The sequence below is a fragment of the Oryza sativa genome, chromosome 7 (genome assembly GCF_034140825.1).
Source record: "Oryza sativa Japonica Group chromosome 7, ASM3414082v1".
Taxonomy (NCBI): domain Eukaryota; kingdom Viridiplantae; phylum Streptophyta; class Magnoliopsida; order Poales; family Poaceae; genus Oryza; species Oryza sativa.
In genome coordinates, this window is record NC_089041.1 from 15331434 (window position 1) to 15474356 (window position 142923).

Genomic DNA, 142923 nt, shown 5'->3' on the forward strand with positions numbered 1-142923 from the left:
CGTGATTAGTCTCCACCCTAGTTAGCTTATGAACTGGTGTATTTCAGGTGGTTGGTTGGGCCTGTTGCAACGTGGTGTAGCGTTGGACAGTGATCGGTTAATATTGATAAATCACTACAGCTGTTTTACTGTTTTCAACTTCTGCTTTTAAATGCCTGCTTTATCGCAAAAGAACCTTTAGCCTCCCTTGGATATATCCTGCATCATACCTTCTCTTCCGGTATGACTTGCTGAGTACAGTGGGTAGTACTCAGTCTTGCTCTCTTTTCCCCCACACCAGAGTTGAAGTCCTTCTCAGTTGAAGATGTCTCGAAGAAGTTGGTTTCGTCGCTACCATCAAGGATGCCTGTGGAATGGAGTCGCCCGCTGCAGAAGTCAAGTCTTCAGGCTTAGCTCGCTTTTATCTTTTTCCACTGCATTTGTAATCTTTTATGTTTTTGTAAGACGTGGATCTGCATGTCAACAATTGTCGTTTGTGTACCCTAGCTGGTCCTGGACAGGGGTCTGATGCACATTCAGCTTAGAAATTCTGGTTCATGAATTTCTGGGCGTGATAATCTCCAAGTAGGACTCGGAGATATCGGACCCCTCATGATATGGTAAAGACCTAGTCTTGTCCGAGTAGTACTCCTTCCATCTGTGATTCTGTTTCTATCACGTTATAGATTTCCTTAACTTACACAGGAATTATCCATATACGCGCGGGTATACCATATCAGTATACAATCGTATGTCCAAGGATAGGGGGTATACCTTATCCGTAACCCTGACCGTGTCTATGTAGTTATATGATGATCAATTTGAGAAAATTTAGTTTCACTATCAATTTGGGAAGGAGGGACTATATATAAATAAGATGCAATATGATTATTAAAACTAAAACAAATTGATACTTATGAATTTTGAACCTAAAATAATTGAGATTGCATGGTATTACAAGAGAAGAAAGAAAAACAATTTGAACCATAAATCTATCATCCAAAGACTAGAAATAATTAGGGTGATGTGGATTAATGAGAGAAGAGAGAAATAGCATTAATTACACTTAGTGAGGATGAGATGAACTATGTAAGTATACTAGTGCATACCTGTCAGGTCCCAAAACTAATGATTCGGAAACCGACATGTTTAGACTGTATCAAGTCCTGGATCAGTAGATTGATACAGGTTCAACAATCTGGATCTTCATTGCATACATTTGAATAAGATTCCAGAGGAGATTTCTTTACATAAAAATGATAGGGTGTTTACAAGATTGTGGCTAACTATTACAGCAGAAGCTATAGAATGGCTTAACTCTAATGTTTTGCTATAGACTTAAACCATCTATCTAGTCTATACTAAAATTAAGTTACAATGAAACTAACTTATATAATTGAACTCCCGGCTTTGGCAAAAACTCAAAATAGACTCTGAAAAGGAGGGGTTGAAGCAAGGGTGAGTACAACGTACTCAGCATGCTATTATATTAATCAACAATGAATGCATGAAATAGTAGTATTTCATTGGAGCTAGGTTTACTTGTAGAAAGCTGAGAATACAGAGGTAGAAAGCTTATAATGTTTGAAATGCAACAGTATTTAATAAAATTTGGAATTATGTTTCTAACCAAGATGCCATTGTGAGTCCCAATGCCCAATAACCGCGAGCACGGCTATTCGAATAGTTTTAATAATATTCATACTGCAATAGATGTACGCTTTACCCGTAATCCATGACGTGCCAAACACATTAGCCTTGTCATGGCAAAGCTTTTCGATCACTGACATCAGTGGTACCTGTTCCATGAACTATAATCCTCATACGCTCTGAACGTAACATTATCAGCAGCGAGAGGAGTTCTAGCATTCCCGGGGTCTTTAGAGAGATCTGATTGTATGACACCACGTCATCGCAATCAGGGTTCACAAACAAGTCATATGACATCATAATTTATCTCAAACAAATATTTACCTGCGCCTCGGTAAATATCACAATATTGCCCTTCGCGGCATAAATTTGCCTCCTGCGCGAGGACTTAAATAAGAACCACTACACAGAGGCACCACCTTTGCTAGATAACTTAATCAGCTAGGTCTATGCCCATACGAGAATTGCGGTCATACTCGTATGTTCTTCACATGTACTTGGCAGTCTTATGTCGGTTGGAACAGTACTAGCCACCTGGAAATCAACCATTTCTACCATACTGTTCCAATCTAAGTTCATTATATTTTATGCAATCTAACTAGCCATGGCTAAGCAAAATCTAGCATATATCTGGTTTGCTATATGTTCAAGTTATGCATTTGAAATCATGTATGACTAATGCATAGAATAGGGATATAAGAATATAGGATCATTATGCTCAAAGGGGAGGAATAATAACTTGCCTTGCTCCAACGCGAATAAATCTAAGGTAGGCAACCTGATTATCCGATCCTTGAAATACCACACGTTGCCATCCAAAATAAAATAAACTCTACTGAAGAAGTGGAAGAGCCAAATTCAATAAAAGCCATAAAATAACAAGAAAACGATAAACATCTAAGAGGGCTAGGGTTTAAGGTATAATCTATCTCCTTTAAAGGGTATAGGGATTATTGGGCTAATATTTTATGTGGAGGTTCTAGAGGGTTGGAGGTTGAGGTGGAGAGGGGATCAAGCAACTCATGCCATTTATATTTCATGTGTGGGTCTTGGTTGCTTGGAGAGTAAGGGATATAACTGGTTAAGTGAGTATGTGGTTAGTATTGGCTGGTGGTAGGTTTGGGTAGTATAATACCTAGGGTTTCATTATATTTAAGCCGATTGTGGAGTAGGGCAACATATCGGCTAGGTTATATTTTATGTACAGGTTCTAGAAGAGTAGGTGGCTAATAGTATGGTAGATAGGTGGGTATGGAATTTGGATGGTGACTGAAATTTAACTAGGAAGGCATCGGCTAGGGTTTGGTTGTTTGCTAGTCGTTGCTAGAGTTGGGCAGTATAACGACTAGATTTGGTATTTTCTCTAGCCGGTGTCAACAGATAGCATAACGGCTAGAGGGATAGGAGGTTTGTGTTTGTTTAGTGGGGCGGAAGTGTTACTCCGACAACCGTGAGTGGCGGCGGAGCGGCTAGGATCACACATAGCCCGAGAGCTAACTGTGCGGCGTGCTGTGGAGGTTGAGGGAATAGTGAAGCTCCGACCGCTGTACGCATCGAGGCATAGGGTGCCAGGAGCAGCACTTCGACCTTAGGTTTGGTTTTGCCGGGCTTTACAACCAACGGTTCGACGTCGGGGATAGTAAACCGCGGACGTCCCTATGGAAGGCGTAAAGTTCCAATCGGCGGCTTTTTAGTGGCTAAATGGGTAATTTGGGATAACATAAAATATTTGAAAAGGCAAATATAAATTCAAACGATATTTGAATAAATTCAAATAAAATATTAAAATAGCAAATTTAGTGTCAAAAGGTAGATTTTGAATTTAGATGAATTTAGGTCCAAGTTTCACTAGAATAGGATCTACGATTTAGGAGATATAAGCTTCTAAAGAATAGGATTTGAATTAAATAGGGAAAATATAAAATGTTACTGTACAGGGGCCCACCTGTCAGCCTTTCTTTTTCTTTTTATTTTCCTCCTCCTTCCTCCCGTCATCTTCCTTTCTTCCTGCCGAACACAGAGAGGAGGGAGAGAATTGGGCGTCGTTGCTCCGGTGGTGGAACGGCCTCGACGGCGGCGGCCAAGCGTGTTCCCGCTCGTTGCGCATCAGGGGAGGTCGGGTGGTGGCAGAGTGGGTAAGGCAAGAGGTCGGAACGGCGAGGGAAAGCACTCGTCTTTACCGACAAAGAGAGGTGGTGGTGGTGGCTGCTATGGGGTGGGGGAGAAGGGGGAAATGGGAAAAATGGGCTCGCCGAAGGGAGGCGAAGCCGGTGGTGCAAGGATTTGGCTAGTGGGGCTCCGGTGAGGGAGATCGGATGGTGGCAGCCATGGCCGGACATGGCCAAGAGAGAGAGAGAGAAGCAAAGCTTTAAGCTCTGATGTGGGGAGGGAAGGACGATCTCGCCGGCTATTTATAGGCGGCGGATGTCGGTTCGCAGAGGAGGACGAAGAAGGCACGGCGACGGTAGCGTGAGGAGGAGGATGACGGCGCCGGTCTCGTACTCTGATTGGGCATCGATGTCGGTTCGGCTCGTGTTTGATGTCAGCGAAGTGACGTGCGGCTGACGTCGACTTGATTTCTTAGCGGCGACGGAAGGACGTTGGCGGCGGCAGAGGAAGGTACGGCACGGCGTCAGCGGCGGCGCAAATCACGGCGCACGACAACGGCGCCCAGGGCGCACAGAAAGCGGTGCCCACAGGGAGAGAGGAGGCGGCTCAGCTAACTGGGCCGGTCTGGGCCGAGTAAGGAAGAAGGAGAATTCGGCCCAAAAACAAAAGGAAGGAAGTCTAATTTTTCCTAGGACTTTGAATTTGGAGATATTTATGTATGGAGAAGGATTTTGGATGAGAGGTATAAATTGGGATTTTCTTAGCACAAGAGCAATTATTTGCAATAATTATATTCATGTGCCAAAAAGGAAATCAAGCCACAGGAATTAAATTGGCGGCTAGATTAAAAAGAGGAATTTGGATATTTGGATCAAGAATCAAAAGATAGGTTTAAGATCAAAGGTATGGGTTAACAATTAATTCCATGAAAATTGGAATTATTTCGGTTTAGCTTTGAAAGAATTTCTTGGACCATAATTCTTAAAAATAGAAAGGGTTTTCAAACTAAATTTGAATAAAGGAAATTTTGTTCGAACGAAGGTTTAAGATGCAAAATCAAATCAAAGATAATACCTCAATTTAACTAGATCAATTTTTTTTGAATGAAAGCCACAAAAGATTTTAAATAACAGAGAGGGAGAGAGAGATTCTATGCAAGTTAATTTTAGGAGGTCTCTCTAATTATATTTTCCTAGGTTTAATAGGTCATTAAGAACATAAGATTCGGCATGATGCAAGATTAGAAAATAGCAAATTTTCAGTATGTTACAATACCCGTACGTTGCAGCGGAGAATTCAGAAATGCTTTAAAGAAAACTCAAAGAAAACAATGTATACTCATAATATCTAAATAGACAATATTTGTATAATAGTACTTGATGTGAAATTATAATTCTACATGACACTTGGATAGTTATGTATGGCTATTAGTTTATTAGGTGTCGTGGTTCAATACACATTGAGTTTTATAGAAACTAGTAATGTAGCCTGCGCACGGGCACTTTATTTGATATTGCTTGAATTTTTATTGCAAACCTTTCATAGTTGATTATTTAAGGGCTCTATTTTTTCTATAGAAAATATTCCAAAGCCATTATTGTTTAATAAACATATTAAACATGTTCTGTTTGCACAATATAGCCCTCTAATTAGTTAGCTTTTGTTGCATTTATCGCTTACTTAAATGTAATAATCTAAAAACTCAAAAATGATGCAATGCTTATGTTAATGGGTGTTGTAGTTTAAGTGAAAGCTAAGAACCTATTTTTTTTCCACGAATTTTAGAAGTTTCTTTATAATTAGTTCACTTTACTCCCAATTGACATTTATTTTCTATTTTATTTTATGTAATCTTATTTTAACCTCAAATTTTGTGAGATGATAGAATAGACAGAGCATGATACTTTATATGTCAACCTTTTTAAAAATATGAATCGACTTTTGTATAAACACCTAATACTAAAATAGGTTCTAGTTGTTTATTTATTCATGAATTGAGGGGATTCAAAACTATGTAGAATACTTAGGGCCTGTTTGGAGGAGCTTTAGATTCTGAGAAGCAGCTGTTTGGTAACCAGCTTCTAAGAATCTGGAAAAGCTCTGAAACCCAGCTTCTCCAGATTCTTGCTTCTTAGTTCATTTTTCAGAATCTGTAACTACAGATTATCAGAAGCTGTGGACTGTTTGGAGCAGCTTCTAGCAGAAGCAGTTTTTGGGAAAAGCTGCAGCTGAGACAAGCTCCCCCAAACAGGGCCTTATTCTTGTTGAGTCCAATTCTATTGTGCAGTGTAGGAGACAACCCATATGGGATAATTTCATGCAAGTGAGCGAGGCTAGCGAGAACACAATTGGATGGATAAATATAACTATGAACTTATCATTATTTTTGGAATGCAATTTTTTATGATTGTTCCCATGATTTCATTTGTTATAAAATTTGTAATTAAATATTAGGAAATATGTACTCGAAAGTAACCAGCCCACAAATATTTTGTTTAGCTAGCCTGCACTGGGCATGAATTAAGTACAATTAGATTTTATAATCATTTATCTAAAGCCTATAATGTCTATCCACTTGTCATAATTATCACATATTCTATGAAGTTCTAAAAGACCCTAGAAAATATGTATTTCAAAGATCGGATAAATTATTTGAAAGCTTTTTGCATTTCTAGCATGGAATTTGTTTGGTCACTATACAATCCACTTGCACCTTCTACTCAATATGCCCTATGGCGACAAAAAAGCAAGGTCTAGCTAGACTCAATATGACTCCTCTCATCCTCTATTGATGCATTATTCTTTATCTCATTAAGATTGGTCTACTAACTCTCTCCCTGCGTCACTTTCTCTCTCATTCTAGTTTGTGCAAGAAAATTCTTGGGTTCCAAAGTCCAAACAAATACATTGTAAAAATTGTCTATGTCTTGTAGATGACAATTGTTTGGTGATAATGGTTTTCTTGCACCTCCAAGTCATCATGTTGCATGGTTGTAAAACTTGTATAGATGCTGAGACATGGAGGTTGACATGTGATCCATAGCAGTGTTTACAATTTTGATCAAGTTTAGTTAATCTTTCTTTTCATGTCTCGGTGTATCATAACATATAAATGGATTCCAAACTTAATTCTTCAAGTGAATATATACATGGCAATATGTTTATAGCAAGTTAATGTTCATATATAGGGATGATAAGATCTTTTTAGTGGTTTGTGCACGGAGAAAACAAACATTTTTTTTCATACCCAGAAGGTATGGAATAGAAGCACATAGCCACCGACATGTATCTCTATGTACCATATACTAAAGGGGCAAGTGCGTTCTTACCCCTGTTGTCGGATCCCAAAACTAATGATTCGGAAACCGACATGTTTAACTGTATCAAGCCCTGGATCAGTAGATTGACACAGCTTCAACAATCTGGATCTTCATTGCGCACATTTGAACAAGGCTACAAAGGAGTTGTTATTACATAAAATAATAGGGAAATTTACAAGATTGTGGCTAACTATTACAGCAAAAGCTATAGAATGACTCAACCTTAATATTTTGCTATAGACTTAAACCATCTAACTAATTTAGATTTGAGAACTAGATTGAAATAAGATTAACTTATATGATTGAACTCCTGGCTTCGGCAAGAACTTCAATTTAACTCTGGAAAAAGGGGGTTGAAGCAAGGGTGAGTACAACGTACTCAGCAAACTATTATATTCAATAATGAATGAATGAAATAGTAATATTTGAGTAGGATTACGATTACTAGCAGAAGGCAGAGAATATAGAAATAGAAAGCCTGATGTTTTAAATGCAGCAACATTTAGTAAAATCTTGAATTAAGTTTCTAACCAAAGTACCATATGAGTCCCGATACTCAATTCCGTGAGCACGGCTATTCGAATAGATTCATGTTTATTTTACTGCAGTAAATGTACGCTTTACTCGCAATCCATGACATGCCAATATTCATTAGTTTAGTCATGGCAAAGCTTTTCGGTTACTAACATCAGTGGCACCTGTTCCATGAACTCTCATCCTCATGCGCTCTGAACGTAACGTTATCAGCAGCGAGAGGAGTTCTGGCGTTCCCGAGGTTTTTAGAGAGAGAACTGGTTGAGAGACCCCCGTCATCTCAACCAGGTTTTCACAATTATATATATACTTGAGCTCAATAAATCATTTACCTGCGCCTCGGTAAATGTCACATTTGCCCTTCACGGCATATAATTGCCTCCTGCGCGAGGACTTAAAATAGAACCACTGTACAGAGGTACCACCTTTGCTAGATAACTTACTTTGCAAGGTATGTCCTCATTCTAGAATTGCGGTCGTACTCGTTCGTTTGACATAAGTACTTGGTAATAACTATATTGACTGAGACAGTACTAGCCACCCGGAAATCAACCAATTCCTACGTAGTGTCCCAATCTAAGTTCATTATATTTGTATGCAGTCTAACTAGGCAGGACTAAGCAAAGCTAGCATATCTGGTTTGCTATGTTCAGGTTATGCATTCAAAATCATGAATGACTAATGCATAGAATAGAAATATAAGAATATAGGATAATTATGCTCAAAGAGGAGGAATAATAACTTGTCTTGCTCCAACGCAAATAAATCCGAGATAGGCAACCTGATTATCCGATTCTCGAAACACCACAGGTTGCCTCCAAAATATAATAAACTATATTGAAGAAGAGGAAGAGCCAAATTCAATAAAAGCCATAAAATAACAAGAAAACGATAAACGTCTAAGAGGGCTAGGGTTTAGGGTATAATCTATCTCCTTTAAAGGGTATAGGGATTATTGGGTTAATATTTTATGTGGAGGTTCTAGAGGGGTGGAGGTTAAGGTGGAGAGGGGATCAAGCAACTCATGTCATTTATATTTTATGTGTGGATTTCGGTTGCTTGGAGAGTAAGGGTATATATAACTGGTTAAGTGAGTATATGTGGCTAGTATTGGTCAAAGTTGGGCTTTGGTAGAAGAATGGCTAGGATTTAGTTGTTCTAATTTATTTGAGTGCAATCTTTTGAGAGATAGAATATAACGGAATTTATTTGATGCACTCGATTGAGAGGGAAGGGAAATAAATAGGATGTTAGCCTCAAATTATTTGGCAAGGATTTGGAGAAGTATTTGAGGCTAATGGGGAACTTGGATATTTGGCGATAAATAAGAATAGGTTTGAAATCAAAGGATGTGTTGACAATTAATTCCAATAAAATTGGAATTGCTTGGGTTTAGGTTCAAAGGAAGTGTTGGAGGATTTCTTGGACCATAGTAAAAGTAAAAAGGATTTTCAAACTAAATTTGAATAAAGGAAATTTTGGTCAAAAGAAGGTTTAAGATGCAAAATCAAATCAAAGAGAATACCTCGATTTAACAAGATCAATTTTTATAATAAAACCACGAAAGATTTAAATACCAAAGAGGGGTTTTATGCATGTTAGTTTTAGGAGGTCCGTTAAATTATAATTTCTTAGGTTTAGGAAGTTATTAAGAACATAAGAATCGGCATGATGCATATTTAGAAAATAGCAAATTTTCAGTATGTTACACCTGTTTTGCAACTCAATTGTGATTTTACCACTCCTTTTAGGGTTTGTGATTTTGTCCTCACCTTTTTTTTTAAACGAAACATCAGTTTGCCCATGTTCTGTTAAGTCATCTTGACGGTGTTAAATATGTGATAAAAGACATATATACCCTTTTATATTGTTTGCATATTTGCCCTTGCTTTCCAAAGCATTTGTGTTTTCCTTCTAATTTGAAATCAAGGATTTTTGTGAGAGAACTTCATCTAAAAAAAGTGAGGACAAAATCACAAACAGTAAAAAGTAAGGGTAAAATCACAATTGCACCTCAAAGTAAGGGTAAGAACACAATTACCCCTTAATTTATCCATCTTCTTGAGAAAGAAATAAATATTCCAAGTTATCTCAAAATACAGGAGAAAACAAACCAAAGTACTCTCAATGGCCATCAATGTGGATATGATCAGCATTGATTATGTAAGACTTATTTATGCATGATTATGCAAGACATAACAAAAGGATAACCTTCGTGCCAAAAAAAAACAAAGTATAACCTTATTTAACTTTAATTTGAATTGGCTAAGAAAACCACTAATTAGTAGATTAAAAAACTACAAATTTATGATATCACTAACAAAACTAAGTGCATTGCTAACAGAACTAAGTAGTAAGTACCCTTCAGTGTTGCCCCACAGATGACAAAACTGACAAAACTAACTTGTGCAGAATAGTGAAATGGCTAACAAAATTGACAAAATACACAAAGCCCAAGAGAAACTTCAAAACAATTATATTGGTATACTTGTCTTTTTGTTGCACTAGCCATGACCTAAAAAATTTTCAATTCATATCTTTAGATCTTTAGTTCCGGTTGTTTTTGCGAACAGTTCCGGTTGTTAACACCAACCGTGACTAAAGATCTTTCCCGCTATTTACGAAATTATTTTTGGTCCTAGCTGAGGATAACAACCGGAACTAAAAATTTAGGACTATAAATTAAAAAAAAATGGTGGAACAATTTTAAAGCAAAATGGCGAGCTCCGCTTTTTTCGGTGATGGCGATCGTGATAGCGCTTAGCCATGGTGCCTCCCTCGCCGCCAGGTGGGTGGGATTTTCATAATGAGATCAAGAATCAATGTCGTCTTCTCCATGGTACTCCGGTTCATTCCTCCTCTTTTTATTGTTCTCGTCCTTTCAAATTGGTGGTGGATGTCTCTCGTTCCACCTTTCGTCTTGAGGAGTCCTCTGTTGCCCTTGCTCTTTGAGCTTGTTTGGGTGGTTCTCGGTTTTCTTGTTAAACATCTGAATGATCGGTGTTACACTTTTTGTGTTTGTAATAAGTCTGTTGGTTTGTGGATTTACAACCTTCGCTCCTATATTTGCCGTGATTATCATATGAGATTCTTCTTATGGCGCGATGGTGGTCCTAATTGGGGGTTTGAGTTTCGTCAGTGGGAATCTGAGCAGCTTAATGAATGGACTGTTGTTAAGAAGAAATCTAAATCTGCTGTTGTTGCTTCCTCTTCAGTTCCTATCTCTAGGGTTTTCAATCGCCTCCATGTTCTTGATCCCCCTTGCCCTTCTCCGGTGGCCGCCGGCGAGAAGGTGTCAATCAGTGCTCCAGATCCGATTTCTCATAAACCGGTTTCTAGACCTAAAGTTCCGGTGTCCGATGGCAATGCTCCTAATGCGATTTCTAAGTCTTTCTTCAATTTCAATTCTGGGCCTAAAGCTGCTCGTGTTTTAGGCCTATCCTCAAAATCTTCGGTCCTGTCAAACGGACTTCCCATAGGGTTCGGAAAGTCTAGGTTAAAAAATCAACTGTCAAGCCTTAGTCTCTCCGTTTTCCACTCTCAGTTGTTGCGAAGAAACCCTCTCCTTGGGAGAGTTCTCTGCCTCCCATGGTGAATCTTCACCCTAATCCACTCTGTTTCATCCCTCCTGGTCTACATTTGCATCTGGCCAGGCCTTATCATCGCGGGCGTGTTGATACGGTAAACTTTACTCCTTCAGTCATGAATCATGAGCAGTTTATTCTGGCTCTAGTCCACCCTCCGCTGCCTAAAGACCAATGGGATGAACATCGTGCAGAGATGGGGAGTTTCTTGATCAGGTCAGGAACATTCGTGTGCTTGCTTCCTATCCACATCCAAATGTTGTTGCTTTATTCCAGATTAGATCACCTGTTCATCGGGATGCCTTAGTTCTTGGTCAGCCGATTGCTTATGATGAGGTTCGTTTTGTTAGACATGATCAAGGTCCGAACTGGCGTAACGCCCCCTATAATCATCGTGATTGGATCATGTTGCTTGATTTCCCTCTTGACTATGTCACTTTCCATAATGTGAATCAAGTTATTTCAACCTTTGGAGAGTTAGATTGGTGGTATGATACTTACCCTCTTAAAGGTAGGGTTCTGGCTAGAGTTTGGTATAAAGACTTAGGGCCTATTTGGGGGAGCTTAAAATTCTGAGAAGCAGCTGGTTGATAGCCAGCTTCTAAGAATCTAGAAAAGCTGAGTTTCCCAGCTTCTGGCTTCTAGTTCATTACCTGGATTCTACAACTACAGCTTCTCATAATCTAGACCAAAAGCTAGACTGTTTGAGGGACCTTCTGATTCTAGGAGAAGCAGCAGCAGCTAGAAGCTCCCCCAAATAGGCCCTTAGATGATGTGCCTCAGTATGTTGCTTGGGAGCAACTAAATGCTCCTAATGGTCAGTCCTGGACTATTTATGTTTACACTTTGAATGGTGAGTTTGCCGATGTTTTTCCTCTTGATGATGATCTGCCACTGGGTGAGGGCCCGGTGGATCCTAATGTCGATTTTGAGGATGCTCCAGCCTAGCAGTTTGGTAATGTGCAAAATGTTAATCAGGATCAGAATCAGGGTTGGGGTAATTGGGATGAGGGTTAGGATAATGAAAATGTTGATTTTTTGCCTAATGTTCCACAACCTGTAGATGTGTTGCAGATTAATTCATCTTCTACTAGTTCTATTCTAGCTGCTAGCTCAGGTAATTCAACTAACTCTGTCATCAGTATCTCCAGTGATGAAGCTATTGAGCATGTGTCTGACAATAGCCTGATGGTTCAGAAGGTTTTTGTTGATGCTAATCTTTTAAGGCTCTTATGTCAGAGATTTCCCCAAGTTATGTTTGATGAGAACTTTGTCAAGGATGCTTCCTTTTGGTCTGCCTTAACCTCTGATCATCACTCCTTTCAAGGAAATGCTTCTGGTTCTTCTGACTGGGCTTCAAGGATTGTTTCTGATTCTGTTTCTGTTGGTTCTGATGAAGTCCTTGATCCTACCCCTCTTGCTGTTGTGCCACCTTCAGATAGCTTTTTGGCTCTCACTGCTTTTGAGGATCCTGTTATGCCAACTAAAAGGTCTTATAAGAAGAGGGCAGCTGGATCTGTCACCCCTATTGTAACTACAGGTTTAAGGAGAAGTTCAAGACTCCTTGCTATTTCTGATGGACACAAAATTGGTTTTAAGGATGATGATCTTGTTGAGCCTGATCCTAACCAGAGAATTGGAAACCCTAGGGGTAAGTCTGTTAAAAAACTGAAGCAGGTTGCTCATGAAGCGGGGCTTCTTTTCTCAGGGAGTTCTTTGCAAGAATCAGATTTTATGGAAGATTCAGCTGAAGTGGAAGGTCCTGCTAGTTGTCCAATCCCTCTCCTTCAGAAGATGGCAACTAATCTTTGTGGTGTTGCTCCTCAGGATGTGACACAGGAAAGCCTACTGGCTTCCTCTCCAAAGTCTGTCCCTGTTTAGGCTATTGAGGAATAATTCTGGAACTTTGTTCTGCTTTCTGTCCCTCAGCCCTGGTGGCTTAGTTTGTCTTAATCTCTGTTCCTCTTTGTCCTTTTTATCTCTCCCAGGCTATCACTCTTTTGTAGCTTGTACTAGATTGCCCTCTTTATTATGTGTTTGGACCAATCAGTTGTTTGCTTCAGAATGTAATTTTATTATATTCTGCTTATTTTTTCCCTTATATGCTCTCTATGAATAATCATACAAGAAATTAGAATATTCTGTTGGAATATTAGAGGTGTAAATTCAGCAGACGAATGCAGACCTGTCTGGCAAGCAATTGATGAAAGTGGATGTTCAGTTTTTTGCTTACAGGAAACTGAAAAGGAGAGTTTTGATACTGCTTATATTAAGAAATTATCTCCAAAACGTTTTGATTCTCTCTCTTTCTCTCCTTCTGTGAGGGCTTCTGGTGGAATCTTGGTCTGTTGGGTTGGGGCTATATTTGCTGCTTCTACTGTTTGCATCACTAGGTCTGCAGTGATCATTAATTTTTCTTCAAAGCACTCTGCTGAGTCATGGACTCTTGTTTCAATCTATGGGCCTTGTAATGATCTTGATAGGTCCCTCTTTGTCCAATGGTTGTTTGATTTGCAAATTCCTGATAATGAAAATTGGATACTCTTGGGTGACTTTAATTTCTATAGATCTATTGATAATAGAAACATGGCAGGTGGGGATATGAATAACATGATTATCTTTAATAATATTATCAACAATCTTGGTCTTCTTGAGTTGCCTTTGAAAGGTAGGTCTTTTACCTGGAGTAATATGCAGAATTGTCCTCTTTTAGAGCAGCTTGACTGGTTCTTTACTTCTGTTTCTTGGACTGCCTGCTATCCAAGTACTTTGGTTAAGCCTTTGGCAAGAGCTATTTCTGATCATGTCCCATGTGTACTTCAGATTAAAACTTCAATTCCAAAGTCTGATCTTTTTAGATTTGAGAATTTCTGTAACATCCTGAAAATTCATGACAATAAAAATCACTAAAATTTTGAACTTTTTAAAAACTTTTGCATCATGTTGGATGTTATGGTTGCTATTGCTTGCCAAACTATAAATTGTCACAATTGAAAATTAAGATAAAGCTGTACAACTAAGTAAAAATTATAATAATAAGATAATTATTATTAATCATATAAATATTTGTGCACATGATAACAAGCCGAATAAAGTACAAGTCAATTATTAACTTCTATAATATAAATTACGGATTGAATGTTAAATACATGAACCATGGTGACAAATGTCATGACATCAAAGTAACCATTAAATAGTCGCCACTATAACGACCCTATATATAAGGAGTTTTCCACTGGAATAATTAAATTAATATTTATAATGTTCATCAAGTATCCCAAGGAGTCATCTAAATACTCATTGGTTGCATGCTTGCATTCACTCCTTGATTTTGTGACATCCAAGATGATTTAATTTCTCCTTGGTGTGACAAAAGTAACAGGTGTAACTTTTGTGGATGGAGGGAGTAATACTTTGTGGGTTGTGAAGATTTACATAAAGATCAATGGTGGGTTCTGGGTGATACTGGATCTATATAGTGTATAGTGAAATAATAAGTTTTCACATCACTGGACAATATAATATTTTTATTTGTGGGGGATAACATATAGCCAGTTGACTTGACACAGATTTGTTGGTAGTAGCACCTTAGCTATTCTATCAAAACAACTATCCATTTAGAATGTGTATTCATGATTTTCCAACTTTGACAGTTGAAAACTAAAATTTGCAAAACTAATTTGGATGGACCATGGAAAAGTAATGTAACTCGAGATTCATAAAGAGACAATGATAATAACATTTTGGACTAAGACATGGCTATGTCTTTCTCTTTCTTCAAAAAACAAGAATGGGGATAGAGGGAGAGATTCAGAAGATGTAGATTAGATTTTCTGTACTCTTTGCTTTTTCCGAACAGGAGGTTATGTCTTGACTTATATGCCAGTACCTAATAGAACTCCATTTATTTTTATAGGGTTTTGATTTTTAAAAATCCTTTAAGATTAAACCCTGACAACTGTTTTCTCATTTTTGAGTAGCTATAAAAAACCAATATTTTTTAAAGAACTTTGAAGATTGAATCTATTGGTATAATTTTTATGCACTAAATGTATTTGTAATTCGAGTAATTGTTCATCTATACAGTTTGACCTTTGCTTATGATAACAACACAATTTACTTAACAGATAGGAACTGCTATTTCCTTGCTCTTATCAGCTAATACCAAATTATGCCAACTCTTTGGCTCTTACATTGCTTTGCTGGTGCATATACCTATGAAACTAATTGTTGAAATAGTAGAGTAGAGAACATGAAAAATGAAAAGATTCATATGTACAAGCAAATGGTGTTGTTAATATTTTAACTAGGGGAACATATCTTGTGCACACAAGCTTCACGTGCACACTCCATGCACACCACTAACAAATGTCATTGAAATTTCTAGAGAAACATGTGCATATACTTTCAATAGTATTACACCTACGTGTAAAATCTTAACCTAAAATTCAGTATATTTTGGCTGTAAAAAAACAAAAATTATGACAGTTTTAAGACTACAAATCTGCTAGAATTTTGTCTTTTTTTTTTGCTCTCTATGTATGATGAATTTGAAGATAGGATTTTACACGTAGATGTAACTAGATGAAGCCCCGCGCGTTGCTGCAGGAGTTTTTTATGATATTAGAAGAAATAATAGTTACACTCATATAATTAAGATCGTGAGGTTTATAACAATTTAAATCATATAATATTGATCGTGGAAACAAATGTGGTTTGATATTGCTGCTGAAATATATGAGATATTTTCAGTACGTAGCATTCTATGATTAATCTTTGCATATAGATAACTGATGGAAGTGCCTAGTAAATTGAAATTGCATTTGGTCAAAAGGAATCGGGTGGGTCTACTGTATATATATGCATTTAGATCGAACCAATATGCAACCAATTCATTTCCATATAAGACAGCCTAGTGCTATGCTAAAGTAGTGCAAATCAATGAATAAAGGGAATATATCCATACATACAAAAAGGGATTAAGTGCTGACCTTGTTGTGTTGCTTAACTTAACACAATAAGTTTGAATCTGTAGAATCTGGCCTCCTTATTTGTTCAACCTACACAAAGGGGACCAACCGATTAGCTCACCAACATACTGTCAGAAAAATGTTCAGGATAAGCAAGAACTTAACTGGGTTTGCAAGATAAACGCTGGTCATTGATTCATGGCGTCAGTCAAGAGGGAATTAACATATTTTTTATTTAGAACCCACAGTGGATAAACTAATTAATGAAATGGAAGAGAAAAATTAGGAACACACATAGCAGTAAAACAGATAAAAATGGGCTTAATGCTGCTCAGAACCGAAACATAGAAGGCATCACAGGCAATAGGCATTCTCGATATGCGACGGAGAGTCATCTGCTACACATCTGCACATCAGAGCTGCAAACACAGATAAATCACAAAACATATTAGTACCATATATGCCTAGACCGTCGTTGCCACCCTCATCCAAGTTCGCCGTGACCAACGCTGCTGCCTTTGTCCGCGTCCACCGTCGTCGTCGCCGCCGCCGCCACCCTCGTCCGCGACCGCCGCCCGCCCTCATCCGCGTCCACCGCGCCCTCGACCGCTGCCGCCTCCCTCTTCCGCATCCATCGCCGCCCTCGACCGCCGGCCGGCGTCCTCGTCCGCGACCTCCGCCGCTGCCACCCTCGTCCGCGTTCGCCGTGACCAACGCTGCCGCCCTTGTCCGCGTCCGCCGTCGTCGTCACCGCCACCGCACTCAACTGCTGCCACCGCCCTCGTCCGCGTCCACCACGCCCTCAACCGCTGCCGCCTCCCTCGTCCGCGTCCGCCGCCGCCGCCGTCGTCGCCGCTTGTCCGCGTCCGCCGAGCACAGCGGCTGGCACGCGGGGATGGGGGAGGAGAAGCGAGCGCTTGTGGTGGCGGCAGATGTTGTGATGCGGTGGAGGGTGAAGAAACCCTGGAGAGAGAGGACATGGGCCGTGATAGGCTGGGCTTCACACGGGGACCTTCTCATCCAACGGTTCATATGCGATCTCATCCACCGATCGAACGGCTGAGATTTAGTGATGATGTGGAACGCTGAGGTTTCAGTTTTGGGTCTTAACTTTATAGAAAGAAGGGATACTATTGAAAGTACATTTATATTTGTTTCTAGAATTTTCAGTGATATTTGTTAGTTGGTATACATGATATGGACACGTGAAGGCTTGTGTGCATAGGATATGTTCTCTTTAACTATACAATTCAATTGCTAGTATTTGTTTGCTGAAACATCAAACCATAAGATATCAAGAGTGAGATAATTCCTTTTCTGATCAATAAAATTGTTGATCAATTAGTACGTTTAACCATTAATTTGGAAAAACCACCATTTACTAGCTGAAATTCTAATTATATCTTTTCTTGAAAATCATTAATCATGTGTTATTCTGTTTAATCCATCTTGATTGTATTTCATTAGTTGACATACTACTGAACTGACATTATGTTTATTGTGTATAAAATTACTTGGCAGGTTCTTTATTGTAATTGATGATTTACAGGCTAAAGATGTATGGGATATTGTTAACCAAGCATTCCCAAAGGTTTATCATTGCAGCAGAATAATAACAACAACAGAAATTAAGGACGTTGCTTTGGCATGTTGTGACTATCAACTTGAACATACTTTTAAGATGGAACCTCTTGGTGATGGAAACTCAAGAAAGTTATTTTTAAGTAGAGTATTTGGTTCCGAAAATAAATGTCCTAAAAGATTTGATGATGTTGCAAATAAAATTATAAGAAAATGTAGTGGCTTGCCCCTCGCAGTTATCAGTATAGCTAGTCTTTTAGCAAGACAGTCAAACAAATCAGAAGTATGGGATTGTTTAGATAACACATTAACTTCCACATTGATGACAAATTCTTCTTTTGAAGTAGTCAAGCAAGCAGTAAACCTTGCCTACAACAGTCTTCCTCATTCTCTGAAAACATGTATGCTATATCTTAGCATATATCCTGAGGGGCACATAATTTGGACGAATGATTTGCTGAAGCAATGGATGGCTGAAGGTTTTATTAGCTTGACACAAGGAACAGAAATCGATCGAGTTGCTGAAAACTATTTTTATGAGCTTGTCAACAGAGGAATGATACAACCTGTAGATGTTGACTATAATGATGAGGTGATATCTTGTACGGTTCACCACATGGTACTTGACGTTATTACGAACAAATCCATGGAAGAGAATTTTGTGACAGTAATTGATTGTTCTGAAACTAGTATAGGATTTCCTCATAAGGTTCGACGACTGTCCCTGCGGTTTAGCAGTACAAAATATGCAACAAATTTAGCAAATATCACACTGGCACAAGTTCGATCTTGGTACTTTGTTGGACTTACTAATTTTGTGCCTTCTATTATGGAGTTTAAGCTTCTTAGAGTAGTGATCCTTCAACTCTGGGGTTGCCATGATGGTCAGTCAAGTTTCAATCTGACTAATATTGGCAGACTATTTCAACTGAGATATATGAAAATTTCATGCAACATAAGTGTAGACCTGCCATTGAAGATGCAAGGGCTACAATATTTGGAAACATTGGAGATAAATGCAAGAATAAGTGCTATTCCATCTGACATTGTTCATTTGCCACGTTTGTTTCATCTACATCTTCCATGTATTACTGATTTGTCTAATGGGATTGGCAGCATGAGATCTCTGCGTTCTCTGGGATACTTTGACCTTTGTAATAACTCTGAAGACAACATAAGAAACCTTGGTGAGCTGACTAATCTGCAAGATCTTCGACTTACTTGTTCGACTGTACCATTTGACCGCTTGGAGAGGAACATGGAAGTTGTCAGCTCTTTCCTATGGAGACTTGGCAATCTGAAATCTTTATCTCTGGTTCCTAGTCACAGTGCTTCAAGCAAGTGCATTTCCTGCGATGGTTTGAGAATTGTGTCCACTCCTCCCAGACTTCTCCAGAAACTTGAGTTATTGATGCCTATTGGTGTGTTCTCTAGGCTTCCCAAGTGGATTGGACAACTTGACAAATTGTGTGTTTTAAAAATTGTTGTCAGAGAAGTACTGAGATATGATATCGACAATCTCATAGGATTGCCTTCCCTCTCAATTCTGTCACTGAATGTTCGGACAGTCCCTTCAAGCAAGATTATCTTTCATAAAACGGCATTTCCAGCTCTCAAGTACCTCAAGTTCAAGTGTAGACTACTTTGCTTAAGCTTTGAGGAAGGAGCAATGCCCAATCTGAAAAGGCTCAAGCTAGGTTTCAATGCACATGGAGCAGAGGAATACTGCAGTACGAGTGTCGGTATTGAGTTCCTTTTGAGCCTAACAGAAATCAATGGAGTAATTGGCGTCTTTGGTGCTAGTAAATCTGACAGAATAGCTGCAGAGCGCGTGTTGATCAATGTTTCAAAAGTACATCCAGGTTGTCCTAGCATCAATATCCATCAGGTAGATTGCATTTTTGACGGTAATGAAGCAATGAGTAGCAAGGCTGAAGAAAAGGCATACATGTCTCTACAGGAAACACAATGTCAGATCTTGGAGAAAGTTTTAACTGATCAACATGGCATTCTGGAACTTAACACACAGAAAAATAAGGAAGGAAGAGTTGTCAGACGGTACGAATTATATCATCTTCTCTAAGTTCTTCTTTCCCCTTTATTTCAGTGTTAGCTTTAATTATCTGGCATGTCAGCATTTCCATGTTATGTGTTACTATGCTCTAGCTAGCTTTTGGTTCTTGTCTGATATTATATATGTATATATATTTAACAAACTATGAATGTGTTGTCAGGGCTTCTCCCTTGTGCATTCTGGCAGGAACTTCTTTTTCACGTTTCCCAGATACGTCTGGTCCGCTAGCTGCTTCCCCTCCACAGTTGCCATATATAGGTAATTGAATAAAGCTCTCCTAAAGCTGAATACAAAAAAAAAATCATAGGAAAGCTCCAAGACTATCTAATATTCTACCTGCAATTCAATTGGTATCTAGGAAGTACAGTTGCATACTCATTCAAAATCCTGGCTTCATTACAAATTCTGAATATTACAAAATAATTAGCATTGTGACTTGTGAGCACAACAAAATCTTACATAATTTGTGAGTAGTCAACATACACATACCGGACACATTTTTTTCAAGTTGTGATACTCATGTTTTTTTTTTTGTTGACATACTCATTTTTTTTTCAATTTTAGATGGTTCATCTTGGTATGGATAAACAAAGAAAGTATTTAAGTCTTACAAAGATAGGGCACTTCTTTTTATGGATATACATCAAAGTAAATAAGCAATCAATATCCCATTCTAATGATTCTTGTGGTTCTGGGGAATCCAGCTACAGGAGAACCTGCAACTCTCTGCCGACTCTTTGATCTTAAACTTAAGAATGCCATGTTAAGAACTAGTGCCCTATGTGGACGATCGATGAAGTTGATAGTAGAAGTAAAACAAAGGGGTGATGACTGGTCACTGACTAAGTGTATATGGACTTTTTCTAATTTTTTTAAGCACTAAAATAGTGGAGATTGAAAATTACGTTTATTGACATTGTAGGCATTCCTTGTTTATATACACCGTCACTTCCCTTTAGAAGAAGACAATCCAATGCAATGGAACAGATTGTGTCCAAACTGAATTTGATTAGTGAGTGTGTTGTCTCTTGGGGATATTTTGGAAGGCATGAATTGCATAAATATGTGTACATATATATGAACTTTACTTGTGGCATAATGCTCTATCTTCTAAAATGTAATTTTTATATTAAAATCCTAATATCAGGTGTAGGTGTGCTATTCATGCAGTCACCCACTTTGTAGCGCTTATACAGCTATAATCTTTGTATTTGGCCTTGCAGACCTTTGTTGATGGATGTTGTATGGTTCTCTCAATATGTTTTTGAGTTTCACAACAACCAAGAACCAACTCATGTATATATGGAAAATTGTAATATATATTTTTTTGGGTATTGTGATATCATTTATTTGAAATTCATTACAATGCATGGCTGCTCAGCTGTACATTCATATCACAAAGTACAGCAACTGCCTGTGGCAAAACTCACACGCACTGTTACACCATTTTTGCAGAGCATGAAAGAGATAAGGGAAGGAAGAGGGAAAGAGAGATGGCTAGTGTAAGTGTTTCAACTGGGGTGATGAACTCTCTTCTGGAGAAGCTCAACTCCCTCCCATGTGAGGAAAATTATAATCTCAAAGGTGTGCGGAATGAGTTGGTGTTGCTTAAGAGTCAGCTCAGTGAGCTGAATATTCTCCTTGAGGTATTAGCAGAAATGGATGAACCTGCTCCACTAGCAGAGAAGTGGATGAGCCAAGTGAAGGAGCTGACGTATGATGTTGAGGATTACATTGATGACTTGAGTTGCCAAGGTCATTATTATGGTAAGGTTTTGTTCGCTAGATGGATTGCTCAATACATCAGTATGTTAATCGAACACTCTCATGCCAATCAGCGGATCCAACAATTGACGATTGCCATCGTGGATGCAATTCATCAGCATAAGAGGTATAAACTTGATTGCAGCTTGGCGTCTCCCTCTTTGTGCCTTGATACTCGACTACCTGTACTTTTTGTGGATTCAGCTGGCCTTGTGGGTATTGAGGGACCAAAGAACAAGCTCATCAAACTGTTAATGAATGTTCATGCAGAGCAAGGGTTGAAAGTGCTATCTATTGTGGGATTTGGGGGTTTAGGCAAGACAGCTCTTGCCAATGAGGTGTACCATGAACTTGGAGAACAGTTTGAGTATCGAGTTTTTGTATCAGTGACCCAAAGACCTCAGATTGCAGTACTACTACGCAACATGCTCTCACAGCTTGGAGAACAGAAGTCTGCTGAATCCAACGATGTGCAATACCTCATTAGCAAACTCAGGGAACATCTAAATAACAAAAGGTACATATTATCAATTATGCTCAGTGTCATAACTGTATTTTTTCATTTGATTAAGCATGCTGCTCGGCCTATGTCTCACAAGCCTGCTGGCACTGTATGATCTAAAATCCTAACTTACATGTCTGGAAATTCACCACTCAAGAAAATTTGCACTAGTAATGGTAATTTATAATAATTTCCATCTCATGAGATTTTGGAGTATCTTAGTGATGGCCTTTTGGTCAAGATTCTTTGGCAGTCTGGTTAAATTAGATCTTGTGTAATTGTTATTTGTTAGGAGAGTCCTTAATATCTTGATGCTTATTGCAATTGTTGCAGAAAGCAAGAAAAAAACCAATGTTCCTAGTCCAGCTAGCATCTCGTGTATAATTGTCAGAAGAGTCCTTTATATACTGATGCTTATCGTAATGTTGGAGAAAGTGACAAACAAACCAAAGTTCCTAGTCTGTCTCCCTGACAACTTGTCCTAGCGATATGGCTATTGACACAGTGTCATGGCATCACTTGGTTCGTAAACATTTCAATCAGGACTAAGCCTGTGTTCGCATGCACCTTTTCCCATCCCCTCTCCTTCGTTTTCCGCGCGCACGCTTTTCAAACTACTAAACGGTGTGTTTTTTGCAAAAAGTTTCTATACGAAAGTTGCTTAAAAAAATCAAATTAATCCATTTTTGAAAAAAAAAATTAGCTAATACTTAATTAATCACGTGTTAATGGACCGCTCCGTTTTCCGTGCACATGATCCCCCATCCGAACTCAGCCTAAGGGCCATTATCTAACCATGTTGGATTAATCTGATTCCAGACCTATCCTGGCTGATGCTTCCATGCAATAACACATAGTTGAATGGGATGGTCTGTATTGTGACCAGAGGAAGTAGAGGAGACAAGTTATTATTAGATTGATTTTACTTGGAACTGTTGAGAGTCTTTTTTTCTTTTTTTGACCAAACTGTTGGGAGCCTTTATATGGGGCTTATTGTAATATTGTGTCCCAGGACACCTTGATCAAATTTTAGAAGCCTGAGTATACACCAATAATGGGCATGCCTGAATCCAAATCTATTCAAGGTGTCCTAGGACACAAATAATGGGCATCCGTTATATTTTTTTTTATAAATATTTACTTACATTTCATGACTCCCTGAATCCTACTTTTTAATAACTTGCTGAACTGGACACCTGAATCTGTGTCAGATTCTAACTTATGTGTCATCGGAACATTGTTTCTTATTAATATCTCTATAACTAGTGTGCTATATATTTTTTCTTGTAGGTACTTCATCATACTTGATGATTTATGGGATGAGTCAGTGTGGAATATTCTTAGTTGTGCTTTTCCAACAAATTCTCATGGTAGTAGAGTAATAACAACGACACGAATTGAGACCGTGGGCAGAGCATGTTGTGCTTATCAGGCTGATTTCATATATAAGATGCAATGTCTGAATGCTAAAGATTCAGAAACATTATTTTTTAGTAGAATATTTGGATCCAAAGATCAATGTCCTGAAAATTTGGAAGAAGGCTTAGTTGAGATTGTAAGGAAGTGTGATGGGGTGCCACTTGCAATTGTCACTGTAGCTCAACATTTAGCTTCTCGGCAAACTACATTTAAGGAACAATTGGAGTCTCTGCGAAGTTCTCTGTGCACCATACTCGGAACATGTTCCACATTTCAAGGAATACGGCATACATTAAACCTTAGCTACATAAATCTTCCGAATTATCTGAAGACATGCTTACTATATCTGGGTATATATCCAACGGGTTACACTATCAGAAAAGATGATTTGGTTAAGCAATGGGTAGCTGAAGGTTTTGCGAGCAGCATGCATGGGCAAGATGCTGAGCATGTTGCAAAGGGTTATTTCAACGAGCTTGTCAATAGGAGTGTGGTTCAACCTGTAGATACAGATTACAATGATGAGGTGTTGTCTTTCAGAGTTCATAGTTCGATGCTTGAATTTATCAGGTATAAATCTGCAGAAGAGAATTTTCTTACAGTAGTCGATCAGTTAGGAGCAACAAGAGGACGCCCAGACAAAATCCGACGGCTCTGCCTTCATGTTAATGAATCAAGTGCTTTCAGAATACCAGCAAGCTTTGATTTGTCACAAGTTCGATCTCTTCTGTTTTTTGGAGCTTCGGTTATGGATGTTTCCGAGTACAGGTTTCTTCGAGTATTAATTTTACAATCTTTTGACAGTGGCCTTCTGCAGGAAATTGACCTCACAGGAATTCAAGCATTGTTCCAACTAAGATACTTGAAGGTTTCAGCATACATTACACTCTTACCTAGACGAATTGGGATGTTGCAGTATTTGCAGACACTGTGCATAGAAGGGTCTAGACTACTTTATATGCCACCTGATATTGTCTGTTTGCCAAATTTGTCGCATCTGATTGTTCCATCGCAGACAAGCTTGCCTGATGGGATTTGCAACCTGAAATCCTTACGTACTCTGAAGTGTTTCGATTTGGATATGAACTCATCAAAGAATATAAAGGGCATTGGAGAGCTGACTAGTCTTATAGAACTTGATTATTTCTTTGATGGAAGGAAACTCAAAACAGAAAAACAGGATGCTCTTTGTTGTTCCCTTGGAAAGCTTGCTTATGGTAAGCTAAAATATCTATACATTTCTGCTCCTGGTTCTGGTTACAATGCTTCTAGGTTGAGTAATGTATCTCCATCGCCCCAACATCTTGAGAAACTAGTTCTTTCTGGCTGCTGGTTTTTACATGTTCCCAAGTGGATTAAAGAACTCCGTGAACTTTACAGCTTGGTACTCTCAGTTGAGGACTTGGACATGAGTGATGTCCGTGCACTAGGAGGAATGCCCACCCTAGTCCACCTTTTTCTGGAAACCCGAAGGGGTCCTATGGAAAACTCCATCACCATTACTGACAAGTCATTCCCCGCTCTGAAGCATTTTGAATTCAGTTGTAGAGCACCATGTCTGATCTTCCAGGCTGGTGCAATGCCCCAGGTTGAAAGGCTTAGTTTAAATTTTGCTGCTGACGGATGGAATAAATGCAATTCTGAAGCCATTGGCATTGAGCGCTTGACTGAATTGAAAGAAATCTGTGTACAAGTTTTGGGAAGTGGTGCCAACAGATTAAATACAGAGTCTCGTATCCTCGCAGAAGTTTATTACTACTTCGAACAATTCCATGCTCATGGTAAAAATGTGCGTTACTCTTACAATAATGATGTGGACCACTCTTACTTTAATGATGACGGCGATGATGATTACAATGGAGACTCTGATGTGAGTTCAGTGATAAGCGGATGAATGACAATAGCCTGGTACGAAATATTCCTCCAACAATAATCGAATCTCTGCATTCACCTTATTATTTGTTTATTCTTATTTTCAATATCTTTAGTATGTTCTCTTCCCTTCACTGAAACTGATCATTCTATCGAAAATCACTTGTATTTTACGTGGAACAGGTGGTTTTGCCAATAGGATTTCTGCCTGCAGTGGGCTGGCCATTATCGTCGGGGACTTTTTCACCCACTTTGCATAGTGGGTTTCTCGTTGGTTTCATGTTTAATGTACTTTTGTTTACGTGGTTTGCTTATTTCATCTCATGGGAAGTTACTCCCCTTGTTAAGACTTGTAAACTCAAACATTATATTTGTGCGCATCCAAAATGCAGAGGCCAGGATGTAATAATATTACTTATCTTAAAATAATGTGGGCTAGGGCATGTTTTTAATACCATCTTCGCATTTAGTGTTTTGCCGAACTTTGGTACTTACATAAGAAATCTTGTTAAATTTTAGTAAGGTTTATTTTAGCTACAGTCTGAACAACCCCTTTATTTTGGACTAAATATCTAAGAATGTGGCCATCTATCTTTACCGATTATTAACCAACCTGTTAACCAATTTCTTGACACAGGATTGCTATTTATCTTTGATTCTTGTTTCTGCTCTTGCATGAGCAGATATATTAAATATGCTCAATCTGAGCTTTGATGTGTGGAAATGCTAGCGAGCAAGATATTGGATTTTAGCTATCCTGTTTCGGGTGTTGAATTTTGATAATTCTTAATACAATATTTCCTGTTTCGGGTGTTCCTATTTCATGATATAATTATGAAGTCTTTATGGAATATATATTTTGTTTTGAGATCTTATAGCTGTTCACACAAGTAACGAGCGGAATTACCGAAAAAGAAAAGGAACACATTTGCTGTTTTATGCAAGCAACAACGTGAGTGATTGTAAATTTGTACTTGTCTGCTTTGTATGCCCTCTTAATTTTGCAGACATGGAGAGTCAGGAGGCTGAAAATTCTTCCATAATTTCATCGCAAGTTATAACGACAAGGTCAGTTGGTGGTTAAGCCAAATAGGACAAGGTTATTGCAGTATTGCTTCCTTCCAGGAAAAAGGCAATTTATTAAATTATAATTCACCATTACTTGATCACGGAAAATAAACAATATCACCTTCGTTTCACGTTATAAGATGCCTAGATTCATTAACATCTATATAAATATGAGCAATACTATAAAGTCTTATAATATAAAACGGAGGAAGTAGTTTTTGCATGTGGCGTACCCATAGGTCCAGTGCCCGAAACAAGGGATAGAACAACTATTTCCACTGATACAAACTTATAAATTATAATACGCCATGTGCTATTGTCACTCGACAGAATTAGCCTCTATATTCTGTAGTCAAGTGAATGATGTACCGCTAGTGTAGTACTCCACCCACAGTCACCGTCAGCAGATACTCTTTACAAGTGATTCTAACAAAAACATAGATTGAATGGAGTTAATAAGAACATGGTGAAGATTACAACATGCTTGCCATTATTAGCATGTTAATGCCATCATGTCATGGCTCTTTCATGAAAACTTGTATATTAATTTGTTTAGAAAATAGGGTTAATAAAGGTAGCTCTAATGAAAAGTAAGATGATTTTCTTTTTAATTGAATATTCGATGTCTTTGTTTTTTCTTAAGAAATCTCGAGAAACCTTTGTTGGTAAAGCCTACACCTCTTTGACATGTGTAAAAGCAAAATTGTTTTACACAATACAACTTGTATGAAAAGGAAGAAAAAAAATCATTAGGACATAAAATGAGCTTTTGCTATAACTAAAGTAGTAAATCAATTTTATGTTAGCTTGCAGGTTAAGGAATACTCCCTCCATCCATAAAAGTTATACATTACTTTTGTTACCAAGATCAAGGAGAAATTAAATCATCTTGCATGTTACCAAATCAAGGAGTGAATGCAAGCATGTAATCAATAAGTATTTAGATGACTCATTGGGTTCTAATCAAACATTTAATTTATCTTTTCATTTAAATCTTAGATACATAAAGACTATAAATAGGAACAACTTATTTGGAAAAATTCAAATGTGAAATATGTCTAACTTTTGTGCATGGAGGGAGTATCTGGGAAACTTGTATGTTTGTGCCATGCTTTAAAAGTATGATTTCTTCATCGGCATTACATTACATAACTTTTTCCAAGCTATTTATTAGCTTTATACTATACTAGAAAAAATACCCGTGCATTACAACGGGTGTAGGCTATTTTAATTTTGTTATTGTTATACAGTTTAGTTAAGGTGAAATTTACTGTAGAAATTCACTTGAATATATATTTTTATAGAAAATTTTGAGCTACAGTTAGGAGTCTGATCGTCTCAAGTTAGCATGCGAGTTTTTTTAAGAGATTTATATACGACTTCTTTTGTATTTCCAAAAGTGAACTAACTTTAAAAATTGACTCAAATACGGATATATAGGATATATATTTTCAAAAGCGAACAAACTTAAAAACCGACTCATATACGGATGACGTACCGAAATACCGGCAAAAACATCTAAAATTTTTATAATAGTAGAGATAATATGTCATTCATCCTCATAATCAACATCATCGTCTTAGAAAAATGTAGATTTAGTTTGTTTTAAAAACATGTCTAACACAAATTAGGTGTAAAATCAAAGTAATGTGTTTTTTCTTTTTTAATTGAATGTTTAGAGGCTCTTTTTTTATCAAATCTTGAAAGGCTATTATTGGTACTAAATATGTTTTATTTGTACCATCAACCTACTCCCCCCTCTAATTGATTCAAATTGAAGCAACATGTTATATACTTAATAGAGGAGGAGAAATACATATCCTACACCTCATTTACCTATGATATGTGGGATGCATAGTATCTTTTACAAGAAAAAATCGAGTCAACATGAGTATTAAACTTTAAATTCAATTGCAAGAAATATAACTTTTGTGCCAATTATATTTTTTTTACCTTCGTAGCTTACATATGCAAGATGCGGGGACACTCAGGAAGTCCATTAGCATCTATGTGCTTACATGATGCGATGATTATGGTAATAGGTGTTCCAATTGAAGCGAAAAGTACTGATAATTGTTTTCTTTTGAAATTTATAAGATTTTCTATAATTCGTTCACTTTACTCCCTATTAATATTTTCTATTTTATGTGTATAGTGTAAGATCAATTTTCGCGAGGTGATAAATAGGGATAGAGTATTACACCCTATGTATAAATCTTTTTCAAAAAATCAATGACACTTTCTTACTGGGACTGCCTATACATCATGTGACATATTTTTTAGACTCCTATCATGCAGATTTCTTACCCTTTGGATCAACATCTAACGGAAGACATTAATATGCACAAACAAAATATTAATATGCAGATTTCTCCCCTTTCAAAATTCCCAAACTTATTTTTCGGCTGGGCTCAAGGTACTTGGTTTAGCTAGTCGCACCTTAGCCGACATAAGGACCGGTCTTCAGGGCACGATTGCAAAGCATATTCCATGCAACCACATGTTTAATGGGTAAGGCTTAACGCATCAGTTAGTGCGTTCATGAACAAGGAAGACACGGATAGGGATGGATGATGCCCAAGCATCGGACGGACGTTCATGGTAGTCGCCACCGAGGGAATAGATTGTCCACATGTCCCAGAGTCTACTGGCCGTGTAAGTCTATGTCGGTCTTCTTTGTTTAGGACAGTACTAAACAGTAGGTTATGCCATGATCTTGACTTTTTTGGGTACCTTTCTGGTACGGTGATTCATGGCTGACATAATGTCAAGATTGCGTTTTATGGGTAAAGTTGTACACCTCTGATCAGAGTATAATCTATTCGAATAGCCGCGCCCTCGGTTATGGGCAAGCGAAGCAATGACCCAAAGCTAGAGATTTCTCTCTGTTAGACTGGAACTACTTGTTGGAACTTGTGGGCCTGGGTTAAAGCAAGATTGCGTCGGAGCGCGGCTTTATATTAATTTGACTAGAGATAGGCCGTGGTTTTATTAAAATGCCGTTAAATGATTGAATGTTTGAAATGCTTGTTTAATGCATTAAGTGCATTTTCCGGTGTGGCTTACTGAGTATGATGGTTGTACTCATCCTTGTTCAATCTTTCGTCCTTCAGTTAGAGAAGCGTCTCGAAGAAGTCTTGGGTGGAATCTTGGCTTATACCCTAGTTGAGCGCCTCCAAAGATAGAGCCGTAGGCCCGCTAGTCCGCTGTTGTTTTTCTTTTCTTATCGGGCTTTATGTGTGCCTTTGTAATAATGTAAATATTATCGTGATAATTAATAAAGATGTATCTTTTATATCATATTTTTTTATCATGTTTAAGTGGTGTACCTCATCTTTTTCTAAGACGGGGATTAATACGCTAGCGTTCAGAAAAGGTGTTTTCCAGGCGTGACATTTTCCACTGTAAAGATCACACCATTCACCCAAACACACTGATCGATTTCTCCACTAAATACATCCACAATATAGTAGTATGTGCCATGAACAAAAACAGGTTTACAGCTATTACAAGCCACCTTCAATCAAAAGAATGAATACAATATATGAAACCGAAAAATTAAAATGCCAGACCCATTGTAATAATTCTCAAATTTCTCATCCGCAATCTCAGATGCAAGGCACCACCACTTAATAATCAACACCAAACTTTTTCCCTGTACAGCTTTTGGAGATCTGGCTGTTATTTTCGTCCTGTTTTTCTGGGTTGTGAAATTACATGATAAATACTCGGAATTTTTCGCTGCCGATATCAGATGAGCTCATACCATGCTTCTTCTCCTTGAGTGGTCTGTGGTAACTGACTTTGGATTTGAAAGATGGTCAGCACCACCGATGCTCTTGGGTTCAGCCAGCCTCTTCAGTCGCTCGCTGAATGATTCGGTCGATCCACTCTTTTCTTTCTTCAGACCAGTTAGAGATGGAACTGATATACTTAGTCCATTGGCATGCTCTCTGCTTGCTTTAGGAGGATCACTCTTCCCATTACTTCTTGCGGCTATTCTCTTTTGCCTCTCTAGTTTAAGCCTCTCCAGTCGCTTCATTTGTTCTTCCTCCTGAAAGAAAGGGAAAGTTGCTCAGATATATGTTAAAGAGTAAAGTCCATCACCGGTCCCTAAACTTGTACCGCTGTGTCATCCCGGCCCCTAAACTCGCAAATCGATCGTTCAGGTCTTCAAACTTGTTCGACTGTGTCATCCCGGTCCCTAAACTTGCAAATCACTCGTTTAGATCCACCAACTTGTTCAGTTGTGCCACCCCGGTCCCTAAACAGGATGGTCTAAAAACTTTATATTAAAAAATAATTCATAACTTTTTCATGTGAACTCTAATGAAGACAAACTTTATATTAAAATTGTAGCCCTCGACGCGATTTGAATTAAAACTGTTTAGGGTCCCAAAATATTGTTGCATGTTTATATATTTTGAAATTTTAATTTTAAAATTACATTTTGGGACAAAAAATGACTTAGAATAAAAAAAATCAACTACAAAGTTGTAGATCGCATCGAGGGCTACAAGTTTGATATAAAGTTTGTCTTTATTAGAGTTCACATGAAAAAGTTATGAATTATTTTTAAATATAAAGTCTTTAGACCGTCCTATTTGACCCAGATGATATTCAAATCCAAGTTTAGGGACCGGGGTGACACAGCTAAACAAGCTGGAGGACCTAAACGAGTGATCTGCAAGTTTAGGGACCGGGATGACACAGTCGAGCAAGTTTGAGGACCTGAACGGTCGATTTACAAGTTTATGGACCAGGATGATACAGCGGTACAAATTTAGGGACCGGTGATGGACTTTACTCTATGTTAAAATACTTAGATGGTACAACTACAAATACAGAGCCGAAACAAGACTTTGAGAACTAAAAAAATAATCAATTCTTTATAGTGGGTTCAATTGGCAATTTCTGTACACATGACACATGTTCATTTTAATCTGTTGATGCATTACTGTATAGGTAAAATAACAGAAAGTTGCCGTTATTCAGTATTGTGTTCAGACTTGGTGCTTTTGGAGTGATGATAAGGATTAAAAAAAATTGTCAACTAATGTACCTAAATTTACACCATGCAGAAGAACTAAGTTTCAAACTGCTTGGAGACAAGAAAGGGGAAAATAGAAACAATACCTGCTCTTTCTTCAGTTTCTGGAGATCAGCTTTATATGCTCGCATGTTCTGTGCACGTTTCTGTGCATCATTGAGTGGGGTCTTTGGAGCAGAGAGCCTCCTGAGTATTGCATCCTTCTTTCTTTTATCCGAACCATCCTTTGTACCCCTTATCTTCTCCTTCTCTGGTTTCTTTACATCGCCATCATTACTATGTGAGACATCCTCGTCATTACTGTCTTCAACCTTGACGGCTCTGACCATCATGTTGCTTTCGTAATCCATTGCCGGATCATATCCAAATGAAGCATCTTCAGATCCACGCTCTGGCATCAATTCATCCGGCTCATAGAAGAGTTGAGTTCCAGCCTTCCCATCTGAAGTTTTCTTAGTGTTTGTAGGAAGCTCAACATCAATGTCAATCGTGGCTCGGTATTCCGGCCCAACATTATCTTGTGAACCAGATCTAAGAGGAATTATAAAGGACTCATCAGCCGCGGCATATCCATTCTTGTCCACCTGATTAGGATTCCTGTACCGGGCCTCTGCAAGAGGATCCAAAGCACTCCTCCTATCCATGGACCTTTCCTGGCCATAGAGCATGAAGTCCTCACTTGTCCCTCTCCTGTATCTTCCACCACCAGCTTCTATCTCCTTAATTTCACCATCCATATATCTTCCCCCTTCCCCAGACATCATCAGTTCATCATTGGATTGCAGCCGAATAGCTCTACTCCTCCCATTGACTGGATCAAAGCCTGCTCCTCTCTGTTCATATACATCACCAGAATCTCCCCCAGCCAAAAGAATAGGATCAGCAGTGTTTACATTGTTCTTTTTCCTTGATGGAGGTGCTTTTTCACCAGAAAACATATCTGCATCATTAGATCTTGTTTTTTCTTCTGCTCTCATCAGGAAACTCTGGAATGCATTCCAGTTCCCTTGGTCAGCATCTTGCCCATAAGATGATTCATCCTTGTTATTATAGTCGTCTCCAGAGTCAAAGTTAGTTTTTGCACCCTCCTTTTTCTTTGAACCTGAGCTCTTATGCTTCCCATGTCTCTTTTTGTAGTGTGTGTCATCACTGTCTTGAGACCCATCTTCAGAACTTGACTGCGACTCACTTTCCGACGAGCCATGCTTTTTGGATGTTACATTTACATTTTTTATGACAACTACACTAGGTTTCTTTTTCCCTGATCGCTTACCCTTTTTATGTGACTTGTGACCATGAGAACTCCCTCTTTCAGAACTGCTACCATCACTTCCTTCGTCAAGTACTTCTGACTCTTTACTGTCTGAAGAGTGCTTCCTCGATGATTTCCTTCCCGAGTAGTGATACCTGGGGTCATCCACTGGAGGATATGGAGGGTAGTACGGCCCAGGATAGTAAGGCATTCCTTGCATATGGTAAGGTGGAGGATGCATTGCCCATGGAGGATATGCAGCCTGATACCCCATCTGTTGACCAGACTTATGCTCTGTAAAGCAGAGACAAAGCAATCTTGTAAGCTCCAATAATCTCGAAGAGAAAAAACAAAGACACGCTAAAATCAAAGATGATGTACTAGTGTACAGTGCAGCAAGGTATAAAGTTTGAATAGAATAACAGACAAAAATAAATTTATTTACTGCTTTCTAAATGCATTTGCAGACAGTCAAATTAATAACAATTCTATTCTTGGCAACGAAAAATGGAATAAGTTCTCTACCTTAATGCTTTTAAATATGAATTTTGATATTTGATAATTCATCGAAAATGCTATTTTTTCACATCCCGTGTTATAGACATTGCTAAAAAATTGAAGTGAGGAGGCTTTTCTGGATTATGCAGAAGAATGCGTACCAGCTTTAGAAGCATCCTCGCCATTTGCCTCTCCATTGGAAACAGACATAGTTTCCGTGTTTTGCTTCATGTTGTCTCCAACAAAAACAATACCCGATGGATTAAAAGGAGGAAATTCAGAGTGTGTAGACATTGCTTCTGGTTCAACTTCAATCCATTGTCCAGTTTCATGCTTTCGCTTCCACAGTTCGATGAACTGCGAACATGCCCTCCTATTCAATTTTTAACACTGAAAAAGTTTAGCATGGGAAATGTCTTCATAACAAAAATACTAGCTTAGCTAAAACAACTAAATTTATATAACTGAATAAATAAGGTACGAAGGCACCAACACCAGGTGAGGCATCTATGCACTATCTGAACTGAGTAACGCAGATTGACCATTATCAATAGGAAGAATGGGCTGAGAGCAGGACAGAGAGAGAAGTAAAAAATATAAAAAAGAAAAGGGTGAAGAGATGGGAAAAGGTAAAGTGCCCTGTCCCAACCCAACCAACCCAGTCCCCTTGCCCCTGCTACTCCGTACTCCGATCATGTCCATGAAAGCTGATGATGAATACACTATAGTAGTATACCAGTGATGATGAAAACCGTTAAACCGATGTTAGCAGCACAGATAACAAATAATAACAGCAACAGAGACAACAGGCTATATCCCTCTTGGTATGTCATCATCTGTTTCCCTCTCCGGCTCTCCCCTTTCTCTCTCTTTTTTGGGGCCTCTTCCTTTCTCTATTTTTTATAAATAATGGTAAGATTATTACATCCACCACAAATTACCAGTGCAGGTTTAACGTTTAGGAGCAATACAAATGAAGGGAACAGTAATAACAATATTCTGCATATGGAAAAGAGTAATGTTCTAGATTATGTGCTACTGTGTGTGCCATTCACATATAAAGCATCAACATTGTTCTGACTTTACAACACACTATTGAATAGACAAAAATAAAGATGTCATTTTGAAGATAAAATAGCATCAATAAGGATATGTTTAAAGCACAAAAGGGCCAAGGCATTAAGATATCCAGCTTATAAAAAAAACAACTAATGACGAAGACTACTTACATCAAACGTGAAGCACCAAAGCGCTCTGCAAACGCAATCAAGTAACCCAGATTGTCGATGTCAAACCCAGCTGCCACAGCACGTGCAAAAGCCATAGCCTGCTCTTTCCTTAAGACATTTTTTCGGGTTTCAAGCACTCTCAGCAGTTGGACTCTGTAAGTTGTTCATAAGAGAATGTATCTGTTAACAGCTTCCCCATGTAGGACAGGTAAGTATCAAAAGAAACTGAATGCGATCTTAGAGCATATATGTAGTAGCTTGAATAAAAATCAAAACAACAAATAAAGTAAATGAATACCAACATTCTCTTTTTTATTCTCCACTCTATGCTGTGATTTGTAAAACACAGCTACTTTCAGGGATATAAATATATATATTTTTGTTCCCGGAAATGGAAAGTTTTAAAAAAATACAAAACAAAAATATTCTTGGTGGTGCCAATATACTTTGAATTCTCTTCATGTGTTGTAGTCTCATCATGCACTGCTGGTGTAGGCTGTGATCCAGGCTGTCATCAATTGAAAATGCCAGTGGGGTCAGTGCTAGTTCATGATACATACAGGAAAGGAAGAAGGATGCACATACAAAATTTACAAATATATAATCAGACCTGGTATATAACAATAGCCTTATCTGCATCAGGGCTGTGATTCGCTCGTGTACCTGTTAGTGCATAGATAGTATCAGGTTATGTTATACAATAAATAATAGGATACAAAAGCTACTTTAAGACAAGGTAACTGAAATTGGAAAATAAAAACTCAATTGGTCATCCTGTCAATCTGTCATCAGGTTCTTTCGGAACAGTAGGACACAATACTTCCTATAATTGTCTGCTAGCTCAAGATTGAGACCTAAATCAATAAATCATGGTAATAGTTTAAGAACTCCATCTTTAAAACTTGTATGAAAATTTAAAAGGTATAAAGTAAGAGAACAGTTTTATTGTAGCTACAAAATAATAGAAGGAATTGCCTTGCCCCCTAAATCAGAATATATTAATTGGCACTTCATACATACCTACAACATAGTTGTATGTACCTAACTCAATAATAGGTTATGATGTCACATCAAACTCCATAATGACTACATTCTAAATTCTAAAACAGTCAGATCGGACTGCAGCTTCCTCTTCTTTTTTTTTTTTGTGTGTGTGTGTGGCCCAATGGAAAGCTGTTACAGATGTATGCGTTCCCCAGAGGACACAAGCAAGCACCATTCAATGCATCATGATAAATAACAACAATAATGTTATACCTTCGTTGCTTTCAGTCAATTTTCCTCCATGATCTTCTACCTTCCAGATAGCAAACAAGAATGCGTCACCTTTCTGCAAATAACAAGAATAAACTCATAAACGACAATCGTCGACTTACAGATCTTAGCCCAAGATTATCGTTGCTCTGAATAGAGATGGCGTCCTCGAGCTGCAAGATCTCGGATTCTATCGTCGTCACTCGCTCAAGCACCTCCGGAGTACTCACGAAGCGCACGAATCTGCAAAGAAGTAGCATGTGAATAACCCGATTGGAAATGCCAATGCCACAGGTAATTGTCATAACCAAAGGCCACCAACCTCTCCACGGTGCCTCTTGTAAACCATGGCGCGCCAACCCCTGAGCTCGGCTCAAGCGTAATTGAGTATCCTCCCTTTGCAATCTGATCCTGGGCGACCTTCAGGTGTGCCAGGAACGGGTTTAGCAGGCCAGAGGCTATCTTCTCCTTCCGGCCATTCACTATCACCACCAAATCGAACCTGCAAAAGGTAAAAAATGACAAACTTCCATCAGACATCTTGGGATGGTGACGTACTGGACAAGCATTAGTGCTCAGTATCAGTCAGCAAGAAGCTTCCATGACCATGATCAAGTAACTATCTTGAGCATCAATCAGCTCCGTTTCATTCGCCATCACACCAGATTTACCAGATCTAGTACTAAAATTAAGCTCACAAAGAACCCCCATCTCCAACAGACGAAGAACAAACATTTGCTACACACAAATTGCAATCAACCAACCAAAAAAACTACTCCTCAAACTCTGGTTAAGTCCAACCAAAATGCAAAGCCAGTTCACCACTAGCAACCAACTTTCTCATCACAAAACTATGTTCTTGCCAACCGCATCAGAAACCAAAACCCCCCAAAAGATGAAAAGAACAGATCAAAAATTCACCGAATCAGGCAGATCTAGCTCGCTCGCTCGCTCACCTGGTCCGGGTCGGGGTGAGCTGGAACACGGCCGCATCCAGCCTCGCGTCGGGCCTCATTGCCGAAGAGAGAATCCCAACGCAAGAACTCCTCCTCCTCCCTTGTGCTGCTGTCCCCTCCTTTTGTACCCCAGATCTTGCACACAGATTTACCACGAAAAAAAGCGAGCAGAGCCAAGAACCCGGCGCTTTGCTTGGGCCAGATGCTACCCTCCCACCACTGCCACTTGAGAAGTTGAGAGGGAAAGGGAGAAGCAGCAGAAGCAGAAAGGGGAGAGAGTAAAGCTGAAGCCGCCTACTAGTATAAATCCCCAGCAAATGCAGCTCTGGCTGCAGGACAGAGAGTGTTGCAAAATGGATTAAAAAAACCGAAAGAAACTCAAGAACATGGCACTGCGGGGAGGAATGAGTAATTAATCTCGCAGTACTAAGAATTGGAGGTGGCAATAAATAATTGCAGTAGAGCAAGCAGCCAGCCACAGGAGGAGGAGAGAAGAACAGCGAGAGGAGTGTGAAGCGTGTGAGGGAGAGAGAAGAAGAAGAAGGTGGTGCAAGTAGCACAGCATTTATTGGTGAGCAAAAGAACGGCAATAAAAATATGATCATTTTTCGATTCTAGTCCTCCAACTTTATTAGTAATAATTAATGGGATAATTAAAGGGCAAATCCCCCCCTCTTTGCTTGATCATTGCGTTGAAGAAATTCTGCGCTTGATGCATGCCAGGAAGGCGCCATTTCAACCACCATTAGAGCGTGACAGCCAAGGGGAAAAAGGGGATTATGATCATAGATCATTTGATCAAGAGAAAAAATGGGGAAAGAAGAATAAAAACAAACGCTGAGCTAGTAGCTACAAACACGAAGCCTTTTCCTTTAATTTTTTCTTTATTAGAGGAAAGCACAAAGCTTTTCCAAAACTATTTCTTCCTCTTGTCCACGCATGGCGCTGTCATTGGTAGGTGCTTGTGTTCTTTGATTTAAGTATTGTTGCGATATCTCCATTCTCGGCTGCAAATATCTTTGAGGTGGTTGCTAATCGATTAACAGATTCCGCTTTGATGCTCATATTGATGCTTTTTTTTTGCCGGATGATCAAACAGCAGGATCATGGCAATCTAGCAATAAATCGAGGTATTCTAAATATTTTTAATGAACTACAATTTTGTAGGTAATGAAAAGTGAAGTATCATGACTACTTTTTTTTAATAAGAATAATACATTTTACTGAAAAATGTATATCTCCTGAATACTTATTATAAGGTGCATATACCTCTTGATGCCTCCCAATGATCGACCAAAAAAATTCAGAAAATTGCATGAACATTAAAAACAATGAGGAACCGTGAAAACATGTCGGTAATCTTTGTTTTAGACAATTGAATTTATTCAAATCTTTATTTTAAAGAATTTATAGCTAGTTATTATAGAATTTACAGAACGAATAGCTGCAAATTACAAAATTATGGCTTGACTTAAAAATGAGAAAACTTTTTTAATACTTATGGTTGATGAGATTAGGTATAACCGTTGTTTGTCCTAACTTATAAAACTGTACGTAGTCCTTGTATTCATCAAACAAAAAAAAAGTAAGTATAATATCTTAAATCAGCGATTGATCTTTTACCGATTGAATTTCACTAGTATTAAATTCTTTGAGCAAAACCAGGAGAATTAGTGAATTATTACAGATAAAGTAAAACTGAAAGCAAACTATACGCGTATGCAAACAGACAAGGTAATTACGGAATCTATATATGGAGAAAGTGTTCTAATTGCAACGGCATATGCAAACGCCAATTAGATGACAAAAGCAGAACAGTAAATCAAAAAGGAAAATGGCATTCGTGCAAAGCCTAATGAAGATGGCACTTCTCTTTCGTCCTACAGGGAATGTCTACCTTCTTGGTGCGACCGAATAAGAAGAAAAACATGATTCATGCGAGATGTTAACGTGGTGGCGAAGCTACATGGAGGTCAGGACGGATCATGCATGGTCCCCCAACTCCTTGAAAATACTTGATGTATTAATCAATAGATGTTTAAGTTGATCTTTTATCCAATACTTTTTGCAAAGAATTGATGTAAACTAAACCTATTAATTAGCATGACCCCTCTAATTTTGGAGTGTCAAGGATGATCCTCAAAGATCAAAGAGATGCTGAATGAGTCTTGTATGAACAATTTATTTTCACAAGAATTATATTGATGTAATCACCTTTCAAAACGGCTAACGATAAAAATGGTTAAGAAAATTCCGGACTGACCGATCGTTGTTTTCGTATAAATTGTACCTATTCTATTTTTAGCAGAATATAAAATTTGATTTTTCTAATTTTCGAACATAGTATTTAATAACAACACCAACCAATTAAATTAATAAATATATTCAATTACTTATTGATCACCGAGCATCGATCGTTTTTAGAAGATACTACTAATTCCAACCATTTTCACCCCTAGCTAGAAGAATTAGTGACTGCACGTATGTGTCGAGGCATTTAACACAAGAAGAATAAAATTTTTAAGTTAGATTTAATTAAAAATTTAGTCTTGTACTTTTTTCCCTACACTATTAGTGAATCTTCGTGTTGTTTGTTTTGATCGTTAAAAGAACAAAAATTAGGTAATGGTAATGTACGTGTGTATTCAATCACATTATGGACTAGGAGTGCCTTAATTTGATTCTTCTAATTAAAGATGCATGAGTCATGAGTGCGTGCCTCCATTGTTTTTTCGTACCGACAAATCGGATCGGGTGAGCTTCCCACGTATCAACAAGCTCGCTCCTTTCCAACATGGCACACAGTTTGTTAATTTGCTCGAGCTGTCCCACGTGGTTTCGTGCCGTTCTTGCAAATCCTATATATGCTGATGCTGCTGCTGCCGCTGCCGCTGTATATCAGTATATGTATATACACGGCTGCAAGCTGTATAAATATGCTCCCTAAATTAAATGTGTCCCGTAACAAACTATATACTTTTATCTACTTTTATCTTAGGCTTTACTCTTTCCGTCCAAAAAACCAACTTTATTAGATGCGATATATTCTAACACTATAAATCGGAACGTACAACATCCTAAAACATCCTAATACTATTGTTCATATGGGACGAAAGAGCATAGCCGTAGCGCCCAGTACCAATACTTTATCAGGCCTTCGAAGCAAAACTGTTCTAAAATTCTCTGAAAAGAAAACCATGACATCTTGACGTATGTCATTTCTGTGGAGAAACCATCTCATGACATTAGTTGTTTGGCTGAGTTACTCTATGACACACAAAACACGATAAATGATTAGTGTATTATTAGTTAAGTATTATATTTTTTTGAAAAAAAATGATTTATTTAGTTTTTAAAAGAAACTTTCATGTATGAGTTTTCTTTAATAAAAGGAAAAAGTACGAATTACCCCCTGAACTATCGCGGTCGTCTGAATTACCCCCTGAACAATAAAACCGGACATTCTTCACCTCGAACTATGTAAACCGGACGAATTACCCCCTCAATACAATCCGCCGTGGTTTTGGTCTACGTGGCAGTCCGGTCAACAATTTATTTATTAAAAAATAGGTGGGCCCCACCTATCAGTTTCTCTCTCTTCTATCTCTCACTCTCTCTCTTCTCCTTTAGACGGCGGTGGTGGAGGCAGGAGTGTGGCGAGGCGAGGCGAGCGGCGGGGATGGAGGAGGCGAGGTGGTGGCAGCATCACGATGCTCCAGCGCATCGGCGCTCGCATGGTGACGCCCTGTCTCGCCATGGTCGTGGCGGCGCTCGTCGAGGCAAGGCGGCTCCGCGTGGCCCGCGACGCTGGCCTGGTCGACCGGCCGGACACGGCGACGGCCTGCCTCGCCATGGTCGTGGCGGTGCTCGTCGAGGCAAGGCGGCTCCACGTGGCCCGCGACGCCGCCGCTCATCTCCTCTGCCGCACCCCGCCGCCGCTCCTCTCCTCCGCCGTACCCTGCCGCTGCTCGCCTCCTTCGCCGCACCCCGCCGCTCGCCTCCACTGCTCCCTGTCGCTCGCCTGCCTCAGGCGCGTGAGTGAGAGAGAATGAGAGAAGAGAGAGAGAGGAATAGTTGGATAGGAGTATGACAGGTGGGTCCCATATTTTTTAATAAATAAAATGCTGACTGGACTGCCATGCGTACGCCACGTAGATCAAAACCACCGCGGATTGGGTCGAGGAGGATAATTCGTCCGGTTTACATAGTTCGGTGTGAAGAATGTCCGGTTTTGTGGTTCAGGGGGGTAATTTAGACGACCGCGATATTTCGGAGGGGGGTAATTCGTACTTTTTCCTTAATAAAATATCATTTAGAAGTTTGGAAAAAGCATACCCATGATAATTAATGAGAAAGTAGACAATCGTAGAAGCACTTTCGAATGCTGTCATAATGAATTTTGTACTAGTAGATATATGACCGAAATACAGAACCGCAGGAGTGCGACCGACTAGGACGTACTACCCACAGCAGTACAGCACGTTGTTAAGTGGACTAGCAGCGAATTTACAAGTCCCAGTAGGCAATGGCATGAGGTTGACTCGCATGATATATGCTCCATATCCATAGAGAGCCACCCTAGCTGGCACTTAATTGATCTGATGGATCCATCCATCTACCTCAGCTGCTTAATTAGATCATAGTGTAGTATATAGTCATATGCAACCAATCGTGTATCGATCTACCTGTGCCATCTGATGCGCATATATATATATATACATATATATATATATATATATATACACACACATATATATACATACATACATACATATACATATATACATACATACATACATATATATAGAATACCCATATGGGACTCCATCGTGTACACAAATTCTCTCAAATTTTTAAAAATTTTTAAATTGTGACTATAAACCTAGGTATATGAATTTGATTCATACCAATACCTAACAAACAAAATAACTCAAACTCAACTTTATTTCACAATTCATTATTACATACCTAGCGAATTATATGTTTGGATGTTATATACCTAGAACCAAAATCTAACAAAAAAAATTCAAACTCAGTTCAAACTTATTTGAACTTGTTAGTAAAGAAGTTAATGTTCATACCTAAACATTTAAAAAAATTCATACTCATTCAAATTAGATATATACTCAATTTAAATCTTGGAACTCATACTATATGTAGCACCAATTAATTTACCCATATATATATATATATGTATATACATATACACACACGCAGATACCGTAGAGGTCGTAGAATACTTTACATAGGAGTAAAATATAAATGGGTTATTTGTGAGAATGTCCGGTAAGCCAAGGTGGCAAGTGCAAAAGAGAGAAACCAACACGGTAGTACTCAGTCCCTCCTGTGGACCTGTCAGATAATATTCGTCATTTTAAAATTAAACTTTAAAATATTTAACTATAAATAATTTTTTAAATATTTATACAGTAGTTTTAAAAAGTAGAGCAAATTTCACAAACTACATAAACTTTGATCAAATTATCACAACGATCTACCACAAAACTAAAGATTTAACACTTTCCAAAAAAAAAAAGATTTAACACTAAATTTTGTTAGAGAACCATTAAATTTAAGGTGGAGTATTGCAAAATTATAGATTTAGTAACAGAATTATCACAAAACTACAGATTTAGTGTCAACCAATCACAAACGACAATCATATGTATAGAGTAGTCTTAAAAAGTATAAATTTCAAAAAACTACATATACTTTGATTAAATTATCATAAAACTATAGATTTAAGGTAATATGCCACAAAACTATGGATTTAATACTAAATTTCTCAGAGAATTACAAATTTAAGGTGGTGGAGTAATTTAGTAACAGAATTTTCACAAAATATACATGTTTAGTATCAATTTAATTACAAAACTTAGCCGTTTATAACTTAAATATGATTCTGTAGTTTTGTGAAACTTTATTACTAAATTTTGAGTTTTGCAATACTACACCTTAAATTTATAGTTTTGGGATAAATTTATTGTGAAATGTACTTTCGTGATACATCACTTTAAATTTATAGTTTTATGATAATTTGTTTAGAGCACATGTAGTTTTGTAAAATTTACTCTAAAAAGTATTTCATCAATAAAATATATATTTGTTGATATTTTTATATATTATAAAAAATAGTTGTTAAAGTTATTTTTTAATTGTATTCTTTTCTACAATACAATATTATAGGGCCGTACGAGTTGGGAGTACTAGTAGATGAGTGCCGCCTAGGATTCTCACAAGACAAGCCTGGAATTCGAGATGAGATGTGTGCGCGTGGGCCGTGGGGACAGCGTTGCATTTGCTTGATTCATCCATCCAAGCACAACGTACGTACGCTCACAATAATTGGGCAGAAAATAGCACTAGTAATCCCTTCCATTTCATAATTTCTTATTATATTTTAGACAAATTATAATTAAATAATTAAAACTTTAATTACCAATAACTTTAAATATTAGTTTGAAGATAATAAAACTAAAACAAAATGTATTAGTCTTAAAATATATTGGAATATTTAAAAAATGTATTCAACAAAATTAAATATTTATTTAGTTTATATATACTTTTGGACACCTCGTCGTCGTAAAAAAAACATTAAAAACATTATGAGAATATTATTTTTAATAAGATAAATGATCAAACATTGATAAAAAACAGTGTCCTACGTTAAAATACGAAGGGGGTAATTAATATGTATTGAACCCCACTAATTTTTGTTCTGATTCGTCGCTGTAATCCATGAAGTTGCAGGGAACAAACTACTGTTACTCAGGAAACGGACAAGGAGATCGATGAAAACGGAGGTGAGGTGGTGGAGTGGTGCTTCTCTGGGATATCACGAGCTTAGCGTTCGTGGCGTGCACGGCGCCTGACAGCGGAGCCATGTTTTCTTCTCTCTCTCTCCCTCTTCTCTTTTTTTTTTTTTTAAATCTCTCGCTTGGAGTCTTGGCTCTCCGATCTCCACAAGATATATTTTTTGGGGCCATAAAACAACAAAGTAATCTACTGCATTATTCCCTGCTGTTGTCATGCGAATTTTGCATCGGAGGAAGGAAAGGGTGGTTGTGCTTGTCGAGCACCGTGATTTTTTTTTCTTTTAACTGCAGAAATTTCTGCAAGCAGAAGTGTGAAATAATCCAACTGCTTGTTTCGAGCTAATTGAGAATTTTTTTAAAAAAACAACTGGTTTCGGTTCAAAACAATTTGTTGCGTGGAAAACCAACCGGATTTCATAGGAAAATTGTGAGAAATAATATTGACCGATCTGAGTGAAAACATATTGATCTGTTCGATCTGAATCTAATTGGATTCATGGAAAATAAAAAAATGTATGAGATATTTTAGAAAAAATAAATTAAAAAGTAGAAAAATATTAAGCTATTTGTTTTTCAACACAATCGACGATGATGTAAAATATGAACACAACTGAAAACATTGTAACGATGTTAGAAAGTTTAAAATCCATTGCACCCTGCTATCAACGACGTATGTTACATCATGGTCAATAAATAGTATAATATTACAGGATAAAGTTATAATGTTCATGACATCAACAATATAATGCTCTAGTCATAAATTAGTGATGTTTCACTATGCATAGCTAATACGTTCAAACTTTGACCATCAATATATCTTTAAACATTTTGATTCAACTTATTTAGGTATGCCTATATTAATTTGTCTTCAAATACAATTTATAACTTTGCTAAATTTTTCATGTGTATTTCCTCTGTCCCTAAAGAGTGTATTTTTAGCTATAAAGCTGAATACCACTTTTAAGTGTCACGGTTGAAACATCACTTATTCATGATTGCAGGTAATACTAAACTATTTGATTGCAACAAAACATAATAGACTAGCTTTTCCCTTCAAATTTTTTTGTTATTTGAAGTGCCATAATTAACATTTAACTTTTCAGAAAAGTTTTAATGCCACAAAGTATAAAGTGATCATACTGTTTATAGAAAAAAATGCATACTTCTTCGTAGTTTTCAATCTATATTTGAATGTCTTAAAAAGTACTAAATTAAAAATTGATTTATCAATTTGAGCCTGCTCAAATCAGTCAAAAACAATGAATTTTAACTGGCTTTAATCGCATTTTGAAATCCTGATTGGGTAGAGCCTTAACTTGATTGTTAGAGGCACCAGGAGTCCATGACCATCAACTACAAATAGGGGAATGGAATAAGCAAGAATTCCTATATAGTGGTTCCATGGAAGGATCAACACCTATCCAAGAGAACAAACACTTAAAATTTCTTGGTTATAAGATGTATTTGACATGTTAGCCGTAGTGTATAGGAAACAATTTTAAATTTACATTTTGTAGACAATTTTGAAACATAGTGGAGTGTTGGTTGATTGGTTATATGAAATGGAATACAAAGCAATACAAGCCGAACAATGCAAAGTTTAGGACGTACTAAAGGGGATGACTTGATATAAGGTTTTGATACTAAGTTGGCCAAACGCCCAACGCCCAGATTATTTATAAGATTATCCAAATAGATCATTGTCGGATCAGTCTACTCAAATATCGGATAATCCATATCCATCAGATATGAAAAATTCTTACCATACTTTTATCTGACTGAATTCAAACATAGATAATATTTTGGAGTGTGTTTTACAGTTAGAGCCAGATCTAACAAGAGGCCTAGGCAGGACTGGTAGGATTTGCTAGTAACTCCCTAGGTGCCAAGTAGAACGATCAGATTATTTCATAACCATGTAAATAAGTATATATATTTTTAATTTATAAGTTCTATTTTTAAGTATATTTTCACAATTTTTACTATTCATCATATTTTTCATATTTTTATTTTTTTAGAGAAGGGTATTTTTACCCAGCCTCTATATCCAACCGGCCATATATGCAGCCTTTTTAAATAACCCAATCTGAAATTCGCTCCTATGAAGATTTGAACTTAGGATCTTGGGATGCTACTTAGGTTACTGCAACCATTAGACTACATACCCTTTCACTATTCATCATATTTTCATGTCAGAGTATTGGAAAGAATGTCGGTCCAGATCGGCGGCGGCTGGCTTGTTTTCGGCAAAATGGCTGCTCTCCCATGGAAAAGATGGTGCTTATCACGTTCGGAGGCAACGAGGCTGTGTGCTTCCCATGTCCCCATATGGGGCATGCATATGCTTGTTGATAGTGTGTATGATTACCTAGACCTCATAGAATATATGCGTTAATGATGAACAATGCTAATGATAAGATTGATCTCCTTTTTTCAAAGAAAGAAAAGGGAATAAATGATGTGTCGATCTAATGGATGGATGTGATTAGTACGAAAGGAACTATGAATAAGTGATGATTAGGTTGCTTTTGAAGGTTTTCATTGGTCATTACATTTTCTTTATGGAAGAAGGTAGTAGGTCCTAGAGGGCCTTGTTCTTGTACTTATTTTGCACCACCCTAAGAAAATTACAATCAAGTCCATTAGAAAATAATGTCTTCCTCTTCAATTCCTCACCGGTGGCATTTGGTTAATTCAATTAAAAAAAACCCTAAATTAGTTGGTGATGCTTCCTAACGTACTCCATGGGTCTCAAAATAAACAAACCATACGAAATGTGGCATATTCTAACACTACAAATTTGAAGTTTTGAACTAATATATATACTATTCCAAGATGATAAATACGAAAGCATTTTTCAGAAAAAATAAAAATATTTTTTAGAATGCATAAATGACACAAACATACGAGTTTTATTCTAAAATGCTACAATGGCCGGCTGATGCCGCTCTTTTATACGTAACTTATCAAGCATGTTATATAAATAAACCGCTAACTTAAAAAAACATTTTAATTAATGCTAAAATTCAAAACTGGCTATGATTGTTCCCATCGTTTACCCTACACCAAAATTTAAACTTAATTTTAGAGATAATTTTAAGGTTTTCTTTGCATTGTAATTTATTTTCTAACATTGATTTTTAAATCGTTAAAAACATATATAAAATTTGACTCACAATTTCTTTTTCTAATAATCCATATGGCTTCATCATTATATATGCCAACCGATTTCAGGAGTAAATTAACGGAATAGAAGCTGAAACAAGCAGGCCACAACTGCATTCTGCATCTCATGGATCTATATTGCTGTTCCTCTGCTATAAATAAACCACCGACCCCCTCTTTTATCGGACTCCACGACTCTCCCCGTTCCAGCATCCCAGCTCACCGTTTCTTCCATTTCTCAGGTAGTATCCTCCTGCAACCTATGCACCCAGGTTTTTCCCCCTCCTAATCCGAACCAGCATTGATTTTGTCCGGTGAGTTTATCTTGCATTGTGCTTTTGATTAGACATTATCACAAATATGAAACCAATGGGGGTTCATTACGTTAGAAATTTTAGGTTGGTTTAGGTTCTTGTTTACTCGGTTTTGTGCAGAAAACTCCGTACTTTCCTGCAGTTGGCCAAAGCTTGTGCATTTTGGTGATTTGGGGTACAAAGAATGCATGCTCTTGGGCTCTAAGGGAAAAAAAAAGTAATGAGGTTTTCTGTTGGTTTTGCAAGGTGAGAGCTGATCCTAAACTCAAGCAGAGATGGAGGGGACCGTGTTCACGCCATCGCTGCAAGGCATTAAGAATGTCAAGTCAGAGAGCGGTGTGATCCTAACGAAGCCGTTTCTTGAAGTTTGCAAGCACATTCTTCCTGTGCTAGGTAATTAAGGAGGAGTTTGTTTTGCATTCCAAGACAGATAATCTTTATCAACGAAATTTTGTTTAACCTATCTTTTTTTTAATGTAGATAAGTTTGGATCGGCTATGTCAATCGTGAAGAATGACATTGGTGGTAATATTACGGTAAGAGAAAAACCCTCCTTTTATGTCTTCTTAGAAGATTCATGCAGCTATAGCTCTTCTCAATGTAATGATGTATTGCTCTTTGATAAATTTTGGTCAATGGAAAGCTAAAGCAACATGCTTTTAGTGGTTTATGTCTAGCATAATTGTGACAGTGCTCTGTTGTGTGGCTGTTGCTATATGCAGAGATTGGAGACAAAATATGCATCCGATCCTTCAAAGTATGAGCAGCTGCACAGCATGGTGAAAGTTGAGATCAGCTCTAAGACAGCAAAAAGTTCTAGCAGTTGTACCAATGGCCTTTTGTGGTTGACAAGGTAACTAACTATCTCACACTATTTGCACAGCTCGGCATTTATCAGATTATATAAAATGCTGTTAATTTTGCATATATTAATTGTCAGAGCCATGGACTTCCTGGTTGCACTGTTCCATAATTTGGTACAGCACCCAGATTGGCAAATGTCACAAGCTTGCAGCGATGCGTACAGTAAAACTCTCAAGAAATGGCACGGATGGCTGGCGAGTTCAAGCTTTTCGGTAGCAATCTTTACCTAAATATTTTGCCTTCAAAATTAAGTTACATCTTGTGTTGCACTTTCACTGTCCAGTAATCATCAATGATGCAACTGCAACAACCAAAAAATATAATGTTTAGGCCCTAATTAACCTACAATTACTAGCATCTAGAGGGAGCACACTGTCTCCAATATAACATTAACAGATTGCTCTATTACTGTCTGCAATATGCAACTGTTGCTGTTAGATTGAACCTCTTAATTACCAGCACTGCAGTACTAGATTGACTGAGAGAGATATTGAAGGACCTTTCCTTTGATATATCAGTACCATAATTGTTTCTCAATTCATGTAGAAATGATTAGTTTTTCATGCCCAAGAGTTTCAAGTTGAACATGATTAGTCTTCTTTCCATGGCCACAGATTGTAACTAGTATGGTCTTGCAAGCATATTATTATATAGGAGTATCTAACAATCCCTGAGTTTCAGGTTGCCATAAAGCTTGCTCCAGACAGGAAGAAATTCATGGAGATCATTAGTGGCTCAGGTGATATCAACGCAGACATCGAGAAGTTTTGTGCAACTTTCTCCCCATTGCTGGCAGAAAACCATAGGTTTCTGGTGAGCTCATCTGCCCCAGATTTCTAATGTCTTTTGTGACCAACTTTTGAATTCTAAAGGTGGCAGTTTATAATAGATTTGTCTACTTTCAGGCAAGTGTCGGTATGGATGATCTCAAGGCATCTTGATGCAGTACACTCTGTTGATGAGACTAATCAGTTTGCACAGAAATAATTGAATCGCAGTCATTATCTATTTATGTGTATTGTACTATATACTACTTATATTTGTTTCTGTGTTTGTACAAGTAGTTGCTGGCCTTGATATTTTGAAGCAATTAATGACAAAGGGAACTGTTGTGATGAAGTTTATATATTTTGTTTCATTTTGTGCAGTTACTTTCCCAGTTAAAATCTGAAATTAAGCACAATGTATTGTGCTAACATATAGCTTCAATCGGGCTACTGATAGTTTAAACTTTTAAAGATATACGGTAAATAAATATATAATAACATTGAACAGGTATGGCTGGCAAAACAGAATATGAAGAATCTCTCTTGCATTATATGTGTGCTCTGCTTCAGCCTTCAGAGGAGCGCATCATATTCTGGAAGCAAATGAGTTTTTGTACATATATCTGCTGCATCATACTACTATGAATGACTAGATGAACTGAAGCTTTGCATGGTTTTTAGTCTTGTAACAACAATGTAATAACTGTACAAGAACCTGCCTGTGTTGTACAGTTACTGAATACTACACCAATCATAGTATTGTCTGACTGAGCCGGTATGCAAATCACTAGTAATATTACTCTGTATACATGTTGGAATATATATGAAACCTTTATCTTTGCAACCGGAAAAAACTACCATATTTTTTTTGACGAAAAAAAATACCACATTTTTGTGGTTAAATTATGTTCATCCTACATTGGATGGCACAGCATCACGTTACAGATTTCGATGCTAACACACTATTTTGTACCGTCTTGGAATAGTGAAACGGCAAGAAAACTATAAATTGAATCCTTTATAAAAAAAAGCTTTATTTCCTTATCAGTGAAACGCTAAAGTTTAATCCTTTATAGAGAGAACTTACCATGTTTAAACTAAAACTTCAGAACTTCCACAAGCTGTACCTGACTTTTATTGAAGAAAGCACTTAGCAAAGACCTCCCCATTAGGAGAGTCTTGATATAGCCAACTGGCTTTTATTTTCCTTTACAAGGAATGCGACTTGCAGCTCATTTTATGAGACTTGTTGAAAAATTCTTCGGTTTCGCTCGAACCAGATGTTCCACCATGTAGTTATCAAGGCTCCTAAAATTTTCTTCCTTGTAGCGATCGATGTTAGGGCGCTTAGAGTTTCCCACCAGTCTGCAATGTTTGGGATTGATTGTTGAAGAGGAGTTGAACTAAAACCCAGCAAGCAGATAACATGGGCTCCAAACCATGTTTGTGAAAGGGCACTCCTTAGCCAGGTAGGTGGTTTGCATCTTCAAAGGCACATGTGCAAAGACTGCATATCCAATCGTAGGGCCAGCATCTAGGGTCGCCACTGTAGTTGGTCTTTCTATTTGCCTTCCCGGGTTCTGTATCTCACTTTTATTCCTTCTAATATATCCGGCGAATCTTTTGCCGTCCGTTTCATTAAAAAAAACTGAAGAATGCACTAGCGTACTTGGAAGAAAAAACAGTCTATTAATATTGATGCACAGTCACTAGAACGGGATCGCTTATCTGTGACGGGCTGAAAGCATCATCACTATCGGGTAAGGCCCCCGTCACTGGGCAAAGGTCACTGATGTGAGGAAAAATCTCAATCGGGCAAAAGTCTGCCACGGATGGATGTTATCTCAATCGGGCCGAAAACAAAGCCCATCACAGATGAGTATGACCAGTCAAACCAGCGTAGTTAGGAGCCCGTCACAGATGACTAATCTCAATCGGGCACACCACTAAGCCCGTCACGGATGACTAGTCATCTCAATCGGGCATTTAGATAGAGCCCGTCACCAATTGGTTTGACCCCACGTGTTGAGTCAAACGAGTCCCGGTTCAGATGACTTATTTCTATCGGGCTTACTCTAAAAGCCCGTCACGGATGAGTTAGCTCTATTAGGATTATTCTAAAAGCCCGTTACGGATGATTTATCTCTTTCGGGCATTATTAATATGCCCGTCAGGGATGAGTTTGGAACAAAAAAAAATAAAATTTTATAATTTGGCTAGCCTCAGGCTTTTGCTAGCCATGCCCGCTGCAAAAATTGACATAAGCACATATATATAGTCCCATTCCCAGCAACCCCATTCCCAGCATCACAGTATTCATAGCCAATTCATAACATTTATATTCCTAGCATCACAGCATTTACATTCCATCACAAAACATGCATTCACAGCCAATTCACATCTCATTCACATGTGTTTCCATCACAACACATGCATTCACATCACATATACTCCCTCCGTTTCACAATCTAAGGCTTTCTAGCATTGGCTATATACATATAGATGTTAATGAATCTAGACAACATCTAAATGAATATGACAATGCTAGAAAGTTTTACATTGTGAAAAGGAGGAAGTATATGTCATTCACATCCTTTTTTCTCTCCAAAACCGCCGACATGCATCAAAACCTGCAAAACTAAGTTATAAATTGGAACAATTTTATATGTAACTAGAAATGCAAGTATATACAGAGACGAGCTACCTAGGACTTTATTCTAAAGAATATAATTGTATTACAAAGAATATTTACAAAAATCAAATGTTTGTCGCATATGCATTGCAAATGTTCTGCCATTCCGAGACGAGCTAACTAGGACTTCACTCTAAACATCCCTTTCGATGACAAGATATCATCTAGTATGAATTGTGCTATCTCCTCTCTAATGATTTCGAAGTTGATTTTCGAACAAATCCGCAGGGGCAGACCCAAGTTCTTTCTTACCATTGAAAATTTTCTTCTTTATTCTAAAGGCGTGCCGTAGGGGGAGCCATCTCCTGTGACCCATGTAAACCATCTTTCTTGATTTCTTCAGCCACCTACTGCGTGTATGTTCCATACAGTCAGAGCATGCCTTCTTTCTTTTCATGGTTTGTCCAGAAAGATTACCTAGCGCGGGATAATCATTAATGGTGCAGAACAATAGAACTCGTAGTGTGAAGTTCTTCTGACCATATGAATCCCAAGTTTCCACACCCTCTTTCCACAGAATCTCAAGGTCATAGATAACAAGCTCCAAGAACACATCGATGTCATTGCCGGGTTGTCTCAGACCTTGGATTAACAAGCACAATATAATATATTTCCTTTTGAAGCACAACCATGGCGGGAGGTTATAGTTCGCAATAAGAACTGGCCAAGTGCTGTGAGAACTGCTCATGTCTCCGAAAGGATTCATGCCATCCGTACACAAACATATCCTCATGTTTCTGGGGTCGGCAGCAAAGCCTTTGAGCTTTCGATCGATATTCCTCCATTGAATCGAATCCGCAGGGTGTCTTAGCAAACCGTCATTCCTTCTCTTTGTGGCATGCCAACGTACTAACTTTGCTTCATTGGGGTTGGCAAATATTCTCTTGAAACGATCAATGATTGGTAGATACCACACAACCTTCGCCGGACTACCCCGCTTTGACTTCTTTCCCTCCCCCGCGCTCTTCTTTCGCTTGTATCGAGAAGCCTTGCAGACAGGACAAGCATCTAAGTCCGCGTATTGCTTGTGGTACAATATGCAATCGTTTGGACACGCGTGAATTCTCCGGACCTCTAACCCTAGGGGACACAGAACTTGTTTTGCTTCATATGTCGTCTCGGGCAATGTGTTCTCCTGAGGAAGCATGTCCTTCAGTATTCCCAAAAGTTCTGTAAAACTCTTGTTTGACCATCCACTACTAGCCTTCAACTTCATTAGGTCTAATGTTGCAGATAATTTGGTGTGCTTTGGCTTGCATCCTGCGTATAGAGGAGTCTCCGAGTCACTGACCAACCTGCTGAACTTCATTGAATCTCTCTCGTTCATAGCTGGGTCATCAACGTCACGTAATATGTCTTGCAGCATATCAGGGTCCACATCAACCATTTCACCGCCCAATGGAGATGGGACAAACATGTCATGCTCTTCTTCATCTCCTTCTTCATGATTGTCTGCACCACTTCCGTCTGCAGCTGCACCATCAGTACCCAGATCTTGCTCTCCATGCTTCACCCAGCATGTGTATCTCTTCATGAAACCCCGGCATATCAAATGAGCGTGTACTTCCTTTTCATCGTCCAACCAAATCTCATTCCTGCAATCGCTACATGGACAACACATGTACTTGTCGTTTCTTCTCATCCTATCCTCCACTGCGGCTTTCATAAAACTTAATACGCCATCTCTATACTCCTTGTACTGACGCCTCAAGCCAGTCGAGTACATCCAACTTCGATCCATCGCTGAACAATGAACAATATATTAGTTAACATCTCATAACATAAGTACTACTAAATTAATAGGAAATGATTAGTACCCTTTTACTTACTTTTATGATTTTCCTGTTTTTGTTTGCAAAAAAATTTCAAAAATTCGCCCCCTTCAACCTCTGTTGATGAAAAAATCGAACACACCGGCCTGGGAGATCTGCTTAGCTCCTGTGCAGGTCCAAATATGATGAGATGCGGGCGTGCCAGATGCGGGCGTGCCAGTCAGTTTGATCCTGCAACTGACAAGATATGCAAATAGTACATCAAAACAGCCAATCGGCTGACAAGCCGATGGAGTAGTTCCAGCCGATAGCCGATAATAGCCGATGCCGATACCAGCCGATAGCAATAGGGTTTAAGCAATCGGCTATTTGTCCAATATAGATAATGATATAAAGGCAATCGGCTGATGATAATATAATATAGCAATATAATCCAGTAGAAACCAATCGGCTAACAATATGAAATAGTAGAACAAATATTGATCCGAAGGATAAAGCATACATCGGCTGGAGGTCCGATGTCATAAGATCCACAAGATTAGATTAAACAGTGAAACCTTTGTTGCCATCGGTTAAATCCAACTTATATGTATATGCAATCCCTACAAGCCGATGCAACGTCCAGATAACTTATCGGCTAGCACCCCGATAAAATATTAGCATGAACCTATCGGCTTAACAAGACTTATATTATCAACAATAATCTAGTAGATCGAACCTAACCGATGCAGCACGAGATTGTATATGATAATCTAATACTCGATGAGACGATAGATCTGTCTAATGTGATGGATATAACAAATCTATTTAGAACAGCATTATGATTGTAGAGATATATCGGCTAAGACAGGAGATCAGACCTAACCGAGACAGTCCCAACTAAACCGATGTGTCTCTAAACATAATGCAATTAGAGATAGAATTGAGATATCAGGTAAACAAATATATCAACCAAACCAGAGCGATCCAAGAGATCGAATTGATGCAGGCTTGAACAACACCAACGTAGCCGACAGATTCACCAGGGCCCGACAGAACGTAGGACTTACCCCTTCGCTAGAGATCGAAAGCCGATGCAGCCCTGCGTCAGGTGCCCAAGTTCCGCCGGAAGATAAGTAAAAACCTTAGGGAAGAGGGTGGCGATGCGCCAAGAGTATTATTGATCGATAGATTGATAGACCCCGGGTGTACATATTTATACCCATGGGTTGATACAAGTCCTTGTCGGACAAGAAAGAAACTAACCTAAAGATAAAAGGAAAATATAAAGTCCTTATCGGACACTAAACACACTTTCCTAAAGATAAAGGAAACTAACAAACTATTCCTAATTAATAGATAAACTGCCACGCCGCATCCTCTTTAAACTCGGTTACTTAGGGATAAGCTTCCTTTAGTAGATTGATTTCCTTAACCGAATATAGCAGGAATCCGACTATTGGCGACTTGATAACTCCCATCGGCTGATTCCGAGATGCTGCAGCCGATAATGATTCTAAGCCGATGACGTCTTTGCCGATTACCAAATTTCACTGTTAACAACCTCTCACCAAAATAGTGAACAGTGGAATAACTATAGACAACGGACTGTTGGAGTATATATAGTGTGCAAAGTATATCTCAATCGGGCCAAAAAAAAAGTCATCTCTAACGGGCGCACACTAATATCTAACGGGCAGAAATAGAAGCCCGACACCGATAAGAGTCATCGGTGACGGGCATTCAGGCCATCTCAATCGGGCCTTCTTTGGAGCCCATCGCCGATGACACTCATTTGTGACGGGCTCAGTATTTGGGCCCGATTGAGATAATGGAGGTCATCTCAATCGGGCCTAACTTCGAGCCCGTCACAGATGAGTGTCATCGGTGACGGGCTATAAAAATATGCACCCCGACGAGTACATCTACAACGGCAAAAATTTAGGCCCGATTAAGATGACTTCGTTCTGACGGCCCACGTTGCCCATGCATGTGATGAGCCGTCACAGATGAGAGGACCTGTACTAGTGAGTCAACCCGGCCAGTCTCCTATTTCTTTCATATGTTGATATGGTTTTGAACGTGCATATTTGTCTTTTTTGTAATCATATGTCAGAAATGATTAGAATGGAAGGATGTGAAGTCACTTATGATGAGAAATTTACTGGGTTCATTTTTATATGATATGCCATAATACTCTTGTGCACAGTACATGTTAAATGAAATAATCTTTTATTCCCTCTGTTTTTTTAATATATAACACCATTGATTTTTTTATTCGTCTTATTAAAAGAATTACATAATTATCATTAATTTTGTTATGACTTGTTTTATCATTAAAGGTAATTTAAGCATGACTTATTTTTTCACATTTGCACAAAAGTTTGGAATAAGACAAATGATCAAGTGTACGTCTAAAAGTTAACAATGTCATATACTAAAATACGGAGGGAGTATTATTTTGTGAATTGTATAAAGCTAACTAAAAAGTAAATTTCAAGATAGTGTTACATCATCTCATTTGGCTCAAATTGTTATAGTAAGAACTTAAATTTTCTGTGACATAATAGATGCTTGAGTTTTACCACAAACTTCAAATAGTGATGTTTCTGAATTTGGACTTTAACTGCACCACAAACTTCTAGATTTTTTTATACATATACCAAATGCATATAGGCCCATCTTATTTTGAAAGCAAAATATCATCACACTACTTATAGAGTTTTCAGTGCTCAAACAAATAAAATATTCGCCCCATTCTATATAATAATGTGTTTTAGTTTTTTCCTAAGTTAAACTTCTTGAACATTGATCAAGTTTGTACAAAAATAATTAACAACTACAATGTACCTAAGTCAAATATTTCATAGTGAATTTTAATGTACTTAATTTGATGTTGGTTTATTTTTCTATAGACTTGGTCATAGTTAGAGAAATTTTAGTTAGGACAAAACTAAAACACTTTGGAGGGAATACTTCTCCTTTTGTATTGGAACAATCAAAGCTTTCTACCATATACTAACATGCTGAAAGGCAAGAGTCATATTCTAGTATACTACTTCCTCCGTTTCATATTATAAGACGTTCTAGCATTACCCACATTTATATATATGTTAATGAATCTAGCCATATATGTATGCCTTATAAATGTGGGCAATGCTAGAAAGTCTTGTAATCTGAAACGGAGGTAGTAATAAACTAAAGAAATGGCCGGTTACTCCCTTGAGGAACTACTGCTTAATTATAACGGTCCAATCTGCAGGCTTTGCAAAGAATTATTCCAAGCAATCATATACTTCTTTACTACAAGTTTGCTGATGGAAAACGGTCCATATACAAATTTTAATTGTTATTCTAAAAAAAATTCACCGGAAAACAAGCAGACAAAAATGTAAGAGAAAAAAAAAGATAAATGCTTAGGGAACTCCTGGTGTAAGTAGCCAAAGGTTATTTCAAGCAGTAACATGTTTTCACTTAAGTAACTATATTTAGGCAACGTCCTCTGCAGCCTCCAACAAAATTTGCCATAAACTGTGTATCATCTTTATATAGCCAGAGAAAGGACTGGTCACCCATTCCTGCACCCATGCATGGTAGAATAATAGGAGACAGCTCAAAGGGTTCTTGACCCTTCAAAAAATTGTTAGGCACAAGATAGAAGTCTTCTTCTTTACCCTCAATAATTCCATCCACCACAAGGCGCCCTCCGCTGAGCTTGGCTTGGCAACGCGGAGGGACGGACAATACTGACCTCTGAGAAAGAAGACATTGAGGGAGGAATAAACACAATGCCATTGGCCCGTTGAGGAAGGGTGAGAGCCAATTAATTGTTAACAAGAATTGACCATATAGAGAGGTTCAATCTTGTTAACAGCAAATTTTGACGTTCACCCTTGGCAGAGTAAGCATTTATTCTTGTGTGATGATCATCTGAATTAATTTGGATCTTCTTCCTTTGCAAAATCATCTGCTTACAACATGTTTTATATATACGTCTTGTTGAGGTTTGAGAGTTATTGGCTGCATGGTTTCCTTTCCTTTGTTCTATCATATGTTTTTCATTGCACAATCTGTTATATGTATTTCTCCGGTAGCGGTTTTGCGAATTCGAGAAGAGAAGGCGCGTGCACACACAAAAAAGGAATTTCAGGTGAAAGGGCATGAGCACAAAGATGAAGAAGGGAATCCTAAGACCATTCCGCTACATCTCTAACATGATGGGTACGTAGGCTCGGTTCATATGCTGATCTCTATAAGAGAAAATGCTATTTTGTCATCATAAGTAATATGAAGCTACTATTAATTTGTCTTACCAATTAACTTTGTGATATTATGCCATATGCCAGATGGTAAGGAGGCGGCACAAGACATGCAGATTGGATTCCCCACGGATGTGAAACACGTGGCGCACATCGGATGGGATGGGCCTAGTGTCCCCAACAACAATAATAATACTGCAGGAGCACCTAGCTGGGTAAGCCGGCTTCTTTTTGGAAGCTAACATAACAAAAATGTTTGAATCGATCATCAAATGTTAATGTCTACGTTTTCAATAATCTCATCCCAATTTTGATGTGGGGATGGGTAGTATATAGCATATAGATATTACACTACTTTTGTAGCTTTCAAAACTCTTGGTGCAATTATGTGCAGAGACAGGAGATGTAACTTTCATCTTCCATTATCTGAAAAATGAAAATATTCATTTCACTGCATTGAGTCATTGACAGATGAAGGATTACCATTCGGCGCCACTGGACTCAGCCTCATTTAGGAGCGACAGAGGGGGCTCTGCTGCAGCTAATCCATGGGCTTCTCAAGGTTAATTTTCACATTTCATCAATTGCCATGAATTTTTCGCCCTACTTCTTCTTATAGTGAACGCAGTGCAAACTTTGGTTTTCTATCTACTAATCATGTTATTATTGGCTGCAATGACTGAACATTCCCATGAACATTCTGTTGCAATCCTTCTTGATTCTTATAGTGAAATACCACACAAATTCAGATTCAGATTTGGATATATAGAGTGCTGTGTTGAATTCAGATTCAAATTGATATCCGTTTGATTTAGTTTCTGTTGTTACAATCAAAATGCATGACTGAAGAAGAATGTTTCATTTCATTTGTGACAGAAATCGTGGTAGACGGAGGAAGCCTAGGAGACACATCCTTCAGTGAAACCAGAAGCGAGGCCAGCGGCAGCATGGACATCACCGCCGGCGACTCCCCGCCGTCGCCCGACTCCCGCCGGTCGAGGCGGCACCGCTCCAGGGGCTCCGCCGCCACCTCCTCCATGGACTGCACGGCCGCCGACGGCGGCGCCGCCCCGGAGAAGAAGGACAAGGCCAAGAAGAGCTCCCGCGGCAAGAACCGCAAGAAGGACAAGTCCGACAAGTCGGCGGCCGCCGGCGCCGGCGACGACGCCTCCGGCGCCACCTGCCAGGACCTCCCCGCCGTGCCCAAGAAGTCCAACCGCCGGAAAAACAAGGGCGGCTCGGAGGGCACCGGCGCCGCTGCGGCCTCCAAGGCCGACGGCGCCGGAGCCGGCGGGGAGGACGCGGCGGCGCCAGAGCCGCCGGCGACCGAAGAAGCTCAAGATCACGACTGATAAAAAAAAAAAGACACGAACACGAACTTCTTTCGGGAGACGAAATCGATGAAACTAAACTAAAGCTTGTCACGTCACGCTCCGGATTTGCTTCGAGCGAGCTCGGATTTAGATGGATGGGTATATAGATTTTGCTCGATCATGCATGGCGACGTTCGAAGAAGAAACGGGGTGTGTGCACGCCCTAATTCAAACTGATCCTTTCCTCTCAATTTTTTTTCCCTTTTTCTTTCTCTCTCTCCCTACTGTAATACTATTTGATCGACATTTTGTTGAATATGTGTTGTGTTGTTCCTGACTCACATATATAAAGTGTACCAAGTGGGATTATGTACGTTTTGTATAACCGCGGTGAAATATTCTGTGAAATTTAATGGATCCCTCTTGAGTACCTTTGCTTTGAGCCATCGACATGCGGTTTGTGGCAACTTCCTGAGTGTCTTCTGTGCGGGTTTGCTGATGAGCACATGATATATTCCATCTTTTATTTGCGGATGACACGTTACTCTTTTTTTTAAGGGATAACAAGATCAAGCGGATGCAGTAAAGAGAGTGCTGGAACTTTATGCACAAGGTATTGTTAGGGTTCTGACTGGGTTAAAAGGAAGACTCACTGGGTGTCATAGGAATTGATGATACAATCAAAGTATGGTGGCAGCATGGGGTCCAAAGATATGTGGTTGTTTAATCAACCGTTGCTAGCTCAACAGGCGTGGAGATTGCTAGCCCATCCCGACAGTTTGTGTGCACAAGTGTTAAAAGCTAAATACTACCTGAATGTGTGTTTGAGTGATACAACGTTAAGTGGTAATGCGCCACCGGGATGGAGAGGAATCGAACACGGGGCTTGAGCTTCTGAAAAAGGGTTTAATTTGGTGAGTTGGTAATAGCAAGTCAATTAGAATTTGGAGGGATCCCTAGATTCCGAGAGATTATTCGAGGAGCCTAATTAGAGTAAAAGGTCGTTGTCGTCTAAAGTGAGTTTCATAACTGATTGGGGGAGAATGGAACTTAGGATTCCAATAAGATAAATAGAATTTTCCTGCTAGTTGATGCATCAAGAATTTTCAAAATCAGAATTTCTTAAAGAGGGGATGAGGACTGCCTAGCATGGCACTCGAAGAAAATAGATCCTTTATTGTTTGCAGTGCTTACAGGTAGCAGTAAGACTGAGAGATGTTTCTGAGGGTGGATCTCCTTCAACCTCAGCAGACGATGGCCAGCGAACAATATGGGACGTAATTTGGAAATATCCTGTGCCACAAAAAGTCTGGATATTTGCTTGCAGAACAGCCACTGATAACTTGACAACCAACTAGAATAAGAGGAAGAGATGTCTAGTGCAGCAAGGGATTTGTTCCTTATGTGGTACAGTTGTTGAAGACACTTTCCATGCTCTTTGTCAATTTAACCATGCACATTCGTTGTGGAGGGCTGTGCAAGAGGAATGGCTGGCCATGCCAAGAATAAGACCACATAATACATGTCTGGATTGGTTATTACTCTATTTGATGCATCTTCTCTGAGATTGAGCAATTTATGATCCTAATGTTGCTTTGGCGCATTTGATATGTCCATAATGATATTATGGCATCAAGAAGGTTTCTAGCAAATTATGTTGATAGTCTACTCCTTATCAAGCACTGCCCAAATGCACAATCAGGAAAAGGGAAGCATGTTGTGCGTTACTATCAAATAGTAGGCAGTAAAAAGAAGAAGCCGACGATGACCCCTTCTAGCACCATGGTTCTCGGTTGGCTAAAGCTGAAACATGGTTGGATCTTGGATGAAGCTGAATATCGATGGCTCCTTTGCAAAACAAGATGGGGTGGGAATCGGCATGGTCCTTCGAGATTGCCATGGCTCCCCAATTTTTTCAGCATGTCAATTCATCAATTTTTGTAGTGATGGTTTGGAGACGGAACTTATAGCTTGTCTTGAAGGAATTTCTCGTACCTGCAAAGGACGATTCTTCCTATAGTTGTGGAAACATATTGCAGTGGGATGATCAACATGCTGCTTTCCAAGGAGTTAGACTGATCGGGCCTTGCTTTCTTGGTCAAGGAGGCTAAGTTCCATATGTCTGGAAATCAGGAATTTGTACTGGAAAAGGTTCATCGTTCTCAATATAGGTTAAGCGATGAGCTTGCAAATTATGCTCGTTATGAAGAAAGCTCAGAGTTTTGGTGTGGTAACTCTTGTAAACTCATCCCACATCTTGCAAGAGAGGATTTATCTTTTGATTAATGAATTTCCGTTTTCTCTAAAAAAAGGTGTATCAAGTGTGCTTGAATTTTATGTATTGTTTCTATACAGAGAAACGGTTACTTGACACCACAAAGATGTTTTGATAGATGAAAGGACAACTTTTAGAGCATCCATAATGTATGTGGAGGAAATTATTTTTCTAAAGGACTGAGATTAATGAGACCTAATGGCCAAGAGTCATCTTCAACCTCATAGTTAGAGATATATATGGACCCTTGCAAGCTTCGCTAGATTAGGTTTTGGGCTTGTTGTAGGTGGGTGGAGAGGAGAGCACTGAGGTGTTAGTTTAGAGGGAAGGGCACTGGGGTGACAAAGGATTGGTAGAGATAGGTGGATGGTGAGGCAGCAATGGCAGCATCGGAGCCATAAGGGTGAAGGTATCAGGAGGCTCGTGATTTTGAGGTTATGTATTCCAAATGTGAAGGAATAAAAAAAAAGTTATAGCCAAAAGCCTAATATTTGTTAAGTGGGAATTGCCGAATTAGGCCATTGGACTTATGCGAATTGGGCTATTAGAAGAGAGAAGGGAGAAGAGAGGAGAGAACAAGGCATGGGAAAATGGGTTAAATTTGTTTATTAGGTTGAATACGGCTTAATTATTTTTCATACACATATGTATTACATATTGTATATACCTTTTTTCTCAAAAAAAAATTAGGTATACATATGAATAGCGAATTCCCTTAAATCTATATTAGACTCGCCCCTAGAAGGTACAAAGGACAATGGTAGGTAGGGTCAGTGGTGGGGCGAGGGTAAGGTAGGTTATGTGATTATGAAGCAGGGATAGCACCGGCCAATTAAGCGATGTGAGCCGTCCGACATGCATGATAGAGGAGAGGTGGGACGAGGGAAAGTTATGGAGTTGATGAAGATAGGCGATAGCAGCGACTTGGAGAAGAGGAGAGGTTGATGCCAATGCGGTAGAGGATGGTGATACACTGAGGGTGTAGCAGGGGTGGAGAGCAACGGGCACCGGGATGCTCCCTTTTTGTCATGACTCGCGTGATGCTCCCTTTATATGTGCACGAATCCGTAAGTGTTAAATTAGGAGAAAGACGGTGCATTAGATTTATATATCTTGCACGAATCACAAGAAATTCTAGTAGTCTAAAAGAGACTGATAGATGAAAAAAACAGGTGATTAATAAAAGTGCTACTGAACAATTGATAGCACTCGCAACTGTGGGTGAGCACCAATACCACAAACTAAAAAATATTGGTTTTGCACATAGTTGATATGTGATATTTGGTTGATTTTGATAAGAAGTTGGAACGGAAGAGATTAAATAGGAGTTTTACTCGATGCTAGAAGCTACAGAAATGTGCTAGCGGATGTTTTACAATATATCGTGCCAATTTGTTAAAAAAATCAAGATGGGTTCCAATTTGTGCCCTTAGAGATGCAAACTTTTGACAATCCATTGCTTCCACCCAACAGCTGCGCACAGAACTTTAGCCCCAAAAAATCGTCAACTAAATGCTCGCCTGTTTTAGCAATGTGCATGTTGATAGTAGTTGTATGGTGATCTTCACAACTGCAAGAGAAAAGCAATTGCGTACAAGTTTCAATATCAAATTTTGTCGAAAATCCATAAGATTTGTAATACTCCCTCCTCAAAATATATCAACTTTTAACCTCTAGGATTTATCCTAAAATATAACAATATCTTTACCAGCATTCTCTTCTAACTAATTATAACTCTCCATCATTCAATTTTCTCACATACCTTCACTTATTATCCAATCATAACCTTCACTTGTTTAATTCTACCATCTTTCTTTTGGTAAACCTGTTATACTTGTTATAGTTAACAGAACCATAAAATTTTAGTAGTTTTCCTCTAAATTCTAAACTACTTGTTGTACTTGTTACAACGCGGTGATAGAATTTTAAGCAGGCGATTACGAGCATTATTTATTATTTAAGTAGCTTATATCTACAACACAGCACACTAGCCAATAAGTTTGCTGAAGGACAAAATTAAAATCCAAAACAAAGTGAAGTGTAGTTGAAACACAACCAGCTGCCAGACATTTAGCCAACAATTAATCTTATGTATACTGTATAGTTCTCATAGATATATATGTACACAAGTTCCCTATAGTAATGTATCGTACTACCGTTCATAGCTTCACGTAATGCACATAACACAGAATGTATAATTTTTTCAGTACAATTGGAACATCAAAATCACAGCTGACAGCATGACATACTTTACAGATGGAGCTTTTCTTTTTCCATCAGAACTTGTAACGAAGAACAAACACCCATTGTTCATTCCCATGTCTACTATTTGATTGTTGGAATTGCTCAAACTGCATAGAGGCGGATAATCTGGTTAATCTTGGCTCGACAAATGGGGCATCCCCATTTCTTTGATTCTATATCCTTCAAGCAGGACATGCAACCAGCCATGTGACCACACGGAATGCAGGCACCTTCCACAGGAGCATCCAAACAAATAACACAGGTTCCCGGTGGAGTGTTACCGCTGTTGCTTGCATTAGCATCACTTTCTGCAGGTTTTGCATCACCTTCGTTCTCTGCAGGTTTTGCAGAGCTTACCGCTGTACCACCGTCAGCAGAAGGCATGGTTACGTCGACTGGCGTGGAATCTATTGACGGATACTGAATAGGACCATCGTAGAAGGTTCCCACGGCAAGTGGAGGCGCAGTTGGGACTGGAAGAGATGGAAGCGCCTCCTGCGGAACCACGAAAGTGCTGTTCTGGCTTTTGTTGTGTTTGGACGAACTTTGGCCAGAGCTTGTTCCAGGCACGTCCCACCCATTGTATGTGCTACTGCTTGATGTAACAACTGGTACTTGGCCACTTGTCTTTGAAGGCGCAGAAGTATCTGGTGGGCCCCATCCATTGAGGGAGTTGCTTGGAGGGTTTCCCCAATCATTGGTCGCAGTAGTCGTTGTTATTGGCTGAACATCGGGCACTCCCTCGGCTATAGCTGACAGGATGGAGGCATTGATGGCCATTGCTAACTCAGCATCCTCCTTGCTGGGTGTGGATATCACTGAAGGTAATGATGATGCTGATGATGGATTTGGCAGTGGGGCATTCGCTGGTTGAGCAGGAACCATGCTGGCAACCTAAAACAAAGAGGTTCAGAAAAATGCAGCATTTTTTCCTCTGTACAAAATGATGATTTACTATTGACTAATCAAAGTTAAGTTCATATTGATAAAAGAATCAGACATCAACTTAACTATAACCAATAATTGATACAACCATTAACTGATGATATTTGATATATAACCAAATCATGCTCTAGGGCGTAGAGATTTCTGCTAAATTCAGCAATAGGAGAAAGGTTTGCTATTCAAATGACCATTCAGAATATACTACTATTAGAGCCAAACAGGTAAGGAAAATATTCCATAAAGTAAGGTTTGTCACCTGTGGAATGCCACAACATGCACTATAAAACCATTGAAGCTGCTGTTTGTCACCTTCACACACCGGTAGAAGCTTGTATCGAGTTCCTGTGCAAAATATTTCAAAGAAAATTAGAAGATGATAGATACATCTTAATCAGACCACAAGTTAGCAAATATTCCCATGTTTAATCTAACTATGAAGTACAGATCACAGTTCACAAATGTAACTCAAGAAACAATGTATGCATTTTGCAGAAAGAGCAAAAGGATACGCTATTCCAGGAATAAAAAAAATCTTACACAATGAATTGAATTTAGTACGGTAAGTCTGGGACCATTTGTGTAAATGTGTATGATAATACAAATTACCCTATTTTTCATCAGCATAAGGCCACACGTGGCAAAAAGACAAGGGAAACAATACAATGAAAAAAAAACTTCAACTACTGGTACTACTTGCATCACAATTAAGGACCCCTTATGCAGATTCATACAAAATATATGGCGTTCGATGTATTTATGCTTTGTCCATAGGGTGCAGAGGGGAAAATACTGACGAAAGAATTCTTAATGTGTACTTTCCTTCTCATTTATCCATTTTCACCTTTCATGATTCTCTTCTTTTTTTTTAAGTACTGAGTACTCTATTGAAAATTGAACAGTACAGAAAATCAGTTTTTACTTGAACCTATGTATGTGGTATTACTATTTGTTTCCTATAGGCCCTATAGGCCAACATGTATAAACAGCCATGGGATCTTCAGACAGAATAACATTTACCTAAGCTTGAACATCCTAGCTGGAAATCTGGAATGTGCTAAACATACCAATATTTTTCACATGTGAAGAGCTCATGAAATGTGAGAAGGAAGTTGACAACATGCAACTTTTATGTTTTAGGACACAAACAGATGTTTTTTATCAAATTATATCTGACACCTGAGAAGGGCATAATCAAAGTTGCATGAAAATTATAAAATGTTTAAAAGCTGATAAAGAATTTAGGTGCCAAAACAAACAAGCATTTAGAATATGCACAAACATGACTGAAAACTGAAATAGACATACTTGTTCCCTTGTCGAAAATTGTCACAGAAGGATTGGCCTGATTAAACTTTGGTTCCTCAAGTTGACATTTCCAAAGTTTAATTACAGCTTGTGGTTTAGAAGCCTGATTGATCATAAAACAGAAATGTTAACACATAACAATCAATCTAATACCATATAGCTATAGAAAATGCTAAAATAATTCAATTTTAATACTTAAAAGAACAGAGAGAACAGAAATACTGTTTATATTACTGCAGTAAACAAAACTCTAATTTAAGATTTTTAACAAAACCAATTGTATGATGTCCTTAACTAATCTAAGTTTGCATCTATGTTTGTACTGCAGCAAGAAGAAATGACATGTTTATAATTATGACACGGAAGGTATACATCTGTGGCTGTGCTACACAAATTGGTAATATTGGTCACCCTGTACCTTTGATCTTTGAGATACCAAGTACATTTACCGCCATACCGACAGCAGGTGGTAAGTTAAAGAATTAAATAAAGAGGAAATGATTTAAGTGGTTAGTTGTGAAAAAAAAAACTCAGAAGTACAGGGAGGGCAAGTGGGAAGTTAAATAATGTTCAATAAATTAAATAAAGAGGAAATAAATTAAGTGGATAGTTGCCAAAGAAAAAAATTCAGAAGTACAGGGAGCTTGCCATTTCCTGTGCAGACTTTTTCCTTTTAGAGAATATAAATAAGTAAAGCACGCACTACAAACGCAGGAGAAGTCACTAATCCATTACTAATAATCTCATCTTAGTAAGAACAAGACACAAGAGTCCATTGATATGCCACATATAATTTACTACATTAGACCTAAGCAAATGAGCATTGACACAGACTTTCAGTTTGGTACCTGCAATTCAGGGTATATCGTCAGCTCAAGCTTGAGTGGCCGAGTTTGATTTCGTGCTTCACGGGGTAAAATCACCGCCCAACTGAGAAGACATTTAAGCATGGGTTAAGAACTCATAAAATATGCTGAGAAATAATCCTGACATATATGAGCACTTTGATACATATGTAAGGTAATACTGTAGACTATAGAAAATTATGCAAAGGTCGAAGAAAGTGTTACATTTTCCTAGTCAGGAATTGTGGAGCAAATGCTTCCAAAAATCCAGGACCATAGTTCTCCCTCATCCATCCACAAAAAAGAGAAATACGTCCCTAAAAGTAATTAATGAACATAAAGCAAATAATAGAAATGAGTCATGACTACACTAATGCGAAGCCAAATGTTAAAAGGAAAAAAACATACCTCTATGGCTCGTACGACATTCACATGACCCTTTTCTCTAGCCAAATCAAGTGCCGTGTGGCAATCATCATTTGTTATAAACGGATTAGCTGCAAGAATACAGCAAAAGATGTCATTGTTGTAGAACTATCACAGGGCAGAAAAATAGTATGTTGAATATACACAATTGTACCTCCATGAGATAGAAGCAAATGGACAGTCTGCTCAAGACCTTTCTTGGCAGCATGGTGCAATGCAGTCCCACAATATGACCCTGCAGAATAAAAGAAGTTATTAGATGTGATAAAAATATAACTCATAGTGGCCTACTGGCTTTCCCTCTTCATGTAAGCACATATTCAGGGATGAACCCAAAGAGTTATGGAAGTGCAACAAAGGGCACTAAATCTCGTTTAAACTGAATTCTAGTAGAAAATAAATTCCTATACTCCGATAAAGACATGTGTCGAAATCAGGGGATATTTGGTCATCTGAATTCTGCTAAAAAAATGGGGGCAAAAAATAACACATGGAAATTGACATGCATTTAAGAATACTATCGGATTTGGGTGTCTAACTTGGAAAAAAAATAATTTGTACAGAGGTGCCAAGCCCTTTGTTGATATAAGTTATAGAGTATTTTGACCATGAAGAATGATTAAGATGCTAACTGTTTTAGAAGATATAGCATGAGTAGTTAGTATGTGCATGAGAGCTGAGACTGAGGGAGAAAACACAAATAGGAAATATCATAGGAAAACCTACTTAAATTTACATCCAAACCTCTACCAACAAAACTTCTGAAACTATGTTCAATATTAATCAATGGAGGGAATTACTAAGAAAAATCACATTCAATGGCTCTCCCTGCATGTTGGTATGGGAAGCATTGGCATGGAAGCAAACGGAAACACATCCAACTCTTCTTTCATGATGGCACGATGTGTATCAATCCTGGGATACTGCGGCTCCACTCATTTGGTTTCATGCACCACCGTCTAAATGCCAGAACTATAACAAATGCAAGCTAAAGCAAAATCATTTTCTATTTGCCCACAAACACCCTCGCTCTCTATTTGAATTAGAAGGTTCAGTACTAATCGACGTTAAGGTGCCACTTCATACTGCAAATTTCTACACAACACCCAGGCAGTCTACAAATTAATTCACTTCAAAGCAGCCCAATAACTGGATTTCAGCTAATACAACAAATTAAACTAAAAACAACGAACTAAGGATCTCCAATCTGCAGAATTTGGACAGACCATCTTTTTATCTATAACACAGGGGACGAAGAACAGTGCTGATATAAGTTGAATCAGGGCAGTGCTAATACCAGGACGGTAGGCGTTCACATTTGCACCCAATTCAATCAGCACCTGAACCACATTGATCAGATCAGGCCGCATGCTCGCGACCATCAGGGGCGTCTTCCCTTCCTTGTCGATCCACTGCAAAGCAAACAGCATCCAACCCTCAACAAACAGTAACACTAATCAATCTATGTAGAGTAATAATGAAACATAAGAAGAAAAAAAGGAGAGAGAATCTCATCCTTGCCTCAAGACCTGCGCCCTGCGCCCGGAGCGCCCGAATCCCATCGGCGTTGCCGTAGTTGACCTGCTGATACACCAGCTCCTCCTTGGATTGCTGCAGCCCCATGCGGGCTCAAGATCGCCCACCCAAAAAGGGGATCTTCTTTTTTTTTCCCCCCGATGAGAGAAGAAAAAAACAAGAGGGGATTTTTGATAGATGGTGAGAGGTTTCTGCGGGGAATCGCTGCAGGATTGGGTGGAAAAGCCCCCAAAAACAATTTCTCTACGAACAGCTGCGCAGTTCAGATGGAACAGGGAGACCAAAAAGAAAAAAAATTCCGCCGGAATCGGAATCGCGCAGAAAAACCAATCGAGGAAAAGAAAAAAAAAAGAAACAACGGGTTGCGGAATTCGTCGACCCCCGTGCGGGCGGAATCCGAGTACCCCGAGGGTTCCTGATCGCGCGCGCGCGGGGCTCAGGAACCCGCGGGGGGAGTAGTAGAAGATTTTCCAAGGCAAGGGGAGGGCGAGTTGGGGATTGGAGATTTTGGGGCGGGGGGGATTTTCAATGCGGTTAGCTCGCGAGTGGGTGGGAAATTGAAGGCCAAGTTTACAAACAATTTTTATTAGTATTCTGTTAATTAATTGCCTTAGTGACGAAGGGATGGATGCAGCCAAGAACGTACTACGTGACCAAGTTACGCGGTTGTAAACCGTGTAAACGTCCTGCAATCCACCCTGTTTTTTGGTCTGCGACTTGAGCGAGGTGCGAGGAGGCAGCAGACTGTTGACTCGTCGCTAATGAATTGTCACCACGGTTGGCCGATCGGGATGGCAAGGTTCCAAACTACTTCATCTGTTTAACTTAAGATGATTTAGGTTTTAAAATTGATTTGTTAATTCATCTGTCTGTCTAAATTTATATAGATATCAGCGAATCTAAATAAAGTATAACATTTTATAGTGTGGAATGGGGTTGTAATAGTTGGGTGAGAGTTCTCTCAAGAATTTAAGCCACCCCTAAACGACTCTTTTTAAGGGATTCTATACAGATTTAAAGTTCTAAGGCCGTTCACAATGCTCCACGTTGTCGTGTGGATTCGCCGCTCCACCTAAGCCGCATGATGTCGTGGAGGAGGGAAGGTGTGGGCCCTTGGACCTTCGCTTCAATGCTCGGTGCTTTTCATGGGCGAGAGTGCTTCCTCTAAAAAAACTGAAAAAGCTGCTAGGAAGAGAGAGAGGGTGTGGAATCTAGCTGAAAAAGCAGCTGGGAAGAAAGGGAGGGCGTGGAATGGTGGGAAAGCAGCGTCGTGAGGATAGGATGGCCTGCACTGTGGTGCTTGGATCTTTAAAAAACCTCATCCTATATGGCATATTATGTTCCTATTAGTAGTACGTTGTATTGTAAAAGACCTAAGAGCATCACCAAAAATTCTCCTATTTCCTTTCAAAAACTGATTTTGAGTGTAGTAAAAAAATCCATAGATCACCAATAGCCTTGCACAAGTTTTGGAGTTCCCATCTCTTCCTCGCCTCTCCTCTCCTTCCCGCGCGAGAGGCGAAAATGTTCCCGCTCGGTGGTTCATCGTGCCTGTGCCCGCTAGCTCAAAAAGGTTTCCAGGGTCGGCTTTATCCTTTGCGCTGTTTGTTGGAATTAATAGATGGGCCTTAGTCCACTCGAAGATTAATTCTTAGGAAAATCACAAAAGCCCACCTCATGGGATGGCATGCATTGGAAGTTTAGTACCACATTGCTTATTCTAGGAGAGGGGGACCTTCTTAAAAGGGAGGATGCCCTCCTAGCCACTTAAAACATGTGAGATGGAGAGAAGAGAGGGAACACACATGCTCGCTTGCTCGCTTGCTTGGCATGGCGGCGCGCAGTCCGCCAAAATTGGTTCCTCACCTTTGCGTAGATGCAGCCTCCTTTTGCAGTTTTGTTTTGCTGCGAGAAATTCGGATAGGTTACGTGCGACTTATCTGGTTCGGTTACGCGGAGTGGAGATCGTGCGAGTGCCCTGATCAAAATTCACTCATGCATCATTGATCCACTATATAAGAGTGTGTCAATAAGTTCGTTGGTTGTGTAAGTCATATCGAGAATAGATCTCAGAGTGGTGTCAATGCTAAGGACAAGGTGATAATTAAACTATTGTATATGTTATTCTTATATTAATCATTTAGGTACTTTTTAGCCTAATTTTCTTTTGTAATTATATATGCAGCTTCTGTAGGCTGAGATGTTGTATAAGAAGGAAGACGATGAAGATAGGTCTTTTCAGTTCATGTATTGCTACAATTTTTTGAAGGACCAGTCGAAGTGGATTGAATAGCGCATTCAGAAGGCAGCTCAAAAAATATAAATAAGAAACAGAAGATCCATGCCCAATCTACTCTTGCTACATTTGCACCTTCCAGTCCTCAGAGCTACGTCCCTCAAGAGAGAATCATATTCCAGGTGATGGTATGCAGCCATCAGGAAGACCTGCAGGGAGGAAGAAAGAGAAAGAAAAACAACATTAATGCTTAGATCAATCACATATTGATGCTTTGGATTATTTATGGGCTAGGAAGGAAGAGGATGATGCGGAGAAAGAGCGGCAAAAAGCGGAGAGGTACAAAGTTGCATTCGCACTTGATCAACAATGGATTGGTTTGGAGAAAGAAAAGTTTGAGTTGAAGAGAATGATAGAATAAGATAGGATTATGAGGCTAGATACTAGTGTGATGTTCATCGAGGAGCAAGACTACTATAAAAGTGTGAACAATAGTATTTTAAGTCGACGTTCGGCTTAAGCATAAATTCATTTCATTTTCCATCAAGTAGCACTCAAATTTGTTTAGGTCTACACCAATTTGGTTGCAGCTTTAATAGTTTTTTTTTGGGCTATGAAGATTGCACTTATTTTTTTAAAGGTGTGTAAAGTAAATTTAGTTACCTATTTAAATATTTGGATTGAATGGCTGCCAAGATGTACATGGTGTTCTGCTGCTGCTTGGAATTACTGCTGCTGCTCCTGAATGCAGTTTGTTGTTGATGATCTGGAAGTTGTACAAAGAAATTGTCTTTGGTGGGGTTAAAGATGTTGAACTTCAAGAACTCTGGTAGACCTCAATCCCTTTTAAAATAAAAATCTTTATGTAGCTAATGCTCAAGGGGAGAATTCAAGTGGCAAACAACATAAAAAAATGAAATGGCTTGGTAGCCCATTTTGTAAGTTGTGTGAGTCTAAGGAAGATGTGGACCATCTGATTTTTAAATGCTCACCTGGCCACCTGCCCAATTTATGTGGTGTGTTTTTAGAGATGCATTTGGCTGGCAAAGGATCCCTGCTTCTAGAAGTGAAATCTCTAAGACCGAATTCAAGGCCTATGATCTAGATTTCTATTGGGCCACGTGGCACCCTACGAATTTGGTTTGAATTCTTTTAGGAACTGCCACATGTTAAAGTGATGGGTGAAGTATCCGCATCGTGAGAGATCGGAGAAAAACATAAACGTGCACGTGTGGGGTGGGCCTGCATCTAGCTAGGCCGTGCGACCTTGGGCCTAGCCCAGGCGTCCCACGGCCTTTCCGCAATATGTACATGCGCATGGCCTCCTCACACAGCGATAAGCCCGTTCGCTCAAAAGAAAGGGAAAAAAAAGGTAGCGTGAAGGACTGAAGGTAGCACGTGCAGAGCCATTATAAAAGGAAAAAAAGAAAACAATAGGATTACAACAAATCCACTACAGGTTAGTTGGAATGAGGGAAAGTCATCACGTAAGCATCATGTGTTTCTAAAATTTTTTAAAAATAGTGAAATTAAATAAAAAATAGAGTACCAGCGAGGATTGCGTTAGGACAATCAAAAGTCTTCAGATAAATACAATCTACAATAGGTATCTAAATTTCTATATAATGGAAAGAATAAAAGGTGAAATTAGATGGACATATAAGTTTATTCTGTGTGTTCCCTATTAACCGATAATTTCAACACTACTTTCCTATTAGTTCGGAACATTTCTGTTTTCTCTCCTCACATTATACTTTTTCTAGATGCTAGGAATCCATTTATTTTGGAACATGGGTAACTAACAATAATAATTTTGCTATAAATTTTGTGTGTGAAGCACAGAATAAATATAGACATTCATATACACCTGTGCGTACACTTACTCTGTAAATGTACATGAGCCCCTCCGAAAACTAGGTCGTCAAGCATATCTTTGGATTGATGAAGATTGGTAGATTGCCTACCATTGAAACAACGGAAATTAACCAGCTGAGTTACATTCAGTATCTTTACCATGTCAATGTCCCTTATTTCTAAATGAAACTAGCATTAAGAAATAGGTAACCGAAGACACATTTATTTTAGATGTGTATTTCCTACTGATTATACAAACTCTATCACTTGCAGGTTTATGACAATTGCATTGAATATTAGTAAAACACGTTTTTTCACCAATATATGTCAGGTTTAGTCATTTATCCAAATTAAATAGCTAGTCCGATCAACATGATAAGACCACTAATCAAGATAATTTTACTACTCTAACTTAATTTTACAAATATAAAATTAAGAAAACCTTTAAATAATTATTTTGAGGGTATTATTTCTTAAGAAAATGCACATGCTATAAACTAGCTAGCGTGCCATTGGCACGCTCATTTTCTAGTGGTAAACCTAATTCAGAATCAGATTGACTTAAAAATAAGATCCCGTGGTTTCATTTTGCTGCAGTAGTGTGGGCGGTTTGGCTTATCAGAAATGATTGGGTGTTCAATATTAAACTTATGACAGATATATATTGTGTTTTTGCCTTACAATTAAGCTCTGTCATTTGCAATTTCTTTGGAAAAATCTAGCGCCGACGAAACTAAGGCCAGGGAGAGTTTGGAGAATGTACAAGGATTACTGCTTGCCAGTATCCGCGCGACAGAAGGTGCAAGCAGCTGATGGCGTCGATCTGAACAATCTTCTTGTCTACTTGGCTTCTCCTGTTGGACTTGTATGCTTGATACTTTCTATTACTGGCTTGTTATGCTGTGCCAGAAATAGTCCTGTTTCTGTCTTCTAGACAGGTTGCTTTTATATATCCTTAAGCTGGAATCCTCAGCATCCTGTGAACTGTTATGCTTTGATAAAAAGCTGAGATTTTGCCTTTTCTCCAAAAACTAAGTAGGAGGAGGGTGAGTGCGCGACCAACACATTTTCCTGACACCACCCATTCTAACAGAACCCGTCATTTGCACATATGCATACAAGATTAACCTCGTCACCATCCATGTCCGATCAATCAAGGTGAGATTGAAAGTTATGTGTGGAGATTATGGGTACCCCATACCTACACGGCATGGTTATCCGACTGTTTATAAGAGATAACTTATATGCATGGAATATGTAACAGATCATGACTTGGGTATTACGTTTCCTTGTATATTACAGAACGGCCTAAAGTCCTGGTTTGATAATATTGTAAAGTAGATTTAGTAAACCGATACCGTATTGGTTAAGGTTTCTATCTTGTAATCCTGCCCCCCCATCCTATATAAGGTGGGCAGGAGGCCCTCTAGGGGGTATGATTCACAATTAGATCGTCAGATCTATAATACACCCGGCGGATTCAAATCCCCAAACAGGAGTAGGGTATTACCTCTCATTGAGAGGGCCTGAACCTGTCTAAATCCTTGTCTCCACATCCATCCACTTTTAGGTCTCATGCGCTATCCCCTTTTATTATTGCCGAATTCTTGTTTCGACAGTTGGCGCGCCAGGTAGGGGTCACGCCGAGTTTCCTGCCGATGAGTGCGATGGAATCAACTTCATGAATCGCCGCACGCCGAAAGCATCAGCATGCAACAGAAAAGGCCAAGATCGACCTTGACGAGTTCGACGAAATTGATCTCCGGCATCAGCACGCCACTTAAGATCGCTGCAACTTGCTGAGATTGGTTCTGAGCTAGCGTCAACAGAAGGAATTATCTACTCATGCATGCTCCTTATCATGACGAGTTACTCGTATGTCCGTCATCAAAAATTCAATTATCGCCTTGAATCAGAGATTGGATCAGAAATCATTATCAGGATTTTCCAACCAGCGGCTACTGTATTTTGTTTGCCAAAATCCTACTCGGATACGGTTAATATGGCATGCAAGCAACAACTCAGACTCTCTGAACAGATGGTCTGGCCGCCTGTGACAAGCCCATGGTCAACATTAGCACACTTTTAGAGGATAACGCTGAGAACAAGCTAAGTGTTTTTATTTTCCTCTTTATGTAATATTTTCAATTCAGCGATTCTTTATATATGCTCATGCAAACTACTTGTCTACACCGGACACCTAGTTTATCATTATTATTCATATTGATTTTTAATCTCAGATTAATCTCTTGCTATTTTTTGTTGTTGTTCACATATAAAATTATGCGGCACTATTGAGGCGATTGATGCTGGTCATGGACTCGAGGCGTCTCAGCTTTCCGGTCGATCGGCCACGAGTCCACTCCGCCGGCTTGTCCTCGCCACCGCCATTGCTGATAGCAACAACGACTTCACCGCCGCTTGCCTCCGTCGCCGTCGTCTGGTGTCTCCGCCTACACGGCTAGCCTGTTATGCCGCCTTCGTTGGGCGTCTACGACTTCACCGCCGGCTCGCCTCCGTCGCCGCCGACTGGTGTCACCGCCTGCACGGCTGGCCTGTTATGCCGCCGTCGTTGGGCGTCTATGACTTCACCGCCGGCTTGCCTCCGTAGCCGTCGACTGGTGTCACCGCCTGCACGGCTGGCCTATTGTGCCGCTGTTGTTGGGCGTCTACGACCTCACTGCCGGCCTGCCTCCGTCGCCGCCGACTAGTGTCATCGCCTATACGGTTGGTTGGTCACACCACCGTTCATGGGCATCCACGTCTTCACCGACCGGCTTGCCTTCGTCACTGCCGACTGGTGTCTCCGCCTACACGGCTGGCCTATTATGCCGCTGTTGTTGGGCGTCGACGACTTCACCACCGGCCTGCCTCCGTCGCCGCTGACTGGTGTTCCCGCCTGCATGGCTGGCCTATTATGCCGCCGTTGTTGGGCGTCTACGTCTTCACCGACCGGCCGCCTCATCCGCCGCTGACTGGTGTTTCCGCCTGCACGGCTGGCCTATTATGCCGCCGTTGTTGGGCGTCTACGTCTTCACCGACCGGCCGCCTCATCCGCCGCCGACTGGTGTTTCCGCCTGCACGGCTGGCCTATTATGCCGATGTTGTTGGGTGTCTACGTTTTCACCGACCGGCCGCCTCGTCCACCGCCGACTGTTGTTTCCGCCTGCACGGCTGGCCTGTTATGACGCCAACTGATGCTATCTTCTTCACGGCCGGCTACGTCGCCGTCACCGCTAATAGGCGTCATCATCTTCAACGCAAGCTGTCTACGTCTGCTGCCGACTAGTTTATTCACTTCCATGGCTGCATGATTCTGCCAGTGTTGATTGGCCTTATCTTCTTCACCGCCGGTCATCTCGTCTGCTGTTGACTAGTGCTCTCGCCTCTACGTTTGGTTTATACCGCTACCACTACTGATGGACATCATTGTCTTCCGTCGCCGACTGGTTATGCCGCCGCCAACTGGTGCTTTTATCTTCACAACTGCGCGTCTTCACTACCGGTTTGCTTCTGTTGCCACCGACTCGTGTTCACTTTATCACGGCAAGGCAACTTTGTCATCATGGTAGAGCGACTTCATCTTTATTATCTTCGGCACCGACAAACTCTATTGCTGCTACTTCGCAAGTTTTGCTACTTCACCAGCCACGACGTCTACAAGAGCTTCGACATCTCGGCATGCGTCACCAAATATGATGCCGTATTATTTTACTACAACAAGTGGTGTTCAAATCTTTAATATTTTTTCTCGGACATCTGCAACATGCATCTTCACTTTTGATTGCAATGGCTACTCGACGACAAGAAGCTACAGTTCTCGACTCTATGTTCAGTTGTTTCCTAACTAATCAAAGAGTCGGGGGCTACACAAATACAAGGCTCAAAATTTGACAAATTCAACATGTTCGGGAGTTTGGAGTTATCAACCAATCAGCTCGGTTTAGACGAGTTGGACAACAGCATCAACTCTCCTCCAAGTGAAGCATCTGTTGCCGCTAATCATCATTACCGTCGGATGCGTTTGCCATCGCTGACTATTTTCTTCATCTTCATGATTGGTGGATTTCGCTATCACCGTTGATGCGCGTCTACATCTTCACCGTCGGCTTACTTTCGTCACCACCGACTGCTCTGTCGTTGTTGTTGGGCGCCTTCATCTTCACTACTAGCTGACCTGACTGCTGCCGACTGGTTTCTTCACCTCTACAATTATGCGACTTCATCACCTTTGATTGGTGTCACTGTTTTTACTACCACTGACATCTTCCGTCACCTCTGATGGGTGATATCATCTTCATATTGGTCATTTCATCTCCGTGCTGACTGCGTCAGCTACCATCAATGGACAATTGTGACTACGACAGAAGGACAAGCTATATGCTCAGGGGCTTACTAGCTCAAGCACAAGTATCATACCTTCAATTTGGACTTGCTCCGGATACATGCAACATGAATTCATAATCATGGGTCTATTTTCTATGCTCAAAGACTGGACTATTTATTATTCCCTATAAGGGTTATCAACCGAATACTTGCGCTAGTCGGGATTCAATTATTATATCTATTTTGGAGTATCCCATAAGGGACAATCACTCAAATCAGAAGCTATTCATATGACCTGCACTTGGTCTATATCACCTGAAGATTTATTACTCGGGAGCATGTTACATGCGTCATCCTTTAAAGGGTGTCGAAGGCATATTTTTTGGCCTAGACCTAATATGTCTGCAGCCCATATTTTTAGGTGTGGCCTATCACGTTCTTTTAGGGACTTAGGCACTTTTTGCTTAGGCCAAAGTGTGCGTGATCAAGTGCCCAATACCTTAAAATCCTTTTATACCGCAGTTACTCAACTTTTTAGGAGTTGGTACAATGCACCTTAAAAGGTGTCAAACAGTAAAGCTTTATATAGCTGCTCCGCTGACTTTTTTATATAGTCATGACGCTGTTTGGGTTTATCAAGCAATTGATTGGATACAATATCATTGCTTTTCGCCACGTAAATGTGCATTTTTATTGACCAATATTATGGCTTAGGCTGATTATATATCTTGGTCATTTTCCAGACGGTTGGTAAATCCTTTATGAGTTTATTTACTCGGATTTCACACCACATATGCCGTATATTTCCGGGTGTGGTGAAACCATGTGTCTTTTAGGGACTTAAGCACATCTGTTAAAGCAGTGTGCGCATGGCGTATGCCCAATACTTTGGAAATTTCTTTATTCACAACATACAAGCTTCTTTATAGCTGTTTTGCTATGTGAATTTTCAATGATGTAGCCTACTTTAGGTTACACTCATCATATTTTACAAAGTAGTCGGTATATCACTCGGATCATGTTATTCAGGTGCCCACCTTATATAGGATGGGGGCAGGATTACAAGATAGAAACCTTAACCAATACGGTATCGGTTTCCTAAATCTACTTTACAATATTATCAAACCAGGACTTTAGGCCGTTCCGTAATATACAAGGAAACGTAATACCCAAGTCATGATCTGTTACATATTCCATAGATATAAGTTATCCCTTATAACCAGTCGGATAACCATGTCGTGTGGGTATGGGGTACCCATAATCTCCACAGTAGCCCCTGAGACCTTCACAGTCGAAAAGATAATCTTCTCTCGAACCAGAATACTCCAAAGCCGAGTGCTTCAATCATCTTTGCCATAGTCTCCCGAGTAGTTTTACCAAATCAGAAGACTGTGGAGGGCTGAAAAATAAAATAGGTGTAGCCCCCGACTATGTGGTTAATTGAACAAACCAAGCATATAGTCAAGGAATAAATAATCCAACCAACTGAGTGGTTTCAATAATTATAGTCAACCAAGCGACTTGATATTAATATGTAGCATATGCGGTGTGAATCGAGGCCCTCTAGGGGGCATGATTCACAATTAGATCGTCAGATCTATAATACACCCGGTGGATTCAAATCTCCAAACAGGAGTAGGGTATTACCTCTCATTGAGAGGGTCTGAACTTGTCTAAATCCTTGTCTCCGCATCCATCCACTTTTAGGTCTCGTGCGCTATCCCCTTTTATTATTGCCGAATTTCTTTTTCGACAGTATGAATAAATAAAATAGCCGATTAGGTTTAGACGAGTGTCTATTGTTCATAGCTTTGTTATTCTCATCCTAGAAATCAATAGAATCCAAGAGACAAACGTGAGCAAGAAAGCGCAGGAATCGAGCTAAAGCTGGAATGTGGGTTCACATATATTTACTTAGGGTGTTTTTTTTTTTGGGGGGGGGGGGGGGGGGGGCAACGGAACAATTAAGATGAAGAACATCTTGTTGTACGAGTCTTTACCCGCATAATCAAATTACCTTTTGAGTGGTTCAGCTGCTACCTTCAATTGTCCTTGGTAAGCACATTCATTCAATATCTGTTATATATGTCTTTACATGGTGAGCAAAGGAGGATGAAGAAAGGATTAGGGAAAGTGATGAGCTAACAGAGGATAGGTTGCTGCGCTTAGGCAACGTTGGGAGATGGAGCGATGTTGTTTGGTCTTACTGTAATCATGGAGCTACTGTAACTAATTTTTATATTTGACACCATTACATGAAAATGTGAGCTATGAACATAGGATCCTCATAATTGGATTCTCTCATTTTATTGATCTCTTGCAATAGAGTAGGTATTGTTTTCCTAGTAGGATCTCATTAGGAAATGTTAATTACCACTGGTCTCGTTTTTGCAAAACTAAATGCTCCCTTAAGGTTATATTTCATCCGTTTATTTTACTTTGCTATTTATGCTTCGACATACTCTCTGTATAATCATTTAATACGTTTCTCTAACATTTTATATATCAATTATTTCAGTTTTCGAGGTTGTGCTGCACTCATTTTTTTCAACAGAAAGGCACAACATAAACAGTTTATACAGCATACTTTTCGTCAACTCATTTTGCTTATGGATCAACTGAGGCATGCACCAAGTGACAATGCAGCTCAAAAGGAGGCCAAGAAGCATTGTAACAAGGGAGCTAGTTAGAGAGGCCGCGTATGGTCCCTCTTCATGAAATCAAGGTAGGGCCTCCTCGCCGAACACGCCACGTGTTCAGTCATGTGCTGCAATCCGAACCAAACAACGCATGGTTCCTCGACGCCGCCTATTCCGACTACTGTTTTTTTTAGAACATTATGACTACTGCTGCATTGACAATTTAGCATGGAGTTCGCTGTCATCTCACCAGTTTTAGGGTACTGGAAAATAAATGATCGCTCAATCAGGTTGGCGGCTGTTTGCGATCATGTATAGCTCGTGGTTGTGTTGCTCTTATTGATTAAACCAAGAGATTTGTGTATGTGATAGCATGACTTGATTACCATGTTGACAAGAAGAAGAGGTATCCTATCAGTGTATACACACAGACATACGTGAAGGAACTGAGATGCAAATAAAGTGGATATATTAAGTTTGTACATTAATTGTGGTAAATTATGCGATGAATCACATGTCCATTGCTGTACATACTCAAACCAGGTGGTCCAGTCTGACCCATTCATTCAACATGCATGTTCACCAGACATTGATATACATATTATTTGGTCTTCTAAATTTCTTATCCTCTTTCACCGTGTGATCTCTAAAAACTTATAACTAGGAAGTTCATCAAATTGCTTGGCGTTCCTAGTCTCAAAAGAGAAGTGATTAAATTGGGGTTAACGTGCCAATCCTATCTACAAAAATAATGCCCACTAACTCTTAAAGCTCAACATGTAAGTGTGCCACAAGCCACACCATCACGCCCACTAGCAATTATTGTTTATATATTTTAAATCACATGCAATTGTGCCACATCATCACCCACTAGCAATTTTTATCTAAAATATTTTAAATATCATACAAGCATGACATATCATTACAATTTTATTTATTTTTAGAACTCACTATGCAATCAATGTCAAATAATTATCTCCACATCATTTTCATATTATTTAAACATATACATCTACCATTTCTATAATGTATAATATGTATTTGTCCACATATCCCGTAGCAAAGCGCGGAGTATTAACTAGTTTTGTTTATATATATATGGCACCCCAGTGCCCATAAGGAGTTTATGTGTCACAAGCACAGAAACAATGATCACTATTGGAGTGGTCATATCGCTGTTGGACTTAATAATGGGCAATGCGCTACTAGAGTGAAGGGAAAAAGGAAAAAGAAAAAGAGCTCTCCCTGATTGCATCACCTCGATCGATCCACACTCTCCTCCCCTCTAGCCTATGTCAAGCTCGACTGGTTCAGGAGCCACCTCTTACACATCAGGGCGCCTCCTTGGCTAAGTTCTCGATCTACAAGTTGAAGGCACAGAATGCGATCTGCGCTGCGAAGGTTGGTCTTCTATTAGAAATCTACAATCTAGACAAGAACACCTGCGATCTGCGCTGCGTATGTTGGTTCTACTGGAAATCTACTAGTGTTCATGGGGCTCATGGCTTTGCGATTCTCATCCAACCAACAAATTAATAGAACCCAAGAGATAAAATTGAGCACGAGATACGTGTAGTGAATTGACAAATTGGCTTACATATATACCAACGGAGGAGATGTAACAACTGAGGAGATGATCCAAAAATATAGCATGTAGTACAAACTATAAACAGTATCAATCAATTACCTTTCCAAGTGGTTCAGCTACTTCCTTGCATTGCACTCTCTGTAAGAACATTCAGTAATCAATATGCTTTAATTAGACATAGTGAAGAGTATTGAAGACAATGGTACGGAAAGAAATATATGAGCTAGTGGCCGGGTGGGTTGCTGCTTGGGGAGCATTTGAGCAAGTTACCAAGTTCAATATCATCAATCTTATTTCATTCAACTAAATGATCCCTCAAGGTTATCCTTCCTCCGTCCTAATTATAAATTGCACTCTTGCTTTTAGTTTTTTTAGGCAATGGAATTCATTCCTGTCTTTGCTTCAAAACAGTTACAACCAAATAATTACAAAGGATGCAAGTCGAATCACTACAAATTACAAATAACCGCTTGATTAAAAATAAGATTACTTAAAACAAAGATAGAAATAACATCAACTCTAAACATCTATATGTGATTGCTAAAAAAAAAAAACTACATTACCAATGTTTCGGCAAAGCGGGTTTGTCGGTACTTGTCTTTCCGCTTTGTAGGTTGTACAATGTCTTTCTTAAACCAGAAAAACAAAATTTCCGACATCAGGGCCTGGTCCTTTGTCGATTAACTTACGCTCCCATTACCACCGGCGACTACCGTATTCATACATATACACACCTCATACTGTCAACATAATCACGTTTCACTTGTCAGTGTGGTTCTGTCACATACATGTGACGTAATTTTGCTTATGGATCTACGGTGCATCACAAATCATTGGGTGGTCATGGTACTTGATCTGGCATTCGGACATGTGTATGGCATTTAATGGACAGATTACATGTTGATGGATGGAGTCTTTCCAAGTAAACTTAAGGACTTAAGGGTTTGTTTAGTTCTTTGGGCGTAAACACTTTAAAGTATATGGACACACATTTGAAGTATTAAACGTAGACTAATAATAAAACAAATTACTGATTCCACCTGTAAACTGTGAGACGAATTTATTAAGCCTAATTAATTTGTCATTAGCAAATGTTTACTGTAGCATCATGGCGTAATTAGGCTTAAAAGATTTATCTCATAATTTACATGTAAACTGTGTAATTGGTTTATTTTTCCCATATTTAATGTCCTATGCATGTGTATATTTGATACGATGTTTGTGGAGTATATTGCAGTATAATGGAATGGATCGATGGCACATGAGTCATGCGTGTGGGCTCCTGGGGGCCTGGGGCAGAAGTGAAGGTAGGTGGACGGCGTGTTGGCGAACTGGAGGATCTGCGCGTGTGCGTGTGAGTACTGTGGCAGGTGGCATCGCTGGTTAATTATGGCTGCGTTCGATGAAAAGCAGGTCTGCGCATGTGAGGGAAAGATAGAGATAAATATTGGTAACTGATCTATTCTGATTTAACTGCATTCGGCTAAGATATTTGTATGGGATCAGCGTAGGGGGCGAATATTATCCTAGTGTTTAGTTGTACCTATAAATATTAGGGTATTATATCAGTTTTAGAACAATAACCAATTATCAATTTACTATTTTATTATTCTTTACTTTCCTGTTGTTTTATATTTCGTTTTCATGGCTGTAGCAACCCTAAAATTTGGTTAACTGTTTTGCGCTAAAAAACGGTCGTGCTGCTAAAAAACAAAAAGGTTATCATTCGCTAGTTTGACTATTAAAGTTTTCCTAACTCAGCGGGATGAAAAAAATATAATAACTACAGGTGTTGGTTCTAAAGAAAATAAGACACCAATATCCATTGATACCGACAACTATAATATTTTATAGGTGTTGGTTTCTAGAAAAGCCGGCACCAAAATAATCAAGCCGAGCCAGGATTTTCTAGTCATCCCTTTTTAGCACAAAGGGAGAGGGAGCCAGCAGTTCTTATCCACTTGCTCCCACTGTCTCACCTACCCATCCTCCCCTCCACCTCCTCTTCAGGCCCTCCCTTTCCTCCCCTCGTCTCCTCTCTCCCCCGCTGTGGGTGGTTCCGCCGTTGCGACCACGGCGACGGCGATAGTGAATGGGGCTCCTGTGGGTGGATCCGACAGTGACGGCTTCTGCTATGGGCAGATCCAATGAAGGTGGTGGCTCTCGTGGGCAGATCTGGCATCGGCGGTAGCGGCTTCTCATTGATTTTGTTCATGGATGCTTTTTCGTAGATGTTTGCTTTGTTCTTGACTTTGTGATTTTGTTCTTGGATGGAAATCTCATGGGTGATTGAAAGCTACTCGATGCATTAGCTTGAATCAAGCTACTTTTTTTTCCTGGGACCTCGAAGGTGTCGGTTGATTTCTCTCATCTGTGTTCTATGCGGGGTTTCCAACAAACATCTAATTATTTTTTTTAGCAGTGCATCCACTCTATTAGGGCTCCTTTAAAACACATAATTGAAAAAAAAACATAGAAATGGAAAAAATATACAAAATTTTGATTTGAACACAAGTTTAAAACAATCGATTATAAAACATATGAAAAATACAGAATCATTGTTTGAGAATGTAATTTGAAAATACAGAAATCTGATGAAAAAGGAAAGAAAATTTTCGAAGAGATTAAAGCTCTTGCTAACTTTGTTGCAAAATCTGTGAAGTACTTTGAGATACTACATGTTATTGAGATACGGGTGGCATATCTTAAATTTTACAAAATTAGGGTGGCATGGTTCCAACAAACCCTTTAAATTTTTTAAAAGAGGAATAGGCGAATAGCCACCAAAAGAGTTTTGCTGCGGAGAAACAGGCCACATCCCGGCTAAGGAATTGACATTGTAAAACGTCCAGCAAGTACTTGATAACTCTGAAAACACCAGGCAGCAAAAAGCGAAAACATCAAGAACATGGAACTCTAAAGTCAAAACCGAGCATTGCATTTTTGAGGTTCCCAGCTCACACCTGCGTCACTCTCACGCGGGTGGCTCGGGGGCTAAACCTTAGCCGCGCTCGCCACCACCTCCTCACTCCTCTCACTGCCTTGCCGTCGCTAGAGCCCACCATCGGAAACCACGCGGTCAGCTAAGAACGCAGCGGCGGGGAAACTGAGCCAGCGAAGCTCCTCCTCGGCACAGGAGGCGGAGCGGAGCGTGTCGGGTGGGAGGTGGCAGCTGGCGGAGCGGTGCACATCGGGCGGGGGATTCTCCGGCTTGAGGCGGTGGATCCGGCCCCGCCCCGACTAGATCCGGTTCCCCCGTGGCCAGACCCAGTGCCCCCGCGCAGATCTGGCCGGGGAGCAGCCGGCGAGGGTGGCTGTGTGTGGTGGGGGTGACAACGCGCAGTGGGAGCCCATGGACGGCTTCGCGTGGACGGCACCGATGGCAGTGGAAGGCCGGCTCCAGTAGCTGGCAGTGGATGTGTCGACAATGCTGGGTGGAGGCTCGTGGCCGGCGAGTGCAGCATGGAGGTGGCGTGAGGCCGACGGCGACGGTAGGCAGCGCGACACGAGTTTATGTGGCTGGGGGCAGCGGGAGGCCGATGCGGCGTGAGTTTGCGTGGTTGGCAGCGGGAGGTTAGTGTGGCACGAGGATGCGTGTTGGAGGCCGACATGGAGCGCGCGACGAGGGTGGTCGTGTGGCAGCCCGCGGAGGCTGGCTGATAGGGGGCATCGGTGCAGCAGTGCCCATGCGCCGACGATTGATTTAGATGGTGATGAAGCAAGGGTGTATCAACTATCGATAGGCAGGCGACGGGTGAAAACCTAGCCCTGTTTTGGCCGGGCTGGCAACGATGGCATTTCGGGCATCACTTCCCATCTTGAGGACTTTGTCGTGCCATCTTCTCTAGCAAGGCTGTAGGGTGAGAACCTAGTCTTGGTTCTCTTTGAGACCTTGATGGACAGTGGAGGCGGTGCTTCCGTCACTCCTCTCCTTGGAGACATCGTCTAGGCAGCCCCCTTGCCGAAACCTCCCAGACAAACTAGTCCAAGCTCGCTCTAGACTCATGCCCTCTTGTGGCGGCGCTCTAGCTTATACAAGTTGGCCATGTCAGAGGGCTTAGGGGGGAGGGGAGCGGTTCCATTCTTCTCTCGCACCCTCTCTTCCTCAATCCTGAAGATGTGGCTTGAGTGGAGTTTGGTGTCGGTTGTTAGGGTTACGATTTAGGCGATCCCACTTCTATACCTTTGTTGCCCTAGTGGCGGCCGGTCACGTTTAGCGGCGACTGATTCGGTGCTAGCCTTCTCCTGTGTCTATGTTCTGGAGCTGTCAGTGTGTGGGTGGTGGTTATTTTCTTCTTTTTCTTGGATACGATCTTCCACGGTTGTAATCTTGTAATTTTTTCCTGCTCTATCAATATGAACTTCGCGCTGTCCGGTGCAAGTTCTTCGGAAAAAAACCTCTAAAGTCATCGCACTCTGGCTCTTGGCGGACTTAGCAAAGCAATGGTATCCTTCAGCCTTGTCGCTAGCTTCATCATTTCCTCCTCTTCATGACGAAGCAAAGGAGTCCTGTCACACCCGGAGTTTTCCCCTTTCTCGTAGTTCTAATTCACCAATAAATCGTCTATAGAAATTACCTTGGTTAACTAGAAGAAAACTTTAATTAACAATGTGTTTAATAATTGGAATTGTTAGGGAGAATTTTTTTTCGAATTCTCTTTGATCTAAAATCACTAACAGGACTTAAAGCGCAATATTCATAGCATCTGAGTTAATGTTGTTAATTTAATTTGTCAAGATTTGAAGTAATTATTTTTTCTCTCCCGCCTTTGGTCATGAATCGTGCCCGATTCACTCCCCTCTCTGTCCGTGGTTTCGTTTTGCATGGCGAACCGTGTCTGTTTTTGTTCGCAGGTCCGTTTCTGTTCTTTCCCTAAAACGGCACCGCATTTATTTTCCTTTTTAGAAATTCATATTCCTTTTTTTCCCTCTCCCTCACCTAGCCGGCCGCGTGCCCTCCCCTCCCCCATCCGAGTCGGCCTCCCCTCTCCCTCCTAATCCGACTCCCCATCGGCCCCACCTCCCTCTTTTATTTCCACCCCTTTATAAGCCACCATACCCCCTGTTTTTTTTCCTGTTTTTCATATTTTGTTGGAGCCCTAGCCCTAGCCACCGCCACCTCCCTGCACTCGCGCCCTAGTCACCGCTGGCTGCCACCCCATGTTGCCGGAGCCGCCCGCCGGTGCGCCACCTCCCGCCATCGCCGTCATCATTGTTGTGTCGCCGGTGTGCAGCCCTCCTCTCTCACCGGTATGGTTGGTTGGCGTGTGTTGTTCCTAGGGTTTAATCTAACCTAATCCCTCGTTGTCTAGCGTCATCGTCGTCTCTGCGTATTGCCGCCGGATCGTCGTCGTCGTCTCCTTCTCGCTGATCGTCTTGGTTTGGTGAGGCTCCTAATCATGATCCCCTGATTTAGGTGTTAGTTTTCCTAGTGTTAGTCGTCAAACCCTAGTGGTGTCGTCATGCCGCCACCGTGCCGTTTGCTTTGCCGCCCTAGCGCCGTCGCCGGCCACTGCCGCTACCGCGCCGCTACCCTACCGTGCCGCGCCGATGCCGAGCCGAGCCGTCCTAGCCGTGCGTCGCCACCTCTGCTGCCTTGTCGTGACGCCAAGCCGCTAACCGTCGTTCGCCCGTAGTTTGGCCAAAGCCATAGTTCGTTCGGTCATTCGAGTCGTTCTCTAGGTTTGAGTCGTTCTGAGCTGTCGGTTCCGTTCGCTGGTTTGGTAGACTGTTTGGATGGTCCCATGGCACGATGAGTTGACTCGTTGCGTCACTTTCTCGTGAGGCTCGCTTACCGGAGGTTTATTTCCATTGATCTATTTGTCTATGGGCAATAATATGTAATAATTGACTAAGGTTTTTCGGTTATTAGTAATAATGCAGCTCATCTTGTAAAATTGATAACTAAATAATCCGAGCTCCGTTTTAATCAATTCAAATTGTAGTGAATCCGTTAAAATGTATTGAATATAATTGGTTTCTTTTGCTGTTTCAGTAGTATTATGTTTTGTATTTATTGTGTGTTTTGTTTGTCGTTTAGATTCCGTCAATTCTGATGATCCAGATTATTTTGAAGTGGTTACCGAGGTTCAGTCAGCTCAAGAGCAAGGCAAGTTATACATACATCATTGATCATATCGAGCCTATTTTAAAAAATCCCTTGTTTTATATTAAATTGCATGGTTTTAGAATGTCATGTGGGATGGATGCCTATTGTACTCAGCCTATTGATTATCTTATGCCATTGATAACTTGGATTATATTTGACTAGATGATTGGTTTAGGAATGCTTAGCCATGCTTAGATCAATTAGCTCATAATAGGATTCATTATAATTTAGTCCTTCATTATATTATGATGTACCACCATGGTTATGGTTTAATTAAACTAAAATATGATTTAATGGTGGGTTATGGGTACATGCATGATTTGGAAGTCGTGCCCATGACAACTATAGATGGTTCTTGTGAATCCCTAGAAGATATACTTGTACTCACCACAGGCCAGATGGGCTCCAGACTGAATCTAAAGTAACTTAACCTAACTGACATACCATGGCAAAGGTAGAGGCGATGGTGCAGTTCGGACCTAGCTTTGGTCTCTGCTATAGCCGGATTTATCTAGGTACAAGAGGGGACTGTCCGACTTGGCACAGGAGGGGGTGAAACCTGAGGTGGGTATGTTCGGTTAGGGAGAGTTATATGACGGGTTTTATCATGATTTCCCCCTTTACAGTATATTGGTGATACTTCGGGGCATGGTAAAATGTGTGGAATTGTGTCTTGTGGGTAAAGTTGTACACCTCTAATCAGAGTTAAAACTATTCGAATAGCCGTGCCCGCGGTTATTAGGCGGTCATCCAGCTCACCATGATTAGTCCCACTATAATGATTTGACTTATAGAATTGGTGTAGTTCAGATGGTTTTGGTTGGGCTTGTTGCAACGTGAATTTAGCGTTGGACAGTGATGATTTAATACAGCTTAATTATATATTGTTTCTACTATTTCAAATTATGATTTATAAACGCTGCTTTTACTACAAACTATCCTATGGTTCCATTCCTTTGTGAATATCCTTGCATCGTACCTTTCCGTTGATATGACTTGTTGAGTACGGTGATTGGTACTCAGTCTTGCTTTATCCCCCCCTTCTCCCGTGGAAGCAAAAGATTGGTTCAGATGGTGAGTTCTTTTAGGATTGAGCTTGTTCCGGACATCGAGGATTGCCTGTGGTTTATGGAGGAAGCTTCGCTTTGGTCATGAAGATTAAGTTTAGTTCTTTTGTTTTTCCACTGCGTATGAGTTTTATTTTGTTATTTTTGTAAGACGTGGAATTGTATCAAATTATCGTTTGTGTACTCTAGCTGGTCCTGGATAGAGATTTAATACACATTCTGCTTGAAATTCGGGTTAGCGAATTTCTGGGCGTGACAAGTCCACTGCAACAGATGAGAGATAATTTTAATATGGTGTGGATAAGGGGGTGTAATTAAACTAGTTTCCTACTAAATATCATGTTATTTCTGATAAGCCACAAATTCTAACAGACAGCAGCAAGCAAACCAATTTTAACTCTAATACTCTTGATGCCAACCCTAGTCTCTATCAGCTTGAAAAAAATCCATAAAGCAAAGAGGAATAATGTTGTTCTTACTCAAAGCATCTCTACAGATACACCACACAAAAGCTACCATAGGACAATTAAAACAGATGTGATTAGAAGTTTCCAATGGATCAAAAGCTCGCAAAATTCAGAGCTCTCCTAGCCTTTTTTCCTAAGTTATTCAGCAGATTAAATTCTATCCCTTTCAGATAGCAGATAAAATGTTTAATTTTCATTGGACAGGAGCATCACATACTAGCTTCATGTTAGCATCATTAATACCTATAGAAGTCAGATCTCTGTATAAGGATTAAGATGTGAATATCTTATTCTTCTCCAGGCCCCAGATCAGCTTATCAGGGCCTTAAGAAGTGCATGTTCTCTCTATGGTTAACCTAAGTTCATCCCATTCGACTCTCTCATTTGGTCCAAAAGTTCACCTGAAAGACGGAGCCCCACGATCTTTTATAGCATGGCCCATTTCATATGAATTTCGAAGAAAGAGATAAGATTCAACATTTGTTTCAAAGTCCATTTTATATTTTTTTTTCTATATAATATCGAAATCCTCACAACTTCATATATTTTCCCTACAAATCAAATGTCCCCTTGTCAAATTTTCGAGTAGCATGTAAAACCAAGACATACTGAACTACTGGCAGCCTGGAGGCTTGTCGAGCCTTGCAGCCAGTGGCGCTGGGACGACGCCAGCTACCAAAATCCTGCTTGCAGCGTACGTACATGGAGATGCTTCCTGGCTCGATCCGCGAGCGGTGGTGGTGCTCTCAGTTTTCCTGATGCCGCCCATTCGAATCGATCACTCCCAGTGATTTCTCAAGCGAGGGGGCGCGTATGTGTGAAATGGGCTGATTTCTTCACTGCCGCTCATGTGTGCGTGGAAGTTCGGTCGAGCTTTGCGTATCAATTTTGGCAAATTTTGCTACATGACATTAGCTTCAGGACACCGCACAAAGTTACTTTTGGAGAAAAACACTCTTAAAACATGGTTATTTGCCAGCGGACACCGCATCCATTAAAATAATAATTTCCGATTGAAAAGAAGAGAAAAATCACGTGAAATGTCCAAAATATCCTTGGACCCACACATGTCAGCTCCTTATCTCTCTCTCCCCCTCCCCTCACCGACAGCATGCAGCGCTCCTTATCTCTCTTCTCTCTTTCTCCCTCTCCCCTCACCGACAGCATGCAGCAACGGCAGCAAGAAGCAGTAGCAGCGGCAACAACAGCGGCGGCAGCGGCAGCAGCAGTCGGCAGCAAGCGGCACAGCAACAGCAGCGGCAGTAGCAGCAGCGAGCAGCAGCGGCAGCGGCAGTAAGCAGCACCGGCAACAGAAGCACGCTCCACGCTATATTCCACGGGATTTGAACGGATTGGTTAAGTTCGCCGGAAAAATAGGAGATGAAATCCGCTTCGAATCCACGCAATATTCAACGAGATTTGCTCCGATTCTTGAGGGGAAAGAAAGAGGAGGATAAGGGGAAGAAATCCCCTCAATCAATGTCTGAAACGAGCAACGGGATCGGCCGAATTTAGAGGGGGAGGCGGTGGTGTGGCCCATGGGCACGAGAGCTGGAGGTTGAAGATGTACAGTAGCGCGAGGGAGGGAAATTAGACTTTAGATGTGCAGGGTAATTTGGTCCGGTCGCGTCGCCCGCTCAAGCCTAGTCAGCACAAATATACTAAACAAATGGCGCGGTGTCCTCTGTCAAATAGCCATGTTTTGGGAGTGTCTTCCCCCAAAACTCACTTCGTGCGGTGTCCTGGAGCTAATTCCACAAAGTCGCGATGTCCTGTAGCAAAATTTGCCATCAATTTTTGATTCGGGGGCACAATAAAATGGTCAGGTTATTTTTATAAAATCACATATAATTTGGGGCTCTTTTTTTTTCTTTTCGAACAAACTGGAGTAATCTGGTAGAGCAAGCTTGCTAGTAACCGACGAGTAATCTGGTAGAGCAAGCTTGCTAGTAACCGACGGGGCTAAGGGTATCCACAATGTGCATGCAAAAAGTAATATTTATATTACGACTTTATGTATTGGGAGAGGAGAAAATGAGAGAGTACAACCTTAAGCTTGAGACTGCACCATAAGAAATAAAATGCTGTTGTATGTTTGTAATGTACATGTTGGTCTTTGAATCCTACATGTTAAAAGGTAAAAATATGTTTTCCTCAGTGGGTTCCACCTTAATTAAGGTTAAGAAAAAATCATTAGCATTGTAGCATATGCTATTATAAAAAATATATATGGTTCCAACCTTATAGCCTCTACGAACTTAAACATTGAGAATGTCAAACGTTATTATTAAGCAGGAAACTAACGTGAAAGGAGCAGAGCAAGTATCTAACTGGCAATGCACACATGTTGTATTAATGTGGTTATTATCTATGCACCGGTGAATGACATACCAACTCGAGTACAATAAGTAAATTATTGGTACATTTTATGGTGCCTCCACTGCTACGTGTAGTAGTATAGTAAGATTATATCTTAGCGTTGATTTTTTTGGCATTTTCGACCTTTCCTCTAATTTTGGTGAAAGGGTAAATTTGTAATTTCGTGTGTTCATGGGCTGCAAGGTCTCGCTGCCCTTCCCCATATGTTCGTCAATGCCGCCATCGCAAGTGAAGAGCACTGTGCCGCCATAGCTCCGCCGTCGATAAGCCGTCGCCGCTACCCTCTAGTCCCCTGCACCGCGCAAATCAAACTCCCGCCGCCGACGAACCCTGTCGCAAGTGGCAGCAGAGCCCGGCGGCCTCTCCTTGGTGCGTTCTCCGCCGGCCGCCTCTCTGCTCTCCCCTCGCTGCCCTCCCCGCCGGCTGCCTATCTGCACTACCCCGGTCTCGTCGCTACCCTCTCTGCCCTCCCCGCCAGCAGCTTGCCTGCATTGGTTGTGGAATCGCCGACAGTCGTCTGCACTGGATTGATTCAGGTAATGAAGCATATGGCTAGGGAATTCTTTAGGAAGGCCTCTTCATGAGCAAGATTATCTATTTTCCTAATCAATTAATTTTGTTCCTATGTTAAAGATTTGATTTGTGCCATCGATTAGAGAAATTGAGGAATGTTTTTAATGGTGTGATATGTGCTAGATTTAATTTGATGCTATATGTCGATTTCTATGATCGGCAATATATTTTATGGGGTGCAAGATCAAGAAGAGATGGTGACGCAGGTGTTTATCCTAGTTCAGACCCTCGAGATGAGGTAGGACTTGGGACCCCTCCCCCTCTTATATAGGATGATGGGAGAGGGTTACAAGAAAAATATCTAGTTGATTGCAACTAGATCTTCCTATTCTATCTATAAAAATATGCATGATCCCCGAGATTTATATCTTATTCCGGGAATCTCTTTCTTTATTTACAAGCATACCGCATGGACCTAGTGCTCTTGGCCCACCCTATACTATACGGCCCAGAGGCCTCTCCTTGATACCCGGGTACCGTGTATCCCACACTATATATGTCTTTAGATTTGTACTGTAAGCAGTAAGCTTGTAATTTGATGATGTTATATATAAAAAATGAATTTCAGATTGACAATGGAGTTTAATGTTTTGATTATGGGGAATGTAGTTGTGTTATAAATCGATATATGGGTATATTTGGTTATAGGAAAATAACCTTCAAGTTTCCTGATCATGTGCATAAATATAGCAATTAAGATTTCCATGTATGTTACAAGTAAGTAATGTACACATAACAGCCGTATTAGCTTAGTATACTAGATGACTGAATGGCTGACAATCACATTAGTTTGGAGGAGGTCGCAAAGTATGAAAGTGTGATAACCAAGGAGTTTAGAAGCGAGGCAGAAGGATATTTTCGTTGATATATTCTTGAAAACTAGATGTATCTTTAGAGTTAAAAAAGGTGAGACTTCTTGTGATTTTGTAATTACTGTGTAAGTTTCTCATGCATTGTTCGCTGTATCTGACTCAGTGCCAACTGGTGGTGATCGATGGCCGGAGCGAAGAACAAACGGGAAGGAGGGTGCCTGGCAGCCGACGGCCGGCGATGTGTGTATTTACTACTAGACGGGATGAGGGAGGGCGCCTGAATTTTCGTAAATGGAAATTGTGTTTTCCCGATGCCACCAATTCCGATCGAATTTAACTTGCAAGGGATTTCTCAGGTTTGAGGGGCGTATATGTGCGACATGGACCGATTCCATCGCTCCATGCATGCCAACGTGTTGGGCAGCTCGATCTAACAAAGTGTCAAACTCAGCTGGACACACAAGAAAAGATTGAGGTCGAGGACTTTTTTCTCAGCGAACTATTTAACTTGATCAGGAGCCCACGAAATAGAGTAGCACAGGTTAATATGTTATGATCGGGTAGGAAGTGGAAGGTGCCGATCGAGTACACGTAATATATGGGGGTGGTATATATATGGTGTATGACATGGATCAAGCTGTGGTACATATTTCAATAAATGTATGGATCAAGCTGCATCTAGGTTTTCGGTACACCTAGGTTTGTGGTACATAGAAGAGTCATTATCGCCGCGGTGAGAGACAAAGTAACAATAGAGGCCCTTAATATATAAACATCTAAATAATATGATCTATTTGTTTCTTTTTCTCTCTATTATGGCTGGTTCATATATACTCAAGTTCTCGATGACATGATATCAAGAGAATAGACTGATAATAGAAAAAGGAAAGAATAAATTTTAAAAAACCATATATATTATGCTCCAAATTGTATAAAACCAGTTGGTTTTTTGACACGTGACACATGACCCTAGAGATTACGATCCAATAGTTTTAAACCACACATTTAACCAATTATTGTGTATGATCCACTATTTCTATAAACATATCATATAGTTTGTATGATTGTATAGTTTATCAATTGATGATCTCTAAACGGCTTGCTTTTTATTCATTGATTAATGGGCAGCGCTAATCACTATGATTTGACGATTTTGCACACAGCGATTGCTAGATCACTACCGTACAACTCGCAAGCACTGCTGCACCTCATTCACTTCGGCAGCATTGTAGCAGGGTGGCCTACACTAGGCCGGGGCCGTGGGAATCGGGGGCCTAGAGCGTAATTATCCAACATGCTTTCCTGAAGAGTTGCATGATTTCACACGTGTACCCCCGCCTTGGCATCCGGTGGTCCTTTGTCGCTGATGGCTAGCTAAACCCTGATCCCGATTTTGGAGTGAATCATATCGTGTGGAGAGAGAGCCTCTCATCTCATAGAGGAGTCGCGTGACAGTATGCGGATCTATATGTTGATATGTATACGCAACTTGTGCAAACGAATGTGTTTATAAGCTGATGGTTGTCACAAATTCAAGCTACTGAACCACATGACCAGATGCTACACTATCATGTCCATCCATCCATATGTCCACCCGGGCATAAATAAACCGGCCACCCAACACCAAAAATGACCGCATCGAGCCGAATTGAATTATCGGTGTTCATGGTTTTTGGCTGGTGCATTGGCTTTTATTTTGATGTAGATCGGTGTTCGGTGTGTAGATTAGTTTTTGTCTGTTATGAACCGACCTCATCGAAGAGACCGAAATTCTCATGCGTTGGTATGATGTTGGCATGCTTGCACGATGGATTTTGTATTCCCGCGCTTGGTCTTTGGGTCCACTAGGGTTGTGTTCGGAAGGAGGGGGTTGGTAACCACTCCTTTCCAGCACACACAATGATGTATGCCGGAACACATGACTAAGTATTAACTACTTTTTTTAAAAAAAAGAATTAAATGATTTTTAAAGTAATTTTTTGAAGAAAAAAATACCGTTTAGCAGTTTAAAAAGCGTACATGTGAAAAACTGGAGAGATGAGCTGTGAAAGTAAAGTAAGAAGCTCAACCTAGCTTTTGTTGGTTGTGTGTCATGCAAGCATGCATGCGCCCCATGTCTGGGTTCAGGGGACGAATGCCTGGGTGAGAGCATTGGGTAATGGGCGATGGATAGGTGGACAACAACTTCTTCGGTAAAACTGAAGCACGACAAAACTGAACCATTTTTCTTCGGTCTTTTTATTTTCGGTTTCCTTTTTTTCGGGGCACATGTTCCGGTTTCTATTTTGTAAAAACCGACTATAATAGAATAAAAAAAACCGAACCAATAAGACCGAGGAAACCGAACCTCCACCTTTATCCATCGATAAGATTGCTTGTAGCTACATACGATTGCACCCGTATGTTGCTACTTTGTTGGAGGCGTCACATTGGAGATCTTTCATTGGTATGACATTCTTGGTACCGATTTTGACGTCGATGGTTAGAGTGGTAACAAGATTTAAGAGGAATGATCGTTGTACTTCTTAGTTACTCTTTGCTATCTTGGGTTCTGATTCTCGTCAATGGTGATGTGAGCGAGTTTCGATCGGTAATGATAGGTTGTTGTTTCCGGAGATCCTGTTTCTTGGTTTGAGGAATATATAAGGGTTATATACAACCTGCAAGCTGTTGGAAAACAAGGATTATACATAGTCTCACCAATTAACAGTTTTCATCATTGGTCGGTACATCAAGTAGTTTTCTTGTTTTTAATTAAACTGTCGTTATGTAATTTGCAGTTTATTGACCTGTAATGTCTGAAGTAATTGGCTATATAACTTCCTCGAAGCAAAATGACGCATGAAATTCATAGCGCGCATTGGTCACCATTGTGACTGCTCCAGTCCTCATGATTAAGGACAGAAAACTCTTCCGAGATCACCACATATTTGTTCGATTTCGCGTGTGTTTAGTTCACGCCAAAATTAAAAGTTTGGTTGAAATTGGAACGATACGACGGAAACGTTGGAAATTTGTGTGTGTAGAAAAGTTTTGATATGATGGAAAAATTAGAAGCTTGAAGAAAAAGTTAGGAACTAACCAGGCCTTCCCAAAACCCTCTGCATTCTGGCGACACTGGTGGCAGCAGGGGATAAGCAGAGTCGTTTTTCCCTTACCAACAGTGTTTTTGTTCCATAAATACCCAAACTAAGTTTACTTGGACAGGACGATAACAGCAGTATTTCTGCAACAAAACCAGTACAACCGGGCCCCAGTGACCGGTTTCTGCAGTTGCGTGTATGGGATGCTTGCAACCTATTAGGGCCTCATGCAGAAAAATCTTTTCTGACCAATGTTCAAAATAGCCGACTAGCGTTTGGGTAGGGTTGGAGCTAAGATAGTTAGTCTTTTACGCTAAATGATTTTTTCCGCTAATAGCGGCAATTAACCGGCTAAATCCGCTAAACTGCACTTCATTTAACGCCACTCACTTTGTAGTTTAGCTCCTGGGCCAAAATCAGAGCAGGCCTTGGGCCTTCGCCAGTGGCCCAAAGGGGAGATAGAAGAGCAAGCCAGCAATCTGTGTTGTCTAGACTGTAATGAAGGCATGAAAGCCCTTGATTTGTTTCAGTCCGTGATTTTTTCTTGATTCCATGTTCATATGCATAATTTGTTGATTGATTTCTGTATGGCAATTACAAAACCGCTAAATGGGGTTAGCTGGTCTATAACCCGCTATAGCCTTTCTTAGCCTCCTAGATACCTGCCGCTAAAAGCCTTAGCCGTCTATTTTGAACATTGTTTCTGACAAATAATGGTTGATCGACAAATACGATGAATCACATGTGGTGTGCATGCAGAGAAATTGGTAGATTGATTTGCTCTGATTTTTCTAGGTGAATGAATGTTTAATTCTGAACTGTGATATTAATACAGACGAGATATCTCACTTTATACACAAAGGCTGAGCACACAGTAAAAGTAGGGAAGATATGATCAGTAACCACATTCAATACTCAATACTATTAATTTGGCATGGAAGAAGAGATTGGGGGTAAAATTGTGAGCCAATGGATGGGCTGCCGCTTTTTTGGGAGCATTAGAGTATATATCAGGGCTTGCCACGGGAAAAAAACATACCACATCGTCACATTAAAAATATATATATCATGCAATGGGAAGCTATATTAGGCTGAGTTCTTATCTTTACTTTCCCAACTCACCTCTCTCGATTTTCATACGCACGCTTTTCAAACTGTTAAATAGTTAGGTTTTTGCAAAAAAAACTATTTGAAAGCTATTTAAAAAAACCATATTAATCCATTTTTCAAATTTATTTTAGCTAGTACTTAATTAATTATGCGCTAAACGCTGCTTCGTTTTGCGTGCCACCCTCACTACCGAACACAGCCTTAACGGTCTAGACAACTTTCGTCAGCTTATTTTACCTGTATAATCCAAACGTGTATGTTACATAAAACCGGTGGGAAAAAATATTTTCAATTATTTTCCTCTTCCTACAAAAGCCGAAAGAGAGTCATCCTAGTACCTGAAATAGCAAAAGAGCCATGGATATCACACTGCCCTTGCTTTAATTTTGTCATTTGATATATACATCTTACCATAACATTGCTGTGTGTTCCCTTGCTGAATTCGTTCGGATCATGGCATGCAAATTAAGATGGATGTCATGGCATGATCCGAACCGAGCTAGCAATTTGTCCAAGCTGTGAAGTACAATGGTTCGATCAATTTGTCAAGCTGCGCCAGAGACAACCCATGCTTTGGTGGGCAACAAACACCGGCAGTTTGTCATGGAGTTCTCCGTTGCTCAGTACTGGCCGGCCGGCTGCGGTCAATCGAGCTAGCTCTCAGTATACTGGGAAAAAGAAACGTTCACTTGTGATTAACTAAATTACTCGCGTTGGACGCCTGAGTAAGTGATCGAGATCATGTGTATGTACCTATTAATGTCTTTGTTACTCTCACCGATTAAATCCAGGAGATATATATAATATATCTATATATGTGATGAAAGGATGCAGCTAGCTCATGCATGCACAAGTGATATATACGATGATGTTGACAATTAGATGAGCTAAGTATTGATATCAAATTTAAACACTTTGACTATAAATAAGTTCTGAAAGATTAATCATCAAATAAGCATCAATAAAAACATATATTAGTTAATATTTATATATATATATATATTGTAATAGAAAATAGTGACAAATATTTTTTCAGACCGTGCACTTGTCAAAATGATACTTTATTTTTAATCTGGAGGGAGTATATTGTTAGTGGACATACACAAAAATGGATTGAACGAGCTGCGTACGAAGGTGGATATATAAATGAATACATGGGGTGTGAGCAAAATTTGATATCTTAGTAAAGCCACAAATCATATTTTTTTTGTCTATTTCCTCCTCTACGTCCATCGCTGGGCCTCGCTGCCCTGCAGGCTTTTCCATTGGTGCTTTCATGCTGCGCCAATTCCATAACAACCGCGGTCCCTAGCTAAGATTGGCGGACAGGTTGACGCATGTTTTCCTGACGCCGCTCGTTCCAATCGAATCCGCCAGCTATTTTGTGGTTGTCGATGTATTGTGTTGTTGCAACAACATGACCTTGCAAAAACGGTTACTGTCCCCTCTTCATAAGGGAGAGCTCAAGCCTGGATATGTGAGGAGAAGATGAGAGGTTGGAGGTGTGGAATATATAAGAACATGTGAGTTCATTATCTGAAAAAAAAATAAAAACATGTGAGTTTAACTTATTTTAGAAATAAATTATGATATTAACCATATGCAAGCAATACTGGGAACTCATCTTTAATCCTGGTTTGCAACCTCTTTAGTCCCTGGTTGCAAATTAGGATGCCTAAAGCGTCCCGGTTGGTAACACTACCAACCGGGACTAAAGATGATAGCACCTTACCAACCGGAACTAAAGGTCTTTCTTTTTTCTTTTTTTTTGCTCGCATATTGATTTTGAGTCAGCGCGCCATGCCCCACATCAAATTGAAATCCCCAAATCCCCGTCACAGATCGAATGAATACTCAACAATAAAATCATCCGCAAATTCACAAGAACATATTAAAAAAATATACAACAAAATCGTACACAAATTCTTCTTTATTATCTTCTCTCTTTGCTTCTTCTCGGGCGCTAGGCTTCTCATCCTCCTCGCCGGCGGCAGACGGCAAGCCCGGATGAGCTCCCCCACCGCTACTGCTTGCCACCTCCCCTCCCGCCGGATCCGGTGGAGGGGAGGGCACCACCACTGCTTTCCCCCCTCGTGCGCCGCTGCCTGCCGACGACACCCCCTGCCAGCCGCCCCCCGCCCCCCGCCGACGCCCCGCATGCCGCCGCCGATGCCCGCTGCTTCGCCCGCCGTCGCCGTTGTCTTTGCCGACGGAGAGGGGGAGGAGAGGGGAGGAGGAGGAGGAGGGCGAAGCAGCGGGGGAGGAGAGAAGAAGATAAGGACGAGGGAGAGAAAGAGAGTTAGTCAGAAAGAAGATAAAGGATGTACGCCCTGTGCGACGTGGCTCTCTCCCTCTCCGTGCGCTTTTTTTCAATCTTTAGTCCCAATTAGTATAAACAACTGGGACTAAAGTGTTGACCAATGGGGACTATAGATTATTGGCCGCTTCACACGGCTGGCAATAATTGAACCGTTGCTAAGAATGATCTTTAGTCCCGAATAACGTGTTACCAACCGGGACTAAAGATCATAAAGTGTCGTTGTGCTTTTGAACCGAGGCTTCTTTAGTCCCGGTTCCTATTTGAACCAGTACAAATGTGATTTTTGTCATTCGGACAAAGATCAGTTCTCTAGAAGTGAAGCAACCTAACAAGACCTTGAGTGGGTGGCGGGCTCGAGGTGGAGCAGCAATGGTGGCGCAAGCCATGGTGGATCCTAGGTGCGGACAAGGTGGTGCGTGATGGATTGCTACTAAGGCGGCATATCTTTGACAGTGCACATCATGACGCATTTATTCTAGCAGTTGTGTTCCCATTGGTGGAATTGGTTGAGGTGTCAGGAGGTTGAGCGGGAGGTCCGTAGGAGTGTGCGGAAGCTCGGAGGTCACGAAATATGGCAGTGTGCACGTGTTGGTGTCGAAGCCAGGACTATGGAACATGGCCGGAGCACAAGGTAGCAGAACGGTCTCATTTTCAACCAGGGTTGCACAAGATTCGATCCGGGAGTGTGGCATATATGGAGTCAGTCACGGACTCGTTTGCCGGCTTCACCCCTTCCTGTCAGATCTAGAAGGAGAGAGAGAGAGCGCATGATCTAGAGGGAGAAGAGAAGAAATAGAGGATGACACATTGGACCATTCAGATTTTTTTTTGTTTGTTAACCTCATTACTATATTACCATGTCACTAAAATTAATGCCATGAGTCTGCGGCGTGTTTGCCACTTAGTATAAAAACCTCCATGTATTATAGTTATAGCTACAATACTACGTGACGAACACATCACGGACACATGGCATTAACTTTAATTAGGGGATAGATCATACTTTTGCGATAGTTGAGGGGGTAAATCGTAGCAGCTTATTTTGCAAACCCCCATCTCCGGTTCCGCCCTCCTCTCCCAAAGCTCCACATTTTGCACTCAACTCGAAAACTATCCAATTCACACCTTTTATCTACAGTATCAAATGCAGGATTACAAAAGATGGGGGCGGAGATGCTCGCTTTACTAAACATAACAAATATGATAGTTATACCATAATCACATAGATATATAGTATTATCAATAAATTAAGGCAAACAAAAACATTTTAAAATAAATCAATAATCTTTGTGCCATACATGATTCATCATACACCAAAAGATAGTAGTAAACATGTCAATTTGCAAATATTAGTCAATGCATAAAGCATGGTTGATATATAGATATCTTTAAAAATTGATAAATATACGATAAGACATACCGCTAATAAATCACTAAGGAGAGTCTGATCCGAGTTTTGAACATGTGCTAGCAATTCTTTTTGTCAAAAAGCTACCCAAATCTACAAAATCAAATTTCCAAGGAGAGAAACAATCAGTCACTTGTTGTTTATCATATTGAAAAATCCACAAGAAGTGCATGATTTACCTTGATTTCTAAACCTCTTACCGATGATACTTCTGCCACCAAGCATGCCATTAAGACTCAATGGACTTTCTCACCCACGGCCAGCAACGGCAATGTTTGTAGGCTCCATCGTTGAATGTGAACCGGAACAACGGCCATTACCATGCCCATGTCCAGCTGCAACACTGGTTTGTTCAACTTCCAAACAGCCTTGTGCCCTTGTCCCTGTCCATCTATCTCCATAGCAGCAAGCTGGCAGCAGGCCGAGTGGCCAGGCCAACAATAGCAACGAAGGGATGAACCGATCATCGATGTCCGATGAGGCGATGAAGAATTGAAGATGAAGAAGGGGGGCTAGCCAGCTAGCTCTAGCCACCGGCAGGCTGGGCCATCCCAAGCTATTGCTGCTGGTCGCGCAGCGGCGCTTGGACAGGGCTAGCGGCTAGGGCAGCCAGCGGCAGACAATACACCAATGAGGAGTCAGCAATGGCGTTGGCGCGTCCTTTCTGCGCGTGTGGCTGCGAGCGAGCAGGAGAGCAGCTGTCGCCCGTCCGCCGAGGGAGCAAGAGTGAGCGGTGCGCAGCAGGACCATTTCGCAACGGTACTCCCTAGTGGCATCAACAACTCGCCGGATTCGAACAGAAGGCGAACCGATGGCGATGGGTCGATGGGATGCGTCGATTCAGGTCGAAGGTAAACAAGGTGTCACGTGCGGGTGCGGCTACTGTGACTCCGTGAAAAAAAAAAACAATTTCAGCACTTGGCTGCTCACTTATGGGCCAATTGTGCATAGGATATGGTGGTAGGCGGTCCAAGAGTGGGGCGGGCTGAAGCTGGACCGGCTGATGGCTGACCCACCCTGCCCATTGAGCGGTTCCGACTCTGTTTATCTATCTTCCATGCACTATGTCAAGCAAATATGGGTGCTGAACTGATTGCGTAGGTGATGGGAGTTAAATACACCACATTGTTACAAGCTAGAGCCGAGATACTGGACATGAGAGTGGATCAAGTAAGAGTAGCATCAGAGGGAGAAAGCCGCACGATCACTACTTGACTTTATTGCTTTGTCTGAGACTGTTAAGAAAGATTTTAGCTCATCTGCTCATAACAATCTTTGTGCTGGTAAAGATTTTTTGTGGCATTGTAAACCTCCTAGAGGAAGATCTGGGGGCCTTCTCTTGGGTATTAATTTTTTAAATGCTGACATTGGTTTGATTGATGAGGGTGATTTTTATATTAAGTTCCATTTACGTAATAAGGTTGATAATTTTAAGTAGGGTTTAGTTTTGGTGTATGATCCTGCACAAAATGAGTTTAAGGATCAATTCCTTGCTGAATTAGTTAATATGTGCAGTCATGAGACCTTACCAATTCTTATTGGTGGTGATTTTAATATTCTTCGTAGCCCTAATGAGAAAAATAATGATAATTTTGATGATATATGGCCCTTCTTGTTTAATTCTATTATCGATGGGTTGTGTCTAAGGGAGTTACAAATGTCTGGTAGGAATTTCACTTGGGCTAACAATTTAGCAAACCCAACCTATGAGAAGCTGGATAGGATTTTAGTGTCAACAGAGTGGGAGCAAAAGTTTTCTTTATCTTCTGTTGTTGCTCTTAATAGAGATATTTCGGATCATACTCCTTTGCTTTTAAATACAAAATCTTCTTCGTGTACTAATGCTCAGCATAGTTTTAAATTTGAACTCGGTTGGCTTATACGTGATGGTTTTGTTGATATGGTAAAGGAGGTTTAGTCTAGTGTAGATGAAGGTCATACCCCTATGGAAAGGTCATACCCTATGGAACATTGGCATGCAAAAATACGCCGTCTAAGGCAACATCTTAGGGGATGGGCTAAACATACAAGTGGTCTATATAAAAAAAGAGAAAAAGGATTTTTTAGATAGGTTGGATGCTCTGGACAAAAAAGGCAGAAATTGTTCTTTTATCTCAAGAGGAAATTGATTTTAGATGGTTTGTAGGAATAGATTATCTTCGATCCTACGGGAAGAAGAAATTAAATGGTACTAGAGGGCTAAAACTAAGGATATTTTGGAAGGTAATTCTAATACAAAGTATTTCCATTTGGTAGCAAATGGTAAACATAGAAAAACAAGAATCTTTCAATTACAGGATGGTGATCAATTAATAAGTGGTGATGCCAATTTAAAGTCGAATATTACCACTTATTATAAAGGTCTTTTTGGACCTCCTCATGATTCTGATCTTCAGTTAGATGAGAATAATGTTGCTGACATTCCCCAAGTCTCTCATTTGGTGAATGAAGCTTTAACTAAGGAATTTTCTGAAAATGAGGTTAAGGAGACTATTTTCCAAATGGAGCACAACAAAGCACCGGGTCTAGATGGATTTCCTGGTGAGTTTTATCAAGTTTTTTTGGAATGTCATTAAATTTGACTTATTGGAACTGTTTAAAGATTTTCATGCTGGGAATTTGCTTTTATATTCTCTTAACTTTGGTACTATTATTCTTTTGCTTAAGTGCGTAGAGGCTATGAAAATTCAACAATATAGACCTATATGCTTACTTAATGTTAGCTTTAAGATTTTTACCAAAGTTGCTACTAAGAGAATTATGGGTGTTGCTCAAAAGGTAATTAGTCCCATTCAAACTGCTTTCATTCCTGGGAGAAACATTATGGAAGGGGTGGTCATTTTACATGAGACATTGCATGAATTACATCATAAAGATAAAAGTGGGGTAATCTTAAAGATTGATTTTGAAAAGGCTTATGACAAAATAAAATGGTCTTTTGTACAACAAACATTAAGAATGAAAGGCTTCTCTCCTAAATGGTGTGAGTGGATAGTGTCTTTTATTCAAGGTGGCCATGTTGGTATAAAAGTTAATGATCAAATTGGTAACAATTTTCAAACTTACAAAGGTCTTAGGCAAGGTGATCCTTTATCCCCTATTCTTTTTAATATAGTAGCTGATATACTTGCTTTATTAATTAAGAGGGCTAAAGAGACTGGACTTCTGAATGGGGTAATTCCTCATCTGGTTGATGATGGTTTGTCTATCTTACAATATGCGGATGATACTATTATCTTTCTAGAGCATGATTTGCAGCAGGCAAAGAATCTAAAAGTGATTCTATCTGTTTTTGAAAAGTTATCTGGCTTGAAAATAAATTTTCACAAAAGTGAATTATTTTGTTTTGGTCAAGCAAAGGAATGTTATGATCAATATTCTAATATCTTTGGTTGCAAGTTGGTTCTTTTCCTGTTAAATACCTAGGAATTCCAATGCATTTTAGGAAGCTTTCTAATAAAGATTGGAAAGGTATTGAAGAAAGAATTAAGAAAAAGCTTAGTAGTTGGAAAGGCAATCATTTGTCTGTTGGAGGTAGATTGGTTTTGATCAATTCTGTACTTTCAAGTTTAGCCATGTTTATGATATCTTTTTTCGAGATAACGAAAGGGGTTCTTCGAAAAATTGATTATTATAGATCACGCTTCTTTTGGCAAGGGGATGATCATAAGAAAATGTACAGGCTTTCTAGGTGGGATATTGTTTGCCAACCTAAGGACCAGGGGGATCTTGGGATTCATAATTTGGAAATTCAGAATACATGTCTCTTAAGTAAATGGTTGTTTAAGCTAATCAATGAGGAAGGGGTTTGGCAAGACCTATTGAAGAGAAAATATCTTTATAATAAGTCTATAACCAAGTTGACAAGAAACAGGGGGATTCCCATTTTTGGTCTGGTCTTATGAATGTTAAAATTACTTTCCTAAATATGGGATCTTGGATTATCAATGATGGGAAACAAATTAGATTTTGGGAAGATAAATGGTTAGGTAACTTGGCCTTCAAGGATAAATATCCATCTTTATACGCTATTGTCCGAAGGAAATCATCTTCGATTGCCGCTGTTATGGGTTCTATCCCGCTTAATGTCTCTTTTAGAAGAGTCTTAGTTGGCCAGAATCTTGTTTTTTTGCATGAATTGTTTGCTTCCATTGTACATATCTAGTTGAATTCTTCTTCTGACATCTTTAGATAGAATTTTCATCAGAATGGTATGTTTTCAGTAAGGTCAATGTACTTAGCTTTAATTAATAATGGCTATATTGAGAGGAATAAGTGCATTTGGAAGCTTAAGATGCCACTTAAGATTAAGATTTTCACGTGGTATTTGCTTAAAGGGGTTGTGTTAACTAAGGATAATTTGGTGAGGCGGAATTGGAATGGTAGCTTGAGATGTTGTTTTTTGCAGGAAGAATGAGACTATTCAACATCTCTTTATGGACTGCCATTTTTTGAAATTCATATCGAGAGCAGTTCAATTCTCTTTTGGTTTCAATCTTCCTTCTAGTATATATATCACATATTTTTGATGGGTGGCTTTTGGGAGTTGATAAGAAAAAGAGTAAACTGATACTTGTTGGATCTGCTGCCATTTGTTGGGTGATATGGCTGAGTAGGAATGATATGGTTTTCAATAAATCACCATCAATTTCTTACATGCAGGTCATTTTCAGGGCAACCCACTGGCTCCGAACGTGAGCACAGCTACAAAGGTGTGATGAAGATAAGGAGTGCCTGAAAGTTGCATGTCACAAGCTGGAGACTACGGTTATGCAACTTTTTGCCAATTATGGATGGAGATTCATAAATAGACTACAATAAATGTGTTCTCCCATTGTTAGTTTGGTTTATCCGTTTTCTTTTATGGTGTGTTCTATTTTTTTATATTCACACCTTTTCTCGAATTTTATTATGTAATAATTGTCTATAGATTTTTTTAGCAAAAGCCGGGAGACTATATTCCATTATCAAAAAAAAACCTGATGATGACATCATGACAATGGCATAGACAGCTCGCTAGCCTCTGTTAATCACCACGGCTTCATATGTGCCAATCAGTATTGCAGATCAAGTTGTGCCTGTGTGCATCATATATAGAGGCACCGTAGCTACCCTAATGAGAGCCTGAAGAGCAGGGCGTCCTTGGGCCCGGCGGGCTATGCGACCGAACAGGGCTCCCAAATTTTAGGCTTTAATTTTGTTAATTTGCAGTCCAAATAGTAATAAAACAAGGCCCAAAACGCTGCAGAAGGAAAACCGATCCATCTTCCATCATACTCCCGTTCACGCGTCCGTGTCGTCGCGTATCGCCAAAGTCTCGATGCCGCAGCCGCTTCGTCTCCTCTCCCCAGTCCCCTCCGGTCTCCGCTTCTACTTCATCGCTGATGATCGGCTAATCGTCACGCCCGTTTTTAATTTTACTATAAAAAATTTACTAGGCTACTAGATGCCTATTTTAATATTTTGCACGGGAACCCGATTTAGCCGGGACGCCCCTACTGAAGGGTATGATTTGTCGAAGATGTTTTCCTGACACCCCTCATTTCCGAGGCCACAACAATTCTTTTATAGAGAAGAGTATTCCATGACTTTATGTATACACGTTGCATTGGCATCGAGTGATTCTTCGTCACTGATGGCTAAACTTTTGATCCCCATAGGAGTGAATCGTATCATATCAAGAGGGCAGGTCCGTGAAGTGAGCAGGTGTGGATACAAACACTGATATATATACACTCACATGTGTAAATGAATGTGGGGTTATAAGCTGGTGGTTGATATAAATTCAAACAAAAATGCTTCGGTCCATGTCCCGCTGTCCAACTGTCCATTTATATATCCACCTGATCGATAAACATTATACGCATGAAGCTGAACAACTGCTCCACTCCTGCAGTAACTTAACGTTGTTTAGTGCAGAGCTAGTGAAAGGTGAAATAATTTGCAGAAGGTATGACAATACTAGCAATGTTAGTTGTTCAATAATTTGAATGGAGGATCCACCTTCGTGCCTTGTATTGCATTATCAAACCAAGTCGACATGGACTTGACGATGACAGTGAAATCTAACAGAACAATAGTATTTAGCAAAATAAACCAGTAACACAAGAACAATGAGAGATAAATAATGATAGGTTGACAACTTTGAGGAATCAGTGCAGATAGAAATGGGTGCGTGGTTTACAAGATCCTGTTCTATGTTTTTAAGTGAATGTTCCGATTGTGATATTGGAGACGAGAGAACTCACTTTGCACAAAAGGGCAGATCACACAGTAATTGATGGGGAAAAGGTGATCATTATGCTCATAAACAAAATTTAACGAAGAATTACACACAATGCAGGAAGAACAAATTAATCATGAGCAGATTTCATTTTGGAACTATTTCATACACAAAAATACAGTTCTAAGTTATCAAAGCCACTTCCATAATTTCATAACCTTCCTCCTTATTTTTACTTGTCAATGCAGACTTAGGTTGATGGCATGCCTACACCCATGCCATAGTTTCCACCGGGCATAATCCGAGCCTTCAGATGACTGAAAGAGGTTCATTCGAAAGTAATTAGGGGTCAATATATGACCGAAATAGTTCATTAGAAATATATAACTTAGAATTACAAACAATTTAAATGGGACAATTCAAAGCAGGAACAGAATGATCCAAATCAAATATATTTTTAACTACTAACCAGCTACTTTTGGTGTAGAGCATGATGTATTATAGTGTACAAACACAACTACGTCTATAGCCAAGGTTGGATGGTCTTGTCACTAGTCAGAACTCAGAACCATCTGATTAAAAGTTTCAAACCCACAAAACCAAAATTTGTCGTTTTCCATTCAGTTTTCTGAAAGTAATTCTATTGTTGATTTTGTGTGTTTTGATATGCATTTGGCAAGATATATTTTTGGAGTTGAAATTTTTTTGAAAATTTCACAGTTATAGCAAATTGGAGTCGCTACCAGTTGCGTTCATGGTGGGGTGGTGTTTCAGACTTCAGACCATGGACATCACAAATAAAAAGGCACAGGGGAAAAATTTCAGAGTTTTAGCTGTCCATTCTACGCAAGCCCATTAGCAGAGATCACCGTGAGTTTGAGAACATTTAGCGGTGAACTGCACAGCAGCCACCTCTGATAAGGAAATAGTTGATTTCTGATCCAAAGAGAAATACTGTACTCAACAACCAAAGGTCAAAAAACATGCTAAACTTCTCTTTGCTCTATATCAAATGAAAATACAATCATTGAGCATAATGAATTCATCTTTCAAAAAAAAACATTGTGATACCGTGCCGTTGTTGCATTAATCTCCAAATATATTTTACTCGTTGGTAATCATGTGTCCAAGAGCATATGCAAGGCTTTTGAATTTTATCTTTTAGTTTCCTCCTCTTTTTTCTTTATATAATTCTCATCATTTTCACGGCAGATAATTCCTTATCCCTTTACTTCTAATTCATTTACAACAAGCTCCAGGACATCCACTATTTTTATATTTAGAAGGGTTTCACTTTGCCAGGAACCTACTGTAATTGCGAAAGATGGACTAAAAGCACAAAACAAAATGAGACAGCACATAGCACACCAAGCCATGAGTCCCCACTCCCCAGGTCATGACAGGGTAAAAAATTCAGAGTTTTCATGATTCTGAATGTTTATTAGCTTATGTTCCTCCATTTTCATACAAAAACATACAGATTGGAAAAGAAACTAATTATGGTCCAGCAGGTCCAAACTGGATTGAAACATTCCACAGTATTTGATGAGAATAGGATGTGTACCTCTCGAAGACGTCACTGGCAAAGCGAGAGCCATTGAAGCAGATGAACCAGAGCAGAATCAGCACCATTATGTCTACTCCAGTTAAAGGGAAACAACTGAACAATAGTAATACAATACAATCGTGCAAGCAAATTTCCCCATGCTGATTATTTTTTCAAGAAAAGAAAAAAATGATGAAATACGCCTAAAAAATGACCACGCGCGACCAATTGGATGGCCGTTTTCCCCCTTGTCCTTCAGTAATTCTGTCATCCCCAACAACGAATTGGACTAAAAACCAACTCCAGCCAAAGCGGATCGAGTCCAACCAAAACCCCGAGGACAAAATTAGCAAGAAAATAGCAATAATAATAATTTGAAGTAAACAGTAAGGAGTAAGGTGGAAAAGGATACTGAAGAGGCAGCGCTCCCACCAATCGAGCATGTAGAGGCCCATGGTGACGTTGTAGAGATGGATCTTCCTGCTCACCCAGTTCATCTCCCCCATCTCCTCCGCTGCTGCCCCTCTTCCTCCCGCGATCGATCTGACTGGGACGGGAAGGAGATCCTCGGGCCTTGGTTGCTGCCTCTGAAATGGAATCTATTTTTTTCCTCCGATGAATGCTCTTGCTTGATTTCTTGGGCTGTTTATATAGGTGAAACCGATATAGGGGAGGGGGGATTACATGACCAGTTTTTTTTTTTTATTTTAGCACCTCAAGTTTGACGTCAACGCCAGCCGGGTCCATCCTGGCCGTCGCCTACAGCTCGAATCCGCGGACTTGTCTTCGTCTTGTGACTCTTCTACTGGTACATGGGGCCCACATGGAAGCGACTGAAACTTGACCTTGCCCTCTGCCTTTTGAGGTTTTTATTTAAAAAAAAATGGGTGAGGAGGAGTCTGAATATTTGTTGATTGAATCCCGTCAGTTTTGCTCGTCGGAAGAAATTAAGCCATGCCTTTCTGGACCGTACGCGTGCATGCAGAGACTCCTTGATTTGACATGAATTTTCTTCTTGAAATGGCGTCTGTCCGTCCTCGGAACATCCGTCATGTTTATTGTATATAGTATCCTGTATATATTTGACATCAACTAGGTTGAATTGAAGCATTGAACCAATTAGATTTTAGATTTTTTTATTTGATGATGATTATCGAATAATTAACTTTCAGGGTAAATTTACTTATCACTCACTACCACATACTAGAAGATTTTCCCGGATAACCAGACTTGCTTTTCGCGCGCAGGTGGAGCACCCACGTGAAACCAAAATGTCCTTGAAAATCCCCATTTTCACACATGGCTATGTAACAGTATGCGAAAATCGATTTTTTAAGTTTAGTATGCTAAAATGTCCAACTGCAATATATACCCGTATGGGGCACCATGGTATCAAATACACAAATTCACTTAAATTTTTTAAAATTTATGAATTGTGAGTATATACCTAATTATAAGAATTCGATTCATACCTATACCTATCAACAAAACAACTCAAATTTAACTTTATTTCACAATCCATGATTATATATTTAACTAATTATATATTTAGATGTTATATACATAGAATTAAAATCTAACAAAAACAAGTTCAAATTCAGTTCAACTTGCTTTGAATTAGTCAGTAAAGAACTTAACGTTAATACCTAAACATTTTAAAAAGTTTCATACTCATTTCAAATGGGTATATACTCAATTTCAAACAAATTTAATATATATATATATATAGAGAGAGAGCAAAAAAGAGAATATTAATAAAAAATTCCATAAATCCTAGTAAACGAGAAGTTAGCTATTTTTCCGGTACCAAACCTACGTGATAGGCTAATAGCTATTCCAAAGAATATTTTCTAGTAGAACCTGCATTGCTAGTTGTCACCAAAGAAAATGATGTCGCTGCTGGTGTGCCATAAAGTGAAAGTCTCGTACGTTATTTTATAGTGGACACACAGTAAACATCGATACGAATCCCTACACTGGAAAGAGAGGACATTTAACGTACCACTACCTATATATGGCCATAAGATCCGAGGCCCGACAGCCCAGCCCAAGGCACGGCGTTTTGAAGGAGTGGGCATTCGGTCTGACCGAAATTTTCGGTCTCGGTATTCGGTCTATCGGTTATCTTGGTCTTTGAAAAGTGAAAGCCGAATTTCAACGTAAAAATGTCAGGACCGACAAATTCGGTCTCGGTCTCGGTCCTGACCGAAATTCAGCAACATTTTCATACATGCAAAGAAATAATGGAAATTTACGAAACAAAAATCACAAAAAAAAATCCGTAAGCACGGATGAGTAATGACTCTTATTAGGTTGCATGCCTAGAAAAAGTAGGGACGTGAAAATTAGAGTTTAATCCTATTAAACTTAGTGGATTTAGGTTGCATTTAGACTTTTTTTTGTTAATTCGGTATTTTCGGTCTATTCGGTTAACCGAGGAGACTAACCGAATTGATCGAACGAAATTCGGTCTTTCACTGCCTAGAACCGAATTGATGACCGAATTTCTTAGTCTCGATTTTTCGATTCGGTCTTTTTCTGCCCACCCCTAGCGTTTTGGCCCGGCCCAAGCACGGCATGGCCCGACTGGGGTTCGTGCCCGTGCCATCCCGGCCCGACTATCGGGCCGTGCCTGGGCTTCCCCACCGGCACGCTAGGCCGGCATGGCATGAGCGGGCCGACATGGCCAAGCTTGGTATGAAGTTCAAGGATGCATAGCAGACTTATTTCAACCATATATAACACACGACACAAAGAATAGGGAGCAAAAATAGACATTATATGGCACGACCAAAAGAATAGGGACATAAAATAGACTTATTTTAGCTATATATATATATATATCACAGCCCAAAGAAGAAGGAGGGGAAATAGACTTATTTCAAATAAGGCACAATGTGCCACCAGTTCCTTCGGGCCGGCATGGCCCGACCCGACTGCTGGTGGGCCGTGCCTGGGTCTGAGGCATGGCACGTGGGCCAGCACAGGCCGGCATGAAGAGCCGACCGTGCCGTACTAGCCAGATTCTTCTTGGGCCGTGCCTAGCCCGTGCCGGGCGGGCCGAATGGCCATCTATACCTACCCCAATCTAAAATTTCTTGGGTTTGCAAAATTTTTCAATTTCTTTTCTATTTCTATTATGATAATTTAAAATAGGTGATTTTCTATTTCCATGTTGTCAAGAAAAATAGGTGATTTTCTCCGTTTCCATTGACAGAACACAGATCCAACAAAGAATATGTTTTACAATTGAACGATGGTTTTATCCTACGTATCATTAAGTCAGCATTAAAAAAATTAAAAGATATGTTGATCTGGTTTGATCTAACATGACGCTTAAATGGCATTACATTAGTAAGAAAGTTTTAAAAACTTGAAAAAATAAATAGCGGGCTCATGCCAAGGAACACCACCCCTCTTTCTCTCTCCCTCATGTCTATTCTCTTTCTCCCGGCGAGCGAGCTTGACTACGACAGAAGTGGCTACGCTACACCCCAGCCAACCACCCCCCCCCCCCCCCCCCCCCCCGCCCCTCCCCCCGGTCTCCTCCTTCCCATCGCTGCAATGGATGCCAGCTAGATGGCCTCGACGTGGTTAGGCAGCCGGAATAAATGGAAGAGGATTTTTGGTATCACATTCATATTGAATTAAAGGGCAATAACGGTGTGGCACAATAATTTACCAAACCTCAACACTTAGACCAAGACGTTCTTAGCCACATACTCCACGGTATAGGTCACTTTATAGAGGGTCCCACATCTCTCTCCTCTCACTTTTTATCTCCCCCCTCTCTCTCCTCTCTTGGTTTCACATCAGCGGAGGAAACAAAGCAGCACAGAGAGGCGTGGCCCCAGCAGCACCGAATGGTGCAACGGTCGCTGTCCCAGCCACCGCCGTTGCCCCACGGGTGGCCTTCTCCTACAACAAAACCACGGACGGCGGCGCCACCGAGTTGCTTATCGAGCTCTCCGGCTTTGAATCGACCTCGGCAGTGTTACCTTGACCTCAAGCTCCTCTCTCTCTCCTCCCTCTCCCACCCCCCCCCCCTCCTTCCACCGCAGTGGGGCGCCCTAGGTGGAGAGGCAGCCAAAGAGGCGATGGCGACCAGGCGGAGAGGCGGCTGAAGCGGTGGTGGCGTGGATTGGAGGACGACGATAGGCTCGACGACTTGGAGCGGGCACGACGACAAGCGGCGGCATGGCTCGTGGACGTCAACAAGGCAGGCACCAGATCTGCCATCTCCTCTTCCTCCACCACTGTCTCTTCCTCTTCCTTCACCACTGGCTTGGAGATGGGGAGGGGAACACGCGCGTGGAGGCACAAAGCAGTGAGGCCACGTCCTCCACAATGCGGTGCTCCTCGGCCTCAGTGTGTCAGAAGAACACGTGCCCAAACTTGGCTCCGCGGATCTCATTTGGTCACACCCGATGGCTAGTTGGCCGCAAATCTCCGACGAGTCGAGGGTAGGCCGAACGACACATCGGAGCACTATGAACGCCTAACAGGGAACTGGCCGGGCAGCAGTTCCTTCATCCACTGTGCCCGAAGCATCGATCCAACGTTCCTCTTGATTTTGCTTCATTACAGAGTGAATATTTCTATTCTCAGACCTACGCACAATGAATAGTAGCTGAGGAACGGCGTAATGCGGTCCTCTCGCGTCGCTATCTATCGTTCCCTCATGAACGGAAAATATTTGCGCCACCGCCCACCGCCCACCGCTATCTCGTTCTTTGGCGAAGGGAAAATATTCGCACCGGCCACCATTCGCAGCGCCTCGCTCGCCATTTTGCCGTCCATCGCATCGACAGGTGCTGTTCCTCGTTCGCCGACACCGTCTGGGCACTGCCAAAGGAGTGCTCTCACGAGTCGCATCCGACGACCTGGAAACAACAACCCATCTGCCCATATAAACATGATCGAACAACCTTTCAACCTCTCGCAAAGACGCAAACACATGAGATCGTTTGATCGAGATGCTATGGTGAGGAAGCGGTCACGTTCACCGTCGTCCGATGCCGAGTTCCCGACTACTACTCTAGTAGTGCTGGTAGGCGGTAGCCACCGTTTGCCGGCAGTGACTGTCACCGCGTCGAGTTTCGCAGTGAGCGCACTCCAATTCGTCGTTGTCGGAGTATATCCAAGGAGTAGCAGTACTTGGGAACAACTAAAATCCGTCGGATGTCACCTAAGAAACAGAGTTTCTCACTTTATTGGAATCACGGTGTTAACCTCTTCTTCCATCTCAGTAGCGTATATAGAATTTAACTTGATAGTAGCCGGGAATTTGATCTTCAATTAGTCAACCACTTCTTCTTTGGCGCCTCTGCATCTTCCTGTTCTTGTTTTCCTCTGAAACTGATAGCGAAAAGGATCGGAATACTGTATTTTTCTGGCAACTGATCTGGCAGTACGCAGACGACGGCGGCGAGGAAAGCACCCGTCGGCATGATAGACGGCGGCGAGCGAGGTGCGGCACCCAACAGCGCAAATATTTCCATTCGCGAGCGAAAGAGATAGCTACTGCGAGTCTGCGAGTGAGGACCGCATTGGGCTTGTACCTCGGCTGCTATTCATTAGGCTTAGGCCTAATAATTTCTTTTTATTTGTTTAGATAAAGGTATTTTTTTTACCCAGCCTCTATATCCAACCGGATATTTGCAATCATTTTATATTAAGAACTTAGCATTCCAAACAGGAACTTAGCCATCGAATAACCTAATTTAAAATTCGCTCCTACAAAAATTTGAAATCAGGACTAATAATGGAAACAGCTTGAAACATTAGATGCTTTAAGGACGGTGGATAAAGGAACTACCACTATAAAAAAGGCACATTGAGGTTGGCACTATAGGTACCTAAATAGTTAAAACCGGCATGTATCCCACCTCTGTGAACTGAATACATACTATAAGTACCGGTTTTAAAGAAAAACCGACAACATATACTATAAGTATCGGTCTTTTAAAAAAACGAAACCTTTAATATGTTATAGGTGCCGATTTATTAAAAATCAACACCCGTAAAATTGAGCTAAGCCAGGAGCCTGATAACTAATCTTTTTAGCGCAAAGGGGGCTTATCCACTCGCAGCCCCCTCTCGCCCCCTTAGACTCTCCTCACCTCCTCCCCCCACCCCCTCCCCTCCACCTCCCCTTTTTGCGGCTCCCTCTCCTCCCCTCTTCCTCCCCACTCCGCGGGCAAAGACGACAGTGACAGCGGTAGGAACCACATCCGGTGTCGACGGCTCCCGCGGTGGATCCAACATCGGCGGCAACTCCCGCTATGGATCCGGCATTGTTAGTGGGCGAGGCGGTTTCGACGGCGGATCCAACATCGGTGGTGGGCGGGGAGGTGTCAGTGGCTATCAGAGTGGCGTCACTTATTTGGGTTTTTTTTTCTGGATCGATTTGTGCATGTGATTTGTGGATTTTTTTTATTGATTTGTGCTATATGATTTAGGGATTCACCGATTTAGGGATTTTTTTTTTCTGGATTGATTTGTGCTATGTGATTTGGGGATTTTTGATCAATGCTGGTGTGAGTGTAATCAGGAGCAGCTAGATGCATCGTCACGACTGTATTTCTTTTATTTCTGGAACCTGAAAGGTACCTGTTCCTAAACCGACACGTTTGAGACCACCGCAAAGGTGCCACCTGCTAGGTGCCGGTTGGGAAATCCAAGGGTTTCCCAACCGGCACCAATGGCTCTTTCTGTAGTAGTTTACTACCCTCTAACATTGTAAAACCAACGTGAGGATATTGAAGCCGGATTAATGAAAACCTATTATGTAAAAAAAAAAACACTGTAAGAGGATCTGGTTCTGAATTAACCGGGTGTCTCCTAGTATAATATTGAGAGTAAAATGAATGGAGGGTCATTCAACTTATTTAAATATGTTATATAGATCACTCTACTTTTAAAATACACATTTGGATCACTACTGTGGATTAATTTAGTCATATGTCTGGGGTTTGAATCTCCTGAATATGAAGATGAAGATAAAGATTAAGTATTTCACGCAAAACGAGATGGTAATAACGTCTGATTAATTGTGTTTTAATTATTACAAACTTAAAGAATAGATTAATATGATATTTTAGAGCAACTTTCATATAGAAAGTTTTCGCACGAAACACACCATTTAGTAGTTTGAAAAGCGTGCCACAAGTATTAAAATTTAATCCTCCGCTTTCAGAAGAAACGAACAGGCATGTGACATGTGTTACATATGTCATGCCATGTATGATTGAAAAAATTATTATTGGAAATGTGCAAACCTAGCAATGTAACTGCAAGATCCAACAATGTAATCGACTAGAACAGAAACATGGAGAAAATGAAAGCTGCTATGGTTGGATGGCAAGCGAGAGAGAACTGAGACTACAACTCATCAAAACAGGCACCTGTGAAATGATTTGGTTCCACTAATTTTGTGTATTGCCAATTAGAGTAGTGTTGTGAGAAAGGGGAAAATACACTATGGATTTTTTTCATATTTCTATATGCTACTTTTTTCAATCCTAGTATACATGATACTTGTGTGGATAGTTAGATAGGAAAATGACTCGCTTAATCCCCATTAGTGATCCAAATATGTATTTTCCAAGTAGAGTGATATATATGACACACCTAGATAAGTTAGGGCATGTTTAGTTCACGAAAAGGGAATTTTTAGATGTCACGTCGGACGTTTGATCGGATGTCGGAAGGGGTTTTCGGATACGAATGAAAAAACTAATTTCATAACTCGCCTGGAAACCGCGAGATAAATCTTTTGAGCCTAATTAATCCATCATTAGCACATGTTGGTTACTGTAGCACTTATGGCTAATCATGGACTAATTAGGCTCAAAAGATTCGTCTCGCAATTTCCCCCCTAACTGTGCAATTAGTTTTTTAATTTATCTCTATTTAATACTTCATACATGTGTCTAAAGATTCGATGTGATGTTTTTTGGAAAAAGTTTTTGGGAACTAAACAGGGCCTTAGATAAGTTAGAGTAAAAAAACCAAAGAACCTTAGAGGGCATTAGAGAAGAAAATGAAGTGCCAAATACACTGCGCTACATAGAAAGAGCACAAGAAATGGAGCGAGGGTACTCTATTGTACTGCATGTTCAGTACTACTCATTAACACGTGGCTTTATAAACCCTCGGACCCACATATCAGGGTCTAGACTGCAAGAAATGTGCTATTTTTGCACGCACCAAACCTATGTGATAGCTAGAGAATTTTTTCTAGTGTAAGCTTGCATCGTGACCAAGGAAAATGATGTTGGTGTGCACACAGTAGAAGTCTCGTGCTATTTTATAGTGCACCCATAGTATAACACGCTCGCCTGGCCATTTGTGGCTTGTAGGTGGATCCAATTCCCTTGCTGATCTGGGCCTTGGACAAACCTAGGTGCGGTAATGGACCACGGACCTTTTACACCTCAACCCTAGCTCATACCCTACTGGTAAAAGTCCATTTCCTCCATCGAGTTTGATTTGCATTCTCCAACTGTAAAATTGGGTGGGTGTAGAAGCTCCCTCAATTATTAAAAAGTCTGATATACCTTCCTGTGAAGTTTTGATGGTGGTTTTATTTTAAGTGGCATCTACCTAGCACCTTGACCTGATCTAACGTGGCATCTATATGGCATATACATGGTATTCCTATGATTGAGTATAAGCACCTTTTCATGCAATGTGCAGAGGCACACCGCAAAGTCCACCGATGATGGAGGTGGTAGGCGTGATGACAAAACCCATGAGGAACATGATTGCCATGGTCGTCCTCATTGACCTCCACCTCTACCTTCGGCTTCGTATCGCTGTTGCCCCTGCCATTGAAACGAGCCACTAGGGGAGACACCACCAAAACGACAATGACAAGCGTCCATTACTGACACTGCCCCCTCTCTCTTTCTCTCTATAGCATTTATGTGCCTTGAGGTCGGCTCGCTAGGGAGGATGAGGATATCTAGATGAGAGGGAGAGAGGAAGGGGTGCCCTCACAAACATGTAGGCCACTTTTTTTTTGGTGGAATTGCCACATAAATGCTATATCAACACATGTGTACCAAGTTAATGTACCACGTCAGATAAAGCCACTTACTGTAATACCACATAATTATCATGTAGAACAAAACCATTGAATGCGAATTAGACTCGTCCCATAGTTGAGGGAGGTAAAATGATGGTTCAGTCATATTTTTAGCTTACAAATAGGTGTACAAAATTGACTCCACCACTTTTTAGGCTAGGAGAAAAGTGGATCCATGACCAGGCCTACCTAAACCAGGTTCTACCCTAAGTACACATGATATATACCAATATGAGGGTTACTTTGAAATATTAGAATTCTTAAAGGATTTTTATATTAGAACAATTTGGTATAAACATGTAAAAATACAAGTACATTTACTGATAAAACAAGTCAGGTTTGTGATATGATATATAGAATCAAAACATTTCTGAAAATCCCTGACATCAATATGAAGCCTGGCCATGCTTATGACATGCGTATGTGTTATATTCAACTCAGATATCTATGAGTTTGATTCAGCGAGCTGAATCACACCATTTTGATTAAGACCAAGGGTCTTCACTATATTCAATTCAGATTCAACCCGAAAACGTTTGTTTAAGACGTTTGAACGAGCGCAAAATATCGGACGCCTCCTTCTTATCCACAACTCTCAGCTATCTTCCTCCACCACACGTTCCCTTTCATTTCTTTCTCTTCTCATACTCTCTCTCCTCAAAGTCTCTCTCTTCTCAAAGTCTCTACACCAGGGGAGTCGCGAGAGATGGCGAGACATCATCGCCGACAGCCACACGACGACATTGGTGACTGGGGCAAGGCTGCACGTGGTAGGGAGGAGGTGTTTGATCTCACCGGTGGCGCATGGTAGGGAGGAGTCGCTGGACCTCACCGGCGGCCACACGACGGCGGCTGAGGTAGCATGGCAGGGGTGTAGGGTGATGTGGGATAGGGTGGAGGCGTTGAACATCGCCGGCAGTGACGGTGGCTAGGCACGGCGACGCGGGATGGGGAGGAGGTGTCTGATCTGGGCGCTGACACGGCTAGCCTTGGCCATGGCCGGAGGCCGCTTACCTCGCTGTGCATCTTTGCTACGTTGTCACCTTCCTCCGCCGCATTGGTGGTTGTGGTGGCCGGAGTAGAAGAAAAGGATGGAGGTGGGTTTATTTTGTCAGAGTTTTTAGCGATGTTGCACCCTATTATTTTTCCGTTGCAGTTTTTTTGCATAATGTTTCATTCTATTTTGATTCAATGTTGCATGTGTTGATTCTTCTTGTTGCCATTGGTATGTGTTTGAATGTTGTATTTGCACTCGTTCTTGTCTAACATCACCACCTCGTGTCTCTCTCCTGTGTCGGTTGCTTGTTTCTGGTGGCCGGAATAGAAGAAGATAGATGTTGGTTTTGTTGGGAATTTTTAGTTATGTTATAGCTTATTTGTATTTTTTGTTGCACTTTATTGTATTAATATATTTCATTCCGTTTTGACTTGATGTTGCATGAATTAATTTCTTTGTGTTGCAATCAGTATTTTTGAATATTGCATTTTAATTGAAATAATTTTGCTCAAAGCGCTGAAATATTTTTCTCTCATAGTGGAACATCTGGAAAATTTTCATTGAAACAATTTTTACCGAGAGGTGAAACATGTGAAATATTTCTCGATAACACGGTGCAACACTATCCGACGATTTACACCAAATTGAATGTCCGACCTGTAGCAGTCTCCTGTTGCCTTATCCGTGGGCTTTCAAAATGTCAACGTACAGTACGCTCCATCGGACTGGAGCGCGCGCGCGCGCGTCTTCCGACTCGGAATTCGAAGTTTGGATCCGACTCGGAAATCCGAATCCATGGCTGATCCCACCACCGCCGCCATAAATATGGCGCGTCGCGCATCTCCTCCTCCGGCATCGATCGAGCACCGCGCGCGCCTTCTTGACATCTTGTTCCCGGTGCGGATCGCCAAGAAACCTTCGTGCGGTTCAAAGCTTGTTCGATTCGTTCGCGCGGGACCATGGCGGCGGCGGCGGTGGCGGCAGATCAGAAGGTGGTGACGATGACGAGCCTCCGGGAGGGCTGCGCTTGCGCGGCGCCTCCTGCTGCAGCTGCGCCGCCGATGCCGAAGATGGCGGCGGCGCAGAGGGTGGTGGCGGAGCTGAGAGAAGCGTGCGCGACGCCGGCGGCGAGGCTGGCGGAGGTGGCCGCGGCGATGGCCGGCGAGATGGAGGCCGGGCTGGCGGTGGAGGGCGGCAGCAGCGAGATGAAGATGATCGTGTCGTACGTCGACAGCCTCCCCACCGGCGGCGAGGAGGGGTCGTACTACGCGCTCGACCTCGGCGGCACCAACTTCCGCGTCCTCCGCGTGCGGCTTGCCGGCGGCGGCGTCGCCGAGCGCGTGGCGAGGGAGGTCCCGATCCCTCCCGGCCTCATGTCCGGCGGCGGCGCCACCTCGGAGTGCCTCTTCGGCTTCATCGCCTCCGCGCTAGCCGAGTTCGTCGGCGAGGAGGAAGAAGAAGGCGGCCTCGACGGCGGCGAGAGGGAGCTTGGGTTCACCTTCTCCTTCCCCGTGCACCAAACCTCCATCGCGTCGGGGACGCTCATCCGGTGGACGAAGGCGTTCGCCGTCGACGACGCGATCGGCGAGGACGTCGTGGCGGCGCTGCAGGCGGCCATGTCGGAGCGGGGGCTCGACATGCGCGTGTCGGCGCTCATCAACGACACCGTCGGGACGCTCGCCGCGGGCAGCTACTACGACGAGGACGTCGTGGCCGCCGTCATCCTCGGCACCGGCACGAACGCCGCCTACGTCGAGGACGCCACCGCCATCGCCAAGCTACACCCATCGCAGCTGCCAGCATCGAACACCATGGTGATCAACACCGAGTGGGGCAGCTTCGCCTCGCCGTGCCTCCCATTGACGGAGTTCGACGAAGCACTCGATCAGGAGAGCCTCAACCCCGGCGAGCAGACCTACGAGAAGCTCATCTCCGGGATGTACCTCGGCGAGATCGTCAGGAGGGTCCTCCTCAAGATCTCCTCCCGGTGCCCCTCCCTCCTCGGCGGCGCCGGCGAGCTCGCGACGCCGTTCGTCCTCAGGACACCCGACGTGTCCGCGATGCACCACGACGAGACGCCCGACCTGAGCATCGTCGGCGAGAAGCTGGAACGCACGCTGGGCATCCGCGGCACGTCGCCGGAGGCGAGGAGGATGGTCGTCGAGGTGTGCGACATCGTCGCCACGAGGGCCGCCCGGCTGGCCGCGGCGGGGATCGTCGGGATCCTGAAGAAGATCGGGAGGGTCGACGGCGGCGAGGGGCGGAGGAGGAGGTCGGTGGTCGCCGTGGACGGCGGGCTGTTCGAGCACTACGGCAAGTTCCGGCGGTGCATGGAGAGCGCGGTGAGGGAGCTGCTCGGAGAGGCGGCGGCGGAGAGGGTGGTCGTCAAGCTCGCCAGCGACGGCTCCGGGCTCGGCGCCGCCCTGGTTGCAGCTGCTCACTCGCAGAGAGCATAATATTGAATTGTGGTGAAATATGCGTGTGTTTGAAACAAGCTTGAATGATTTGAATATTTGATGCGATTTGCAAAACCACATATGAAATAGAAGCATTATGTATATTCTGAAACCAGGGCTCAATTTTTAGTTTTTGCTATTTCCATCGGGGGTACCGATATGCCCGGAATTTCTGAAATGTTAGTCCGAAAATAATTTGATTTCTTGAAATTTCGTCCGGAATTTGGTCAAATTCGAACAATTTTTACCAAATTCGAAAAATAAATCCAAAAATTTCGTCCGAGACCATTTCGTATCGAGGGGTCCGATAGACCTGGAATTTTCGAAATTAAATTTCAGCCCGAAATTTTCGACCAATTCAGAAACTGAACTCCGAATCTGCAGAAAAAAGAAGGTACTTTTGTACGTACATCTTTGGAGACATGAACCATCCCTCTGAGTGCAATATTTAAAAAATCAGGCTCGATCAATTGAAGATCAGAACGAAAAATCTTACAATTCAATTTATGATTCTATAACTGCACATAATATCGGTATAAAAATAATCATAAACAGATTTCATTTTGGAACTATTTCGTACACCAAAATACAGTCCGATGTTATTTGAGCCGCTTCCATAATTTCATAACCTGCTTCCTCCTTACTTTTACTTCTCAATGCCCAAGCCATAGTTTCCACCAGGTATAATCCGAGCCTTTAGATGGCTGAAAGAGGTTTGATGGAAAATAATTAAGGATCAATATGACCGAAATAGTTCGTTAGAAAAATAGAAAATAGAATTACTACATATGAACAATTAAGTGAAACAATTCAAAGCAGCAACAGATCGAATGATCCAAATCAAATACTAGTAGATCTTTAATTAAGACTTCAAATGGTCCAAATGGTATAAATTAAATTCCTCCATTTTAGTGCAGGAACTTGTAGGTTTGCAATGAAATTAATCATGGTCCGGTATAGGCCTAAACTGGATTGACTCATAGTACTAAGATGATAGTAGGAAATTAGGAGTATTAGGGAGCGGGATGTGTACCTGTCGAAGACGTCGCTGGCAAAGCGAGAGCCATTGAAGCAGACGAACCAAAGCAGAATCAGTACCATCATGTCTTCTCCAGTTAAAGAGGAACGACTGAATAATAATGCCAATACAATCATGCAAGCAGATTCCTCATATTAAAAATTGCAAAGTGAAATTGATGAGATGTGCCTAATCAATGGCCATGCGCGACCAGTTTTCCATTGTTCACATTGATCTTCTATCCCCCAAAGACAAACTGAAACAAAATCCAACTCCAACCAAAACCAGAGATAATGAAGATGGTAATTCCCACACCCCCCCAAAAAAAAAAAAACACGAACGAAATCAGCAAGAAAAGAGCAATAATTTCTAGTAAATAAATAGATGGAGAAGGATACTGAAGAGGCAGCGCTCCCACCAATCGAGCATGTAGAGACCCATGGTGACGTTGTAGAGGTGGATCTTCCTGCTCACCCAGTTCATCTCCCCCATCTCCTCCTTCTCGTCCTCCTCTGCTGCTGCTGCTGCTCTTTTCTTCCTCTAGCGATTGATTGATCTGATGAGGGCTCGTCGGCTCGGCTCCACGCGTCTTGGTTGTGGTGCTCTTCGTCGTCACGGATGGCTGTTTATATAGTACTGTAGGTTTAAACCGGAAAAGGGTGTTGCAATTTCTTTGTTCGTCCGGGAGCAGTCTTTACCCGACCGGCTTAATTGTTTACTTGAATTTTAGCCCCTCGAGTTTGACGTCAACGGTTGCCGTACCGTACGTGGCTGGCCTGGTCCATGTTGGCCGTCGCCTCGCCTGCAGCTCAGATCAGCTAACTGCCTCAAATCCGCGGACGGACTTGTCTTCGTCTCGTGCATGCGTTGCTTCTTCCGTCGCGCGTCGCGAGCCCACAGGATGCAACTCGAGACCGCGGTCAAGCACTACGCCAAGCTCAACTGCTCAGTTGCAGAGAGCGAGCCTAAGGAGCTGTTTCTTTCACCTTGAGATTATTATAATCCGGATTATTAGAAGTAAACTGAAAAAAATAGATAACTTATTAAAGTAGTTTATTATAATTTGGAGCACAATTTATTATAATCTGATAAGCTCATTTAGGTAAGCTTTTTCTAAATTATTGGGTGAAAAATTACCCACCATGCCACCCCACCTCCCCTTTAGACTTGCAAACCCAATAATCTAGGCTCTAATAATCTAGAAAAGAAACAACTAACCGCTTATTCTACCACAGATTATAACAATCTAATTTATAGTAATCTGACTCAATAATCTAGATTATAATAATCCCAAGCTAAAAAAAAATAAGGCCTAAACTGATAGTACGCGGAATTTGTGTGTATTTCAAACAAGCTCGAATGATTTGATTTTATTTACAAGAAAATTTTCAAACGCAAGCCGGCCTTGTGTTATTATTCTGCTAGCTGCTGCTGCAATATAGTTTAACGTCGTTTTTTTCGAAAACTGAACCCGCAATCTGCATGCTGCACTAAAAATATTTCGGGGACATGAACAACCAAGTGAACCAACAATGCGACTGCTGCCACAGTGCCACTGTACTTTGTTTGTCGATTTGCTTCTTCTCCGATTAAGATCAGAATAATAACCCCCCCTCCCTTTTCCACATAGCCCTCAAAGAAATATATATGCCTGTCTCACCAATTGATCTATTTAGACTATTTACATAGATATTAGCCATTTCGAATATAGATTACCATCTGTTCATAACATTGAAAGTAATGCCCACACAATATAATCCAATAAATATGTTGTAGTAATTTTATCGAAACATATTTCTATGAAAAAATTGAAAAAAAAAAGAGAGGAGAAAATGCCATAAGTCTATGGAACATTATGCTCTTAATGCACCCAGCAAATCAAAACTTTAATTTACAGATAAAGACAAACAAATAGGTTGGGTACAAGGTGTTTCAGCTCACAGCCTCATACTCCCTATGTACAAATACAATTTAATTGATCCCCAAAAATTATGATACAGGAAGAAGTATTTCATAGTTCATTGCAAGAAAACAGCCTAGAAGTACTGTAGCTGCCAACACATGACCGAAAACTTAACACCACAAGCCAAACAAACGAAGCTTGTTGGATCAAGCTGAAGAAAGGAAAACTGAAAAGTTTCCAGCACCTTATGAATAGAGGTTCCCAGCCCTGTAGAACAACGGTTCCTTCACATCCCTCAGAAAAGGCACCCCGAGCATAAACAGGAGCATCTTGACATGCGTGACGAACTCCCCACCTGTCGTCAGCTGCTTGGCGTGGAACCCAGCCCCGCAGTTGTATGAAATGTGGCAAAGCATCTCCATCCACACCGCAGCAATGAGCTCCCATCGATCGCCGGGTTCTTCAAGCACAAGCAAGTCCGACGATACCCGGCGAGCTCGATCGAGCACAGGGTAATAGTTATCAGCGAAGAAGGAGCTGTCCTCATTGCGAATCTCCTCAATCACCTTCCTCCGGTCACATCCAGATTCACCCTTCTCCCGCAGCCAGCTTAACACCTCATGGCGGCCCTTCCTGAGCACGAAATGTCCTTCGCTGCCAGCCATGACGCCGCAATCTGCAATTAGGTACATGGTGTACTCCGACAGGTCTCTGATAGGGCCTCTCAGCTCAGCACCGCCATCTTCATCCTCATCGACAAGCAAACATATGTCTGTGATGATGTGCCAAAGAAGGACGCTCGACACAAATTCCAGGCCTTGGATGTTACTAACCTGAAGCACTTGCTGAGCTGCGCTACGGAGATGGTCTTCCTTCGCTTCAACAACCCACTGAGCCCATTGGCCACGAAACTTGCCGACACCAAGGTCCCATTCCAGCACGCGCGAAGTGGATGCTATCTCCAACAGTTTGTCAAGGACCAGCTTCTTGACCTCAGGAGAGACACCGATATGCTTGATGGCCTTGCTGTCATCGATGCCGATGTAGCGCCTCGCCCGTCGTAGCAGGCCAGCGCCTGCCTGTTTCTCCTGGATGCATCCCTCAATCATGTTGTACTGAGCCAGCTTTCCTGACCACTCCCCTCGGCTGTCAGGGTGGAGATGCCTGACCAAGCTGAGCAATGCTGCAATTACACCAGGGAATTTTTGGCACAGTGGGCATGCTAGGGGAAGAGTGATGATCGTCTTGTATGCCCAGCATGATGAGATGAATGACATGAGGACAGAGCATATCTCCAGAACAATGGCACCAACAAGCAGTATGTAAGATATGATAACATCAACTACATCATGTGCCTTTTGTCCAGCTCTGGCCCTCATGAACAACGCGAGCGCCACCGAGATTAGAGCAATTTTGATGATCAAGTGGAAGACATTACAAACTGGGACGATGTGGAAATGGCGCGTCCCAAACTTGGTGTACAAGTAGTCATAAATCAGGGAGAGATTGATCTCGGCCAGCTTGTATGCCATGTGGACAATATCCTCTGAAGATTTAAAAACCTCCACACTATTTTTGATCTCACTGATATCCTCCGGAAGCAGAGAAATTGAAGGTGTCATATCCATGAAAAAGCCCAGGCTTAGTCTGAAGCCCTCATTTGCTACAGCCAGGATGAACTCGAAATTTCTCTCCAGCTTCCTTTCAATAACATAGCACAGCTGACTATAATACCCCTGTGTGTCCCAGACGGCGTTGCTGGAGGCACGAGAAACAAGATTTGCAGTGGAGCTACTCGTTCCAGGTGCCACAGAGCCAGCTCTCCTGAGCGCCCAAATTCTCTCGGCGTACTTAGCTGTCCCAAAGACAAACACAAGCACCATGGGAGCCACGAGCCGGCTGTCTCCTCGCAGTTGCTTGCTGACAACGTAGATAGCCGTCGCCATCTGGGTGGCGAGGCTCAGCAGGTGGCGCTTCCAGAGCGTGTTGTCCTCCATGGAGAAGGCCGTCATGGTCTCTTGCCCACCGAGGTGGAGCAGCAGGAAGGGTGCCCAGAAGAGGACTAGCTGCTGCTGGTTCCGTGGGTCAGAGGAGCCACTGGCGCGTAGCGAGAGGCGGCCGAGGACATAAACCGCGACAGGGTCAGCTGAGAGGTAGGCAAGCCACAACAGCACACTGAGCACACGGGAGCTGTGGCGCTTGCGGAAGCCAGAGGAGAACAAGAGGAAGATTTGCAAGGAGAAGCTCGCCAGCAGCATGCACTGCAGCTCCCACTTGTTGATGAATTGTTGGGCCCGTGATAGTGAGCTGATGTAGTGTACCGGTAATTTAAAGGATTGAAAGAAAAAATAAGAGTAAGAATGATTGCATATATGTTCTGTATGATTTGATACTTCCTTTGTCCCTAAATGTAAGGGATTCTAGCTAAGAATCTAGACAATTCATAGCCAGAGTCCCTTGGGAGGGAGGGAGTATGTTCCACAACAAGGACACAAAGGTGAATTTTTTACATCAGTAAGAATGTAAGATATTCTATTCCGGAACATAGGAAAATCTTATTTTAATCATGCTCAATATATTGAATCAAGTCACCACATTTAGAAGTGTTTTCCAACAAACCAAAACTCTAGACTGTCACCAAGCAAACACTAACACTTAATGTTATGTCTTGTAGCAAATTCTTTCCCTATCTTCACATACTATCTTAAGTTGAATCTCAAATCATTTTGCACATTAATTACAATAAAGAAGTATTTTTAAGTAAATTATCCATTCATGAATATAAAGATTAAAGAACATAGATAAATACACAAGCATAAGTAGCCTTATAGCACTTAACTGCGGTAACAGCTCAACACTCCAGATACTATACAGAGTGAGGGAAGCCAAAAACACTATCTCTTTTGACTATAAAATGTTAGTAAGTGGAAGCCTCTAGTTTTTCTTATAAGAAAAGACAAGTCCAAATCTTGAAAAAAAACAAAAAACAGGATAAAAATATCAGCCATGTAGCAGTGCTCACTTTGCGTTCCATTTACTATCTGGTTTAATAAATAAACTCAGCGGGCGCCCTCCTATTTAATCAGAATATTTTTTTTCAATTAAAATCCTTGATTATGAAATGTAATCGTTGCCATGTACTTAGCCAGTCAAACTGTACCGTTTTTTTGACAAATTGGTCCTTATAGAAAACTTATTTCGAAACTAGTCCATACCAAAAACTATATCTAGAAATAGGCCGTCGGCTCAGCGCCAACCTCTTTGGCGCTGAGGTTGTTCATATCAGCGCCAATGGGACTGGCGCTGACATCGCGCCAGCGTGGCGGGCGAGACGCGACGTGGCAGGGCCTCAGCGCCAAAGTATTTGGCGCTGACCCCTTGTACAGGCTAATTAAAAGGATGCGCGGCCATTAATAAGCAATGCACTTGTGGTGCAATGGTATGACCATTTGCTTGTGTACCCTAGCACCATGGTTTGACTCCCTATCACGGCAGCCTTGTTCGTTCTTTTTTTTTTCTTCAAATCTTCAATCTACGTGCGTACATTAGTACATATAAATGATTAATGATGCTCTCTGTTTTTTAAATATATATATATATAAATATAAATATCAGAATATATGTTCTACAGCGGCGCTGGCCTTTATACTGGCTAAATAAAAGCAAAAGCAAAAGCAACAATTAGGTTTGGCTTAGCTCAGTGGTAGGTATTTGAAAGGTGGCGTTACAGTGACCAGGGTTCGAACCCTCTCCTTTATGTTTTTACTAAACTTTTTTTTACTTAGTTCTCAACTTGCGGTTTTAACTTTTTCAAAGCTCAGGTATTTTTAAGTCCATTCTTTTATTTTTAAATATGTACTAAATGTGTTATTCCTTTTAAATATTTTTTAAAAAAGTGATATTTCTTTTACAAGCTCAAGTGTTGTTTTAATTTTAAAAAAACACGTGACATTTTAGAATAAAACTTACCCTTAGTTCTCAACTTGTTGTTTATTTTTTAAAAAAAAACTCAAGTTTTTTTAAATCCATTCTTCTAATTTCTTTTTTATAAAAAAGTGATATTTCTTTTAAAAGTTGTCTCTAAACTTTTTTTAATCCATTCTTCTACTTTTTAAATTTGTACTAAATGTGATATTTCTTTTTAATAAAAATTAATTTAAACAAAAAAAAGTACATTGAAGATTTGAAGACAAAAACGAAAATGGAGATCATCATTAATATGTACGCACGTAGATTGATGATTTTAAAAAAAAAACAAAAATGGCTGACCTGGGATTCGAACCCTAGTCCTCAGATATAGCAAGAAAGAAACTTACCGTTGCACCACGAGCGACACCGTTAATTCATTGCCGCACATCGGTCTATTTAGGGTGTGCAAGGTGTCAGCGCCAAGTGCATTGGCGCTGAGGCCCTGCCACATCGCGCCTCGCCCGCCACGCTGGCGCGATGTCAGCGCCAGTCCCGTTGGCGCAGATAAGAACAACCTCAGCGCCAACCGCTTTGGCGCTGATCCGACGGCCTATTTCTGGATATAGTTTTTGGTAGGGACTAGTTTCAAAATAAGTTTTCTGCAAGGACCAATTTGTCAAAAAAACGCCAAACTGTACGGCACTGATGCATGATGTTTCAGAGTACACTAGAGAGTAACCCCCTGCAGAAAACTTAGAATGCCAATCGGTTCCTATACGAATGTGGCTAAATCAACAAATTAGGGTGTGGGAGTATGAAATCCAGCAACCACACATATCACTAGGTGGTAATTTTACCCCAAGTGGGGGATGAATTTGGGGGAGAAAGGGAGCGGGGCTCACCGATTGAGGATGGATCCATCCCAGGGTGTAATGCGACGAAGTGGAGGATAAGGAGTAGGAGGTAGGAGGAGATCCCCATGGTGGAAGAAGATAGCCTAGGCGCGCTTGTCATCGGGCCCCCGTACCCGCCGCCGGCGGCGGCGGCGGTGGCGGCGACGGACAGGGGACTCCCACGGCGAGGGGTGAACTTGATCGACGGAGAATTTAACTACTTGCCACTTTTACGTTTTTCAGTTAGTTAAATACCCTTTTTAGTTTTAAATTTAAGAATTTGTCTTTAAAATGAGAAGTTTTTGTGTTTTTTTGTCACTTTTTTTACCGTGGAGCGCCACATGTGCATGCCAGCATGGATATGGCGTGCGAAATGACCAATCTAACCTGCTAGCAATTGGCTGGAATATAGTAACAAAATCAATTGTTGTTCATTACCACTTTATTTATATGGACTATTTATGTGTGACATGTGGCCAAACTTCTCTTGGCTACAATATGTAGAAAGCTCCAGTTCATCATCAAACTTCTCTTTAGGAAATTTTTTTTAAAGCAACCCGTATAAGAAAGTGCGAAGTTTCGTATTGATATAGTAGGAAAAAAATACAAGATTACAACCTTGAAAAATTGTAACCAGTAAAAACAAAAACAAACACACCACCACTAGTCCACCACAAGATGGCAACTCCTCACGCAACCTTGGAGAGAGTATTAGCACCAAACCGATCATTGCTATTCGTGGCCCATTGCCGCTAGACCTAAAGTGGGGTTCCAAACGTCCCACTAAACACATACTCCGCACATAAGAAAGTCTACGAACTCAGACTCCGCACATAAGAAAGTCTACGAACTCCCAGATATCCTCATGTAGAGAGGTTGAGGAGAGTGAGAGGGCGAGAGACTAGGAGATCACTCGTCCCTTGCTCTAACCTGATGACAATAACCAAGAGGAAGCCGACGATTAAACTGAGTAAAGACAATCAAGGTGAGAAACAAAGGATCTCCTAATCAACACCTCTAAGGAGAGGACATGATGGCAGATACACCACCTGCGCCCACCCAATGGATTAGGTTTTCACTTGGAGAGTCCTGCCAAGGGTGACATGGTGGCCGCTCAACAATGTCCTAAAGGGGCAGGGGTTTTCACTTGGAGAGTCCTGCCAAGGGTGGCATGGTGGCCGCTCAACAATGTCCCAAAGGGACAGGGGCGGAGCTTCAGTTATATCATTGGGGTCAGATGACCCCGATGGCATTCAATTGATCAAGTGTATTGTTCTGTATTTTGTAGCTAATGACCTCAACAACTAAAGCTTGATGACCCTGGCTAGCCCACACTGGAGCTCATGAAAACTGAAACAATACCGCTTCTTTCTTTGGAAGCACAATTTGTTAGCTGTGTTACGCTACTTTCAATCCACTATTAATGCTGCAATTAGACATATTTGATATATTAATTAACTATTTATTTTAGCTATGTGCCATGTATAATGCATTAGGCCTATAGTTTTGCTAATCAACTACTAGATGTTACCTGTGTTTTTTAAGCTACTTACTCCATCTCAAAATATGTTTCAATTTTGTCTTAAAATACAGCTAAATTTCTATGTATCATCTCATCTCGACCAATCACAATATTCCCTAATTTAATTTGTTCATCTACTTTCTTTTTTCAACCAATCATAACTATTTCACACCCTAGCATTAATCTCTTGAAAAAAGAGACGTAGATAGTTGTATTTTGAGACTGAGGGAGTAATAAACAACTTTTGGAACATACTTTTATGTCCCAGAAAACACATGGTTGTTATGCACGGTTTTATATAGTCTTACCTTTCAAATTTTTGGACCTTAAAAACCTCATAAATTCTTATAGAATTTAGACTTTAAACATTTTTTTTTTGCAAAGTGAAACAATCCAACTTACTCATAGCTCTAGCTCCAAAAGAATTTTTAGCTAAAGATATCTAGCTACGAGAATAATTAGACTTTCAAATACTACATTATTACAAATAAAAGCCATGACCCCAGTGGCTCAAAATCCTGCTTCGCCCCTGCAAAGGGGGGTCACGGTGGCAGAAGGCATCGTCACTGCCGACGGAGATCCCAAGCTAGGTTTTCATCTGCAACACCCTTTCCCATATCTATCGTTGCCACCCCAAGCTCCATCACCCAGTCAAACCTCTGCCAAGTCATATCTCCGCCACAGTGGCGCCCCACCGGTAGCCAGCTCCTGTTGTCGCCACCACGACCACCAGTCTCTTCATTTGCACCGGTCGCCTGCTGGCACCGGACACATTTGCCTCTTGCTGTGCCCATGCTAACCTCCCTGCCCTGCCATTGCCAGTCTCGTAGGCCTTCCCGACGTAGCGCGCGTCGCCCACCTGCGCTCCATGCTGGATCCCTCCATGGGGGCACCAAGTCTGCCTAGTCTGGTCATGGCGGCGCCCCTCGCCGCGCCACCGCCCCACACCACGCCTCCACTAGGGCCCATGTCGGGAACCCCATATCCCGTCACGGTAGCGCCAGATCCAATGCCTCTCACCGCACACGCGCCACAATGCCACCCTCTCTTCCCGCTGCACACCACGCCATCTTTGCTCGCGCCATGGCGCCGCCTTCTCCGCTCGCACATCGCTACACTATCTTTCCCGTGCCAAAGGCAGGCTTCACTAGGGTTTGGCCCCACCACCGCCATCCTGGCTCGCCGCAAGGCTTTCCGGTGGTGAGCTCCGGCAGCAGCGAGGTGGAGGAGAGGGGGGAGGGGGCGGCGGCGGCAACAGCTAGGGTTTTCCCCTAAGCCGCCTGCATGCGGGCGACGCAGTGGACGTGAGAATTACTATCTGGATCTCGAAATTTAAGTATTTTTCTTCAGAAAAATCATGCTGTGATTGGAGACTGCTTCCATTGCATTCACAAAATCAGTTGCAAAGGTATGGTTGATGTTTATTGTTATGAAGTGGCCATTGATGATCCGAGAGACAACCTACTCAGTTGATGGTCCTTCATATTCAACACAATAAATTCTCTGAGAATATGAAATTGTAACAATAGCAGCAAGCAAGCACAATCCAACAAGAGCACTATCAATAGCAAAGATGGTGATGAGAATACTAGCCGCAGTACACTTGCCACCAATCAATTTCTCTCTTCGTTTTCTATTTCTTGAAGTTTATGTTGAGGCTATTTGATAAGGACATCACTAGCTCGGATATGACCATGTCTATCTTATGTATCCATCATGCAAAAGTGCATGTCTTATATGTGAGATTTACGTGTTATATATTTGAATACACATTATTGCACTATGAATTTTGTGTGTTATCATTTGCAGAGGTACTTGCTTGGGTAAAGGGAAAGAGATTGAGTGCAAGGAATCCATGGATGATCAGATAAGTTGATTGGGGACAAAAGCAATACCTTCCACAAGTCTACTCCAAGAAGACAAGATATGAAGTTATACACGTTTCGAATTCAGTTTCAAGCTTTCTAACAGCATCAACTTTAAAAGGACCTAGCCGTTGATCTCGAAGGAATCTCAAGGCATCAACTTCAAATAAGTTGATTCGGTTTTGACCATATAGTTTGTGTTGCGGCCAATATTGCTAGCACTTTCTCGGAATTTAGTTTTTGCTCACAAATTATTTGGCGTGAATTATATTTTTGATGTTTTAAAGCAATTCCTTGGTGTTTTTTTTTCAAACGAATGATACCTGATTACCAGTTTACTATGCATATGAAAGGAATTAAGGAAACATACGTGTACTTTGGAAGAAAGCATTTTAGAATGAAGTTGAAAATTGTTCTTTTTTGTTTTGAGGAAAGAAGATGAAATTTTCACTAAATCATGTTGTCAGCTAATTGATTACTCAAGTTTATTTGATCAACCAGCAGGAGGACGACGGGCTGACAGCTTGACTTTGGTCGGTCTTCGCTTTGACGCTTTCCCCTCCTCGAATTCATGACTCTTATTCATTTCTCCCTGCCCCTTTCATCTCCAAATTTTATCCAAAACTCAAATTTTGAAAATTTGTGTCAGATTTGAAAGGCCTGAGCTAAAATTTTCGAACTTTTGAGTTTAAATGCTTCGGGATCTTTCTTTCTCACTGTGTTAAAGCACCTGATTCCCAGCCAGAGTTTGAAATTGTTTCTGTTCAGCTAGAAATCCCTGTAACCCTAGCTGTAAAAGTTTTGGACTTCAGAGTTCAGAAACTATGAACCGACGTCCAACCACCCTTCTACATTGCGCGAAAACCTGTTCACAACATCTAACCGACAAATGTTTTCAAATGCAAGATGACAACCATGGGCAAGTTAAAAATTTGGCAAAGCTGGCAGTAACTCCAAATTAAATTAACCCATCTTCTTCACAATAAACTACCACTTGAACAACAGGATTTAATAGATTAATTGCTTCGGTTTGTGTGGATTAGTTACCTGTTCTCAGCTGTAGGAGGCGGTTGGTAGCTTCCAAGGACGCCATCTTCTGCAAGCTCTCTGAACAGCCTCATCAATCTCACGTCTTCGGAGCAGAGACCTCTCGTAGAGAGCAAGGGATCAAGGAGAAGGGGGGTTACCAGCATTCAGCAGCTGATGTGGTTTTCACTAAAGGTTGGAATGTCAGGTCGCTTGGCCGCTGGGTTATTCCTATTTCCTTGACTAACGTATTGCCTGTAAGTCGACGAGAAGTTTTAAAAAGCAAAGTCTTAGGCCGGGTTTAGTTCTCAACTTTTTCTTCAAACTTCCAACTTTTCTATCACATCAAAACTTTTCTACACACATAAACTTTCAACTTTTTTCTTCAAACTTCTAATTTTAGTCAAACTTCTAATTTTAGCGTGGAACTAAACACACCCTTAATCTTTTTTTAAGACTCATATATTAATTTAATATAAAGTTTAGATACATGGTACATGAGTATGGATGAAAACGGAGCGGGTACGGACGGATAATGCTCATACCATATTCATTTTCATATTTTTTGCCGGATACGGAAATGAATATGGATAGCTCGAATATAGAAACAAATACAAACTATCTCGATTACGAATAAGAGTCGAATATGATCGGACACGAATACGGAAACAATTTTTTTCTCAGAACACGAAAACCAACTCAACTTCTAATGGAAACAAATATCAACATATATAATTAGCTCATTTTATATAAAATATAGTATAATTTATAAATATTTTTAGAAATTTAAATAATATTAATAGTGTGGACTAGCGTTAAGAGGTGAACTACTATTTAACATATATAATTAGCTCATTTTATATAAAATGTAGTATAATTTATAAATATTTTTAAAAATTTAAATAATATTAATAGTGTGGACTAGCGTTAAGAGGTGAACTACTATTAAAAATATAGAAAGGTATATTGAAGGTCATAGAGTTATAAAAAAATAGGGTATGTCTTGTGGCTCCTGCGGATATCCGAATAGCACTGTTCACCGGATATCCGAATTATTATCCGTATCCGATGAAAACCCCGATACCATATTCGTATCTGTATCCGAGAGAAAATATCTATATTTGTATCTGTATCCGAACTATCCAAGAATTATCTGATCCGAAAGGTATCTGTATTCGTTTTTATCTGGAGCAGACGGAAACTATCCGCTCCGTTTTCATCCCTACACATGAGCATAAACGGCCAAATTGAGCATACATTGGAAATTTTGGATGAAAGGACTTAAAAAGAACGAAAAATAAGCAATAAGTGTTTACACCCAAATTTGGCACCTAGACTCAAAATAAGGAAAATTGCCAACATTTAGGAAAGTCTCTGGTTTCCTCCACGGGGCCGGTCTGACCGGCGGCATGTGGCCGATCAGACAACGGCCTGAGGGCCCGAGTCTGTTTTCATCAGGTCTCAGGATTCCTTACTCTGGAGGCTATGTTTCGGTTTCCTTTGGTTTCTACTCCGAATTGAACGTGGAGGACCTGTAGGAGGCAAGACCAACTCCTATAAGGGACAAGGCCAGTTCAATTGTAACATACAACACACAATCTACATACAAGCCTATTGAATCGCTTATTCAATATTTTCAATCTATTTCTAGTTTAGTTCGTCCATATTTGTCGATTTGCGCTATAAATTGTCCGCGTTCGCTACGAGAGTGCGAGATCCTTTGTAGGTTTATCCAGTCTTCCGTTTGCCTATGAGACGGGTAGTTATCCATCGTTCTATCTAAATCGGCTCCGTTAGCCAGTTTAATATATCAAAACCCGTCTTGGTCTAGCTTTTTGCTAGATTGGGGTGGTTGGCGACTTCATATCACCGCAAGGTGTTTAGGTATCCGACCGTGATTATCTTCTTGCCAAAAAAGTTGCCAACACGATTTTTAGCGATTCCATATCACCGCATGGTGTTTAGGTGTCCGATCATGATTGTCTTCTTGTCAAAAAAAAGTTGCCAACAATAGGCTCCTTCGTCTGCTTGTTTCACACGACCGGCGATCCTGTTTGTGTCAACGACGATGGTGAAGATGATAGTATGGCAAGCTTCAAAAGATAGAGCCGAGGAGCGATCCCAGTCGGGGCCTCCGCTATGGAGGTTGAAGCTACCATGGCCAAACCAACAAATCAAAGCTGCCCTTTGCAGATCCGACAGCGACACTGAAGAAAAAGAATGCCGCTCTTGTGGAGTGGTTGCTGCGAGAAAGTTGAACAACCAACACAACCTCTTTGCAAGAGAAACTGTTGAACTTCGAGCTGTATACGCAGAAAAGTAGAGGGCGTCTGGAGCTCACCTGGTGGTCACCAGCCAGAGAACATATGCCAAAGCAAGCTTCAGTAGGTCCGTTCATGGCCAAAGAACTTCGGGACGAAGGAGGTAGACACCACCATCTGCTTCGATCTGCAGAAGAAAAGGAAAAAAGCAAGACCCACAACAGGATTTACCCGACTACGAGACAAGCTCGACATGCCACCGGAGCCCCCCCTCCCGGCGACCAACGGCCACCGGAGATGGAGGGGAGAGGGGATCCGGCAAGGCGAGACGTAGCGCTGGAGAGAGCCCTTCAGGGGAAGCACCGAGAGAGAGACTTCGAGAGAAAGGTTAGTCTTAATCCATTTTTATTAGTTTCTTTCAAACGTAAGCAGAGACAAATATCACAGTAACTTTCAAATAAGCCTAGAATATGAAGGATATGATGGCATGATCTTGCATACCTATTATAAATGTAATGCAACGGCGGAGTGAGTGTACTCAAGTAGTTAGGTTTCTTGCGGTGGAAACTGCCTGTCTGGATTTAAGTCCTAGACTTGACATAGGTGCTCGCATTTATCGTTATTTATTCTTTCGGTGTAGGTGTTCAGTGGTAGGCGACGTACTTATTGGCAGCGAGACACCCGTGATGATTTTATCGTGCCGACCCAGTTTTTTGAAAGTACCCATAAGGGTAGGGTGCACATGCATGTGTGTGTTTATAGAGTTGAGTGCGTGTTGTAAGCGCACGTGTTTGTACTGTGATCTAAAACAAATGTAAGGAAAAATATTCTCCAAAAAGCTTTAAATTTGTGCCATTTGATTTTAGGCTTCCATAAGACAATCTAATTTTAAGGTTATTGGACAAAAGACACTCCGGCCATTATATTAATGTATTCTTTTCCAAGGATAAAACTTTGTAAAAGACAATTTAACACTTGATCGACCTTCTAAATGGAGAGATAAAGTGCCCTAAAGTAAATGCCAAAAATGTAAAGTTTCATGTAGCATATCTTGCCTAAATGTAACTATGGTGCAAAGTAGTAAAGATTTTCCACTTCGGCCAAATCGTTACCCTGATCAACGAGATACAGATTTTCCACTTCGGTCACACCGGCCTCACATAGGGTTATAAAATTTGTCATAGTAAACGCATGTGTGTACACACTTAGGAGTAGCTAGCACTTTAATAGATAGAGAATAGACATAAATCCATGGTGCTCACAAAATTCCTATTGAATCTCATCCACTTTCACACTATATATCCGGATTGCACAACAGGGAGTAGCATTAGTACAAATGACAGCATTTTGAAACTAGTCAAAATGCAAAACAAGTATATAAACAACTGATCGGTCGATTACCATACAGTACATTTCTTATACCCCTCCGTCTCTAAATATTTGATGCCGTTGACTTTTTTAAACATGTTTGACCATTCGTCTTATTAAAAAATTTAAGTAATTATTAATTTTTTTAATCATTTGATTCATGATTAAATATACTTTAATGTATACATATAGTTTTACATATTTCACAAAAGTTTTTGAATAAGACGAACGGTCAAACATGTTTACAAAAGTTAACGGTGTCAAATATTCAGAGACGGAGGGAGTATATCCTTGTTCTTCATATTTGTAGTTTACACAGTATATTATAGCTTAGGACTTTGCCACCATTGAATAGTTTCCGCTGCTAGGAAGCAGAATCCCGCTCTTGAGATGGCTGGAGAAGTTTTGAGATTGAAAGTGGAAAGGAGTTTAATTTCGTCAGTATATATCACTTGCTCAAGAGAAAGAAAATAAATTTACTTGTTACTAATAGGAATTGACAGTGTATAAGGGTTAAGGAGAATGAAATTTTACTTGACAAGTGCCAGCCACATAGATCGTGTAGCGCCGTAGAAGATGAACGATAGGAGAGTCAGAACTATACTGTCTATTGCCAGTAGTTAAAGGTCAACCAGGTTTTAATTATAGCTAAATTACCAGCTTACAGTTTTTTCATGTAAAAAGAAAAAGAAAGCACACAATTCATAATGACCATATTTTGAGCGAAGGACAACACAAGTGAGTGTTTTCCACTTTAAATAAGAAATTAAATTAGTTGCATGTGTTATGATAAAAGGGATCCCCAGTTGGCTCAGTTGGCGTTTTGCACCTTTGAACCACCGTTAAATTGATCCATATCAAGTAAAATTGAAACAGAGAAAATCATTACGTGCCATCAACAAAGTCCACATTATCTACTCTAGGGAACTCTCTCGTTCTGCTCTATGCACCACGTTCGGATTGCTTGTTTTCTTCCCTTTACACCATTTGCCTTTATAGCAGTGACCTAAGTAGTAGTACCACAGGATCCTAAGTTTAAATCTTTAAAGAAGTGAATTTTAGATTTGGTTATTTGAAAGACTAAATTGTCATTTTAAATTCAAATCTTCATAGGATCGAATTTCAGATTTGATTGGTTGAGAGACTATAAGTTCCCTAATTAATAAGACTGGATATATTCGGTTGGAGCTGCTGTTAGAAAAAAAAAATCAGGGGGAGGAGAGAAGTGGCTTAAGTGTCACGTTTAAATCCTCGGGATGAATAAGTTACTAAAATGAACTTTTGAATGGAATTTGACAAGAAACAACACAAGGATAAAGAAAATGATTAATTGGGTTAAGAGAGAGAGAGGGGGGGTTAATTAAGGATACTGAAGAGGTAGCGCTCCCACCAGTCCATGACGTACAGCCCAACGGTGACGTTGTACAGGAACAGCTTCCTGCCCATCCAACTCATCTCCTTTATAGTGTTGTACTCGATAGCTGTTCTCTCTCACTCTGTGTAGAAATTGAAGAGGCATGTTGGTGTGTTGGTATTTATAACTGGAGGAGGCAGCAGCAAAGACCTTGCCATTTGCCAAGCTAGCCATAGCCAGCCAGCCGCTGCATCTCGCCCGGTTTTTCTTCTTCTCACACTTGGGACACCAACTAAATGCAGCCCTTGCTGCAATATTTTTTATTAATTAAAACCCGATCTCTACATCCAAACCAGAGTCTGGTATACCGTATACGTAATATTTTCTGCAATATGATATGCTAAGGAGAATCGGCTATGGAGTTATGGAAGTCGTCGCAAGAGAGGATAAGTGACTGTTCAGTACGTACCTACTCGAATATGAACTCGCCTAACAAGCACGACTTTTTCCTGTTTGACATGCTATTAGAAATTTTCATGGTTACAACTAATTACCATGGGGCAACCGGGGTACGTTAGAAATTTAATGAAGGGACCAAATAAACTAATTCATGTATGGAGGGGATGACTATTACTTTGTTAATCACTTGACATTTCTCCCCCTAAAAATAGTCCGATCCACACCGGGTATAAACCTAAATCACACTTACGGCTAGAGCAACGCAACCGAAATCTTCCGAAAAGCTAATTGCAGTTAATTGACTTATCCATGAATTCAATTGCTTTCAAGGATTAAGCCACTCGCAACTGATGCTTGTGAGTTCGGATGGGGTGTTGAGACGACATGCGGAACTAGACAAACCGTTAGCACATGATAGATCGAATATTAATTACTATATGAAATTAGAAAATAGATTTGTTTATTTTTTTTAAGAAGCCTCTATATAGAAAAAGAGTAAATTGCATTGGTGGTACACAAACTTGTTATGTGGGTGCAATTTAGTATATAAACTTGTAATATGCTTATTTCGGTACACGAACTTGTCTAGTTTGTGCGAATGAGACCAAAATAGCTTGTCAATGTTAATTTTATAAAGCTGATGCTAATTAGGATGTGACATGCAAACGTATAGTGAGTATGCATAAGACATGCAATATTTATAAGGAAAAAGTACGAATTACACCCTCGAACTATTGCGGTCGACCGAATTACACCCCTGAACCACGAAACCGGACATTGCTCACCCTGAACTTTTAATACCAGAAAAATTACCCCCCTCGACCTAATCCAGAGCTGTTTTATCCTACGTGACGTACGCATGGCAGTCCGGTCAGTATTTTTTTTAAAAAAAAATGGTGGGGTCCACTTGTCATGCCTCCACCTCATCTCTTCCTAGTTTCTCTCTCATGTAATCTCTATCTCGTGCGTGCGGGCGGCGGACGACGGTGCGTGGGGTCGGGGGCGGGCGGTGGACGGCGGCGGCAGGCGTGAGGCGAGGAGGTCGGGGTGGACGGCTGCGGCCGCGAGGCGAGGAGGTTGGGGTGGACGGCTACGGCGGCGACGGCGGAGGGGGACGACGAGGAGGCGGCTCGATGATGGACCTCAGAGAAGGATGGAAGGGAGACGCGCGATAGCAGCCGGCCGTCCGTCATGACCTCAATCCGCCGACTCCCGTCACCGGCGCCGCTTGATCTGCCGTCATCGTGGTCGCCACCTCCCCACCGCTCCCGCTGCCAGCCAGTTCCCTCTCCCGTTCGCGTCTGCCGCTGGCTTGGTCTACCTAGCCACGCCGGTGCGCCCGCCGCCGCTCCTGTGCCCCCCCCTCCGCGTGAGCGCGCGCCGTGGCTCATTGGCAGCTCGCCAGGGCAAGCGATGGCGGAGGCGGAGTGGGCGGCCGGCTGAGACGGAGGCAGAGTGGGCGGCCGGCGTCGGAGGCGGAGTGGGCAGCCGGCGGCGGTGAGCGGCTAAAGCGGAGGCGGAGCTCGCCGGGGGCCGGGGCAACCGATGGCGGAGGTGGAGGCGGAGTGAGCGGCTGGCGGCAGAGCCGGAGTGGGCAGCCGGTGGCGGAGGCGGGTGCTGGCGGATAGGGCGGTAGCGTCTCTCCGACCTCTTGGTCCTCCTCATCGACAAACGACGCGGCCGTCGCGGGTGGGGCGGCGAAGCCTCCTTCCTCTCCTCCCACCTCAACCGCGCGTCACCGTCCTACTCGTCATCGTCGTCCATGGCCGGACCACGCCGCCGTGCTCCAGGCCTAGCGGCGTCGCGTGCGCACGAGCAGGCACTCGGCGGCAGCGACACTGCGTTGCTCCTCCCTCCATCAGCGCCGCCACAAGGCCGTCGCCAACGCCGCCCTCTCCCCCTGGCGCCAAGCCCGCCTCCCGTGCCCACGTGCCGTCTTCCCGCGTCCCTTCCTAACCACCGCCACGCGCTGCTCTGCACGCCGAGAGAGAGGGAGAGAGATTGATAGGAAGAGGGGAGAGGGGAGATGAGAGAGTTATATGACAGGTGGGCCCCACCATTAAAAAAAGAGAAAATGCTGACTGGATGCCACGAGTACGCCACGTAAGACAGAACCGCTCTCGTTGGGTCGAGGGGGTAGTTCGTCCGGTATTAAAAGTTTAGGGTGAGTGATGTTTGGTATTTAGGTTTAGGGGGGAATTCGGTCGACCGCGATAGTTCAGGGGTGTAATTCGTACTTTTTCCTATTTATAAATTTGGTCTCTACTTTATCCTTCATCATGGAAACGATGAATTTCATATATTTTTAACCTTTATATCATTGCTCGGTTTTTTTTTTAGATTTTTCTACGATCGCTATATCCATTCTATTTTTACTGAAGAGGTGTATGTCTAATACAAACCTTCTCGGATATATGTTTACCTAGTATCCTAATCGGCCACTAAATCAATAAGATTAGTGTTCTTTTCGCCTTTCTCCGTACGCACCAGACAAGTTCATGCACCAAAACGAGCATTTAACAAGTTTGTGCACTAGATTGCACCCACCTGACAAGTTCGCGTACTAGTGACGTAATTTACTCTAGAAAAAAATTACACAAAACATACCATTCACCAGTTTCCGAAACACGCTAACGGAGAGCGTCGTCACGTGTATATACTACTCCCTCCGTTTCTAAATATTTGACGTCGTTGACTTTTTTAAATATGTCTGACCGTTCATCTTATTCAAAAAATTTAAGTAATTATTAATTCTTTTTCTATCATTTGATTCATTGTTAAATATACTTATATGTATACACATAGTTTTACATATTTCACAAAAGTTTTTGAATAAGACGAACATTCATACATGTGATAAAAAGTCAACGTGTCAAATATTTACAAATATTTAGAAACGGAGGGAGTATATGCCTAAGCAAGCTTTATTTACCTTTGTTTTGTTTCAGAAACAAACTGTATACGGAGTCAAACTTGACGTGCATCAGTATTGCCTAATCAAGGGAAAGGTAGAGTTTGAACTAACCAATACTCCCTGCGTCCCTAAATATTTGGCGCCGTTGACTTTTTAGCAAACGTTTGATCGTTCGTCTTATTCAAAATTTTTTGTGCAATATGTAAAGCTATATGTATACATAAAAATATATTTAACAATGAATCAAATTATAGGAAAAGAATTAATAATTACTTAAATTTTTTTAATAAGACGAACAATCAAACGTATTTAAAAAAATTAACGGCGTCAAATATTTAGGTACGGAGTGAGTAGTATATTGTCAACTCATGATTTGGACTGATTGAATTAATGAATTAGATTTTGTGAACGATAGAAACTGATCGATCGAGTTCATCCTACAGTTCCCTACAGGTTATGCAGATTGTCAGCACTCGTTCTTTGACGGGATCGTGCACGTCCAATTAATGAACTATATCTCTTTATTATATCTTCCCGATCGATCATGCACGTACGAAGTCCATGGCTCCATGCACCGGAGTTGCCGAATCCATCCCTAGTCATGAACAGATGAACACAGCAATATAAGTATAATATCACTCCGTTGACGCCGTTGATTTCTTAATTAACGTTTTATGCAAATACAAAAGTATTTATGTCATACTTAAAAAACATTTGATGATAAATCAGGCCACGATAAAATAAATGATACTAGTATAAATTTTTTGAATAAGACAAATGGTCAAACATTGGTAAAAAAGTTAACAGCGTCATATGCTAAAATACGGAGAGTATGTAATATACATTCAGTCAAACTTCTTGATCCAACAAGTCATCAAGCCCTACCTATCAACGGTGGTCAACACACCGGTCAATGCTCCAGATATCATAACAGTTAAGAGAAGGTCAATAGAATAGCCACTAGTTGGCTATAAAAATTATCGCATCATTTATAATCAACTTTAGTAATTACTCTCTCCATCTACTCTTAATAGTCGTATTTCTAAATCTGAAAAATTTATTTTTGATAGGCATATTTCAATCCAACAATCTATCATCTTAATGATTTTCTCGGATTTAATGCATGACTATCCATTCTTCCACACATGATTGGCTACATGGGCATTGAGAAATGTAAATATTAATGAATTATTTGTTTACTAGGAATGACTAGTAGCATATTTAAATGGATGATAAGTAGAATTACTTATTCTTGGTCTGTGTGTCAAGATGAAATATGACTATCAAAAGTAGATAGAGGGAGTACATTGTATAGACATGCAATATACGATACATAACTCCGTAGACAAGCATGGTGAAAAGCTATTGGCATGAAACGTGTGTGCAGCCTAACTACGTGCAATAAATCTATATTAGATCTAACATATAGTATAACATATATATAATAGGTTACCTTATTTTTTTTCCTCCTCTCTCTCTCTCACCATTGCGAGGGACTGACGATGTTGGTTTTCTCTTTTCGTAAGAAGTTCTAATAGTTATGGTTTCAAAAGTCATTTCTTGCTCTTCAGTGTTTTTTTAGGGAAGAGTTCTTTTCAGCCCATAGGTTTTGGCTGATTAGCTATACGCAAAATGAGAAACCCAAATAGCATATGATTAATTGATTATTTATTTATTTATTTTTTAATGCATCATTTATATAAAAAGTTTTCTCATGGAATATATCGTTAAATCGAACTTAAAAAAATGATGAGCGGCTAAGCTTAATTAGCTCTTTATGACAGGCCTTTCCTAATTAAGCTTAATCCATCCAATTAATTAGCACTAATTTGTTGGATGGATTTAGTGCTCTAGCTTGATTGCTTGGTGGAACTTGGAGTTGAAATGGGATGGCATTTTATTTCTCCAGATCTTCGCGACTTTGAAATCTTTTTTCTCTGTACTCTATAAAGCTTGTTGTAATTGC

The 142923-nt window shown here is 40.8% G+C and overlaps 9 protein-coding genes and 5 long non-coding RNA genes across 18 annotated transcripts; 4 read left to right on the forward strand and 10 right to left on the reverse strand.

Moving 5' to 3' along the window:
* Window positions 1–13337: 13337 nt before the first annotated feature.
* On the reverse strand, window positions 13338–17093 carry LOC112939711 (uncharacterized). The gene is made up of 4 exons (XR_003243561.2): window positions 16312–17093; window positions 16168–16236; window positions 13858–14056; window positions 13338–13697 (listed from the first exon to the last, which is right to left on the reverse strand). It is a non-coding gene; the product is annotated as an uncharacterized lncRNA (long non-coding RNA).
* A 12752-nt stretch (window positions 17094–29845) lies between these two features.
* LOC4343108 (COP1-interacting protein 7) lies at window positions 29846–37177 on the reverse strand. 2 transcript variants are annotated; one of them, XM_015791774.2, is made up of 10 exons: window positions 36666–37177; window positions 36032–36211; window positions 35832–35952; window positions 35713–35752; window positions 35066–35118; window positions 34902–34963; window positions 34456–34608; window positions 33388–33599; window positions 31563–33022; window positions 29846–30480 (listed from the first exon to the last, which is right to left on the reverse strand). In XM_015791774.2, exons 1-10 carry the CDS (start codon window positions 36722–36724, stop codon window positions 30187–30189), a joined length of 2634 nt encoding a protein of 877 aa, XP_015647260.1. In that variant the 5' UTR covers window positions 36725–37177; the 3' UTR covers window positions 29846–30186. The 2 variants fall into 2 exon arrangements, with proteins under 2 accessions (XP_015647260.1, XP_066168432.1); XM_066312335.1 differs by having other exon boundaries at window positions 29846–30704.
* Window positions 37178–46831: 9654 nt separating this feature from the next.
* LOC107276243 (glycolipid transfer protein 1) lies at window positions 46832–48947 on the forward strand. Its single transcript, XM_015790725.3, has 7 exons — window positions 46832–46959; window positions 47206–47352; window positions 47440–47495; window positions 47682–47812; window positions 47900–48035; window positions 48505–48636; window positions 48729–48947. Exons 2-7 carry the CDS (start codon window positions 47235–47237, stop codon window positions 48762–48764), a joined length of 609 nt encoding a protein of 202 aa, XP_015646211.1. The 5' UTR covers window positions 46832–46959; window positions 47206–47234; the 3' UTR covers window positions 48765–48947.
* A 2525-nt stretch (window positions 48948–51472) lies between these two features.
* Window positions 51473–52816, reverse strand: LOC136357417 (uncharacterized). The gene is made up of 2 exons (XM_066312673.1): window positions 52099–52816; window positions 51473–51864 (listed from the first exon to the last, which is right to left on the reverse strand). Exons 1-2 carry the CDS (start codon window positions 52814–52816, stop codon window positions 51473–51475), a joined length of 1110 nt encoding a protein of 369 aa, XP_066168770.1.
* A 3775-nt stretch (window positions 52817–56591) lies between these two features.
* On the forward strand, window positions 56592–59037 carry LOC4343109 (CRIB domain-containing protein RIC7). 2 transcript variants are annotated; one of them, XM_066312776.1, is made up of 5 exons: window positions 56592–56934; window positions 57149–57254; window positions 57380–57507; window positions 57764–57854; window positions 58169–59037. In XM_066312776.1, the coding sequence occupies exons 2-5, from the start codon at window positions 57194–57196 to the stop codon at window positions 58642–58644; spliced, it is 756 nt and encodes a 251-aa protein (XP_066168873.1). In that variant the 5' UTR covers window positions 56592–56934; window positions 57149–57193; the 3' UTR covers window positions 58645–59037. The 2 variants fall into 2 exon arrangements, with proteins under 2 accessions (XP_066168873.1, XP_015646202.1); XM_015790716.3 differs by having other exon boundaries at window positions 56617–56934; window positions 57128–57254.
* A 3884-nt stretch (window positions 59038–62921) lies between these two features.
* Window positions 62922–68788, reverse strand: LOC4343110 (probable E3 ubiquitin-protein ligase XBOS34). The gene is made up of 9 exons (NM_001422124.1): window positions 68167–68788; window positions 67943–68057; window positions 66800–66880; window positions 66628–66716; window positions 66445–66536; window positions 66223–66304; window positions 65375–65477; window positions 64326–64411; window positions 62922–64018 (listed from the first exon to the last, which is right to left on the reverse strand). Exons 1-9 carry the CDS (start codon window positions 68266–68268, stop codon window positions 63227–63229), a joined length of 1542 nt encoding a protein of 513 aa, NP_001409053.1. The 5' UTR covers window positions 68269–68788; the 3' UTR covers window positions 62922–63226.
* A 13598-nt stretch (window positions 68789–82386) lies between these two features.
* LOC112939557 (uncharacterized) lies at window positions 82387–88355 on the forward strand. Its single transcript, XR_003243271.2, has 2 exons — window positions 82387–83011; window positions 86865–88355. It is a non-coding gene; the product is annotated as an uncharacterized lncRNA (long non-coding RNA).
* Window positions 83596–85215, reverse strand: LOC136357500 (uncharacterized). The gene is made up of 2 exons (XR_010742820.1): window positions 83788–85215; window positions 83596–83692 (listed from the first exon to the last, which is right to left on the reverse strand). It is a non-coding gene; the product is annotated as an uncharacterized lncRNA (long non-coding RNA).
* Window positions 88356–105737: 17382 nt separating the features above from the next.
* On the reverse strand, window positions 105738–106296 carry LOC136357501 (uncharacterized). The gene is made up of 2 exons (XR_010742821.1): window positions 106156–106296; window positions 105738–106042 (listed from the first exon to the last, which is right to left on the reverse strand). It is a non-coding gene; the product is annotated as an uncharacterized lncRNA (long non-coding RNA).
* Window positions 106297–106429: 133 nt separating this feature from the next.
* Window positions 106430–108542, reverse strand: LOC4343112 (uncharacterized). Its single transcript, XM_066312777.1, has 3 exons — window positions 108334–108542; window positions 107940–108012; window positions 106430–106692 (listed from the first exon to the last, which is right to left on the reverse strand). The coding sequence occupies exons 1-3, from the start codon at window positions 108425–108427 to the stop codon at window positions 106626–106628; spliced, it is 234 nt and encodes a 77-aa protein (XP_066168874.1). The 5' UTR covers window positions 108428–108542; the 3' UTR covers window positions 106430–106625.
* Window positions 108543–118909: 10367 nt separating this feature from the next.
* Window positions 118910–120559, forward strand: LOC4343113 (hexokinase-1-like). The gene has a single exon (NM_001422125.1). It carries the CDS (start codon window positions 118969–118971, stop codon window positions 120463–120465), a length of 1497 nt encoding a protein of 498 aa, NP_001409054.1. The 5' UTR covers window positions 118910–118968; the 3' UTR covers window positions 120466–120559.
* An 86-nt stretch (window positions 120560–120645) lies between these two features.
* On the reverse strand, window positions 120646–122084 carry LOC4343114 (uncharacterized). The gene is made up of 3 exons (NM_001422128.1): window positions 121882–122084; window positions 121499–121571; window positions 120646–121169 (listed from the first exon to the last, which is right to left on the reverse strand). Exons 1-3 carry the CDS (start codon window positions 121973–121975, stop codon window positions 121112–121114), a joined length of 225 nt encoding a protein of 74 aa, NP_001409057.1. The 5' UTR covers window positions 121976–122084; the 3' UTR covers window positions 120646–121111.
* Window positions 122085–123323: 1239 nt separating this feature from the next.
* On the reverse strand, window positions 123324–135077 carry LOC4343115 (uncharacterized). Of its 3 annotated transcripts, none has more exons than XM_066312779.1 (2): window positions 134943–135077; window positions 123324–125693 (listed from the first exon to the last, which is right to left on the reverse strand). In XM_066312779.1, exon 2 carries the CDS (start codon window positions 125642–125644, stop codon window positions 123632–123634), a length of 2013 nt encoding a protein of 670 aa, XP_066168876.1. In that variant the 5' UTR covers window positions 125645–125693; window positions 134943–135077; the 3' UTR covers window positions 123324–123631. The 3 variants fall into 3 exon arrangements, with proteins under 3 accessions (XP_066168876.1, XP_066168875.1, XP_066168877.1); XM_066312778.1 differs by lacking the exon at window positions 134943–135077 and adding an exon at window positions 132623–132893; XM_066312780.1 differs by lacking the exon at window positions 134943–135077 and adding an exon at window positions 128198–128393.
* Window positions 135078–136202: 1125 nt separating this feature from the next.
* Window positions 136203–141397, reverse strand: LOC136357391 (uncharacterized). The gene is made up of 3 exons (XR_010742735.1): window positions 137601–141397; window positions 136765–136837; window positions 136203–136624 (listed from the first exon to the last, which is right to left on the reverse strand). It is a non-coding gene; the product is annotated as an uncharacterized lncRNA (long non-coding RNA).
* Between the last annotated feature and the right edge of the window lie 1526 nt (window positions 141398–142923).

What these genes read in the sequence shown, in the direction of transcription:
- LOC4343108 (XM_015791774.2), bottom strand. Translation starts at nt 36,724, where the DNA reads ATGAGGCCCGACGCGAGGCTGGATGCGGCCGTGTTCCAGCTCACCCCG. An exon ending in ACAAGAGGCACCGTGGAGAG is followed by an intron (nt 35,953 to 36,031) that starts GTTGGTGGCCTT and finishes ACTTCTTTGCAG; the next exon opens with ATTCGTGCGCTTCGTGAGTA. An exon ending in ATTGACTGAAAGCAACGAAG is followed by an intron (nt 35,119 to 35,712) that starts GTATAACATTAT and finishes ATGCACTAACAG; the next exon opens with GTACACGAGCGAATCACAGC.
- LOC107276243 (XM_015790725.3), top strand. Translation starts at nt 47,235, where the DNA reads ATGGAGGGGACCGTGTTCACGCCATCGCTGCAAGGCATTAAGAATGTC. An exon ending in GGCCTTTTGTGGTTGACAAG is followed by an intron (nt 47,813 to 47,899) that starts GTAACTAACTAT and finishes ATTAATTGTCAG; the next exon opens with AGCCATGGACTTCCTGGTTG. An exon ending in CAGAAAACCATAGGTTTCTG is followed by an intron (nt 48,637 to 48,728) that starts GTGAGCTCATCT and finishes GTCTACTTTCAG; the next exon opens with GCAAGTGTCGGTATGGATGA.
- LOC136357417 (XM_066312673.1), bottom strand. Translation starts at nt 52,816, where the DNA reads ATGAAGAGATACACATGCTGGGTGAAGCATGGAGAGCAAGATCTGGGT. An exon ending in CACAAAGAGAAGGAATGACG is followed by an intron (nt 51,865 to 52,098) that starts GTTTGCTAAGAC and finishes TGTTAATCCAAG; the next exon opens with GTCTGAGACAACCCGGCAAT.
- LOC4343109 (XM_066312776.1), top strand. Translation starts at nt 57,194, where the DNA reads ATGAGCACAAAGATGAAGAAGGGAATCCTAAGACCATTCCGCTACATC. An exon ending in CTGCAGGAGCACCTAGCTGG is followed by an intron (nt 57,508 to 57,763) that starts GTAAGCCGGCTT and finishes AGTCATTGACAG; the next exon opens with ATGAAGGATTACCATTCGGC. An exon ending in TAATCCATGGGCTTCTCAAG is followed by an intron (nt 57,855 to 58,168) that starts GTTAATTTTCAC and finishes CATTTGTGACAG; the next exon opens with AAATCGTGGTAGACGGAGGA.
- LOC4343110 (NM_001422124.1), bottom strand. Translation starts at nt 68,268, where the DNA reads ATGGGGCTGCAGCAATCCAAGGAGGAGCTGGTGTATCAGCAGGTCAAC. An exon ending in CGCAGGGCGCAGGTCTTGAG is followed by an intron (nt 68,058 to 68,166) that starts GCAAGGATGAGA and finishes TTTGCTTTGCAG; the next exon opens with TGGATCGACAAGGAAGGGAA. An exon ending in AATTTTCGACAAGGGAACAA is followed by an intron (nt 64,412 to 65,374) that starts GTATGTCTATTT and finishes TATTTTGCACAG; the next exon opens with GAACTCGATACAAGCTTCTA.
- LOC4343112 (XM_066312777.1), bottom strand. Translation starts at nt 108,427, where the DNA reads ATGGGGGAGATGAACTGGGTGAGCAGGAAGATCCATCTCTACAACGTC. An exon ending in GTGGGAGCGCTGCCTCTTCA is followed by an intron (nt 108,013 to 108,333) that starts GTATCCTTTTCC and finishes TAACTGGAGTAG; the next exon opens with ACATAATGGTGCTGATTCTG. An exon ending in GCCAGTGACGTCTTCGAGAG is followed by an intron (nt 106,693 to 107,939) that starts GTACACATCCTA and finishes AACCTCTTTCAG; the next exon opens with TCATCTGAAGGCTCGGATTA.
- LOC4343113 (NM_001422125.1), top strand. Translation starts at nt 118,969, where the DNA reads ATGGCGGCGGCGGCGGTGGCGGCAGATCAGAAGGTGGTGACGATGACG.
- LOC4343114 (NM_001422128.1), bottom strand. Translation starts at nt 121,975, where the DNA reads ATGGGGGAGATGAACTGGGTGAGCAGGAAGATCCACCTCTACAACGTC. An exon ending in GTGGGAGCGCTGCCTCTTCA is followed by an intron (nt 121,572 to 121,881) that starts GTATCCTTCTCC and finishes TAACTGGAGAAG; the next exon opens with ACATGATGGTACTGATTCTG. An exon ending in GCCAGCGACGTCTTCGACAG is followed by an intron (nt 121,170 to 121,498) that starts GTACACATCCCG and finishes AACCTCTTTCAG; the next exon opens with CCATCTAAAGGCTCGGATTA.
- LOC4343115 (XM_066312778.1), bottom strand. Translation starts at nt 132,768, where the DNA reads ATGCTGGTAACCCCCCTTCTCCTTGATCCCTTGCTCTCTACGAGAGGT. An exon ending in CCTCCTACAGCTGAGAACAG is followed by an intron (nt 125,694 to 132,622) that starts GTAACTAATCCA and finishes ACACTACATCAG; the next exon opens with CTCACTATCACGGGCCCAAC.